Below are 136,476 nucleotides of genomic sequence, written 5' to 3'. Positions count from 1 at the left end.
CTTGCCCACCTGCCCCTCCTGGGCATCCAGGGAGGCAGGAGGAGGAGGGGCAAGGACGGGGCTCCCCCGGGCAAGCAAGACAGGGAGGAGGGCACTCTCACTACAGTATGATTAAAAAGTGTGGATTCCACGGCCTCAGAGCATCTGCATCAGGTGTAACTGGACCCAGCAGCCCAGCAGCTGTGCCCACTGACAGGCGAGGACATGGCCCACGGCACTGATCCTACACACCCCCAGGCCAATGGCCTGCCCACCCCTGCAGGGCACTGGAGAAGCAGAAGGCCAGAGAAGCCCTCATATATCCAACAAAAGCATGCCAGGACCCATTCAGGCGTCTGGGTGCAGACTCAGCACTCACAGTACCTGGAGCTTCTAACTGAGCCCCTTCCACATAACCACCTCCAGGGCCCTGTGTGCTGGCGGGTAAGGGTGAGGAAGGGGGGCAGGCAGATGCAGGGCAGGGGAGGGCAGGGCCATGCAGGCTTTGTACTGGCCATGACCCCCTCTTTGGCTGGAAGCAGATCTCACCCTAACCTCAACCCAACCCACCAGAGGACCCCGTGCCCCTGAATCCAACACAGCCCCGAGCAAGGCAATCACACGCCTGCCCTGAGATGGCTATCTGATCTGTGTGCAGCCCCGAGCAGGGTGATCACACGCCTGCCTTGACACTGGTATCCGTGTGCACACTGGGAAGGAGAGCTCCTTTTTCCCAGTAAGGTTGCTGAACAGGAGAATGTGAATCTGGGACTCTGGTAGACACTTCTCCCCCAACACAGAGACAGGCTGTCTGCCGGCGAGGTCAGAGATGAGAAATTAGGGAGATGGAAGAAGTAGAGGTCGGAGGGAGGTGGGGGAGAAGAGAAAAAAGAGGGAAGGGAAGAGAGGAAAGGTGGAGAGCGGAGCTGTGCCACATTCTCGCCCCGATGCCCTCTTCCTGCAGCTTTTCCGACACCTGGGGGCCTGTTCCAGGAGCCTCTCAGCTTTGTGCATGGGTGGTTAGTCGCTCAGTCATGTCCAACTCTCCGCGACTTTAAGGACTGTAACCCTCCAGGCTCCTCTGTCCATGAGATTCTCTGTGGAAGAGTACTGGAGTAGGTTGCCATTTCCTACTCCAGGGCCTCTTCCCGACCCAGGGATCCAACCTGGGTCTCTTGCATTACAGGTGGATACTTTACCACCTGAGCTCTTTGGTGCCATATAAAGTCCCATTTTTGTTGAGGCCAGTTTGCATTGGGTTTCTGGGTGTTATTTACATCCTCAGAATCCTGATAAACACAAAGAACTCTAGGATAGAGTTGTCCCACCCTGCCCCCAGGGCTGTTTTGCAATTCTGCAGTTAGAGGAGCAAGGGCCAGAAACTACCAGGATTGTTCCTCTTGAGACTCTGTGAGACTCTGGACAGTGGGTGATGGCATCAGGCTGGCTAAACTCTTCAAGAGTGAAACCCCAAGACGCTAGATCTACTGGCTGCTCTGGTGGCCAGGAGATGGGTGCAACTCAGGACTGGGAGAGGACCCATTTCTCTGCTCTGCCCAGGCTTCACTCTGGAAGGATCCAGAATTGATACCCTGGGCACTTCTGTGGTGGACAGTGGCCCCAGTGGGGTGCCTCTCAACAGCTTTGCCAGCAGTGCATAGTGGCGGGGGTGGGGGGGCAAGCGGGGAGGACAAAGCAGAAAGGGAGACAAGGGAGAAGAGACGGTGACTACAGTTATCACCCTTGTCTGGGAGGCAGTTACCACTCAGACCCGCAAATAACCAGCAGACAGTTTGAGGATGACCAGTTTGTAGCTGACGAGGTTCCTGCTGTAAATAGGAAATGTAGTTTATTTGTAGGTACAGGCTGGTGAAGTGAACACTCGAGTGACATAGGCATCAATACCACTGAATATTGGACGTGGGGGACTGGCCCTGCTTTCGGCGAGCTTAGATCATGGAGAATAGCATGAAGCCCAGCATCTGTACCAGTGAGAGCTTTTGGACCAGTGGTGCCAGAGGAGCAGCGGCCGCCCCAGACCCCAGCTGGGTCAGTCTCCTTGAGGGAGGAAGTAACTCCTGATCATTTCAGTGAGAGAACAGAGCAGAGCCGCAGGGTTTCATTCTCAGCTCGAATCAATCACAAAAGACAGCCACTCCAGCAAAGTAGAGACTCTGGTGGCTCCCCAGCCTGCCAAACTAAATTAGAAGCCCCCAAGGCCTGTGCAGCCTGGCTGAAGGTGAATGTTCTGGGGGGGTAAAAAAACATACACACACACCTAGCTGCTTTTTCAGACGCGTCTTCACGTAAAGGCGCTCCCAGCATCATCACTGTCTGTCACCAGCACCGTGAACAGAATATGCATTTGGGGCCTCGGCAAAGGCCCTGGGTCTTGGGGCCAGAGTGTCTTGTGACGATCCCCTCCACTTCTGAGCCTCCAGGTCCCCGGGCACCAGCTCAGAGCTGAACGACTCCCACTGTGCTGAGGCTGCAAGGGGAAGGCTGGTACGGATCAGTATTCTAGTCACTCTGGACACATCCTCAGTTTTTCTCCCAAAGGGTAGAAATGCCATTTTGCTGATTCTTAAAGACCTTCCCATCTGTCCTCTCCCCGCATACATATGACATGAAAGAGTCAGCCTGAGGTGAAACAGAAGGGACCTCTTCCAGAAAACAGAGCTGCTGGTTTAAGACAAAAGCACAGAAACCAAGGGAGCGCTCAGTCCCCACACAGCCCCGGTACGCGTCTACCCACAGGGTTCCGGCCAGACGCCTACAACTCTGAAGCGACACAAGGCATGCTAAGACCTCCACTGGTCATCCCTGGCGCCCACCACTCAGTCAGAGACATGATGAGAGGTATCTGGAGGGGAGAATGGTCTGGGCCCAAGCCCCTAGAACCCTGGCCAGAGGAGGCAGAGGCAGAGCCCCATGCATACTGCCACATGGGTCCCCTGGCGGTGGAGACCTGAGGCAACCCAAGCAGATGTGGAGAGTGACCGTGTCTGTGGCTCCATCTTCATGGCGCCTGGGAACCTGTCCCGGGCTCCCACAGGCCCCTCTGGAGGCTACACCCAGCAAGAGGCCGCGTGTGTGAAGCTGCGTACTGCAGCGGGGAAGGTTCCAAGGCACCGCTTACCTGCCAGGCCTCTGAAGCTCCTCCCTGCAGGCTGTGGTCACCCAGAGACAGAAGATACCGTTGACACAGACCACAGGAGCGGGAGTCCGTAACCTCCCCCAAGTCACACCCCAGGCCTCCAAGCCCAGCAGCACTGATGCCGGTGGCAAGAGGGCAGGTGAATCCAGGCCTGGCTGCTGCCCTGCTCCACCACGTATTGGGGTGACTTCCCAAGAAAGAGAGGTTGTGGAGAATGAGCAATCAGGGCCCCCAGGACACACACCTCTGGGGACGCCTGCCTTTGCTTACCCGCCTCCCGTGTGGATGCCAGGCTTGGTCCTGTGACTCGGGGCAGCCAGTTCCACACCAACCATGGCTCCATAAGCCCGTACTCATGGGTTTGCCCTCGCAGAGAAGCTCGGCTGCACAGCTCAGAAGCCCAGAGAACAAGAGGCCTCCGGGTCTCTCCACTGGGGTCAAGCGCCCAACTGGAGGGGAGGGGGTCAGCCCCGTGGAGCAGAACTGCCCAGCTGAAGCCTGTCAACCACAGAATCACGGGAAACAATAAAGTGTTGCTTTACAACTCTGAGTTTTGAGATGGCGTCTCACCCAAGCAACAGATAACTCAAACAGAGGCACTGCAGCCTGGACCTCACACCAGAGGAGAGGAACCGTACCCATCCATCTCAAGAGAATGACTTACTCCTGGGGCCTCAGTCAACTGCCCAAGAATGAAAGTCAGCAGGTGTTAATGAAGCCACAGCAAGGATTCCCAACTACCAGGATTAGTTTTGCCCCTCCTGGGATGAAATCCTGTTTCTATCCACCAATAGAAAACCTAGAAAACAGCCCTGGCCATCTTGTGGAAGGAGGCAGGCTTTGCTGAACAAGCTGAATGCAGCCACTCAACAAAGCCAAGCCTTCAGCTGGGAGCAGTTAAGTAGATTTGTGAGATTTTTAATAAGTGTGGTGGCCTGTGCAGAGGAAATGTCACAAGGCAGTCAGTGAATCATTGCCTAGTGGGCATAGATAACTCTGCCTTTGATTCCCAATCTTATAGCTCTCAGAGCACTTTCACATCCCCGGTCTCACTTAATTAAAACAACAATCCAGCCAGGTGGGCAGGGCAGGATTTGTTACCCTATTTGCATAGAAAGAGCTTATGTAATGCAAGGGCCCCCTTGAGTGGAAGTTTAACCGCAGGGGGCCCTGAGCCCAGTGAATGGGACTGGTACAGAGTGGGTGCCCATGAACACCGGTGAATGGGAGGGGCGCCCTTCAGCTGGACAACACGTGTAGAAGCCCTGTCCTTGGAGGCAGCCTGGGGTGGGAAGGACACACTTTGCAGGGCATTTCTCAGTGCAGTTCTAGGACCCTTGCCTCAGCATTCCCCAGGACACTCGCTGATAATGCAGATGGACAGGCAGGGAGTGGAGCCTAGGAATCTGTATTTTAAGATGCTCCTGGGTGATTCTGATGGTCGAGTGTGAAGGACACTGTCACAGAAGTCCCCTTGCCAGACAACATGGTTATCAAGTTACCTGAATGATGGGCAGTAGGAATGGGGCCAGGGACACATGATCCAGTGTTCTTGCTAGCTCTCTGGTCTGCACCGAGGAGGCGGGACTGATCCAGCTTTGGAAGATGTGTAAGATTTGGACACGTAGAGAAGACGGGGGACAAAACATTGCAGGCACTAAGAAACAGAGTAGGGATGAGGAGCTCAACACCACTCTATCTTCTGCTGCATAACCATTATTAAACAGCATTATTACAAAGTGAAAACTCAATCAAGGGACCAGAAACACTGACAAGGGATGGAGTAATAACCTTCTCCAGGGATGGCCTCGTTTGGATTTGGTCTCCAGTTTCCTGGAAGTGAGGAAATGTCATGCTTGCACAGGGCCACAGGCAGGGTCCCTTCCCCTTCTGTCCTGGGATGTCAGGGTCCACCTGGTATAAGATAGCAGAACTCTGAGCTCACAACCTGCCCCAGTGAGGACAGCAAGCTTCCTGGATGTCCTGGCATTGGACCGCCTGGGAGGGACCCGTCATCATGCCATCTCTGCCATCCCTATGTAGGCAGTTTCTGTCAACAGAGGACAGGGAGAAAGCTCCAAGCTCCCACCAGGCTGAGCAAGTCAGCTGGGGGGGTGGGCATTCCTCTTCCTACCACAACTAATGACGGGCAGGAAGGAAGAGAGGAGAAGGACACAGGGCTGAGATCCATCTTTTATTTTTATCACCCTTTCTGACTCTTCCTGATAGAATCTGAGCCACTTCCGTTGTGTATCAGGAGGCAATGTGAGGTTTAAGTGCACTCATAATTAGACCCAGGTAATTCGCTCTTTAATAATCAGCATGTTTCGCCCTCCAGCTCACTAAGCCACCCCCTCTCCTGCCTCCGTTCTATTTTCATCCACGCCCCCCTCCCAGGCGGGGATGCCTTAACCGGCCCCACTGGCTTGTCATATCTCCCTTTCTCCTGAAGTGGCCTGATGGGCCTGCGTGGGCCTTTTCTGCCTGCAGTTTCAGAGTGAGACTCAGCAAGGGCTCGGGGGGGCCTGAGGAGCAGATTCTGGGACAGAGTGCTACTTGGGAGCTTGGACAGGGCAGAGGCCCAGCCCACACTGTCTGGCTCAGCAGAGCTCAGCCTGAACCTGCCTAGGGGAGGAGAGACAGTCTCTCCGAGGCAGGAAAATGCGGAGAGCATCTATCCCCCCACATCCCTGGCCGCTATCCTCTTAAATGGCTGCAGAGAGGACGGAAAAGTGTCCTTGGTGGTGATATCATCAGTGTCATCATGACTCTAGGACTCCCGACTAGAACCACTGCCTTTCTAGACTCCAGCCCCACCTTCAGCCAGTATCTACCAGGCCCAGGCAAGGAGGGGAGGTCAGAGGGATGGAAGTAAGCATGATGGATGAGGCACTTAAGGAATGAGAACCCCAGAGAAGAGAGAGAGGGAAAAAAGCAAGTTAGTGTTTTCAAAAAAACTATTATTCTCATTTAAAAAGCAAACACGGTCACTGGAGAAATTTTCAAAGCTGCAGCACTCAAAAAGAGGAAAATGAAAATTGCCCTTAGTCCCGCCATGCAGAGATCATTATTAGGAGGTATTTACTTATGATTTTCTTTTCAGAGTGTATCATTCTTAATCCACAAACTCAAGTGGGTTAGAATGTCATGCTATTTTCACATTAGTTGATCTCTGTGAGGCTCTGTCCCCTGAAGGGACAGAAGTCTCGGTCCTGAGTCCCCACACCTACGGTCCTGGCGCTCAGTTCTGCAGCTGCAGGTGGGTGGTCCTCTGTCCACCACCACTGTTCTCTCTGCTTCTGAAAGGTCAGTCCTGCAAGTCCCTGCTACACAGACCCTCATTCCCTTCCAAAAGCCAGCCTCAGATACCTCCTGCCTTCTCGGAGCCTGGGCACGCAAGCCCTCCTTCAGTCTCCAAAGCACTGTGGAGCCGGAGGAAGCAAGCTGTGCCCCACGCTCCACCCCCGGTTCCTCCACAGGGTGCTGAGGTGAGCTTTCAGGAACCATTCTGCCGCCCCGCACCCGGTGGGGCTGGGGAGCCGTCCACATCCTGCGGCCTCTGCCTCCTCCCTAGAGCTCTACCTAAGAAAGCTATCTGGGCTCTCCCTCTGCTCCCCAAAACTGTCTGGGTTTCTGTTCTCTGTTTCAAAGCAGAGTGGCCCCGTGCACCCTCCCAGGGACCCACCAAACATCTAAGCACCTCATCTCCCCACCAGCTCTGCTCGCCTCACCTTTGACCAGACCCTGCCCCAAGATCAAGGAGATCTCTCAATTTCAGGGGTGGGGAAATCTGCCTTTGCACAGGAATACCCCATATGGCAGAGCAGTGTATGTGTGTGGCCTGCTGTGGGTGAGGGCTCTCTCAGAGGCTAAAATCTGCCCTTGCCCTGCCAAGAAGAAAGACACCTCTTTACAGTTCACCCAAAGGCACCATGCATGCTGGCCACAGCCTTCCCCTTCCTCATCGTGTCTTACTCCAAACCTAACCAGGCCTCGACTTCTGAAACCCAAAAGCCGATCATTTGACTCCTTTGTTAAATCTGTCATCCACTCCCTGAGGCAGCTCATGCTGGACAGTCTGACTGCCATCTGCCTCACAAGGATCACCAGTGTCAGGACCTGCGGGGGCGCCTTGGTCAGCACTTGAGGAATCTCTCTCTCTCTCTCACACACACACAAACACACACGTGTGTGCACCCACACACACACTCCCAGCTCCAAAGGCTAGATTCAGATCTCTGGGGTGGAGGCCAGGACCTGCATTTTTAAAGCTCCCAGGTGATTCAGAAGGGTTTGGGGAGAAGGGGTACCATGAGAAACAGAGTGGGTCTCTCGAGAACACCGCCGCACAGCTCAGCAACCCTTATGGGCGGCGCAGGACACTGCCAGTCTTGCCTGGGCGGATGAACTCGAGACCCAGCCAGGCTAGACGGGGGACTGGCGTATCTCAAGTGCCCTTAACACTCCCATGCATCTTCCTGTTTTCTCTCTTTGGTTCCAGTTGAGAAAACCCACTCAACACTGTATCTTGGAGGGTGTCATTTTCAAAGGCTTTCTCAAAGAGGGGCCAGATGATGCCCAGTCATCCAGCCCACGTCTCCCATCTCACAGAGAGCCCGCAGGCTGCCTCCTTAGGGAGTGCTGGGAGAAGCCCCTTCCCCAGCAGCTCTGGGGTATAGGGACCACACATGACTCCCCAGGAGAAACCTTCCCAGATGCAGACCCCCTAACTTCTGACCTGGGAGCCTGAGCCCCAGGGAAGGAACAGGTCAAATTTCTTGCGCCTCAGCATCAAATGGCAATGCTAATGTAGTTTCTAATTTAGGTTTTAAAATGCCACTTAAAGGACAGCGTCAGTTCTCTCACTTAAAACTTTTTTTTAAAATAATCACATTTCCTCATGAATCAGGCCATGGACATATTCATCCCTCCCTTGCCATCAAGGACATTCTCTCAGATTTCTTCCTGACCAATGTGCTGTTTCTTCAGTCAGGGGCCCTTTCTCTGGCCTGACCCCACATCCTTGGTTCCTTCTGCTCATAGTCTCTGATAAGAATCTTGGAGAAGATGACACTGCCCAGAGGTGGAAGGACAGGGGAGAAATGAAAGCCATCTCCCACATCCCCTGGATCCTGCCTGAGGGGCAGCTGTAGAACGGGAGTGACTGGCGGTAGGGAGGGACTTTTCCAAAATTAAGATAACTGGGATCCCCAGGACTTTCATGAAAGAGAAACCTAGTTGCTTTTTTTTTGTTTTGTTTTGTTTTGTTAAAACTTTGGAAGAAAAAAATGAAATCATAATTATCTTTTATGGAAATTAGGAATAATCTTTTAGAAATAATGTTCTAATTATTTCTGAAAGAGTACTCTTCAAAATTGTGTAAACCTGGATTTTCTGCCTCATTCTAGTCAGGGATGGAAAAAGTTGTCAGAGGATGTCTCTCCTTTCCCACCTCCTGTCAGCTTAGGAAATGGCTTCAGGATCTGCATCCATGAAGACAGGGTCTGTGGGAAGCCCAGACCAGCTACCAGGGTCCCGCCACCATGGAAGAGTCTCCTCTAGAAAAGAATCGGGTCTGCAGCCTGGCCCTTGAGATGGGAGGGTAGTAGGGAGGCATGCCTGTCCATGCAGAGCTGGGACTCAACCCCTGGGAGGAGAGTCATCCCCTCAGTGCCCACCTGGGACCCCAGCTCTGGAGCAGAATCTGGAGGCACAGTGAGCTGAAGCTCCCCAGCCCAGCCCAGCCTCCCTGCAGGCTGCCCAGGAGGCTTACTCTGGGGCTGCCAAGAAAAGGATATACTGATGATAGGAGTTGGAGACATGCCTCCCTGCAGGCCCCAAACCCAGAGTTTCTTGCTGACTCAGACCAAGTCTTTCTAGCTGGTGCTGCCCTTGGCCATGGGTGGGGTTACAGATCACCTGAGCCATCCCTTATACCTTCCAGGCAAAGGCTCAGCCACACCTGAACCCTAATGTTATGCCTAATGACCCTTCCCAGTTCTTCCTTGGTGTTAAATCCCCTGCCCCTACTGTTGCCCACACCCTATACCAGGTATCTGAGAAAGAGTTGGAAGCAGGACCAGCCTTCAGCTCACAGATCTGGGTCTGTGAACAAGCAGAGACCCCTTCCCACCCTCTCAAATGTGCTAGAGCCAAAATGGGCATCTAGCTCATCAAGACCCCCAGCTGTGCCACAACTTCTGGTCAGGCCCTCATCTGAGCCTTAAAGGGCTTTGGGTAGGAAAAGTAATGGAGTCTGGCAATCAAGAATGTTCTAGAGCAACCAGTCAGACTGAAAGGAGGAACTTAATGCAAGCCCATGACATGCGGATGTCTGGATGTTCCAACCTGTCGACATCAATGTCATGTCAAACCCCTGGGAGGGGCTGGGAGAAGAGTGAAATTCTAAATTGTTACTGTTTGCCAACTGGTTTTATTCCAGGATGACTTTCACTGTCTCCTTTGCCCTCGTCTGTATTTTCTCAGTAATGCCCAAATACTACTTTTACAACCAGAATAAAAATTAAGGGGAATGAGTTTTATTTCAAAAAGCTCAGTAGGAGCCACTGTACATCACTGACTCAGGCAAGATCTAAGGATAACAGGTCGCCTCTGGCAAGGGACACAATCAGGATGGCTTCAGCTGGGTTTACCATGAGGCTATGAAGCTTAAGCTTCAGCAACCCCCCAGCTCATGCTGACCTGTTGTGTGTTTATAAAGTTTGCAAAAGCAACAGCCAAGACTATTGTTTTCCCCTCCAAATTCCCCAGTTACACTTTTCCTCAGGTTGTGTGGTGCTGAAGAAACCATGGAAATTTGGGTGATCCAGCCAAGAGGAGGCTGAATTAGAAATACATTTCCTCCAAGTGTTAGTGTGTGTAACTAAGGGGTTGCCAGTTACTTTGGAAGCAAGGTACTGTCAGCCCTCTCCACTGAGGATCTCAGGAACACTCCCACCACCTCAGCTCACTGGAGTCTAGACCCAAAGGTGCAGGATCAGAGAGGGGACCCTGTATGGAGCTGTCACCCCACACCAGGTACCAAGGAATGTGAGGATGGAAGGGTATGGTCCCAGAAGCCAGTCTGGATTGTTTTCTTGTATTTTTAGTTCTTGGTCAGCTTTTTAAAATTTCTTTTGATTCAGTTTCTCATTCTAAATAAATATTTACTTTAAAATCTAATTTTGTGCTGCTTTTCTCAGAGAGGGCCCCTAAGATGTAAAAGCTGCAGGCTCCACAAAACCTGGATCTGCCCCTAAGGATGGACCACAGAGGATAGCATGGGGCAGTAGGAACTCCTGTGGAAACACCAATGACAACTAGAGAGAAAAGATCCTGCCACAATAGGCTGCCCAGGACATGTGTAAACTGATACCAAAAACCACACAAAGCACTGGCTTCAAAGGGGTCTGGCTGAGACCCTGGGCTCTGACCTTGGCCCAGACTCAGAGGGTATAACTCTCATCCTTGGAAGACTCTGAATCTGAGGCACCCATCAGAGCCATCAAAAAATAGCTGAAGGCTGCCTGGTCTCATCCACCCAGGAGAAAGCCCAGCGGGAAAGAGTTAGCTAGGGCTGGGGGTCAGGCAGGGGTTTTCCAAGGAGAGATGAGTCTGTTCTGGACTTCAACCCTGGCAGCTGCCCCCTTCCTCCAGGCCTCAGGAGCCCTGTGTTAAGGGTCACCAGCCCCAGCCCCAGCCAGATGACCCTTTTAACCATCCTCTGAGCCCAGCGCTGCACACACAGCTGCACACATCTTGCCTGACGGGGCTCTTCTGACAATGCCACCACCGCCTCACTGGCCTGGGTGAGACATTTTTAATTAGAGGTGCTTCTTACCAAGTCCTTCGTTCCCCCTCTCCTCTTAGAGGTGTCAGACCTGCACTGATACCTAAAGCTCTTCCAGCGACTCCAGCTCCCATGCCTTTTCTCCATCACAGGCATTTCTACCCGTAAATCTCTTGCACTTGCTTCTCAGAGGATCCGAACTGACCCAGGACCAAAATCAATGTTTCTTCTTGCCATCATCAGAATAATTAAAGGTGATTACAAGACAGTAATTTTTGCATCGTGTGATTCAATGCTGTTTAATACCACACCCCTGTGCTATCTAACATAATCCTGCGTCCCACTTGACGAGTGCGTCCTAAACCTTAGGACATGCAATTAAAAAGTAGCCAGTCCTTCCTGACCGAGTTTGTTTGCCCTGATCTCACCATGTCCCAGACCCTTCCATGAAGTAGTTCTCCAACATGCCACAGGTGGGGTGGGTTGGGGTGCCTATTCATTAATTGAACATATACCCACCCAGCCTTGCTGCCTGTCACAACTTCTGGGCCCCAGTGTCCCTCAAGTGTAACCTCACAGGCCAAGTACCCCATGCCATGATACTGGAACAGGGACCACGGGACCCCACCAGCCCAGGTGTCCCTGAGTCTGGTTACTGATTTCAACCAACAGTCTTGTCCCTCTCAGCATATGCTGGCTCCAACTTGGTTTCAGCCTGCTTCCCATCCTTGACCAGAGCAGTGGTCTTTCCTTAGCATGCAGTGAACCAACTGGTGACTCCACCCAACACCCGGCCAGGCCAGGCAGCAGCAGGAGTTCAGTTTCACCTTCAGGCAAAACCCCTGACCTTCCCAGAGGAGTCTAGGTGATGGGGCCCCAGGGATGGCAACATGTCCCAGTAACCTGCAAGTCTTATGTCACTGGAACCCGCTTGGCTGGAGGCTACACAGGGACCCAGAAAGGCAAGTGAGGTCACATGTCACTGAGACCAAAGAGAAGGATGTTGAGGCACCAACCAGTGCTGCTGCTGCTGCTGCTAAGTCGCTTCGTCGTGTCCGACTCTGTGCGACCCCAGAGACGGCAGCCCACCAGGATCCCCCGTCCCTGGGATTCTCCAGGCAAGAACACTGGAGTGGGCTGCCATTTCCTTCTCCAGTGCATGAAAGTGAAAAGTGAAAGTGAAGTTGCTCAGTCATGTCCAACTCCTAGCGACCGCATGGACTGCAGCCTACCAGGCTCCTCCGTCCATGGGATTTTCCAGGCAAGAGGACTGGAGTGGGGTGCCAGTGCCTTCTCCGACTAGCCAGTGAGACTGTCCAAAAAACATCCAGAGACATCCCAGCACCAGAATCAGAGACAGCACCCCCAGCCTGCACGTCAGGTCCCAGGCAGCCCAGGAATTGCTTCACTGACTCTCCATCCCACCCTCTGATCCTGAGAGACCGGCAGGCCCATGGGACCAGAGGACAGAGGTAGAGATGCCCTTTTCTGGCATCCAATCTCTTCAGTGAGCTCTCTCCTTCCAGAGTCATCTCTCCCTCATTCCCCATCCTTTCTCCAGTTTTCCTGCTCCACAAACCAGACTGCAAGCCCTCGCAAGGCCTGGCCTGACCATTCTCCAAGCCCACTGATGCCTGTTTCCTTTGGGAAAAATCACTTCATTTCAGAGCTTGGGCTTGGCCTCCTTGTTATTTAGTTCCTAAAATGGATGTTCTAAAAAGCAACCTCAGCTACCAACCACAACAGTTGCCAAAGTCATCTCAAAAACAAAACCAAAACCAAATGTTGCCGGGGTGATAGTTAGAATTAGAGGTCTGTGAGTAACAGCTTCACCAGCATTCACGGAGGATGCGGAGGCCAGTCCACAGCAGTTGAATACACGCAGCATTCACAGGGAGACACACACCGGCAGCAATGAACTCCAACTTCAGACGGCAACATTTCAGCCTTGATCTTCACCCCAGCCTCTTGGTGATGCTGAGTGCTTTAATAATAATTCCCCTAGCAAGAGGAAGAAAAAAAGACAGCTTCACCAGGCACAGAGGGCGGGAGAGGCACAGTTTATGAAATCCTGGGGCTGCAATGCTTGCAGGCTCCCCAGTTTGCATTAAACAGCTAGCAAATGGCCCCAGCGCGGCAGGAAAGGCACCATCGCCTCTTGGTCTCTTGGCAGACAGGCCAGCGGGGAGCGAGCCTGTGTCCCTCGGTGACCATGTAATGGGGAAGAGGCCCTGCCGGGGTCCCAGCCCTGTGACCTCTGCCTGTCAAAGCCTACTTCCGAGCCCCTTCATAATCTTTCCCGACTTAAATGTATGGGCACACACAAAGCTCCCTAATGGAAGGTCACTCTGTCTTGTGTAAAAAGCTGTGTAAACTTCATCTCTGCATTTACTCAGCACCAGTCTTGTTTCATTTCCTGCTGGGGAATATTCAGGGAACCTGACCGCACTCCCAGGGCTCTGAACAACTTTCCAAAAAGAAACAGTGCCCACTTTTGGACCAAAGGACCCCCCTCCCCACCCAAAAGGGCAAAAGACCTCCTCCAACTTTACCAAAAGGAAAGGCAGTTTGACCATACTCTCTTTGCTAAGTTTCTCAGTAGAAAAAGCAGCTTAAGACTGAGTGGGGAACTTCCCTGGGGACTCAGTTGTAAAGAATCTGCCTGTCAGTGCAGGAGACATGGGTTTGATTCCTGAGATGGGAAGATCCCACATGCCACAGAACAACAAAGCCCTCCACCACAACTACTACTGAGCCTGTGCTCTAGAGGCTGGGAGCAGCAACCACTGAGGCCGAGTGCCGCAACCACTGAAGCGCAGGCGACCAGAGAAGCCACAGCAGTGAGAAGCCTGTACACCACAACGAGAGGGTGGTTCCAGCTCTCTGCAACTAGAGAAAAGCCCGTGCAGCAGTGAAGACCCAGCACAGCCAAAAATAAATAAATACAATTATTAAAACAAAATGAGTACAGACTCTAAGTCCATTAAAAAAAAAAAAAAAGACTGAGTGGATGAGCTCAAGCTGCCAAGTCTGAGGCTCCTTGGCGCCCAGGCCCAGCCATGTGACCTTGGAAGGTGACACCGCTTCTCGAGGTTGCAGCCTGCTCCTTGGAGAAATGGAGGTGCTAACATGTCTGTTTCACAGGTTGCTGTTAGGAGCAAGTGCTTAGCTTGTGGAAAGAGGAGGTCTGTGAACCATGGCTGCTAGGACTGGTCTAAATCGGAGGTGGCCCACAGTCCTGGTTCAGTGTGTGGACACAGAAGCCCACTGTCCAGGTTCAAGTCCCAGCTCCTCCAATCACAGGCTGCAAGGCCTTGCGTGTGTTACTTCTGCAAAATGCAATACGATGATGAAAAGCCCCAGCTCTGGGGACAAATGAGCATTTCTAGAGATTTCTCGGCTCCTACCAGAAGCAATGGAGCTGTGGGGACTCTCCATCCACACCAAACCCTCTTGCAGACACCCCCTGCTCTGTGCTCACTTCCTGGGGGAACACAGCACTACTTCAGAGCCAGAAATCACCCACCATAAACCCTTATTTTATAGTCCAAAACCAGAGACCTGTCTCTGATTCTGCTGAGGCCCTCCCAACTAAGCCACCCAGCCTTCCCACCACTGCCTGGTGTCTTACCTGACCTTGGGGGCAGAGCAGAGAGGAAGCGGGGTCAGCAGGGCAACCATGATTCCCCAAACACATGAAGGAAATTCCAGGCCAAACCACAAATTGAGGCTACAAAGCAAAAACATTTCGATGTTTTCCCTCATTGTATATATTTCAGATGGGCACAATCTTTAATGAAAAAGAATTTATTAATATTGAACTAAAAATAATTTTGCTATACCTTAAAAAGCAAACAAAGAACCCAGGGAGTTACCGACAGCAGGGGCTTCACCTGGATAAACCCCTCTCGGTTAATCCACACGCTGACTCTCCCCATGGCTGACCGTGGCCCTGAGGAGGCTGGTCCAGGTTTCACATAAGGTCCCTAGGATCGTGCTGGCAGAATAGAATGCTGTTTCAAATAGCTCAGGCCTTCAGAGAAAGGGACTCTGCCCCTCTCCTGAGTAGCCCACATCCACGGCTGCTGCACACTCTTATGTGGAGGCTGCCCTGTGCTAACATGAATAAAGTCTTGCCCCTCTCAGAGCCAGCTTTCCCATCTGGAAAATGAGAAGTTGGGCTAAGCAGAAGCCAGGCACAGCAGCTTAAAGTCCTATGCCCTTGGAGCACTCTGGGACCCAGGACCGTAATGGGCAGATGGGGTCATGCTGAGTCCTGCCAGTTCCCACTCCTCCCCACGCCACACACAATCCCCCTCTGTGCCCAGGGAAGCACCCCACAGGCCCGTCTATGCAACTATAGGCAAACACTGAAGAGGGGCTCTGCAGCGGTCCTGCATCTCACAGAGCAAGCAGACTCTCTGTAGGGTCAGGGCTCAGGCTCACAAATTTTCATGTTAGGCAAAGAGCTTGCAGAGGTGTTTCTCCTGGGCTGAGCTGGGCTTTAAGGGAATGAGTGCTGGCCAAGGGCAGCCCTGCACACCTTACTAGTCCTTGTTAATTAAGCCTGTGGGCAGGTGTGAGGTGCAGTTGGGGAGAGGGGAATAATAAACTCATCTTCCCACCGGTTCCTGCAGCCAGCGCTCACCAAGCTCTCCCACGTCCTGTACCCCTTGATGGGGGAAGAAGGTATGGGGGAGACAGAGCTGTGCCCTTGGCTCACCCTGTGGGGGTCTCAGAGCTGGGGTTCAGGTGAGAAGTGAGGTGCCTGGGTGCGAAAGCGAAGGAAGCACCATCACCCCTGACCGGTGAGGGAGTGCCTCCTTCAGAATCTTGGGAGCAAGTGCCCCCTTCCGTTTGGCGCCAGACCACGACAGCCCAGGGCAGTCAGGGCTTCTGAAGAACCCAGGGGCCATGGTGGCTGGTACTGGTTCCCATTCTAATCTGGGAGGCTTGGAAAACTTCCAAAGGAGGTGAAGAGTGCGGACTTCTGGAAAGGGGACACCCCCTTGGTCCTGCTGACCCCTCACCTCTGTCCTGGCCAGCAAGCGTTTGCCAGGGCTGCTACAGGCAGGCGGGCCACATCTCCCTCCGGCCCGCTGTGTCCGAGCACTGCAGCTCAGGTGCGCTGAAGAGGTGAGCTCACAGGTGCCCTCCACTGCGGAGGCTCGGGTCCCCAGGAAGCAGCCTGAGCTCCTCTGGGAGCCCTCTGCCCTTGCGCTCTTGGCCCTCCCAGAACTACTCAGTCTTGGGGCTCGGAGCCAGCCGGGCTGTGCCTGGAGGGAGAATGTCCATGAGAAGGACGAGAGCAGGTGTCCACGCCTGGCTGAGCCTGGTCTCCGGATCGGTTTGCTGTCCATCTTGTCTCTGCTTTGCGTGGCTCTGTTCGTACGTAGGTCTGTAATCGGCTCTTCATCCATCTGTCTTTCCGTGACCCTGTGTTTTTCCTCCCTCCCTCCCTCCCTGTGTGTCCCTCCTTCCGTGAGTGATGTGAGGCCGGGCTGGGGGCAGGCGCAGCCCTGTCCTCTCTCGCTCTCATTGGTTCGCAGCCGCTCCCCGGGGACAGTCGCCACCAGTCCCGCCCCCCCACCGCCCGGGACCAGAGCTCGCGGGGCCGCCTCGGAGCTCAGTCTCCTTCTCTCGACTGGAGCGCAGCAGCTGGAGCCAGCGGGGACAGGCTCGCCGCACACCAGGTGTCTCTGCGGGGACTCAAGGCTGCAGAACTGCTCTGAGACTCAGCAGCGGGAGGCCGCGGGGGACTCCCGGACTGAGCCCTTGGTGCACTGGTGTCTGGAGGTGCAGAGCAGGAACCCCGCGCTGCGGCCGCACGCACCACTCACCTCGCTCCGCCGCCGCCGCAGCCCAGGGGTGTCCTGGAGCCCGGAGCTCACCGGAGCTGGGGTTTGAACTGAAAGGACGGCCGTAAACCCAGGTGACCGATTCAGGACCGTGGGTGGCGACGGTGACAGCCCTGAAAAGTCCGGGGATCGCGGGTGCCGAGCCGTCCAGCTCGGAGCGCTGGGGTCCACCACCCCGCGGAGAGGGCAGCTGAGTGGGGTGGCGAGGAAGCAGTCCAGGGCTTCGCAGTCCCGGCGGTCCCGCAGGCACCTGGCTTGCGATCGGTCGCGCGTAGAGGAGCGGGCAGGGCGCACCATGGAAGCGAAGTGAGGCAGCCGGGGGTCGGCAGCCCCGCGGGCCATGTACGGCGACGTGTTCAACACCACGGGCGGCCCCGAGGCGGCGGTAGGCGGCGCCCTGGCGCTGGCAGCCACGGTCAAGGCGGAGGGCGCTTTGCCGCTGGAGCTGGCCACCGCGCGCGGGATGCGGGACGGCGCGGCCGCCAAGCCCGACCTGCCCACCTACCTGCTGCTCTTCTTCCTGCTGCTGCTCTCCGTGGCGCTCGTCATCCTCTTCATCGGCTGCCAGCTGCGCCATTCGGCCTTCGCCGCTCTGCCCCACGACCGCTCTCTGCGGGACGCGCGCGCGCCCTGGAAGATGCGGCCGGTGTAGCTGCACCGGTCTCGGTCTCGCCACCAGCAGTAGGTATGAGCTGGGCAGGGTGCACCTGATGCCCCTGGGAACACTGCACTTTGACCCCCCCACACCCCTTCCCGCCCTCGAGCAGCGCCGCGTGCATCAAGGGAGTCCGAGGCGTTAGGAGGCTGCAGAGGGTCCCCATCCTCCCGGTCGCGGGGAACTGTTTAGCTGCCCTGGTGGAGGTTTTCTTCCGTGGTCAGCGGGACCAGCCGGGGTGCCTTCCTGAAGACAGCGCATCCGCCGGGACCAGGGAGCCTTCCTCGCCGCCAGCTGACTTCCTTACTTTGCCCGAGGGGCAGGCAAGAGGAGCGTGCAGCTAGCCGAGCGCGCAGCTAGGTTCGAGCTGCCTGTCTGGACTCCTTGGCCCTGTGGCCGTCTTCTTGCGGCTACTACCGCCTCTCCCACTCTTTGGCACTGGAGAGTCCCACGAGGATCCGAGTGTGAACTCAGCTGGACTCTGGAATGATGGCTCTCAGAGGCTTCGTCCCTGGGGTGGGAAGTGAGGGGACGCAGAGTTTAAATGGGTCCCGCCCGGGTCGAAGCTGGTCTATAGGCGGGGTCCCACCTGCAGCACTCTGTGGTCAGGGTGTCCTGGGTCAACAAGGGCCGCATTTCTACAATAAAACCTCACCGAATTAGACCCAGTACTGAGGATGCTCTGGTCATTGGTTGCGCCACTTGGGAAAGGGGCATAAAAGGGGAGCCTGAGCAGGCTGACCTAAGCACAGCCCTCCTCCCACCTCCAAGTGGCCCAGGTCAGTTTTAACGGACATTTGGTCCTCTCCAGCTTCACCTTAAGAAGGCAATGGCACCCCACTCCAGTACTCTTGCCTGGAAAATCCCATGGACGGAGGAGCCTGGTGGGCTGCAGTCCATGGGGTTGCTAAGAGTCAGACACGACTGAGTGACTTCACTTTCATTTTTCACTTTCATGTATTGGAGAAGGAAATGGCAACCCACTCCAGTGTTCTTGCCTGGAGAATCCCAGGGACGGGGGAGCCTGGTGGGCTGCCGTCTCTGGGGTCGCACAGAGTCCGACACGACTGAAGTGACTTAGCAGCAGCAGCAGCAGCATCACCTTTCCCCAGAGTCAATCAGTTGTTTTCAGAGCCGACCTCAGAGAAGAATTGCTGCCTCATCTGCTGAAAAAAAAAAAAAAAAAAAATCCCTGTAACAGGGCTCCATGGGCACCTTCCCTGTGGGGCAGTTGTTCCCACCAGGCGTCCACTCTATGGTTCTCAGAGGCTCTCTGGGCCTAAGCCCTTCCAGGAGTCATTTCTGGACCAGAACCAACTTGTGAAGTCGGGGCCTGAGGGTCAGGTGATGGGGGCAGCTGTTTAGTATCTCTTCCCAAAGTAGACAGGAGGCCAGCTCTGGAGAACACTGCAGGAAAGCAATGGATGAATAAGCCCAGCTTGGAGGAGCTGATTTCAAAGAACCTGGGAGGGAATAGAAAGAATTGTAATAACCTTGACCATTTTCAAAGTTAACCTAATTCTAGGGAGTCTCTTTGTGGCAGCTTAAAATAGTTTCAGAAGTTACCTAGCTCATTAGGGCACTAGAGCTTAGAGAACGTTTGACTAAAAGGAGATTTGGTAGATTATTTAATCAAGTAGTTCTAAGCCATGTAGGGGTCACTCAGATTTTGAGACTCTGAAGAATGCTAAGGATGCTTGTCTGGCAAATGCATACAGGCACACAATTCTACAAACTTTTTGTGAGGGTTGTTGGACACTGAAGCTTATGTAAGGATCTAAGCTGAGGCTTAGAAAAGACTTATTAGAGCTCCAGGCCTAGGCCAGAACTCCCTACCACCATTTCTCCTCCTTCATCACTCCCAAGGAAGGATCCTTGGAAGTGCCCAAGATTCTTCCTGCTCCTATCCTATGAAGCAGCAGAGATGAGTATCTGACAGTTCATCTTGGGCTTGACTTCCATATGTTAGAGAGCTAATACCAACCAAGCCCTAATGGAGCTAATTCTACAATAGCCTCATACAACAGTTTGGTTTTTGGAAATGCAGCTAAACCTTTCTAACTTAGAGTAGTGGTAACTCAGCTAATCTGTGTGACCCTTGGCTGTGGAGAAGACTAAATGGAATAAATGTTAAGGAGGGTGTGAGAGCCCTAACTGGCATAATGGAATCACACACTGCTGATATGGGGGACCCTTCAGCTTTAATCTGGGTGCCGAGGGGATAGGAGACTAACACAGAGGCAGCATAGCATATTCCTCCTCTACATCTCCCCATGGAGAGATCTCAAGGCAGTATGCAGAGTGATCAGCTCTGGGGTCTGTCTGGCCTTAAATCCCAGTTCTACTACTCACTGACTGTGTGACACTGCAAATTACTTAATCTGTATTGGTCTGTTTCCTCAACTGTGAAAAGGGATTATATCACCTAGCCCTACCGGGTTGAATGTCAAATGACATAACCAGTGTTAACATGCCAGCACTCAAGTGTTAGCTGTATTGTAAATGAGCCTAAGGCTTGAGGCAGCACTGCCTAAGGGAGAAGCTGACTCACAAAAGATGCCAGGGTTGGGGGCACTGTCAGCTGGCTTAGAGGCCACCTGAAGGTCCTGGACAAGAATCAATTGAAGCCAGAGTGATCCAGGAGGCTATTGGGATGCCTTAATAAAATACTGTCCCAAGGCATCAAGAAGTTAAAGCTGAAAAATGCTAAGATGGAGACAGTTTGGAAGCCATCTTTCTGATGTATCTACAGGGTTGAATAGATACTTCCGGAAGAAAGCCCTACATAATTGGACCTATGTAGAGCTGGAATCTAGAAATCAAGCAGGATCAGTAAGAGGAACTGGACTTGAGTTCTGCTTTTTGCCAGCTCTGGGACCCTAAATAATTTCATACCTATCTCTAGGCTAGTGTTTGCCTATTTAGGCCATAATGGGTCCTTTGTCATGGGGACCCTAACCCGAGATTCTCCCCTGGAAAGGATGTGGCTGAGTTCATGTCTTTCTTCTGCTGATATGCAAGGTAAGTGGACTATAATGTGGTAATTGAACATGTAGATGGTATCAGGAAGGCCGGTCTATATATACACATCCTCCTGCCCTTTGTTCTTCCACGAAGCCCATGATGCCTTTGACCTATCTTTGGAGAACTGGGCCTGGCAGGGTGAAAAGAGGAATGAGATTCATGACACAGGTGTTTGGGCAGCTGTGCCATAACCAGTCACTGGGAGCGGGCAAGAGGGTTGAGAACACATCTCTGATGGGGGGTAAGAGGGTGGGTAGGATGGAAATTAGGGAAAGTGGTTGCAGATGCCAGGAGCTATGGTGAAGCAGCATAAATGTAAGAATCCTGGAGCCAGGTAACCTGACCTTGATCATCCGCTCTATGCCACGATCATGCTTCTGGATTTCTGAAAACCTGCTTCCTCATCTGTAAAATGGAGATGATAATGGTACCTGGCTCGTGGGATTTTCAACATTGTGGGAGACACTGTAGGTAAGTGTTCAGCTCATGTTTAATATGTAGTAGGTGGTCTTAATGTGAGCTATTGTTATTATTAACCAGGATGCCATTTCAGAAGTGTTTGCAACAGCAAAAATAGAAACTGCTTTCCCTCATGACTAACTCTTTACCTTTCCAGATAAATTACATCTTCCTCCAGTTTTATCCATCTCAGTAAACTGCGCCATCATCTGGTTGCTTGAAGTAAAATGCACACTAAGTCATTCCTGACCCCAAACTCTTCATCTTCCCATATGCAATCCATCACCTCCTAGACACCACTCTACTCCATCTACTCCCCAGCCATCTCCACCAATATCACCTGAATACAAAGTCCAGCCTTCACTTGCCTCTCTCCAATCAATGCACATATCTGATCCCAGTATCTGCCTCCAGCCCCAGCTTCCACCCCAATAGTGTCTCCCTGTTCTCAGGATTAAAAAAAAAAAAAAAACTCTTAACGCTGGCTTCCAAGATGCAGCCTCCTCTGACCCCCATCCACCTCTCCAGCCTCAATTCTTCACACTTCTCTTGTACTCCATGCTTGAGATATAGTGGCCTTTCTATCCTTAGGGCCTCTCTGCCTAAGGTGTTTTGTCTTCCTTCCCTCGTCCAGCTAATGCCTTCCTATCCGTCAGGTCTCAATACCTCTTCCTCAGAATGGATTTGCCTGAGTTCTCAAAGGAGATCAGCCATCCGCTATATTCATTCACAGCCCCCGATCAACTCCCTTATCAGAGCTATTAAATAACTGTTTAATTCACGGCCTAAATTCTCTCCCCCTACTAACATATAAGCTGTATGTCAGGGACAATATCTGCCTGCTCATGGCTGCCTTCCCAATGCCCAGCACAGTGTTAAGCACAAAACAGACACTGAATAAGTATTTGTTGAATGGAATATAATAGAGACATAGAGCTAGACATTAAGGTAAATTTGCCTGTAGGTTCTTCATCCGGACACTTCACCTTTGATTTTCTGCCGTAAACTAAACTTGTATTAGATGAAATATTGAGTTGAACTCTCCTTATTGATCTGCTCTCCAAGTGGCCCATTTCCTGGAGGTGGTAATCCACAAAGTTGTTAGCAACTGACATGTCTTGTCTCCATCTGTGTAACACCTCAGTTATTATTGTAGCTCCTGCAGAGACTAAAGAACATGCAATTTAAAAGTTTGTACCTTTAGCTATTTCTGCTTGAATTACTCCTTCTCCTGCAGGGAGCCTGAGATCTTTACCATATCATTCATATGCTTCCTGAATTGCCTTGACTAAGAATCAACTAAATCACAACTAAGTCACTACTCCTGACTGCCTCTTCTTGGACTTTGATCACAGATTTCCTTCTTAATGAGATCTTCTCTGGTTTCTGGATCAAAACCATCAGCCACCTTCCTTCTCCCACCCCTGACATTTCTTATCTTCCTTTCCTACTTTTTCTCCTTAGAACTTACCACTATCCTATATTTATCTCATTATGTGTCTGTATCAACCACAATGAAGATGCTTGAGAGAATGTATTTTTATTTAGTTTGTCCTCAGTCTGACATCTAATAGACCCTCAAATATTAGTTGAACAAATGAACAATCTTGATACTTCTCAGGACCAGAGAAAATCCAGGTATTCAGAAAAATAAGAACAATCTAAAGTTCTTCTTGATTCTCCATTTCTGCCCCTCCTGCACCCTCTAAAGCTGATCAAATAACCCTAACTAGATTGAGACTGAAACCACTGAACTATGTTACAGTTTCGCTTTCCGTGAGAACAGGAATGACTCCTTGTGACAGCTCTGCTGCTTAGCATAAAGCCTGACTTGCAGTGAGCACAAAATAAAGATCTGGTGAGACTAAGTGAAGGAGTAAGTAAGGATTAGCCAGGTTACAGCCTGCACTGTTACAACAAAGAATACCCCCCATATCCATCCAATGGCTTTCTCACATAAACTTCCAAGAGTAGCACAGTTCTATCACCCTCACCCCTTGGCTCCCGTGTCCTTTGATATGACTCTAGTTCCTACCATCCTATCTACATTCTAGCCACAGGGAAGGGGCAAAGGGCAAGAGTGTTCCTCTGTGGGGCATTATGCCAATATGACATGTATGATTTCTGCTCATATCCTAATGGTCAGAACTTGGCTGCATGACCATCTACAGCTGAAAGGGAGAACATGGGGAACATGGTAAGCAGCTGGACAGAGGTGTTCAATGATTAAGGAGAGAGAAAATGGGTATGGTAAACTTCTAGCAGTTCATTAAACAGACAGTGAAAGGAAAGCACCTTTCTTTTCACATGAAGATCCCCTTCGCAGGCTTGCGTTTATACATAACGAGTTTGTGTTTGCATTCATTACCTTTGCCTTTACTGCCATCATTAATTTGGCCTAAACAAATTCTGTAAAATTCACAGAATGTTATGTAAAGAGAAGACAATCAAGGAACATTTACTATTAATTTTTTTTTTTTACTATTAATCTTAACTAATGTTTGCACAGTGCTTCAAACCTTCCTCTGCTTCCCCCCTACCCCCCCACCAGAATCACACATGCACTCTCCTCAGCAAAACTAATCTTTTATTCTGAAGTACAAACACAGATCACTATGTTCTGTCTCTCAAAGGCACTGCTTGGGGTGCCCCACCTGAAAGCAATTACAGGCCTGACCTTTAGGTACAACAGTTAGGGGTGGTATTATAGACCCTAAACCAGGGCACTAAAATCAAACTACAGGGTTCTTAACACTGCCACCCTATAAAATTATGAACTAAAAGGTATACTTTTCTTGTTGTTGTTTTCTCTTGTCAAATACATCAAGGAAACTGTGCCCTTTCGATTCTCGGGGAAAATATTAAATGTCAACATGTTAAAGCCCCAAGTTGACTGTTAATTTTGTAGGTTCTCTAAGCAACAATCCAGGAACCTGATAACTTTGGGGCAAAGGTCCAAAAGCTCAAAGAGAAAGAACAGATATGAGTGTTCTTAGTTGAGCTTCCCCCTTTCTTCTCCTATGAGGTGTGTAATAAAGAGATCTAATAAAGTGCTAAGCTCCAGTCCATTCAATTGTTGTCTTATTATATAATTTAAAGCTAAATTCTAGTATTAAAAAAAAAATCACATCTGGTTTCAGTACTATCATTCATTCAACAAATATTCGAGTGCTTGTGATATATCAAAAACTGTCCTAGCAGAGGGAACACATGTCTGGCTGCAGCTTACATTCCCATGAGATGACACAGTCTATAAACAGGGTAAGAAAATAAAACATGTAGGATGTTAGATGGTGATAAATGCGATGGAGAATGAAAGAAGATTTTTTTCTTTCTCCTTTTCTTACAAAGTCTTTATTTTCCTTCTTGAAAGCATTCCCAGATGAATCCCAACTGGCTTTTTCTGTCACTTCAGCAGTCTCATTAAAATATCTGGAGAGTTAAGCTTGATGTAATACGTTTTGGAAAGCTCTGCCATTCAACAAAATAAGAGATAGCTCAGAGGACAATGCTCTCTTGGGGATACAGAATTCAAGAAAAACTTCGGAGCCAAATCAGTTTCTCTGAGAACTCTTTCCAAGAAGGAGCTAGAGTGTCACCCACAATCAACTAAACTTCTGTCAAAGAAAATGAAAGGACTGATGTAGAATGACTACCTGAATAGGTTGCAAGGATACACGAATAGATGTTTAGTGGTTTACTACTGGTTTAAGATTTTTAGTTCATACTTTTCTGTACTGTTGAAATACTCAGCATTTATCTCAGATAAACGTATTATTTAAATGAAATAGCAGGTGATAGGAAAAGGGTAAGAGATTAAGAAAAAGTATAAGAAGACTTTCAAAATCCATCCCCAAATCAAAAAACTGCCTCAAGAAACACCTCTCATGGGAACTATACACACATCCATTTGGAACAATATGGATAATAATCTTAACCACCAACCTAAATCCTCTGTCCACTCCCATGCAATTTTAAGATGGAGATGGTTAAGCCAGTTGCTAAAAACTCTTTATATTTTCCCTATAGCCCCATACCCTTTAAAATACAACCACAAAAAGTGATTTAAAGAACACAATTTTTTTTAACAAGTCAGTTTAATAAAAATAGGCTTACAAATTTAACAACAAAAAACAGTAATATTTAAAACGTTAAATGGTGGAAGTTACTTTCTTAAAGCCCACTGATCACCTTATAAATACTTATAAAATATGAATTGCATCAAAACTGCTGTAATATAGAATAGCAATGGTCCTTGAGTCTAGTATCTAAAAGAAAATTGAAGTAGATGTCACAACTGATCCCTCTGTCACCTGAACTATTTTAGCTATGGCGATTTGAAAACTAATTATCTTAAATCTGAGAGATGCCAGCACCTCTCACTATTTTTTGCCAGAAATGTTTTCAAAATATGCTTCTAAAACAGCCACTGAAGTTGCTAATACCTTACTAATGCCTTACACTTAAAATTTTAAAAAAGAAATTGATTTGCAGATATGGATTCTTTTGACGAAGGCTTTTCTCTAAAGAGAATAATAAGAGCTTTTATATTTATTCCTTTGGGTTAAAACATTTAGTTTGGGCTTTTCTAGTGGGGACACGTGGATTTTCACTATCCCTTTCTAATTAGAATGAATTTATATTTCTTGTATACACAATACAGAAGGTGGTTAAAAAGTAGGCACTTGGTGGGGATGACAAAACTAATCTGTGATTCTGAATTTCTTTCCAAAGGAGAAAATTAAGGAAAAAGAAAAGGCTAATTCACAAAGTGGGAAATCAGAATGAATCTGTTAGGCTGGCCAAAACACTTCAAGTAAAAAGAAAAGACATCTTTTTCATTTTCACCAAGAACTTTATTGAACAACATATTCAGTTTTGTTCCACTATATTCTGCCATTTTTCAGGCAAGTTTGTAATCCCATCTTCCCAAAGCTTTCTATCTTTTTGAGCAAAGAACTGTTCCAGATGCCTTTTACAGTCTTCTAAGAAATGGAAATTTTTTCCATTGAGAAAGTTTTGGAAAGACTGAAATAATGGAAATCTGAAGTTTCAGTGTCTGGTGAATATGGCAGATGGGTCAGAACTTGCTGACCAAGCTGCACAGCTTTTGCCTGGTCATCCTAGAAACACGTGGTCTTGTGTTATCCTCATGAGATTATGTTTTCTTTTTACTTGATCTGGATGCTTTTCATGAGCACTGCTTTCAGTTGGTCTAACTGGGCGCATTATTTGTTGGAATGAATCATTTGGTTTTCTGGAAGAAGTTCATAGTAGAGGACTCCCTTCCAATCCTACATATACACATCACCTCTATAGATGAAGACCATACTTTGGTATAGTTGGTGGTGGTTTATTTTGCTTGCCTCATTATCTCTTCCATTTCACATTACTGTACAGTATCCACTTTTCATGGCCCATCACAAATTGTTTTAAAAATGAAACATTTTCCTTAAAGTAGAGAATTGCCATGCAGAAATAAAGTCAAGATTTTTTTTTTTCTGTTTATGTGGAACCCAAACAGCAAAGTGATTAACATAACCAAGCTGGTACAAATTATTTTCAATGCTTGACTGGGATATTTTGAGTATGTAGGCTATATCCCGGGTGATATAACACTGACTGTTCTCAACTAATGTCTCAACTTGATCTCTATCAACTCCAACTGGTCCACCCAACTATGGAGCATCATCCAGCAAGAAATCTCTAGCACGAAACTTCACAAACCACTTTGAGAAGTGCAATCAGTCACAGTACCTTCTCCATACACTGCACAAATTATTATTATTTTTTTTGCATTTCAGTTGTATTTTCAAGTTACCTTTCTTGAAATAATAAAGCATAATACACCAAAAACATTGCTTTTCCCCATCCATTTTCAATATTAAAATAGCTACACAAAAACTTCAGCATCCCTGGTAGCTCAGTTGGTAAAGAATCCGCCTGCAATGTGGGAGACCTGGGTTTGATCCCTGGGTTGGGAAGATCACTTGGAGAAGGGAAAGGCTACCCACTCCAGTATTCTGGCCTGAGGAATTCCATGGACTGTGTATAGTCAGACACGACTAAGTGACCTTCACTTCACACAAAATCTTACCAATTTTGGTAAATTTTTAAAAATGCATGCTGATATGACAGTTTTCACAATACAATCTAACAAAATTGTTTTGAATGATGTTAAAGAGAGGCACTACTAGAGCCATCTTACAGAATAAAACCAAATGAATTTTTTGGCCAGTCCAAAGGTCAAGTAGCATCAGAAACAATTCCTCTGATTCAAAGAAGTAGCAGAAATTTAAGAGATGATGATGATGATGATAAAACTGTACTTATGTGGCAGGCACTGTTTTAAAAACTTTATTTGTATTATTTTACTTAATCTTCCTCCAAATCCTACAAGTAGACGTTTACTTTACAGATCAGGAAACTGAGGCACAGCGTGTTTAAGCAACTTGCCTAAGCGCACAGAGTTAAAAAAGCTCTGAGGCTCAGGGCTCAAATGCAGGCAGGCAGACTCCAAAGCTAAGAGCTATTCTCTCTCTCAATCATCTGGTCAAGACCTTTAATTTTAGATAGGGCTAGAGAAGGGAAATTAGTGGTTAAACTAAAAAATCCCAGACTCTAGATTCAAATTCCTTTTCAAAACAAGACAAAACTAAACTAACAAAGAAAAACACATCAACTCTCTTATAAACAGAATAAAACATACTGATTACTCTGAGCAAACCTCAAGCTGGCTGGAAAGGTTTGTATATTCATTTTTTATCACTAGTGCACAAACACAGATGGCACAGCTGGTCACAGAAACTGATAATCTCATTGTTTCTAAGACTCCACTCAACAAAACAATGTCAAATCAAAAGAGAAGTGCCCCCCCAAACAAACAAAAACACACACTAAGCAGATTTTGAGATTTATTAAAATAAAGTATTAGCAAACAATATGCAAAAACAAAGTTCTTAAAAGAGTTATGGCTTTGAAAAGCGCAATATAGTAAAACCTAATACATATTTATAAGTATCAAAATGATAACAGAATTGAAGCATGTTGCTATAATTTCATTTTCTACAACATAAACAGGAGGAGAACAAGTACAAGTAAGAAGCAGACCTATAGTGCAGCCACTGGTTTGGTCTTTATTATCCTCATATGAAGTATCTTTTTAAGAGAACACTGGCAGGATTACATATATATATACCCACTTTTCATGATTACAATCCTACTCAATTTTAATATAAGCGATTTTCAAAATGCAACTTTAACCAACCATGTTGAAAAGAAAAGCACTTGCCCAACTATTATCTTCAAGAGTCCCTACAGTTAAAATACTTTATGAATAAATCAAAGCAACATCATCTTCAATGGTATTAGACTATTATAAAAGATTTCTGACTCTAATAAAAGATTTCTTCTTTATTTGGGATTGTTTGGCCTCACTGGAGTTTTGTTATAGCTAACACCAGCTAATATTAAGAAGGCACTATCTATTGATGGGGTAAAAACAAACCAAAAAAAACTACCTCTACACAAAAATTCAAACTTTTAAAAAACAGTATCCTCAAATAAATCCTTAAAGGACCATGGTTTACAACAATTTAAAATTTTAAGAATTTTAAGAACTGAATTATTTGGATGAGAACCAAACAAACCTTTTTCACTCTGTCATAAATAACAGAAAAATCCTGCTCTGAGACTGGATCTTTTCAATAAAACAACTCGTCACTTGTTTTGCAGCAATTACTACCAGCAAATATTACAGCACAAGCTCTTCTTAAAAAACAAAAAATTGATACGTAAAATCCTTCTCATTGGTTTCTGTAAATCATCCAATTTTAAAGTAACACTTCAATTATAATAATTCATTTTAAAAGAGAAGTTTCTATTATGAAAAATCAAATATAACAAAGGCTTGACAAATACTCTTACCTCTTGTAATTAGGACATGCTAAACTATAATCCAGTGAACTGCAAAGAACTGTCCACCTTTCCGTTTAGCAGGTAGAACTGTTTACGCAGAAGAAATTCCTCAGATTCTCTCTCCACACATGCATCTTCTATGAGAAGAAAACCTCCTCAGGGTCCCACCTGTGTTAGTGAGGAAAATGCTACTCTCTGAGGGAGACAGGCATCAAACCCGAGATTATCACCCAAGAAATGCTGTGCTAGTATCTGAAGAGATGTCCACAAACCAATACTTAGGAAAACTCCCGCCAATAAAAATCACCAAAAACTTCTAAAACCACCAGGCTATCTACTATCTTAAAAGATTCTTGCTTATTTGATGGGTATAATGAGGACACATTCATAATTCCTACCAGAGAGATTTAAGTAAGAATCTATTATAAGAAGATAAGGAAAAGCTCTGAGTCTCTTCAAAGTTAGTAGGTCCAAAATTTTAATTATCACTAGAAGTTAAATTTAACAATTATAAAAAGATGTTTCGTTCTTCAGAAAATATAAAAGATATTAATATATTTTAAGTGGGAGAGTTATAATGACCTAAAGTAACATTAAGCAAGCAACCAGAAAAAGTATCAAGAAACGGATCTAAACCGGAATATTAGATGCTCTCTGCAACACAAGTACAACACTCGAACAGGTACTATCAAACTTGAATTAAGAGGGTCTCTGTTACTGGCATGATTTCACTTTGGCATAAGCTTTCTCCTTTAAAAGAACACTATGACAGGGGAACTGTTTCTTCCAGGTACTCTAAGATGATACTGAAGGTTATATAACGTGAGCCCCAGTCCTTATCTTGACAATAGACTTCAGATCTAAATACTTACTGATCATTTTCCATCCTAAAAGAATGTCTTATGTTATGAATGTTATGAAAAGTATAAAATAGCTATACTCTCTTTTCATACTGTTAGGTATAACTTACTGAACTATCTAGTAATCTTACTGTGGATTTCACCTCAGAAACCCAGCCAATTCTAATATCATAGTTTACTTACATAACAAGAGAATGGAAAAAATGATTTATACTCTGTTGTATATATTTGACATTTAGATCGATGTTTTCTTTAACTTTTCTCTAAAGAAAAAAAGTTCACTTCAGTAGATCAATAACATGCCTACTAGTTTATATTCCATAACTTAAGCCAGGTAATTATGTAGAGATATAGTAGTCAAATGCACCTCTTAATTCTGTCGTTGTTTTTTTCCCAGTCAGTATATTTTTGTTGCTTTAATACATTACTGAGATTAATTTTGATTCTATTCCTCTTTTTTGCATTTACCAACCTGGTTGTAGTTTTATTATTCCCAGACTCTGTCTTTTCAGTTGGCATATATTTATATGCTGTAATGCTATAAAATAAGATTATTCTGGGTGTGATGATGCTTTCATAAATTTGACTATAAACCATTCTGGAGATTAAATAAAAACTTAAAATTGTAATTTTATGAAATGGTTTCTTTCAGAGGTACTTTTCTCATTGGTAAAATTTTAGTTTTTTTAATCTCACTGGCTAATTTTTATTTTCCATCCATTCCTGTACTGAGCATCCTCAAGAATTACAGGATCAGCTGGACTGAATGAAGTTTTCATGTAAAACCCAGGGGTGTGGAGTTAACAGCTTTTAGGAAATACAACAGGCTGATACTTTTCCATGAAACTCTTATCAGTTAATAGCTTCAGTACTGTCATCCATGAGACACAACCCTTAGAGAAAACACAGAAAAAGCCAATCACATAAAATCTTGCTAACTCTAAAGGTTGCTACATGAATAAAAACAATTTTTAATTAACTCAGTTGAAAGCATCAATAAAAACAACAGTTTCCATCAGTTCAGGCCCACTGATGCTAATTACATGCATATGCCAGTCACCCTAGGTGGTTTTTCTACAAATGTGTTTCAAAGATTGTGCCATGAACCTGGCTAAGTTTACAATGATGTAAATAGCTAAGTTCTATCACTAAGCAAATAATCCTCTTTTGTGTGGCTGACACAGTTCTGGAAGACTGAGAATGCGCGTTGTATAAAACTGATGTTTAAGGCTCAGGTTACTGTCAAGAGATTTTCACTTAGCAAAGGACTGAGAGCTGAAACATGAATGGCACTGCATCTGAGAAAACTAAAACCATCCATTGGCTGCACTTTATAAAAGCAGTAAATAATGTTATGGAAAACAAAAAACTGCATCCTCCTTTCCTCAAAAAATGCATTTTTTTCCTCATAAAAGCAGAAAGGGCAAAGAATAAAGTCTAATGAAACTAACATTTTAAAAAGAAGATGGACATGGCTCCATGTATTTTTAAAAGACACTGGAAAATAAACTTCTTCTAGTAAGTAAACTAGGTGATTTCCCCCCCAAAGTAACATCTTTGTTCTTCATGCCATAACTAAGTGTCCACTGTACTGTTTCTTAGGAAAAGAGGTTACGAGTCCTTCACTCAAAGCCCTTATGTATGGCTGATTAAAAGAATATTTTAGAGTTTTTGTGTCTTTCCTCCCTAAGGATTGTTGAGACTAGCATCCACATAGGTTCTTAAAAAAATGGAAAAGCATGCATGGTAACTGAGAGAACAGTCTGTATTCTTTGATATGTGAATGTTTTCAAACCAGCTAGCTCAATAACCACTGCTGACTGATTCATACATCAGATAGGTGGCCTCATTGTTGGGGCCAGACTGAAGAGGCTCCTATGGTTATAAGACACAGGTTCCTGCATGGGAGATTGACAGCAATGCGATTAAGTAGATTTTCCAATATTAATATCATCCATAAAACTGCAGGGAATTAAAAAGAAACCTTAAATTGGAGCTACAGGATAACAGTCTAATAATCTAGGTTGAAAATACAACAAAAGCTAGAAAAAGAATAACTTTCTTTAACTGTAATCTATAAATTGCAGTGTTTAATACAAAAGGGGTACCAAGGAAGCAAGGATGAGCACTTAAGTCCAAGTCACTAGAGTGTGTTTCACAAAGGTTACACTAAAAACTGTCACCCATCAAAGTGCAAATTAAAAGATTAATGCATGTCAAAATTAGAGTTCTTGCAATGTTGGCCAAAAGCAGCAAACACAGCTGAACAAGGCCATGCGCGCACTGTCACCAGCTATGAAGTAGAACTCACGACCGATGTGAGTAAATGGCATATAATGGAGATCTGCTGTTCGCAGTAACTTTTTTTAAAAAAGGAAAAGTTTTACAAAAGATATACTGAGTGGAGTCACAACACACTGACAACATTTAGCTGTATTAAATGTAAATTTTATGATGTCATTTAGAAAATTATCACTCGGCTTTTATTGAACACTACTTGTTAGAGCAGTGCATAGTGTTCCTTCAAATAAAAGACTTTTTATAGTTTCTTTTAAGTCCCTACCATATGCTTTTATAAAACAATGATATATACTTTTTTAAAGTTGGTGGGACTAAGAAACTGGTAAAAGCACAGTTCTGCAGAATCAAGGCTAAAACGGAAGACTTTCATTGAACACCCTCTTATACTATTAAAATTCTTTATCATGTGATGTATTACTTTTCCAAAAAAAATTTCACAAATAAAAAAACTGTTGGGACTATAAGGCAAAAGTATGTTCCAGTTTAAGATCAATGCCAAACTTTTGAACCGGGGCACAATACTTACTCTGCACCTTTCACAACACTTTTGAAAGTTAATCACATGAACATGAATACAAACAAATGTTGATTCATCATAAAAACAAATGTATTGGTCACAATTATGTAGAAAAAGAATAAGCTGTAAAATCTGTTTTCCATGTAAGCTCACAGTATCTGTACTGGAAGTTTCCCTAAAATTAAAACAAGTCCACTAATAATATAACTGAGAAAGAATAGTACTGCACTATGAAACAGAAGAAATGGGGTTTAGCGGGGAGCCCATCTGAGTGAGGACTTTATCTAGCCACTGAAGAGGCCCATGAAGATGAATCTCAATCCAACAAGGGGTGCTGGTAACATCTTGCCGGTGATACTCTGCTCCCCAGCCCTATGAAAATGAACAGATAAAACAACAAGCCATTTTTTAAATGATTAACCACTCTAAACCAATTTCCACATGCTAACAAAAAATAAACTTTAACATTAGAGATATACAGAATGTAACCTGAAAGAAAAACTCTCAAAACCAATCTTAGTATTCACCATGGAATTAGAAGCAAAACAACAGCTGCATCATCATAATAACATATAATCCCTTAACAGAAATCCTGGAGGCAAGATACGTTCCAGAATTCTTTTTTGTTTTTAATTTTTAGAAAGTTAGTAATGGTGCAATATCTCATAATTAAAGCATAACAATTCTGCAATGAGCTATAGTCTCTCTTTGATGGATAAATAAAACCCATATGTAGCCTCATGTAAGTTCACATCAGATTTTGTTAACAAAAAATTTTAATTTTTAGGTTTTTTTTTTTTTAACATCAGATAAGGCACTGTAAAACTGATCAATGAATGCACATGTAGTTAAAGTGGCAGTGATATATCATCATCCTTTAACATGGGACACTACTGGGATGAACTGAGCTGCACCACTATAGCCTAAAACTCCAAAGAATAAAACAGAATTTTTCACTTTTATTTGCTGGATGTATTAAGTTCTCTGCTTTACTGCTTACAGTAGTCCTTGCCTAGGAAAATTAAGTGGGGTGTGATGAGGATGGAGTGGGGAACTAGATTAAACATGCAAAGCCATGTTTCTGTAATAGGGAAGGGAAATGCCTTCAGGGCTACTGATAAACTGCTGCAACAAAAAGGCCTATAACAAGCAGCAAGGAACACTGGGCTGTGGGACTGTGGGCCAGAAAGAAAAAAACCCTACCCAGAGCATTGGACAATTACTCTTCTTTGGCTAAATCCTTAAGGAACAAGTGGGTACATTACAGGTTGCTAAGAGAGATCACCAAAATTCTTTCTAAATTTTGCTCATGAATGATCATTGGCAGTGCCAATAAAATCAGGCCAAGAGCGAATGATAAATTCAAAAAGTTCCTTCAATTTTGCAAATCCTTAATAACAGAGCTTAAAACAAGGAAACCTAAGGGATCTAGTAATAATTGAAATTGCTAAAAGTAAAGGAACTTAAAAAGCAGTTTTAATATTAAATGCTTCTTAGCAATCTAGCTAAAATTTAACTGAAATTCTTTATAAACTCAGCCCCTATTCAATACCAATATCAAGCATTTTATTATAATGTCTGAATTATAAAATAAAATCACAGACCAATCATGTGGTTTAAGTTATAAAGTTAAGAATTTTCTTTAGAAACCAGTTGAATCAGGTCAGAAGTACTATCTTTCATTTAACACAGACTTTTAAAAATTATAACCTACAGACATATAATACATATGTTACATGTTACAGTGACTCAAATTGAGCTCAACCCACTCACCTTGACAAAACTCATTCGAATGGTACACATTTTGGTGAGCTCATATACTGCCTCAAATCCATGGTTGACAGACTGAGCCAGAAGCTGAGCAAACTCTTGATTGTTAAAAATTTTGAGGCTGCAGCTGCTGGGAATCTTACAGACAGTGGTAGGATGAAAGCCATGATGAAAGTTGCAGTTCCTACTCTGAACAAATATGCTGCTGTCACTGAGGCACTCTGCATATACCTCTCCACCAACATAGTAGAGATGAACACCTTAAAAATACAGGAATTCCAAGAGTCAACTTAACAAAGCAGTAAAATAAACCTGAAGAGGGTGCACGAGGTACAGACAAATAGCTACTATAGAGCAAGTCTTCAAACATAACTACCACTAGATGGCCTGATGTTGCTGAAGATAGTCGAGGCTAATGTCTGCCTGAATGTTCATGTGAAGGACTAATGCTGAAGCTGAAATTCCAATACTTTGGCCACCCGATGTGAAGATCTGACTCACTGAAAAAGAGCCTGACGCTGGGAAAGACTGAAGGCAGGAGGAGAAGGAGATGACAGGGCATGAGATGGTTGGATGGCATCACCAACTCGATGGACATGAGTCTGAGCAGGCTCTAGGAGTTGGTGATAGACAGGGAAGCCTGTCGCAAACAATCCGACATGACTGAGCGACTGAACTGAACTGAGTGGCTGCTTAAATCTAAAATGATTAAGCCTCAAGTTGGCAGCATATTAGGTTATCAGTTCTCAGAGTTACTTTTTTTCCCTCTTTTCCAACAATCTTTCATTATCTCTATGAGAGAAACAATGACCAAAAAAAATCCCCCAAGAAGGCACCTTATGATGAGTCCTTTCAAAGAAATGTTCAGTGCTATCAACTACCATGAATAGTTGGTTGGCAAAAGAGTTTTGTACTCTTTTTGCTAATAGAAGGGTTTGCACCATTGACAAAAAAAAGAAAGCAAGCTAAGTCATATAATTTCAGGTTATAGGAAGAGTCTTTAAATGGCAGATTTACTTTACTTTCCTTTAAAAAATGTTTTTGATATTTTAAAAAATATATAAATATATGAATGTTCACTATTTAAAAGTTCAAACTATATAGCTAAAGCTTAAGTTGTTCCCAACTTTTCACTACTGCATGTAGTAAAAAGACCACTTAAGTACATATGTGTGATTCACAGACTGGTATCAGGCTACGACATTAAAAAGTATGTTCTGTTTCTGAGCAAATAGAAATGACCCCTGGAAGAAAGGCTCCTAGAACTATATACTGGGGAAAAAAAGGATAAAATGAGTCTAGTATTTAAGATTTCACCAAGCTTTCTCTTAAATTATCCTACTGTAGAATGAAAAATCAATGCATAGAAGTGGGGCATTTTTACCTAAAAAATCATAGCAAGTTAATAGTTCAGTCAGAAAAGAATGGAAACTTTCTTCCCAATTTATTTTTGGACACAGTATTTTTCTGAGTCTCTTCTGTAAGAAATCACGTTACAATTAAAGTTATTTACCTTTTGTTCCTAAGACCTTCTCAGGTCAAAGAAGCAAAAAGTGGAAAGTAGTAAAAACAAAACTTCAAAGATAGGCAAACAGCCCTTCCTGGGACAGGTTTCCTCTCTGACCACTTAAGGCATGAGACAATTTCACTGCAATGTGAAAAGTTCCTTGTTTGTTGTGGCAACTGTCTTGGAGGATGAATTATAAATAAAACCCTGTTACCTGAATTTAAAAGGTGGACAGAGTGGTAGGAAGCCACTGAAGACTTACGTCATTCAAACTGGATTTCCTACTAGTAACTCTGTTTCTCCATCATAATGGAAATTCTTACAAGTCATCTCAACCCAAAATATTCCACAAAGATCATAATTCAAAAATTTTAATCCTTCACTAGCATTCATATATTTTACAAATATTTCTTGTGTATATACTATGAGCCAGGCATTATTCTAATCACTAAAGATACCGTTATAAACAATGCAAATTTCTGTATAGCTTGTATTTCAGTTAAGACTGAAAATGAAAAAACACAGAATAGTATGATTTCAGATCCTAAGTACTATGAAGAAAAATAGGCAGGATAAAGAAAAGAAGTCTGAGTACATCTCTACTTAATACATTCTTCTGTATCTGCAACCTGGGGCAAGACCATGCCTTAAGCTTCTTTGTATGCCCTTACATAATGCAGGGTACATAGCAAGCACAACAAACAACTGAATTCAACTGAATGTAGGAAAATGACAAAATTACCTTTTCCGATATGTCGCCTAGTGTTTTCAATTGTTGAATTACGATTAACATTTGACAACAATCCCAAGCAGAATCTACTTTTGTTATTTGAAGGATCTGTGAATCCATCTACTAACACACTAGTAGAAGATGCATGAAAAGCTTCCCCAACACGATTGTTTAATTCATAATAGACAATTGAACACCAATGTTTGGGCTCTTCATAGGCGACAGGCTGAACATCTGTGAACAAACCAGACACAAAAACAATGTTTAATGATTATCAGAAACTCAAAACTATTAACTATTCCTTTAACCCAACTCAAACACTATATTTAAAAGAAAATTTTCAGATATTTCACTGACGTCTCATTGCCTTTCTGGCTTTTGGTATCAAAAAAACAAACAGACGTGCTTTTTTTTTTTAAAGATTTTTTTGATATGGACCATTTTAAAAGTCTTTATTGCATTTGTTACAATGAAATTTTTATTGAATTTGTTTCTTCTGTTGCTTTTATGTTTTGATTTTTGGCCAGGGGGTATATGGGGTCTTAGCTCCCTGACCAGGGATCGAACCCACACTCTTTGCATCAGAAAGTGAAATCTTAACCACTGGACTGCCAGGAAATTCCCCAGAATTGCATTGACCATAAAAATATACAAGGATGGGCAACATCGCATTTTAAGTTGTTTTTCTAGCAGAATCGAATCCAGGTTTAAATTTGAGATGATAAAAGCTCTGTTTCAACAAACTGAAAGACAACTATACCAGCATTTGTAAAATTATTTTAAACAAAAATTTGGACTAAAAAATTAAGGCTATTAGCAAACTAAGAATAGAGGGTAATTTCTTCAACTTGATATAAAGAACATTTACAAAATACTTCCAGCTAATGTCATACTTAAGGGTGAAAAACTAGAAGTTTTTCTGCTAAGATCAGTAACAAGGCAAGGATGTGCTCACCACTCCCTTTCAACAGCATATTGGAAATCCCAGCTAATGCAGTAAGAGAAAAGAAAATAAAAGTTATATGGATTGAGAAGGAAGACATAAAACTGTCTTTGTTCACAAATGACAAGATTATCTATGCAAAAAATCTGAAATGATTGGCAGAAAACCTCCTAGAACTGATTAGCAATTATAGGAAAGTTGTAGGATATAAGGTTAATATACAAAAGTTAATCACTTTTCTATACCAGCAACAAGCAAGTAGAATTTGAAATAAAATTCATTATCATTCATAGCAGCACTCAAACAATGAAATATTTAGGTAAAAAGCAAAACAGGTAAGATATATATATATTGAAAATATGAAATTCTAAATAAAGAATTCAAAGAAGGAACTGAATAAGTAGAGAGACAGTCTATGATCATGTGCAGGAAGCCTCAGTTCTCCCCACCATGACTTAAGAGTGAATGAAATCCCAATAAAAACTTCAGTAAATCATCTTGTAAACTGATCCTGAAGTTTACATGGAAAGGCAAAAGACCCAGAAAAGCCAACACAATACTGAAAACCAAACCAAGAAGACTAACACCATCCAACTTAAAAACTGGCTATAAAACTATAGTAGACACACTATTAAAATCATCTCAAAAATAGATCACAGAGATAGGATACAAAACTATAAAACTCAAGAAAACAGAGGAGAAAATATAGATGACCTTGAATATGGTAATGACTTTTTAGATACAATACCAAGGCACGATCATTGAAGAAATAATTGATAAGCTAGATTTCATTAAAAATTAAAAACTTCTACTCCTCAAGACACTGTCAACAGAATGAGAAGACAAGCCACAGAAAAGGAGAATATATTTGCAAAAGACACGTCCTAGTAAAGGAATGTTGCACAAATACAAAGAACTCTTAAAACTCAATAAGAAAATGAATAAGTCAATGAGAAAAACTGGTCAAAGATATGAATAGACACCTCACTGAAGAAGATATACATAAAAGCAAATAAGCATATAAAAAGATGCTCCACATTGTATGTCACCAGGGAAATGCAAATCAAAATAGCAAGGAGATACTACCGCATTAGAATTACCAAAACCATTAGAACTGCCAAATCCAAAACACTGACAATCCCAAATACTAGTGAAGATGGGGAGCAATAGAAACTCTCATTCACTGCTGGTGAGAATGTAAAATGATACAGCCACTTTGGAAGACAATTTGTTGACTTCTTACAAAGCAACAAACTCTTAATCCAGCAAATGTGTTCCACACTATTTGCCTGAAGGAGTCAAAAACTTAGGTCCACACAAAAACTTCAGAGAGATGTTTACAGAAGCTATTTATAATGGCCGCAACTTGAAAGCAACCAAGATATCCTTCAATATGTGAATGGATAAATAAACTGTAGTACACCAGACAACCAAATATTATTCAGCACGAAAAAGAAATGCACTATCAAGCCATGAAAAGACATGGAGGGGAGGGACTTAGGTGCATATGACTAAGTGAAGAAAAGGCTACATACTATAAGATTCCAATTATAAGACAGTCTGGAAAAGGCAAAACTATAGAGACAATAAAAAGATCAGTGGTTGCCAGGGGTTAGGAAAGAGGGAGAATGAACAGGCAGAGCACAGAGGATTTTTAAAGCAGTGAAATTATCCTATATGAGACTATAAAGGATGGCTACATGTCATTATTTATTTGTTACAACTCAAGGAATGTATAATACCAGGAATGAATCCTAATGTAAATTATACATTTGGGGTGGTAGTGAGGTATCAATGTAGGTTCATAGATTGTAATAAATGTATCACTCTGGTGCAGGTAGTGGGGGAAGCTGTACATGTGTAGGGGGAAAGGGTATGTGGGAACTCTGTACTTTTCACTCAAATTTGCTGTGAATCTAAAAAATAGTTTTAAAAAAAAAGGAAGGAAGGAAAAAACACGACCAAAGGAGTGTCCTTTGGGTAAAAGGTGGTACACATTTGAAGCTTTAAGTGCCAGAACAGTGTACAGAAAAAGCTTTGTATAAAATATAAAACACTGGCCAAATTCTTATCAGTATTAAAAGTCAGTAATTCCTAATGGACACAATGGATGGAAGAGACACATGGAAGCTCTGCATCCAGCACTAGTAGAGTGTCTGTCTTGGAGCTGATATCAGAAAGAGAAGTTATGAATTGTCAGTTTTCTTTCAAGAAAGGCAGAAATTTTTTAAAACGTCCAAGAAAAACGTTAAGAGTAAGTCACACGGACTATGTAGACACCACAAAAGAATTGGTTGACTTTTAAAACTCAGTTTTAATTATTCAACTGCAAAGAATTCAGATGAGGCGGTACAGAGAAAAAAAAATGAGGACCTATAGAGCAAAGTTCTAAGAGCTCAGATTTTAAAGAAATTTATATGAAAGGTGGAACAAAGAGGGACTCATAATCAAACACATATATAGATGAGTAGCAGGAAGTTATAACAGTGTCATGAAAGACTAGAGCCAAGATAAGCAAAACAAAAAAGACAATTTTGGTTAGAATGAGAAGAAGAAAATCAAAAGCTCTGCGACTCTGCTCAAGGCAAAGGACATCTTGTTAACTGGTGATTCATGGCACTGCAATTTAATTTCCCAAGTGAGAAGAAACGCTGGTGAAAAAAGACATCGAGGAGGGTGGGAAGACTTGAGTGCCAGGTTCTTCTAAAGGGACTCAGTTGTTTGGCTAAGAAACTAGAATCCAAGAAATATTTAACATACATCACTACTAATCTGCACTCTCTGATCTCTGGAGAATCAAAAGAAAGAAGGAAAATGATAGATGGGGTAAACGTACTCCAAATTTTTAGAAAGAAGATGATAATACCATTTTGGGGGAATTACCTGATGCTGTATACTAAGATCATTATAAATACAGTCAAATTCAATCAACATACTAATAACTCCTACGTATTTATTATCTCTTAATTTTACAAATGGAGAGATTTAGGCTTAGATATATTTTAAAAGCCACTCTAAGCTGCAAAGCAAATAAGTAGAGATGCAGGAATTCAAATCCAGAAATTCATGTGTTGAGACAGTTTGCTCTAAATGAAGGTAGATACTATGAATATTAAGCAAATTAATATGACAAAATTCCTAGATAAATTCTAATCCTGAAAAAGCCAAGGTATTATTTAAACATTAACAAGATTATTATTAGGGGGCCTGAAATTTATTCTTAGGAATGCAGGGCTTATGGGACATACAGTCATCCCATATCATCACAAACACTATACAATACACACAAGGACACCATTCTTTCAAGAAACTAAAGTGGCAGTACCTTACTTCATGTAAACTTGTGACAAATTAAGAAGTTTAAGGTCTCAAAACAAAATGACTTTAAAAACCATAATTGAGATACCACTTCATACCCATTAGGATGCTATTATCAAAAGAAAAAACAAAATAACAAATGTTGGCAAAAATATGGAGAAACTGGAAATCCACTGCATTGCTGGTGAAAATGTAATGATGTAGCCACTGTGGAAAACAGTTTGGCAGTTCCTCAAAAAAGCTAAACAGAATTACCATAAAATCTAGCAATTCTACTCCCAGGTATATAATACCAAATGAATTAAAAAACAGAGACTCAAACAGAAACCTGTATACCAATGTTTTTAGCAGTATTGTTCAGAATAGCCAAAAGGTGTAAACAAACCAAATGTTCATGAACTGATAAATGGATGAACAAAACATGGTATATGCTTACAACAGAATACTTCTCAGCCTTAAAAAGCAATGAAATTCTAATACATGCTACAACCTGGATAAACCTTAAAAACATTATGCTAAGTGAAATAAGCTAGACTCAAAGGGACAAACATTATATGATTCCACTTAGATGCAGTTGCTAGAATAAGCAAATTCAGAAGACAGGTGGCTCAGGGAATCTGAGCTGTCAATGCAGGCAACTGTAGTTTTAAATTTTAAAAAAAAATTAAGTCTTTTTCATCAGTTTTATTGAGCTACAAATGACATCAACACTGTATAAGTTTAAGATACACAACATAATGATTTGCTGTATATACATCCTGAAATGATTATCACAATAAGTTTAATGAATATCCATCAAATCATGCATGTGTGCTCAGTCGTGTCTGACTCTCTGCGACCGCATAGACCGTAGCCCACCAGGCTCCTCTGTCCATGGGATTTCCCAGGCAAAAATACTGGAGTGGGTTTGCCATTTCCTTTTCCAGGGAGTCTTCTGGACCCAGGGATCAAACCTGTGGTCTCCTGCGTCTCCTGCACTGGCAGGCAGGTTCTTTACCATTGAGCCACCTGGGAAGTCCTCCATCAACTCATACAGACACAAAATTAAAGAAGCAGGAAAAAAAGCATTTTCCTTGTGATGAGACCTCTTAGGATTTACTCTTTACAACTTCATATGTAACACACAGAAGTGTTAATTACATTTATCATGTTGTACATTATGTCACTTGTACTTATTTATCTTATAGCTGGAAGTTTGTGCCTTTTGACAGCCTTCATCCAGTCAATTTTATTTCTATCAATGAAGAACCCAAACACAAAATTTAAAAAAATTCCACTCACTGAGGAATAAATTTAAAAAGAAAATAAGTAAAAGACTTATACTGAAGTTGAAGGCCTAAACAAATGGAGAGTACAGAGTACAATCTATGTCCGTATACTAGAAGATGATGGCATATCTCCCCAAATTTATTTAAAGATTCAAAGTGACCTCTATCAAAATCCAAGGAGGAATTTTTTTGAGGGGGACAGAAATTGAAAAACTGATACTAAAATGATATGGAAACAGGCAAAGAATGTAGAATTGCTAAACAATTTTCAAAAAGAACAAAATTGGAGGACTAACACTTCCTATTTTCAAAACTTACTGTAAAATTTTAGTAATCAAGACTGTAAGGGAAAGATATACAGATCAATAACAAAATTTAGCATCCTGAAATAAATCCTTACATTTATAGTCAACTGATTCCTAAAAGAGAAGCCAACATGATATTCTTATCAACAAACAGTGCTAGAATCAACTCGGTATCTACTTGAACAAAGATGACTTTAGACCATTACCATACAAAAGGCTTAACTCAAAATGAATCACAGACCTAAATATAAGAGCTAAAGAACTACTAGGAGAAAACACAGAAGAGTAATTTTTATGACCCTGGGACAAAGGTTTTTTAGATGTAACACCAAAAGCATAATCCAGGGGGAAAAAAAACCTGATAATTTCATCAAAATGAAAAACTTTTGTGCTTCAGAGGACACCATTAATAAGATGAAAAGACAATCCACAGAGTGAGAGAAAATATTTGCAAATCATATGTCTGATAAAGGACTTCTGTCCAAAATATATACAGAACTCTTACAACTCAATAATAAGACAAACAACTCAATTTTTAAAAAAAGGCAAAAGATTTAAATAAACCAAAGCAGATATATGAATGGCTAGGTACATTAAAAATGTTCAAAATCATTCCTCAGTAGGGAAATGCAAATTAAAACAAAGGAGACACCACTTTATACCCAAGAGAATAACTACAGTCAAAAAGATAAACAGTAGCAAGTGTCAGAAGGGTAGGAGAAACTAACACACTCATATGGCACTGGTAAAAACAGTGCTACCAGTTACAGTTGTTTGGCAGTTTCTCCTAAATACTTAAATTTACCATACGACTCAGAAAAATAAAAACAAAGACTTAGTATTTGCAAACATTCATAACAGCATCGTTCATGCTAGCAAAAAACTACAAACAATTCAAATGTTTATCAGCTGATAAATGGGTAAACCAAATGTGGTGTATCCATACAATGAAATACTATTCAGCAGTGAAAAAGTATAAAGTATTGATACATGGTACAAAATTGATGAATCTTGAAGACTACACATTCTGTGATTCTATTTATATGAAATGAGAGAAGGCAAATCTACAGGTACAAAAAACAGATTAGAAGGTTTCTGGAGCTGGGGGTATGACAGGATAGATTGCAAACAGGCATATGGGATATTTTTAAAGCATTGTAAAACTGTTCTAAAACTAGATCATGGTAACGGTGTAAAATTCTATACATTTTTTAAAAACCATTGAATCATATACTTAAAATGGATACATTAATGGTATATAAACTATAACTCAATAAAGCTGGCTTCTAAAAGTGGATGAGAAGTTTTTTTTTTAAAGAAAGCAAAAACAACAAAATAAGCATTGTACTTCTTACCTCTGCTGGATATACTGGGCATAATCTGAGGAATCATATTATTGCTTGTATCCATGGGCTGGGAATTATCTTGACCCATCTGATCATCTGGTGGCATATAGGCAGGAGGAGGAGTATCAGCTAACAGGAAGAAAATAAGACAAGTTAGAGTCCCAAAAGAACAGTTAAAATCTTCACCTTGCTCAAAATTAAATCTAAATGCACCAGAAAATTCTTAAAAGATTGCCAGTAGTATTCATTACTGAAAATCACAGACACACAAATATGCAGGATGCTACCTTAGGGCAAGGCAAAAGGAGAAAAAACAGCATAGCCCTTAGCCACCAGAAACCCACTACAAGTCCACATGAATTTGGTCCAATCCAGCATAGTAACATCACTGCTAAAATTCACTACAATAGAATTTAAGGTCATGAATTTTGCCTTTATTTGCTTAGAATCATATGCTCAGAGAAACTGCAACTACTGCAAGTCAATCTGAAGGCCGCAGATTATCCTCGTTCGGATATCTACAGAGACATTCTTAAATTATCAAGATCATCACACACTGTATTGTTATTTAAAACTGGAAAATAAAACCATGCTCTTTCAAAATTTGCCAACAACACTAACAGCAGCTATCTAATTCTTTTGTGATGTCTTACAATGGCATTATGTCCTATTAAAGGGCTCTAAGGAAACAAAGTGAACTACAAAATCTTTTGAGTTAAAACATTTCTGGCTGCAAACCTTTACAAAAGCTATAGCTATACTTCTTTGTCTCAGTAACAATAAATACTGAACATATATCTGAATATATAACTTGTCTTTTACCTCAAGGTTTGTACAAGATGTATTTTGAGACAGAGCTACCAATCAGCACTGACTGTAGTACAAATGATGAAAATCAGTTTTTGAAAAGACACCTAACAGCAAATTAAACAGTTGGAACTTAAATTCTTTTCAAAAAACAAAACTTTGTCAATTGGTACTTCACTGCAATAGAGAAACCACTAAGTATACATTTACATATGACTGCCTGCAACAGTAGGCATTCCAGTATTTCTAATTATTTAACCATTCAAGACATGCATGCCATTAATAAAATTTAGCCACTTTAAAAATCTGCTTATGATCCTTCTCCAGGCAAATCAGTGCATCAGTTATCTAATTAAAGATAACTGGAGTTCATTTTAACCTACCAAAGTATAAAATGATTTGACAAGCAATGTAGCAAAGTTAAAAGAGCACAGACTTTAGAGTCAGAGAAACCTGGGCCTGAACCCCCACTTATTAGCTATGTGACCTTAAGTAAGGTACTTAAACTCTTGGGGTTAATACCAGTTTCATTTTCCATCTGTAAAATAACAATAATATCTATCTCATATGGGTATTCTGAAGATTAAGTTTAATGTGATATCTTTCATCACAGTATTAGTTATATAAAAGGCACTTGATAAATGGTATTTGGTAGTAAAAACTTTATGAAAATATTTAACTTAAGTCAAATATAGCTACTTCCTTTGTTGCTTTGATAGAACTTAATTGTAATGCCTAGTGGCATACACAGATTTAGTCATTTGGTCCAATACACGGCCAACTGATATCTAACAACACTTTGTTTCCAGATTATCTACTTTCCTTCACATTCATCTGACAGAGTCATTTTCTGTCTCTCTGTATTTGATAAGTTTTTACTACATTCTGCCTTTACTGTATATAGGACTCCTCTCTATGAAATCATTCAAGTTAACACCATTGGGCTTCAAACTCTCCATCTGCACTGGTATGGCACTCCATACCTACACTTAACATATAGGTATATCTACATAGTTAGCAGTAAATGTATTTATATGTTGCTGTAATTTCATCTATTTATTTAACAAATATTTACTGGAGGATCTACTGCATATTAGACTCTGACATAGGTACTGGAGATGTAGCAATAAACAAAAGATGCTATGAAATCCCTTTTTTTCATGGAATTTACAGACAAGATGGGAGGGGGAAGAGGCAGATTATAAGTAAAGACAAAATATACTACACTGGATTGTAATACATGCCATAGAGAAAAATCAAGCAATCAGATAGGGAAGGTGGGCTGGAGGAGTGGGTGCAACTTTTAAATTTTATCTACCTTATTGTCACTGTTCTTAAAGGGTAATCACCAATCTCCCCCAAATTGTGTTTGCTTTTTTAAAAACTTCCATTTATGTAAACTGAAAAAATAAAAACAGTTCACCCACTTTCCTCAACTGGTTTTTCACCACCTCTGGCAAACACCAGAGGTGGCTATCCTCTGTATCTATGAGCCTAGCTGTTTTTTTTAAGTCCACATGTAACAGAGATCATAACGTATTTGTCTTTCTCAGTCTTATTTCACTTAGCATAAAGCTGTCAAGATTCATCCATGTTGTCACAGATGGCAAGATCTCATTCTTTTTTGTGGCTGGATAATATTTGTGTGTGTGTGTGTGTGTGTTTATCATATCTTCTTTATCCATAAACAAACACTTAGGCTGCTTCCAAATCATGACAACTATAAATAAAGTCACAATAAACATGAGAGGGGTGATATATTCCTGAGTTAGTTTTCTTTGGATAAGTATCTAAAAGTAGAATTGCAGAAGCATATGGCAGTTCTATTTTTTATATTTTGAGGAAATTCTATACTGTTTTCAAAACTGGCCACACTAATTTTCATTCTAACAGTGCATAAGAATTCCCTTTCCTCCAAATCCTCACCAACACTTGTTATTTCCACCATTCTGATAAACAGTCACTGTAATAAAGTATTAGTCTTAGGCGCTCAGTCGTGTCCGACTCTTTCCGACCTCTTGGACTTGTAGCCCACCAGGCTCCTCTGTCCATGGGATTCTCTAGGCAAAAATACTGGAGTGGGTTGCCATTTCCTCCTCCAGGGGACCTTCCCAACTGTACATAAAAGAGACTTCAATAATGTGCATTACAGGATACCCCAGGTTAACCTGTTACAGGAAACTGCCTCTTGAGTCTGAATTCTATAATGATTCTACACCTCTGGTGGCTGATTGCTTGTTTGTTTATTTAGGTTTTAAGGTGAATGACCTGGGGATATTTGTTTCCATCAGTCCGACTGCGAATCTAAAGGCACCGTTGAAATGTCTATTCTTCTTGCTTTCCTCAGAAGAGACTGCTGAGACTGCACGTCTCCTCTATGATTCTCATTCTCTTCAGCTTACAATACAAATAAGGGCAAGGTAATATCTCACTGTGGTTTTAACCTGCATTTCCCTGACAATTAATGATGTAGAGCATCTTTTCATGTATCTATTGGCCAACAGTATGTCTTCTTTGGATAATTATCTATTCAGCTCTTCCACCCATTTTTTAACAGATTTTTTTTCCCCACTGTGTCATATGAGTTCTTCCTATAAATTCTGGATATTAGCCCCTTATCAGATACATCATTTGCAATAATTTTCTTTCATTCAGTAGGCTGCCCTTTTATTTTATTAATGGTTTCCCTTGCTGTGCAGAAACGCTTTAGTCTGATGTAGTTTCACTTCTTTATTTTTGCTTTTGTTGCTTTTGCTTTTAGTGTCAGATTTTTAAAAAATCATCAGCAAGACCTAGGTTAAGGAGCTTACTACATATATTTTCTTCCAGGAGTTTTATGATTTGAGGTCTTACATTAAGCTCTATATATTTTGAGTTAATTTTTGTGTGTGGTGTAAGACAATGGTCCAATTTCATCCTTTTGCATGTGGCTGTCCAGTTTTACCAACATATTTATGGAAGAGACTGTCCTTCCCCCTTGTACATTCATGGCTCCTCTGTTGTAAATTAATTGACAATTTCTGCATGAGTTTACTTCTCGACGCTCTACTCTGTTCCATGATCTATGTGTTTGTTTGTATGCCAATATTATATTACTTTTATTATTACAGCTTTGTAAGGCAGTTTGAAAACAGGGAGTATGATGCCCTCAGCTTTGTCCTTTCTGAAAACTGCTTTGGCTATTCTGGGTCGTTTGTGGTTCCATACACATTTTAGGACTATTATATTTTGTGAAAAATATACCTACTTGCATTTTTAAACATATGGCGCTTGGCAAAATAAAATTCAAAACTCTTCTGGAAATCAAACAATTACCAAAGGATAGTCTAAAATAGTTAGTTCTTGACATATTAACAGCTGACCCAGAAGATCAGCAGTATTAGAACAAATGCTAATTCTTAGGAGTTATTTTTTGTATCAATAAAATAAATTCTTACCTGGGAGCTGAAATGGACTTCCTGGTCCAGAACTTGCTGGGGAGTTGGGATATGTGCTGCTAGCAGGGGAAGGAGGGTAGGGACTATTTGGAGATAAGGGAAAAGGAGTGTTGTTGGGCTGATGGAAAGAATCAGGAAACGTTGCATTTTGTGGCATGTGCGGTTCATTGTGGCTTAAGTTTCTAAACTGAACCAGAAGGCTGTGTTGTGGATTGAATTCATTATGACGAGGCACTAATACTGGAGGTAAGACTGAAAGACAAAAATCAAAAGTTTTCTGTCAGCAATGACTAAAACAACTCATATACATGAAGGGACAGATAAGAAAGGATTAAGGGGAGATTGTAAACCTATTAAAACAATTTACTTTTAGGAAGGGCTGCTTTGTAGAACCCTGAATCTGTATTTACATAATAATTAAACCAAACATTCTCTAAGCATTCAGCCTCAGCCTATATAAAATACTCTAGAAGACAGAATACCCAAGCAGAGAAGATATCACTCTTATTCTCTAAGACACTAAGCATATTTAAGAGCAACCATAATTACAACAAAGGGAATAAAGCCAATGTTTTATAAAAACTATAATTGGTATATAACCCTAACCCTTTAAAAACTATGAATCACCATATTGTACACCTGAAACTTAATATAATATTATATGTCAATGATACAAAAAAAAAAAAAAAGGCAAATATGTCATCATCTCCTTAGATGTTACTGCTGTTGGTCTCACTTTATCTATATGAAATAGGGAACACATCCTAAACCACGTGGGCCAAAGTATCATCCCTTAGTGTGCAGTCCAGTTAGCTGTTTCTACTTCTCTGCATGTTTTGCTCTTTACCGTCCAAGACTGTAATTTTCATAAGGTGCTCATATGAATCTGAAATAAAATAGTGGGCTAATATAACTTTAAAATTTTTAATTAAAAAATAGATGAAAACAGCCATAATACAGAGAATTTAATGCACTGAGAGTTCAACAGAGGTAAGTATTCCCAGCTAGCAAGGAGTCAAACAAAATACTGTGCAAAAGACAACATCTGATTGGACCTTAAAGAACAGGAAGCATTTCACATGGAAGTGCTAGGCGTGGAGAGTATCAAGGGTGTAGAGGAGGAGCTGGAAAGATACAAGAAAGGACAGTCAGAGGGCTAAGCACTAAACTGGGAGATAAGACTAGAGAATAAAGTTGAAATCAGCTACGTATAGGTCCTGAAAGCCTCCATGTTTCCAATTTTGAACATTTCTTCTTTCTTTATTTGAGAGATCTTGTATTTTATGTTCTTCAGTAAAGTTTCCCCAATTGAAAACAGTAACAATTCCGAGATAGAAGTCTTCCATTCAAAATGATTTTTTCTAAACACAACCGTAACAAAAATATACACAAGTATAAACAGTTTTAAACTGGGCTTCCCTTGTGGCTCAGCTGGTAAAGAATCCACCTGCAATGCAGGAGACCTGGGTTCAATCCCTGGGCTGGGAAGATTCCCCTGGAGAAGGGAAAGGCTACCCACTCTAGTATTCTGGCCTGGAGAGTTCCATGGACTGTATAGTCCATGGGTCGCAAAGAGTCGGACACAACTGAGCAACTTTCACTTAACAGTTTTAAAGACACATTTTTTTAAACAGATCCACTTTATTCTATTTCTCTAAGACCTCAGGTGATCAATAACATCTGATCACCTTTCCCAAGAGGAAATTGTAAAATCTGATTTCTCTAAACTCTTAAGGTACTAACTCATCTCTTTCATAATTTTTTTATATTTATCAGTGTAATTTCACTTTCAAAAATTTCCCTTTGACTCTAACATCTAGTCAGAGTGAAAGAGTGAAACATCTAGTGAAATGTTTAGTGAAACATTTAGTTTCACTAAAACTGTTTAGTGAAAGTTGCTCAGTCATGTCCAACTCTTTGAGATTCCATGGACTATACAGTCCATGGAATTCTCCAAGCCAGAATACTGGAGTGGGTAGCCTTTCCCTTCTCCAGGGGATCTTCCCAAGTCAGCAGTGACAAAAGACAAAATTAAACTGTTTTAAAATTAACTAGGCTGTATCTCTCTTCCCTGAAGTAGGGATGAAGCTAAGGAATCAGAAGCTCTGTAATTTGTATTGTTTTTTATCTCTTTTCATTTTACTGAATTAGTATTGTGACTATGCAGTTAATATCTGAATATGACTGCTTTTTTTCTATGTATTACTAACTACTGTTTCCCTTACAAAATGATGGGCAGCTGCCACTGGACAGTAAGACATGAGACACTGAGAACGTCTATGTTTAGCTCTCTAACAACCTGAAAGACTTAGTGAAATAACTATTGAGGAATTCACTCCAGTAAGGATTTTTTTGGGACAGAACTAAAATCACTAATTTCTCTTTAACTTGTATCTTATCTATACACATACTTTTTTAAAGAAATTACTTTCACTCAAAATTAATAATAATATACTGATAGTTTAAAAAGATAGATGCTACAGGAGATTATAAACAAAAAGAGCAATTTCTAAGCCTCCTACCAAACTGCTTCCAGAAACAACAAATTTAAACTCTCATCCATTTTCTCTAACATTCACTTTGTGCCCTACTAAATAATAATGCTTACACTGCTGTTACTGTTTTGTCAAGACATTATCTGTAGACTTACTTTTATGGCAAATGAAGTAGATTTCTTATTCTATTCCCCATTCTCTTCCTAATAAAGTCACATAAAAATTTGGTTAACTCAATATCCTGTGTTTATGATAGTTTATATATTATATAAACTACATAAATACAATTCATTGCTGAGCCAAATTTGTATTATATTTTCTCTTGAACAATGATTTTTATTAATTATTGCCTTGGTCCTTCATCTGCTTAATCTTAAGTTTGTACCACTAATTTCCCAAAGTCCAACAGGTCTAATAAATTCCTACCAATACTATTTTTCAGGTGCCACAAATAAACAATCTATTGGTTCAACTTTCTCCCCTGGATCCTCCATCATTTGCTATTTAAGTCCCCTACAAATTCAAGGTCTTTAGACTTCCTCTTCTTTTCTCTCCAGTTGGATCCCATTTCCTGGACCTCTTTCTCTATTAGTTTACTAAAGAAGGATGTAAGGAAGATAAATTTTGAGTCCTTGCCTATATGAAAGTAACCTGTCTTATGTTTATCTACAGACAAATTCCAGAATAACCTTTTTCTCTCTGAATGTATGGGGCACCACTTTATTTTTTTCTAGAATCCAAAACTGCATTGAAAAATCCAGTATTCTCATTTCCAGTCTTTTCTATGTGCCCTATCTTTTTCACTCTGGGAGCTCTCAAAATCTTTTTATCCATGATATGCTAAAATTTCACATATGGGTCTTTTTTCTGTCTCTTTTTCTGGTTACTCAATCATTGGGCCTATTCAATTTTCAGTTCTGAGAACTGTTCTAATAGTATTTCTTTCATAATTTTCTCTTTCCTATTATCTCCAATGCTTCAAGAATGTATTATTTTATAGAAATATTTAATTTGAAACTTATTCTGAGCCAGTTAATGTTTTATCTAAGCACTTTTCAAACATTAACTCATCTAATTCTCATAACTCGCCTGAGGTAAGTATTATTATTCCCATTTTACAGATGAGGAAACAAAGTCACAGACAGGTTGATTAATTTGCCTATGGTCATTTTGATAGTACTGGTGAAGTCAGTATCCAAATCCAGAGAATTTGGTTCAAGAAAGTTATCTTAACCACTGGATAACACTTATTAAGTGTTGAATCACTTAGGCTGGCTCTCTATTTTTCTTTTAACACTTTTCAACTATTTTCTACTCTTTTTTTCCAATTTTGCAATATTTTCTGGCTCCACTACATATTAACTATGTGATCTTTTATAAGTTGTTTTTTAGTTACCACATTGTGTCTGACTCTTTCTGCAACCCCATGGACTATATAGCCTGTCAGGCTCCTCTGTTCATAGAATTTCCTAGGCAAAAATACTGAAGTGGGTTGCCATTTCCCTCTCCAGGGGATCTTCCCAACCCAGGGATTGAACCTATGTTTCCTGAATCGGCAGGCAGATTCTTTACCACCGAGCCATCAGGGAAGCCCCTTTCATAAGTTTTCTATTAATTTTTGGTTTTCTCATCTGTAACTTACGGGTAAACTTAAGAGTATCATAAAATGTTCATACCATTTTCAAACCCCATGAAGGAATAACCTCATAGGATTAGGAAAGTGTCTAGTCTTTGTCATTGTTCAGTCACTAAGTCATCTCTGAAGTTTTGCGACACTATGGACCTCAGTACATCAGGCTCCTCTGCCCTCCACTATATCTCCCAGAGTTTGCTCAAATTCAAGTCCATTGAGCTGGTGATGCTATCTAACCATCTCATCTTCTGCTACCCTCTTCTCCTTTTGCCTTCAATTTTTCCCAGCATCAGGGTCTTTTCAAATGAGTCAGCTCTTTGCAGCAAGGGGCCGAAGTATTGGAGCTTCAGCTTCAGTCCTTTCAATGAATGTTCAGGGTTGATTTCCTTTAGAATTGACTGCTTTGATCTCCTTGCAGTCCAAAGGACTCTCAAAAGTCTTCTCCAGCACCACAGTTTCAAAATATCAATCCTTTGGCACTCAGCCTTCTTTATGGTCCAACTCTCACATCCATACACGACTACTGGAAAAACCATAGTTTTGACTATACAGACCTTTGTAGGCAAAGTGATGTCTCTGCTTTTTAATATGCTGTCTAGTTTGGTCATAGCTTTCCTCCCAAGGAGCAAGCATCTTTTAATTTCATGGCTGCAGTCACCATTTGTGGTGATCATGGAACCCAAGAAAATAAAATTTGTCAGTGTTTCCATTTTTTCCCCTTCTACTGGCCATGAAGTGATAGGACCAGATGCCATGATCTTATATATATATATATATATATATATATATATATTTTTTTTTTTTAATGTTGAGTTTTAAGCCAGCTTTTTACTCTCCTCTTTCACTCTCATCAACAGGCTCATTAGTTCCTCCTTGCTTTCTGCCACTAGAATGATATTATCCACATATCTGAAGTGTTGATATTTCTCCCAGCAATCTTGATTCTAGCTTGTGATTCATCCAGCCGGCATTTTACATGATGTACTCTGCAGAGAAGTTAAATAAGCAGGGTGATAATATACAGCCTTGTCATACTCCTTTCCAAATTTGGAACCAGTTCATTGTTGCATGTCTGGTTCTAACTGTTCTTGACCTGAATATAGGTTTTTAAGGAGATAGGTAAGGTGGTCTGGTACTCCCATCTCTTTAAAATTTTCCAGTTTGTTGTGATTCACAGAGTCAAAGGCTTTAGCATAATCAATAAAGCCGAAGTAGATGTTTTTCTGGAATTCCCTTGCTTTCTCCATGATTCAACGAATGTTGGCAATTTGATCTCTGGTTCCTCTGCCTCTTTGAAACCCAGCTTGTACATTTGGTAGTTCTCCTTTCACATACTACTGAAGCATAACTTGATGGATTTTGAGCAAAACCTTACTAGCATGTGAAATGAGCAAAACAGTCTAGTAGCTGGAACATTCTTTGGCATTGTCTTTGGGACTGGAATGAAAACTGACCTTTTCCAGTCCTGTCCCACTGCTGAGTTTTTCAAATGTGTTGACACACTGGGTGCAGCACTTCACAGCATCATCTTTCAAGATTTTAAACAGCTCAGCTGGAACTCCATCACCTCCAATAGTTCTGTTCATAGTCCATGGTTCTTAATGCCCACTCGGCTTCACACTCCAGGATGTCTGGCTCTAGGTGAGTGACCTCACCATTGTGGTTATCCAGGTCATTAAGACCTTTTTTGTATAGTTCTTCGTGTATTTTTACCACCTCTTCTTAATCTCCTCTAATTGTTAGGTCCTTACCGTTTCTGTTCTTTATCATGCACATCCTTGCACAAGATCTTTCCTTGATAGCTCCAATTTTCCTGAAGAGATCTCTAGTCTTTCCCATTCTACTGTCTTCCTCTATTCCTTGGCATTGTTCATTTAAGAAGGCCTTCTATCTCTCTTTGCTATTCTCTGGAACTCTGCATTCAGCTGGGTACATCTTTCCCTTTCTCCCTTGCCTTTCGCTTTTCTTCTTTACTCAGTTATTTGTAAAGCCTCCTCAGAAAACCACTTTGCCTTTTGCAGTTTTTCTTTGGAATGGTTTTGGTCACTGCCTCCTGTACAATGTTACAAACTTCCATCTATAGTTCTGCAGGCACTCTATCAGATCTAATCCCTTACATCTATTCATCACTTTCACTGAATAATTATGAAGGGTCTGATCTAGGTCATACCTGAATAGCCTAGTGGTTTATTTTCTTCAATTTAAGCCTAAATTTTTCAATAAGAAGTTCATGATCTGAGCCACAATCAGTTCCAGGCCTTATTTTAGCTAACTGTATAGGGTTTCTTCATCTTCAACTGCAAAGAATATAATCAATCTGATTTCAGTATTGACCATCTGGTGATGTCCATGTGTAGAGTCGTATCTTGGGTTGCTGGAAAAGGGCATTCGCTATGACCAGCATGTTTTCTTGAAAAAACTACTAGCCTTTGCCCTGCTTCATTTTGTACTCCAAGGCCAAACTTGCCTTTACTTCAGGTGTCTCTTGACTTCCTACTTTTGCATTCCAATCCCCTGTGATAAAAAGGACATCTTTTTTGGTTAGTTCTAGAAAGTGCTGTAGGTCTTCATAGCACCATTCAACTTCAGCTTCTTCAGCATCAGTGGTTAGGGCACAGACTTGGATTACTGTGATGCTGAACGGTTTGCCTTGGAAACGAATCAAGGTCATGCTATCATTTTTGAGGTTGCACCCAAATACTGCATATCAGACTCTTTTGAGAACTGGGAGGGCTACTCCATTTCTTCTAAGGGATTCTTGCCCACAGTAGTAGATATATGGTCATCTGAATTAAATTTTCCCATTCCCGTCCATTTTAGTTCACTGATTCCTAAGATGTCAATGTTCACTCTTGCCATCTCCTGCTTGACCACGTCCAATTTACGTTGATTTATGGACCTAACATTCCAGGTTCCTATGGAATACTGTTCTTTGCAGCATCAGACTTTACTTTCACCACCAGATACATCCACAACTGAGCACTGTTTCCACTTTGGCCCAGCTGCTTCCTTCTTCCTGGAGCTACTAGTAATTGCTCTCTGCGACTCTGGTGGCTCAGTGGTAAAGAATCCGCCTGCCATGCAGGAGACATGGGTTTGACCCCTGGGTCAGGAAGATCCCCTGGAGAAGGAAATGACAACCTATTCCAGTATTCTTGCCTGGGAAATCCCATGGACAGAGGAGCTTGACAGGCTAAAGTCCAAGGGATTGCAAGAGTTGGACACAATTTAGTGACTAAATCACTGCCACTACTTTCCCAGCAGCATTTTTGCTTCCCTGGTGGCTTAGATGGTAAAGAATCTGCGTGCAATGCAGGAGACCAGGGTTTGATCCTTGGGTTGGGAAGATCCCCTGGAGAAGGGAATGGCTACCCACTCCAGTACTCTTGCCTGGAGAATTCCAAGGACGGAGGAGCCTGATGGGCTACAATCCATGGGGTCGCAAGGAGTTGGACACAACTGAGCAACTAACACTTTCCGAGTAGCATACTGGACACCTTCTGACGAAAGGGGCTCATCTTTCTGTGTCATATCTTTTTGCATTTTCATATCGCTCATGGAGTTCTCACAGCAAGAACACTGGAGTGGGCTGCCCTTCCTCCTCCAGTGGACCACGTTTTGCTAGAACTCGTCATGTTCTGGGTGGCCCTGCACAGCATGCTTCACAGCTTCACTGGTTATGCAAGCCCCTCAGCCCTGACAAAGCAGGGATTCATGAAGGGTATCTAGTCCTTATGTGCTCAATGATGTTCATTACTATGACTTTATTAATACTGGTACTAAAAGTAATCCATCCCATGTCACAGCTATTTAACTTGCTTAAGCATACCAGGCCTAAGCCCCAATCTTTTCTACAGAATGAATCACAGCTGAGGAAAACAGATAACAAAAGACATTTCTATTGACTATCAGACACACCCTGGTTATGAGGGAATATACTAAATTCCCTTTCTTGCCAACAACTTCTAGCAAATATCAAGCCTGGGATTTTCAGACTATACTTCTCTTTTAAATCCTCATATTTTCCTTTCTTCATCAATTCCTCTGGCTATAGCTCTCCTGGGATTCAATAAGAAATTAAAAATCACCTCAAATACTAACTGACAGCTCTAAAGCCCTTAAAATAAACTTTCCCTGACAGCACCATTACTCCTATTTTTTTTTTCTTTTTTGCTAGTTTCCACATCTAATGTTATTGCTACAGTTTTTTTGTTTGTTTGTTTTTAACCATATCGGCATTTACTATCTGCAGGTGAAATCTAGTGTGGCCAGCAGACTAAGGTGGCTATCATGATTCCTGCCTCTGGGTGTTTACCCTGTGTAATCCCGTCCATCTGAGTATATTATCTGTGACTTGCTCTTAAGCAACAGAATATGGCAAAAGGAACAGAATGTATATACTAACATTCCACCAGAACACAATGCCTCTTCTAGCAAGAAAACCCTTTCTTCCTGGGTTTGAAGAAATAAGCAGCCATGAATGTGAGCTACCTACAGAGGTGGTCACATGGTAAGCCAATGAAGGAGTCAACAACCAGCCAGAACCCCAACAGCCTGAAAGGAACTGAATCCTGATAATAATCACATGAGCTGGGAAGCAGAACCTTTCTCAGTTGAGCCTCCAATGTAGACCCAAGCCTGATCAATACCTAGTTTACAGCCTTGCAAAGGATCCAAGTAAAGCCATACCTGGACTCCTGACTGACAGAAACTGGGAGATAATTAATGTGTGTTAGGCCCTTAGCTTGTGATACTTTGTTATGTAGCAATAGGTAAGTAATGTACCCAACTAGTATCTCAGCTTATATAATTCATTCAATACAAAAAAAAAATATTTACTGAGCACTCACTCCTAAGTTCCAGGTAATAAAACTATTCTAGGCACTGGGAATGCAGTACAGAACGAGACAGAGGAAGGTCCTTCTCACATCAGTCAATAAACAAAATGAATACCTAACAATCAAGTAGTGACAAGGCATTTAAGCAAGGACAGAATGAAATGAGAAAATGTGACACGAAAAGATGCTGGGAAGAGAGTACTCTAAGTAGAGGAAAGAGCATGAGAAAAAAGCCTGGATGCAGGAGTATGGCAAGTCCAGGGAACAGAGGAAGCTTGAGGATGGGTCATGTAGACCCCCGTAGAAATCTGTTCTAAGTGTGGCAGAAAGCCTTTAAGTGTTCTGGGCAGGGACTGACATGATTTGATATATATACTTCATAACACTCACTCTGGCTGCTGTAACAGAAAACAAAATGGACTGGGGGAAAGAGAAGAGGCAGAGAGACCAATCAGGAGACTACTTAAGGTAAAAGATGATGATGGTCTGTACTAGAGTAGTGGTGTTAGAGATGGTGAGAGATGATATGATCAAAGTATATTCTGAAGGTATAGTAAACAGCATTTCCTCATAGCTTAAGCACAGAACTTCAGAGAGAAATAAAAGATGACTTCCAGGGAGCAGTTATGTGAATGCTACTGCCATTGATTACAACAGGGAAAACTGCAGGAAGAAATGACTTGGTGGGAAAAAACAAATTCACAGTCCTATCCTGACATTAAACCTTGTATGTTTATTAGACATTCAGGTGGAGATGTTATGTAGGCAACTGGATAGAGTCAGGAGACGCTGACTCTGGAGTTCAAAATGTGAGCATGAATTTAGAGATGGTTTTAAGACATGTGATAACATAAGAGTACCTACAGGAAAAGTATAGATGGAGAAAAAGTCAAGGGACTGAGTCCTGTGAAAACAGGAAAATAGCCAACAAAGAGACTAAACAAAAACAGGCAGTGAGGTAGGAGAATTATAAGAGTGCTGTACTTCCGAAGCCAATATGATAAAGTTTGAGTGGGAGGAAAGGAGAGCAACTGTATCAAATAATGCTGACAGTGCAAATAAGATGAGGACTAAGAATGATTGATCCCTCTATCTGTAAGAAGGCAGTCATTAGTGAATTTGACAAGTCAAAAGGTAGGAAAGAAAGACTAACAAGAGTGGGTGTCAACAAAGAACAGGAAGAACAGTAATATAGAGATAATACAGATGGAGACTCCTATACAAAGTAGGTTGGAGGTGGGGTCACATGGCTGAGGTCAGGACAGAAATTCTTTCTTAACTTTCATTTGAGGTTGGGCAGTGTAACAGCATGCTTGATGGTTTCAGAAAAAGTCTAGCAGAGAAGGAAAATAAAATGCTGGGAAGCGGGTAATAATTGTGGAAGCAAAGTTCTTGAATAAACAAAAAGGGGTGGGATGCAGTACACATATGGAACTTAGACTTTAAATAAAATAGAGGAATGGCAGAGTACATATGACTGGCTGCTTACAGAGGACAGTGAATTAGAATAAGCCACTTGGGAGCTATATCACCTGTATATTAAGCTAAATACAAGGTCCAGTATTACTTCCAAGATTAAAATCTTTAAGAAGGAAGCATAAAGCTAAAATAACCTATTAATTACTAAATTCAGTCAAATGCAAATCAGGAAGGCAGACGTTTTTATAATTCTTCCCAGGGGAATTAAAACCTACCTGGACTCTCCACTCTCTTATAGTGGTATGGGTTGATACAAACTTCTTTTTGCTTAGATCCAAAAGGAAATTCACAAATATCCAATGGCTTTAGCTCATGATGACTCTGCAGATCAGGCCAGCGCCAAACACGACAGTATATAACGTGGGGTAAGCCTTTTCTGTGAGAAACCTGCAGGCGTCCATCTAAAGATCTGGGGATAGTGACACATTTGCTTGGTTGTCCTGGACTGCTCAAGGCTTTCTCCAGTTCCTCCATGGCACCTTTTTTCTTTTTTAGTTTTTTCACCAAAGCATCGACTGCCTTTTCTGCCCATTTCTCCTCTTCATCACCTTGCTTCCAGCCCAACAATCGTTTTACTGCTGGACTAGTAAAAGAAAACAAGCTGGCCATTGACGTCATTTGATTTAAATCTTCAGAAACCTTTCTGCAACTCAAAGTCAGTGTCTACTGAACACACAGATCACAGGTGGAAAGTCATATACAGGCCCTAAGCAAAAGCTGCAATTTAAAAGGAAGGAGTGACATTTATCTTCATAAGTGCCATAAGCTTCTTTCATTGGTTCAAGCCCTGAAAGAGAAAAGGTGAAAAGGATAAGATCCCTAGTTTAAATAAATACAATTTACATACATTTAAATCAATATAATTTGAAAAGTATATTACTTTCAAATAAGAGCAGAAAAGCCTTACCAAGTAAAACAAAAAACCTAAGTCGATAGAAAAATTTTCTCTTAAGCCCTGTGACCACTCACTTCCTTCTTCACAATACGAATCTCATTGGCAATATCAAATGATAGCCAAAAGCAAAGGAAGGTGCTCTACTTTCCACACGTTCAGTTCAGTCGCTCAGTCGTGTCCGACTCTGCGACCCCATGAACTGCAGCACGCCAGGCCTCCCTGTCCATCACCAACTCCTGGAGTTTACTCAAACTCATGTCCATCGAGTCGGTGATGCCATCCAGCCATCTCATCCTCTGTGGTCCCCTTCTCCTCCTGCCCCCAATCCCTCCCAGCATCAGGGTCTTTTCCAATTAGTCAACTCACATTATCACCCCACAAAAAACAGCCCTAGACCTTTATTTCCTTCCGTCAGCAGCCCCCAAGGTTCTAAAGTAGTTTTTTTCACTGAAATCCATGTTATATGCTGTGTCAGTTTTGAACATAATAGTATCCTGATTTGAACAAAGGTCTTAAGAGAAACCTAGCACTTCCCTAGGATCATTACTTTCTTTAAAATGTTTCACAGACTTGTAAGGTTTGCACAAAAGTCACAGTACTACTCAAGTCACATTATTAGATGCAAATTTTATTAGAAGTTGTCATAAGACATACCAAGCCCTCAAATAAATCATAACACACTCAACTGGCAGAAAAATGGGAAGTATCTACTTTTAAAATGAAGAAAGTTAGATTTAAAAAGAATAAACCCAAAGTTTAATCCCCCTAAAATAGTTTATCATTTCATAATTCCTATTGCCTTCTCTGATATTTTATGTATGTTAAGTTACTAAACCTGCTCCAGGCAGAACACCATTGTATACCCTGAAGCAGTGATATGTAGTGGCACTCTACTGATAAGAGTGGGTACAGTCTCCTGTGGTTACTACAGTCAACCACACACACAACTAGCTACTAGTGAAATAGCAGGAGTAATGCTTGGAAAAAGGATGTCAGTAACAAAAGATGCTTGCTTTCTTATACCTAAAATTGATGAATAATGCTGCAACTCTGTCTTGGACAAATAACAGAATATTCTAGCATCAAGCTTATTCTGGATTGGGGTGATCTTCCCAGAAAAGAATATACGTGCTCAGTTAAAACTCCAGTAGGGCTTCCCTGGTGGCTAACGGGTAAAGAATCTGCCTGCCAATGCAGGAGACACAGGTTTGTTCCCTGATTTGGGAAGATCCCACATGCCACAGAGCAGCTAAGCTTGTGCGACGCAACTACTGAACCTGTGCTCCAGAGCCCGGGAGTTCCTGCTACTGAGCCTGCGTGCCCTAGAGCCTGTGCTCCTCAACGAGAGAAGCCACCGCGGTGAGAGGCCCACGCACCACAACTAGAGAAGAGCCCACGCAGCACAGCCAAAAAATACAGTCAGTCAGTCCAGTAAAGTCAGAGTGTTAGTTGCTCAGTCATGTCCAACTCTTCGAACCCCATGAACTATAGCCCACCAGGCTCCTCTGTCCATGGGATTTCCCAGGCAAGAATACTGGAGTGGGTGGCCATTTCCTTCTCCAGGGGATCTTCCCAAGCTGGGGATCAAACCCGGGTCTCCCACATTGCAGGCAGATACTTACAGTCTGAGTAAACAAAATAAAACAGTTAAATTCAACAAATAAAAACTGATTGCTTGTTATGTGCCATGTACTATGAATAGTTATAATGGTACTTTAAAAAAAATAGTATCAAATAGTTTCATCTTAAGAACCAACTGATTTATTTTTTCAACATGTGCCTACTAAGAGCCTATTAAGTGCCAGGCACTGTTCTAGGTGCTGATCCAGAAAAAGAAAAAAAGAGGAGCACTGAATCCTCTTTAGAAGAAAAGGGTTGTAGAGCTATAGAAAACTACAGTTCTTCCTCTAGAAATAAAAATATTAATTAAAAAGTGCTTCAGTGATCAAAAAAGGGCCAAGAGCTACAAGCATTTATTCACTGTACACCACACCCAAGAAACGTGTATCATAACCTCTTGGCACCTGTCACTAGGAACTGCACGATCTTCAATTAGGTTGACTCCTGCCTACTTGCAAGGCCAGACCACACAGAGTGCAGAGGAAAACTTATACCTCATTTCACTAAATTCAAATCCCACCAAGTAATTTGGTGTCACTGGGAAGTGACAGACATGCTCAGCAGTGGCTATAAAGACCGCTATAAAGAACCATATGAGGAAGGGTGCCCCAAGGAAGTGAAGGTATACTCCTTATGCATGAATGGATATGCCCAAGCCTAGGCAGTCTGTCTTTCCCCACCCTTCACAGGATAATTTTCATCAGGAAAACAAAACTGCCTACATTGAACCAGGGAAATAGAACAAGAAAACAAAGCAGGTTTCAGGAACAGGTCACAGAGTGTAAAGTGTTACGAGTTAAACAAACTGTATAAAAAGGCTTACTTCAGTTGTAGCAGCATTAAGGATACAGGATAAAAGCCATCTGGGTCAGAAAGTAAAGGCATGATTTGGTTGTCTGAGATGAGAAGGGAAATTTCAAAGGAAAGGGGGACATAAAAAAATACATGGGCAGATATGAATAGGGCATTTTCCAGGATAAAGAGTAGACAGACCTGGCTGGTTAAGATCTTAATTCCTTAATACTAGAATATAACAGAAGCTAGACAGAGTGTTGTTGTTCAGTCAGTCACATCCCACTCTTTGTGATCTCATGGATTGCAGCCGCAAGGCTTCCCTGTCCTTCACCATCTCCTGGAGTTTACTCAAACCCATGTCCATGGAGTCAGTGATACCATCCAACCATCTCATCCTCTGCCACCCACTTCTCATCCTGCCTTCCATCTTTCCCAACATCAGGGTCTTTTCAAGTGAGTCGGCTCTTTGCATCAGGTGGCCAAAGTACTGGTGCTCCAGCTTCAGCATCAGTCCTTCCAATGAATACTCAGGACTGATTTCCTTTGGATTGACTGGTTTGATCTGCCTTGCAGTCCAAGGGACTCTCAAGAGTCTTCTCCAATACCAAGCATCAATTCTTTGGGGCTCGGCTTTCTTTATGATCCAAGTCTCACATCCATATATGACTACTGGAAAAACCATAGCTTTGACTATACAGACCTTTGTAGGCCAAGTAATGTCTCTGTTTTTTAATATGCTGTCTAGGTTTGTCATTGCTTTTCTTCCAAGGAGCAAGCATCTTTTAATTTCATGGCTGCAGTCACCATCCACAGTGATTTGGGAGCCCAGGAAAATAACGTCTGTCACTGTTCCCATTGTTTCCCCATCTATTTGTCACGACGTGATGGGATCAGAAAGGGATGACAGAAGGGGATGGCAGAGGACAAGATGGTTGGATGGCATCACCAACTCAACAGATATAAGTTTGAGCAAGCTCTGGGAGTTGGTGATGAACAGGGAAGCCTGGCATGCTGCAGTCCATGGGGTTGCAAAGAGTCGGACAAAACTGAGTGACTGAATTGAACTGAACTGATGGGACCAGATACCATGTTCTTAGTTTTTTGAATATTGAGTTTTAAGCCAGCTTTTTCACTCTCCTCTTTCACCTTCATCAAGAGGCTCTTTAGTCCCTCTTCACTTTGTGCCATAAGGATGGTGTCATCTGCATATGTGAAGTTACTGACATTTCTCCTGGCAATCTAGAGTAGTGCATGTATATGAGAGACAGCATGTACGAAGCAATGCTACACTGAAAAAGAGGGAGACAAAACAGAGGAGCTTGAAGACCACTAGAACATGCTTAACAAATGCTAACTACTAATCTAGCATCTCTATTACTATTAAATACTAACCATATTATTTACTAACAAGAAAAAAAGGGGAGAAAGTTGTTTGTGTATATAAACCCAGAACAAGGACTAAAAGGCTACACACTAAATTACTGACTGCAGTTACCTCTAGGGAGAGGCATGAAACGGGAGACAAGCAATAGAGAGGGGGTCCTGCGTGATTTATTCTATATGCTTCTGTATTGTTTTAACCTTTTAACAACTTATAGGCCAGGGACGTATTAATACTTCCTTTGCTACCCGAACATTATTGACCAGAGTGTTTCAATATTCACTTACATAACAAATTGCTGGCTACAGGTATTAGTTTCTACAAAAACCCCAATGCTAAAATACAAATAGTTGATAATCTATTATCTACTATAGAACAGAATGGAGTTAAGAGTGCCAGTACAAAACAAAAAAAACAAACAGGTGAAACTAATGCATACTATGAGAACTCAGGATGGTGGTTACCCTTTAAAAGGAAGGCTGCGGGCACTGACTAGAAGGAAACTTGAGGGTTTCTGCCATCCTGGCAAAGGTCTTCATTTCCCTCTGAGTGATTTTATGCGAGAGTCACTGTGAAAATTTGGCTGACTGAATACTGAAGATGTGTACAATTTCTGTTACAATTTTAAGTATTTTCCTGTCATGTTAAGTATAGAGTGATCAGCTTCCTTCCTATTTTTCTCCCATCTTCCGTTCCCCTTCTCACAGGGAATCCCTCTTTTATGTCTTTCCAGAGAAATTCTACACAAATACAGATATATAAATAATCACAACCTTTTTTACATAAACAGTGGTATACTGAAAAAAGGCACAGAAAAATGTATAGACAATGTTATCCTCAAGATCTTTCCATATCTCTACAGAGCTTTCAATATTATTTTCTAATATACAGAATTCCAGTATAACAGTAATCTTAAAAGTGTATCAAACTGTACTTCCCTGGCAATCTAGTGGTTAAGACTCCGGGCTTCCAATGTAGTGGGTATGAATTCGATCCCTGGTCAAGGAACTAAGCTCCCACATGCTGCAAAGGCACAGCCAAAAGAAAAAAAAAAGCTAAAAGCAGTATATCAAACCATGTCATCTTTTGGCTCAAAAATCATCCAGCTGTTTCCCATTACACTCAATATCCAGATTCTTTAAAGTTGCTTTATAGGACCTGCAAGATTGAGCCTTTGGCTTCTCCTCCAATCTCATTTCTTAGCATTCTCTTAGCTAACTTTGTACTTAACCACACCTGAAGGGTGTTCATTTCTCAAATGCTCCGAAGTCATTTTTACCTCAAGGCCTTTGCACTTGATGTTCCCTCCTATGGAATTCTCCTCTCTCGGATTTTTAACATGGCTTTCTCTCTCAATTAATTTAGCTGCTCAGTTGTCACCTCCTGAAAAGGAGGTCCCTGACTATTTTATCGAAAATAGCATACATCTGACTCCCACATCATTCTCTATCCCTTGATCCAGCTCACTTTTCTCTCATGGCATTCATAATGATGATATTGATTTTACTTATTAACTACATGTCTTCCTCACAAAAATGTTAGTAGGCAGATAGCCTTGTCTTTCTTATCCATCTTATAACCCTGAACCTAAGGTCAGTGCTTGTTTATTAAATGAATGAGTAAATAGTTTTAAAAAAGCAATTCATAAAAACATAAAATACCTTTATAAGAGCAACAACATAAAATTTAAAACAAAAAAAAATAGTTCTTTACAGACATGCACAGATGAGAATAAAAGTATGCATGAAAATGACATATAGCAATCTCAGGATACTGAATATAGATTATTTTCAGGGAAAGAAGGCCGAAGAAAGAATGGAAAAGCTTTAGCTGTGTTTCTTTTAAAACTACATTAGAAGAAAATCTGACAAATCATCAGTATATTATTTTCTCTATTTTTCTATGTGTATAAATACTTTATAACTCAAAAATGCACTATTTTAATTTTTTAAGTATCATAATGAAAATAGAAGAGACTCAGATTCTATCCTTTACTAGGTATATGACCATGATGAGGTATCACTCTAACTCCACTAATTTTTCTATAAAATAGGGATGATGGTTCCTAAGTCACTGAAATGTTGAAGTGATAAAATAATGTGTGCCTAAAGTACTAAAAACACACTTAAACATACATGTAATAGATATTTTATAAACTGAAATCTGCTATTCACACATGAATTTCTACCACCGGGAAAGGGGAAGGGACAAACTTTGCACTCACCTCTTTAAATTTGGAATGATTAAAACTTTAAACGTTTAACAGAATTCTTTTTAAAAATGTTTTATAACTTTCCAAACTGTATAGCTGGTGTGTGCCGCAAGTAATCCAAGTACTTGTTTTGTAAATTTCAACTTACAAAGTTAAAAAAGGAGCAAAATTGATCATAAAAATCCACTAGTGAATAAGTAAAAGGCCTCATCAGGAACTTTCACAAAAGGTATCAAAACTTCCATTAGATGATAAAATGGGTTCAACAGCATTAGTCAGCAAAGAAATTTTTTAAAAATTAAAAAAAAAAACAGTGACGTATCACTCTACATTCACCAGAATGGCTAAAATTTAAAAAAAAAAGAAAGAAAGCAGATGTTCATGATAATCAAAACAACTCTCACATATTCTGTTAGCCCAACAGAAACATAAATTAAATTAGCCCAACCACTTTGGGAGACTGTTTGACAATATCTACTAACGCTAAACATGGATCCCTATGACCCAGCAATTCCATTCCTAGGTATGTATCCAACTGAAACAAGTGCTATGTCAACCAAAAGGCAAGTACATGTCCATAACAACTTTATTAGTACTCCAGTGGTTTGCACTGGTGATGAACAGTGAGCCTGGGAAGTACACCACTTTTATAGTGATCAGTAAGCAAGTCTATTCTCTGTACGGAAACAATAACTTCACTATAAACAAATTAACAGAAGTCCCTGGGGAAACCGATACATATTTTTACGAGTATTTTCACAACAATAAAAATGCTCTTAATATTAGCATCACAAATGTCAAGCATGAAGGATGTCATATTATGTGATTAAATTATTTTATGAGAAAAATTAGGCCTACATTCAATTCACTCTTTATTATAAGATTTAATGCATGTTTACAATTATAACCTAATGATTTCCCAAATTTTTAGTTTTTTTAAAATAAAGTCCCAATAAGGCCTTTTATTCACAATCCACTATGAAATACTGGTCTGCATTTAAAGTGGTTTCATTTTGAATGAGTGCATTCCTGAACCAAATATCATTGGCTCATGAAGACCTAAATATAGCATAAGCTTTTCTTAATGGCTTAGTTATTATTATGAACCTCTGTTACTATGTCATGCTAAAAACCCTTAAAGGAAGTGTAGACTGTGGGCTGCCCTGCTACTGATGAAAAGACAAAAGTGCATGAGTGATCTTAAAACGTTACCCACAGAGGCAGACTTTTAGACATTTAACTTTCTTGAAAGAATACAGCTATTTTAAGAATGTGAATAGTTTCCTTTCTACAAAAGCAATTGCTAAAGCAGATAATAATATTCCTCTGATAAGAAGAATAATACCACTAACATTTATTGAAACTTCACTATGCCAAGCACTATGGAGCATCTATAAACTGAAAATCATTCAAATCTCAAAACAGTCATATAAGGTAAATTCCATAATTCTCATTTAACAGATAAGAGAATAGATGAAAGGAAACTAGATGTAACTTACATAAATTAGACGTTTATTTACAAAGATAGGAAGAAACAAAGTCAGGAACTGAACCCCAGCAGCCCAGCTCCAAAACCTATGTTCCTAAAGACTGCACACACTGCCCACTAAGCCTCCTGCAAAGAAATGCTCTCCCCTTCAAGATCTACTATTAATACCTTCCACATCTCCTAGACTTCTCCAAAACATTCAAACCATTACATGTTATCAAAAAACAAGACCACACAGTTTCAGAAACCAAGGATAATCCAATGTGTTCATTTTCAAACCGACTTTTTTATACCACTTAACAGCTCATCAACTTTTTTTTTTTTTTGCATTCATGTAACTGTGCATTTTAATACACACGTGCAAATAAGGCCTGGTGATTTTCTTTCAATTTTTCTTTTTTGCCACATTATTTATTTTTTAATTGAAGGATAATTGCTTTACAGAATTTTGCAGTTTTCTGTCAAACATCAACAAGAATCAGCCATAGGTACACCCATGTCCCCTCTCTCTGGAATCTCCCTTCCATCTCCCTCCCCATCCCACCCTTCGAGATTGTCACAGAGCATCTGTTCGAGTTCCCTGAGTCACACAGCAAATTCCCATGCTTCTTAAGCTTCTTAATCTACTTTAACTCACTCTTCTTTCTGTTGAACTCAGTCACTCTTGAGGCATGAAAGGACTATCTAAGTTACTATTTGTTACTATTATATAAAATTTACATTTATTATAGCAGACTTAATCCAAAGCCTTTTAAATTATCATTAGGAAAAAACAAACAAACAAAAAATTATCATTAGGACATTTCTGCCACATCTATCACAAGAACATAATTATCTTAGAAATGACGGAATAATGTACTACATTTAAAACATTTTTTTCTAAATACAAATGTTCTAATTATAAAATATACTTACCCCCCACATCACTACATTAACATTTGGTATACTTACTTCCTTAATTTTTTTTTCTCTGCATATATATAGTCTCCCCAACTTCTGGCCGTGACTGAGGTTTAACACAGCACTGCTTGGTATTCCGCACTCTCCATTTAACACTCTAAGAATATGCCCAACTGTATTTCACATATTCACTTTCTTAATACTTAGCATTTGTATTTCTAAGTGAAAATTGTTATATTGTGGGTGAAACTGTTTACGATATCCATATAACAGAGCAATTTTCTCTTGTCATCTTTTCTGTAAAATATGTATTTAAAAGTAACATATTGGCTCATAAACTGAAATAAAAGTATCAGAGTGCTTGTGATACAGCAATAGATTTATTCTCTATCCTCACAAAAATCCTCCATTATGAAATAATTTTTTCATTATGTATATAAAAATAAACTAAAATAACAATTTTTGATTTGCATATGCTAGCATATGCAATATGAACCCCAAGTGAACTTGCAATACCTTTGAAAATTAGAGTATGATTAGGTTTTTTAGTACCCAAAAGGTTTAATTTTAAATCTCTCATTGAAAAGTTAGTTCATGAATATGTATGGCAAAAACCACTACAATACTGTAAAGTAATTAGCCTTCAACTAATAAAATAAATGGAAAAAAAAATTACATAAGACAAAAAAAAGAAAAGTTAGTTCAATTTTCCACACTCCGTTCACCTTTCACTAAATAAAATGAATTTAGAAACACTGAGAACACCCATCCTCAATTCAATCAGCTGATTGTATTCACAGTCATCCACAATACTCTTTAATACTATTGCTAAACTTATCAAAGTAATAGAGAAAAATTCAAAAAGGCTACATTCAGTAACTTAAGTCTTTAGAGGTTACAGATTGTGGGGTAGTTAAATCTGGTCTTCTGTGCTCCCTTTCTACAATAAGACACAAATAACGTGCTACACTTAACCTCAGATTTATACTCTTACTTATCCAATACATGTTTACTGCTGCTGCTGCTATTTACTAAAGCATACCTAAAAAGGGCAAGCCACTAAACTAGATGCTAAAAGATAAATCAGGCCCAGAACTTAACTGTAAAGAATTACAAGTTAATAATCAACTAAAAGTGCCCATCCCTCGCTGTACTACACCATGGAGAAGGGCAGATATCCTTAGGGTGAACAGTATGTTAAAGAAATTCAGGGGATGGCCTTTGGGGGAAGGGAATGGAGGAAGACAAAAGGCATGAAGTAGCTGTATCTTAGACATAAATGCTATTCCCATAAAGACATAAAATCAGACTTTATCTACCAGGACGGGAAAATATTACAGCTCAGTTTGCTGGAACATAGGTGGCAGAACAAGACAACTGGCTAGAAATACACAATAAGGCTAACCAACACAGGAATATTCATATTAATATATGTATTTTAACACACGAAAACACTAGATCTGAGGTCTAATGAACTAGGGTTCAAATTCTGGATCTAACACACCTAAACCTCCATTTATTTCTATTTTGTATAATGAACATCAGTCCTGAGAATTAAATGAGATAAACACTTAACTCAGTGCCTGGCATAGTACATATTCAGCAAAGGGAAACTGTAGTCATTACTGTTCTAATAATCATGAAATTTTTTCTACATCAGGATCAGGATTTTTAAATACACAGTTGGGCTACTTAATTTCATCAAACATACGAAGTCAGTCTACCATTATTTTATAAACCCTGAAGGAAAGGAAAGCTGTAAATTAAACTGTCACACCATGTTTTCTCATCACTTAGTTTTTTCTTCATAATATCATCCTTCTGCCATCAATACTGCAGGTTTGAAGAATGTTCCAATATTACTCCTGGATTATAGTTCAAACCACTGACACCCACCCTGCAAGTTTTGATACTGGTCCTTGCTTGATCTTCCCAGAGGGTGTAAATAAGAGAAATGACAGCAATAAAACAGCAAAGGCAGATTTCGTGCACGTGCAATGACAACAACATCAAAACTGCCACCTAGTGAAAAGCAATATTCCAATGTCAACGGTATTAGACAGATCCCAATTTCAGAGATGTTATTGAGGTGAAAATAATGCACATCTTAGAAGAAATAAGGCAGCCTTTTCTTTCCCCCTTTCCCAAAGCACTTTGGGATGTTCCCCCATCACTTCCTACCAGTATCTACTACTCTTTTTCTCTCTTGTGCTCATTCTCCTTTCCTGCCTCCCCTTTCGCCAATCCTCAAAGCTTCTCTCACATTCCTCATCCAGTTGATTCTGGAGAAGCGTGGCTACTGCCTAATGATGCATAAACTATCTAAGGAGAATACATGTTTCTTCTAACTCCCAAAGGACCTACTCAGCAGAGAGTCTGTATGTTGTATCTTTGGTATATTCATGTGCACCAGGGCTTGCTCACCTCCAAGTTTTCTTCTAAGGAGAAAAGAAGATGTATTTGATAACCCAGATACATAAGACAAAGACTCACATGAAAACTGGCTTCTGAGCAAATCCTGTGTGCCTCTGTCATGCTGGGCCACCTAACACATTAAAGCTACCCTAAGGTACACCCTTGGGAATAACATATCTATTGAGTGAGTGAGTGAATGGGTGAAGTCACTCAGTCGTGTCGGACTCTTTGCGACGCCATGGACGACAGCCTACCAAGCTTCTCCGTCCATGGGATTTTCCAGGCAAGAATACTGGAGTGGGCTGCCATTTCCTTCTCCAGGGGATCTTCCCAACCCAGGGATCGAACCCGGGTCTCCTGCATTGCAGACAGATGCTTTACCATCTGAGACACTAGGGAAGCCCCCAACATATCTATTACTACTCCTTAAATGTGATTTAATTCGTTCCTGTGAAAGCCAAAATCACGGAACTTAAATCATGGAATTATTTTCTTTTGCCAAAAAAAAAAAAAAGGAGAAGCTCTTTCAAAAACAGTTATTATTAATAAATGTTAAAGTGACATTTCAATAGCATAAGCAGGGATAGAAGACAAACTCTGTTTTCTCTTTTATGCCCTTCTGAAGTCACACTAACCCAGCCTTTTTGAATGTTATATATCAAACTGAGCCTTCTCCTGAAAAGCCAAGTCTTCTTACAATAATAGATGGTAGACTAACAAAGAAGTTAATAAAACAAATAAACTGCCCCAACAAAAAATTGAATAATGCCTAAGATATCTTTCAGGGAACTTCGAGTTCTACCTTAAAACCCACAGAATCCCCCCAAATCTAACATTCCATTAGGAAATACATAGGATAATCTGAGTAAGGTAAATCTTGCATGTGTGCTAAGTCACTTCAGTCATGTCCAGCTCTTTGCAACCTTATGGACCATAGCCTGTCAGGCTCCTCTGTCCGTGGGATTCTCCAGGCATAAATACTGGAGTGGGTTGCCATGCCCTCCTCCAGGGGATCTTCTCAATCCAGGGATCAAATCTCATCAATATTGCAGTTTGAATATAATGAAATCTAGTGATCAAACACTTTTAAACTTCTATTTAGGGGAACCTTAAAATGAACAGAAAGGAAGCGGAATTACGCCAAATAAGTGGAAATTGGGGAGGAAAAGGTGGAAAGATTACACAGTTATAAATAAGACTGCTTAAGAAGGAGTTAGTGAAGTGAAAGTCGCTCAGTTGTGTCTGACTCTTTGTGACCCCATGGACTATCCAGTCCATGAAATTCTCCAGGCTAGAATACTGCAGTGGGTAGCCTTTCCCTTCTCCAGGGGATCTTCCCAACCCAGAGATTGAACCCAGGTCTCCTGCATTGCAGGCGGATTCTTTACCAGCTGAGCCAAAAGGGAAGCCCAAAAATACTGGAATGGGTAGCCTATCCCTTCTCCAGCGGATCTTCCCAACCCAGGAATCCAATCCAGGAATCAACCAGGGTCTCCTGCACTGCAAGCGGATTCTTTTATCAACTGAGCTATGAGAGTAACCTATCTCTGACAGGCTCCATGTTTCCCCCACCTAAACACACACACACAAACACACACAAACAGCACCTAAGTGAAAAAAGAAAGTTTTAAAGATGAGGTGTGGATAACAGTTCATGATATCAGCATAAATTTTAGTAATGTCTATCACAAGATCCAAAAAGGAATATGACAATCTATAACTCATGGCCCAGTTGGTAATAAAGGACAGGAATAAGGAAAACCCATGTATCATTAAACCAAATGAGGCAGAAGAGACTGGGAGGAAACAATCAGCTAGACTGTGAAGCTAAAGGGAAAGACACCACCACAGAATGAAAGCCAAACAAGGAAAGACTGAACACAAAAGCAAAGGGGTCAGGCTGCTAGAAGTAATCCTGTGTGCAGGGTACAGTTCTATCTAAGCAGAAAGATACGTTCAAAGAGGCATTTCAGGAAGACAAAAACAGCAAGAGCACACAGACAAGTAAAGGCTTAACCAGGAGGGGCAGAGAGCGTAAACTGAAAACGTGCTAGTAACCCGACACTGAGAGGAAGGCCCTCCAGGAAGGTGGCACGCAGACCAGGGAGTAGCTGCAGAAGAGACGTGAGGGACACTACAGACAACCCACCCACGGGACACGCTGACCACCGAAAAGAGAAACAGGGCGATCTAAGGAAGGTACAGTTTTAAAAGCTGAAAGAATTAGACACCACTCACCCCAAAAGGGGATTCTAGTTACAGCCAAGACAAGGTAAAAAGGTGATGGGGAGGGGGAGGGGCATAAGAAAGCAAGTACTGGTCCAAGCAGATGTGTAATTAGAGCTCAAGAGAGAAGGAATAAATATACAAATTTGGAGGATGATACAAAGAGGAGTCAGATTTGAATTTGATTAAGACAAATATATCAGGTACCTAATAAGCCAGGAATACTCTGTACTAGGAACTAAGTCTTAAAAGACACTATCTGTAATCTCGAAGAGCATAAAGAGTAAACAGAAAACAGAAAAGATTCTATGAAGAGCTTCATGTGCTGTTTAGAACATCACTTAGTGGTGTTTTTTTTAAATGTATTTATTTGGTTTTGGCTATGTTGGGTCTCTTGTTACTGCGCAAGGTTTCTCTAGTTGCAGTGAACGCGGACTGCTCTCTATTTGCAGCGTGCAGGCTCCTCAGTGCAAAGGCTCCTCCTGTTGTGGAGCACAGGCTCTCGGACACGCAGGCTTCAGCACTTGTGGTGCATGGGCTCAGTAGTTGTGGCTCGCAGGCTCCAGAGCCTGGGCTCAATAGCCATGGCACACAGGCTCAGCTGCCTCCTGGACAAGGGATCAAATCTGTCCCTTGCATTGCAAGGCAGACTCGACCACTGGACCATAAAGGAAGCCCCATATCACTTAGCTTCACCCTGGATTTTCATATGATAAGTCAACAGATATTGAAACAGAATTAAAGCCGTATTAAAACAGAATAAAGAATATATACAGCAGGCACAGAAGGCCAGTAACTGAGTAGATAGGAATGTGCACTACTTCTTACAACCTGGAGGGACTTAATAACTGTGAACACATTATCTGCTATTACCTTGGCTTTTTTATACTTTACCTCTGGTTTAGTATAAACCAGACTATCAAGGTATAAACCTGACTATTAAGTTGGTGCAAAAGTAATCGCGGTTTTGCACTGTTGAACTTTGCCATTTGATACTGGAATACATCTTAAATAAATGTGGTTATGTTATACATAATTTTAATGGTTTTCTGCTAATGACTTATTACTGTCTTGTATCTTATATTTGTTTTAGACTAGGAGTATGTCAAGGCTGTATATTGTCACCCTGCTTATTTAACTTATATGCAGAGTACATCATGTGAAATGCTGGGCTGGATGAGGCACAAGTTGGAATCAAGATTGCCGGGAGAAATATCAATAACCTCAGATATGCAGATGACACCACCCTTATGGCAGAAAGTGAAGAAGAACTAAAGAGCCTCTTGATGAAAGTGAAAGAGGAGTGAAAAAGATGGCTTAAAACTCAACATTCAAAAATCTGACTGTGGCATCTGGTCCTATCACTTCATGGCAAATAGATGGGGAAACCATGGAAACAATAAGAGACTTTATTTTCTTGGGCTCCAAAATCACTGCAGATGGTGACTGCAGCCACGAAATTAAGACACTTGCTCCTTAGAAGAAAAGCTATGACCAACCTAGACAGCATATTAAAAAGCAGAGGCATTACTTTGCCAACAGAGGTCCATCTAGTCAAAGCTATGGTTTTTCCAGTGGTCACGTATGGATGTGAGAGTTGGATGATAAAAAAAGCTGAACACCAAAGAATTGATGCTTTTGAACTGTGGTGTTGGAGAAGACTCTTGAAAGTCCACTGGACTGCAAGGAGATCCAACCAGTCAATCCTAAAGGAAATCAGTCCTGAGTATTCATTGGAAGGGCTGATGCTAAAGCTGAAACTCCAATATTTTCACCACCTGATGCAAAGAACTGACTTATTGGAAAAGACCCTGATGCTGGAAAAGATTGAAGGTGGGAGGAGAAGGGGACGACCAAAGATGAGATGGCTGGATGGCATCACTGACTGGATGGACATGAATTTGAGTAGGCTCCGGGAGTTGGACAGGGAAGCCTGGCTTGCTGCAGTCCATGGGGTCGCAAAGAGTCGGACACAACTGAGTTACTGAACTGAACTGATGGAAACGATGGTAGACAAAAAACAAATTTGAGTGATCTTATTTGAGTTCAAAATGAGTCATGAAGCAGTGGTGACAACTCGCAACATCAACATTGAATTTGGCCCAGGAACTGCTAACGAGCATACAGTGCAGTGGTGACTGAAGAAGTTTTGTAAAGGAGACAATGAGGAGCACAGTGGCCAGTCACTGGAAGTTGATAATGACCAGCTGAGAGCACCACGGAAGCTGCCATGTGCGTTCTCAGTCTCTTCCATCATGTCTGACTCTTCACAACCCTATGGACTCGAGTCTGCCAGGCTCCTCTGTCCTTGGGACTCTCCAGGCAAGAACACTAAAGTGGGTTGCCATGCCCACCTCCAGGGGATCTTCCCAACCCAGGGACTGAACCCACATCTCTTTTGTCTCTTGCACTGGCAGGCAGGTTCTTTACCACTAGTGCCACCTGAAAAGCCTGATCCTCTTACAGCTACACAAGAAGTTGCCCAAGGACTCAAAGTCAATCATTCTATGGTAGTTCAGCATTTGAAGTAAACTGGAACGGTGAAAAGGTTTGATAAGTAGGTGCCTCTTGAACTGAATGAAAATTTTAAAACTCACTGCTTTGACGTGTCATCTCTTATTTTATACAACAACAATGAACTATTTCTCAATTGGATTGTCACACGAGATGAAAAGTGGATTTTATACAACCGGCGATAGCCGGCTCAGTGGCTGGACTGAGAAGGAGCTCCAAAGCACTTCCCAAAGCCAAACTTGCTTTCTGAATCTCAGTGAAACCATTACACCTGAGAAGTCAATCAGTGAGATGCACCAAAAACTGCAACACCTGCAGCCAGCACTGGTCAACAGAAAGGGCCCAATTTGTCTCCACACCACCAGCCAACTGTATGTCGCACAACCATTGCTTCGGAAGTTGAAAGAAATGGGCAACGAAATTTTGCCTCATCTGCCATATTCACTTGACCTCTTGCCAACCAACTGTCACTTCTTCAAGCATCTCAACAACTTTCTGCAGGGAAAAAGTTTCCACAACCAGCAGGACACAGAAAATGCTTTCCAAGAGTTCGTCGAATCTTGAGGCATGAATTTTTATGCTACAGGAATAAACTTATTTCTCACTGGCAAAAATGCATCGATTATAATGGTTCCTATTTTGACAAATAAAGATGTGTTTGAGCCTAGTTACAATGATTTAAAATTCACGGTCTGAATTTAAAATTGCGGTCTGAAACCGCAATTACGTTTGCACCAACCCAATAGCTGATTCTTTCATTGATGGGTATTGTCATTTCAGACAGCTAGAAAGAAAACTGGTATTTGCTTATGAGCTTTAGAAATCATTGTGTATGTCAGGTTCCCTGAAATTCTTCTGAAAAACTGCAACTATCAACCACACAAAAACAATACAGAGCAGTAACTTGTAAATCCACAGAATACAGTAGCACCTCAGCAATAAAATTAAGAGATATCATGCATTACAAAAGAATCTATCACATTACAAAACACACACACACACACACACACACACACACACACACACATCATACTTCTATTTTAGTTCAAGCATCCCTTCTTCATGGAAGCCTTCCCAGACTGCCTTGCCTACGTGAAACACCCCTATTATACACACTTATTCTGTCACGTATCTCTATTTTGCAGCACTTAACATATCTATGTTTTTATATTTACCAGTCCAACTTGGCAAGAATGTAAATGAGAGGAGCCGTATCTGTTTTTGCTCATCACTGTAAGCTGAATGATACATGTGCTCAATAAGTATTTGTCTAATGAATGAAAGAGAATGTGAATACAAAGCTTTTGAAAGGAATTAGCCATGAGGTGGAGAGGGATTCAGGGTACTTTTTACTTTCTGCTTCATGCAATTCTGCACATCTTAAAATAAACATGAATTTCCTGTATAGTTACCAGGGAAAACCAACTTTAAAATGGAAATGCAGATGTATCTCAATCATATTAAAATTCTTACTAAAGAGGATTTATAAGAATAATTTTTACTTCAAAAGAATTCTCTCCAGTAATTTTAGAGTTATACAAATTTGGAGGCTGAAATTTAAGAAAAATCAATCAAAGATAGGGCCAAATACTTTTGGCTTCCAACAAATAAGAGTAAGAATTCATTTTTCAAAAGCATTTATCTTCCTGTACTAGAATATTTTCTGTACCTCACAGATTTTACAAATGCTATTCTTTGTCTGGACCACTTTCTTCAAGCCCCAACTACTAATGTCTAGCTCTCCAAGGTTTCAGCTTTAGCTATCATTCCCGACACCTTCCCTGATCAACCCATTATCTCTATATAAAGTAGGTTTTCCCCAATCTCTAATCTAAAACTATGTTAATTTCCTTCACTGTACTACCAATTTGCAAGTATGTGTTGGTTTTCTTGATTTTCGACTCTCCCACTAGAATGTAATCTTTAAAAAACAGTACTAAGCATATTCAGAGAACTTGTTAAATTCATTCAAGTTATTCATCCAAAACTATTGAAGTGCATTACAGGAACAGTTCATGCAAAGATGGGCACAATAAAGGATAGAAATGGTATAGACCTAACAGAAGCAAAGATATTAAGAGGTGGCAAGAATATACAGAAGAACTATACAAAAAAGATCTTCATGACCCAGATAACCACGATGGTATAATCACTCACCTAGAGTCAGACATTCTCAAGTGTGAAGTCAAGTGGGCCTTAGGAAGCATCACTACAGCGGAGGTGATGGAATTTCAGTTGAGCTGTTTCAAATCCTAAAAGATGATGCTGTGAGAGTACTGCACTCAATATGCCAGCAAATTTGGAAAACTCAGCAGTGGCCACAGAACGGGAAAAGGTCGGTTTTCATTCCAATCCCAAAGAAAGGCCATGCCAAAGAATGGCCATGCCAAAGAATGTTCAAACTACCGCGTGTTGCACTCATCTCCACGCTAGCAAAGTAATGCTCAAAATTCACCAAGCCAGGCTTCAACAGTACATGAACTGTGAACTTCCAGATGTTCAAGCTGGATTTAAAAAAGGCAGAGGAACCAGAGATCAAATTGCCAACATCTGCTGGATCATCGAAAAAGCAAGAGAGTTCCAGAAAAACATCTACTTCTGCTTTATTGACTACACCAAAGCCTTTTACTGTGTGGATCACAACAAATTGTGGAAAATTCTGAAAGAGATGGGAATACCAGACCACCTGACCTGCCTCCTGAGAAATCCGTAGGCAGGTCAAGAAGCAACATTTAGAACTGGACATGGAACAACAGACTGGTTCCAAATCGGGAAAGGAGTATGTCAAGGCTGTATATTGTCACCCTGCTTATTTAACTTACATGCAGAGTACATCATGTGAAATGCCGGGCTGGATGAAGTACAAGCTGAAATCAAGATTGCTGGGAGAAATATCAATAACCTCAGATTTGCAGATGACACCACCCTTATGACAGAAAGTGAAGAACTAAAGATCCTTTTGATGAAAGTGAAAGAGGAGAGTGAAAAAGTTGGCTTAAAACCCAACATTCAGAAAACTAAGATCATGGCATCCAGTCCCATCACTTCATGCAAATAGATGGGGAAACCATGGAAACAGTGACTTTATTTTCTTGGGCTCCAAAATCACTGCAGATGGTGACTGCAGCCATGAAATTAGAAGACACTTACTCACTGGAAGAAAAGCTATGACCAACCTAGACAGCATATTAAAAAGCAGAGGCATTACTTTGCCAAGAAAGGTCCGTCTAGTCAAAGCTATGGTTTTTCCAGTAGTCATGTATGGATGTGAGAGTTGAATGATAAAGAATGCTGAGCACCAAAGAATTGATGCTTTTGAACTGTGGTGTTGGAAAAGACTCTTGAGAGTCCGTTGGACTGCAAGAAAATCCAACCAACCGGTCAATCCTAAAGGAAATCAGTCCTGAATATTCACTGGAAGGACTGATGCTGAAGCTCCATACTTTGGCCATCTGATGAGAAGAACTGACTCACTGGAAAAGACCCTGATGTTGGGAAAGACTGATGGCGGAAGGAGAAGGGGATGACAGAGGATGAAATGATTGGATGGCATCACTGACTCAATGGGCATGAGTTTCAGTAAGCTCTGGGAGTTGGTAATGGACAGGGAAGCCTGGCATGCTGTGGTTCATGGGGTCACAAAGAGTCGGACATGACTGAGTGACTGAACTGAGCAGTATAGGCGCTGAGAATATAGACGTGAATAAAAGGGGACCAAAATCCTTGTCCTCATAAAGCTTGCATTCCAGTGGAGGAAGACAGACAAAGTACAATAAATGAGTGATACAGGATAGCTGTTAGGTGAAAAATGCTATGGAGAAAAATAAAACAGAGGAAGGTGGATCAGGAGTGCTCTGAAAGAAGTGTAATATTAAACACGGTGGCTGGGCTGAGTCTCACTGAGAAGGCACCAAAGAGTGAGCCAGGCAGGGAAAACTAGTACAAGCAAAAGGAAACGGGCAATGTGAAAATTCCAAAGTGGGAGCATGTCTGGCACATTCAAGTAACCACAAGCCCATGAAGACTAATAAGTGAACAAGAAGGGGAAAAACAAAGAATGGAGTCAAACAGGTAAGAGCCATGCAGTAATATAAGGGCTTTTGGCCTTTACTATAAGTGACATGTAGACCCACTTGAGAGCTCTGAGTGAAGATATGACATTTTCAGACTTATATTATTAAAAAAATCACTCTACCCCACATGTTCAGAATGGGGAAGGGGTGGGGATGGACGTAGAAAGCAGGGAGACCAAGATCAGTTCAGTGTTGCAGCAATTTAAGTAAGAGATGATGGTGGCTCAGACCAGGATGACAGCAGCACAGTGGTGAGAAATAGACAATTTCACATGTTTTGGGAGACAAAAGGTTTCCTGATGGAAGAGATAAGGGGAATGTGAGAATGGAGGAGTCAAAAACTCCAAGGACTCCAAGGTGTCAACCTGGGCTACCAGAATGGGATTGATTTAGTGGAGGCTGATAGGGAAGCTAAAGGATGATTTTACATAAAATGAATGTATGAAGAAAATGTTGTTACACTTAGCCAGATTTCCATTCAAATGAACTGTTACTAATGTCAAGAAACCAAGTCTTGTTCTGACTTCAGGTTACCTGAGTAGAACCTCCTGACCTGCCATAAACACATACACACAAACCTGCCCCAGACAGACAGACATACAGACACATACTGCTCAGGCCCAGAGTCAAAGGAAACGTCAAAAAAAACAGCGCCTTCACCTTCTGCTCTAACGTCTCTCTAACTGCTTCAATCCAAAATAAAAGGCAAGCAAACCAACCCAAAAATTTCACCCAACACCGTTAGCCAAAAGGAAATCTCCTGATCACATCAACCCTCGCAAATAAATGTGCATATGTGTCAAAGCCACCATCACCTCAACCAAACCTATACAGAAGAATTACAGATGGGGTTTTAAAGAAACAAATCCTTCATAACCATTCCACAAAAATTCAGATTCATTGACAGCAGGGCCCTACCTCCCAGGTTCTGCAGTAGATTTGAGAACCAAGGCCCTTAGGACCATCCACAATGGGAGAAAGTCACTTGCCTATACACATTCAGAGGTAACTTTTTCATGGTTGGTGGGGGTATAGCTTTAAAAATGACTTACCCCTGCAGTTCTAACATCTTTAGTCACCATGTATTAGCAAAAGTAGACACCTGTCATCACTATCAAACCAATCCTAGACCTAGGTATATAATCACTATAAAATGCGTAAGCCACATCCATGACTGCAAGCAGATAAGAGAAAGAAACCAAGAGCAAGCTGACCCCACAGCTCTCCTAGATTCAGAAAACCTACTCCTTACTAGATCATCTAGAAAGAAGAGGAAATACATGGGCATCAAAATCACTTTCCTAGAGAAACTAGGAAATCATCACTTTTCTCAATTATGCTTCCCAAATTTCCAAAGACATCCAAAGTTCTCATAGTGATTTCAAAGCCGTTCAGGAGCTGAGCACATGACAGCTGGCACTTCTCACAGCTAACACTCTCACCTGGGCTCTCTTTGTGCCCATACCAGTCTTTATCTCCCGCACCCAGACTTTTGTTTCCCAGTTTTTAATCACTCTTTAAACCTCACCTGCTTCTCTAAGTCCTCTAATTAAGCAGGGCCTGATCTAGATGTATCACTCACCCCCACAGAGCCTGCAAGATTTCTGACATTGCTACCAGATGTGTCTGAGAATACCTGCATAGGCTTGCAGGCACACGAACAGACACAGAGCTGGTCAATCTTTATAGCGCTTTCCTTTAAATAATAAAATCACCAAGAGCAGATACCAAATCAGTATGTTACAAAATGTCTCTCTGGAGTACAAAGTGCTAACTTGTGTACACCACATATATTTCAAATCTTTATGAAGACATTTTCCAGATAAGCTCATCTACTCACTTGAGTGGGCAGAAAGATGTGAAGAAGGCAAAGAAAATGAAAGACTAGCTTTGAAAAAGTTCTGCAGTGCCCCTCTTTTCCTAGAAACACACAAACCAGGATAACTAGATCTCAAGTTATAGTCTACCAGATAGGATGCTAGGCAGATCCTAACACATCATGAAAACAGAAGTGATCAAAACAAAGCTTGCCTTGAAAAAGTACCAGCCATATTCTGAGATCATAGTTAAATTTAAAAAGTGTAAGACTGTTTACAGGACTCCAAGCTGCTATGTTCAAAGAAAGGTAGGAAGGTGACACCAGTCTTTTTCTTACTATTAATATTATTTTCAATAATAACAAAACAACATATATGGACATTAAAAAGGAAAAATCCAGTTAAATCTCACTAGGCCATTTTCAAATTTCCAGAGTATACCATTCTGTAATTTATATATATACACATTATAAGCAGAGACTGGTGTACCAAAGAATTCAAAAGCAAATCCTATTTACAAAAGGCACTTTAACAACTCACTTCCAAAAATGAATTACAATTACAGTATCGCACACATGGAACCATCTAATAAAGAATACTTTCTTCTAAAATACTGTCACAACCAAGTTAGGAATCACTGATTCCTAAGAATCAGTGAAAAAAAAAAAGTCACTGATACCACTTCTCTAATAGAAAGAGGCCAAAAATCTCCCCACCTAGGGCCCAGGGCAAAAAAGTATAAAACTGCAGAGTGAAGAACTAGCTGACTATTTATGAAAAAATAGTAACGGTGCAATTACCCCATCTTTTCAAAGTTGTGAAACACTGAAAGATGTCAGAATATAAGACTGAAAAACTAGTTGGTCCTAACAACAATCTAGCTTTTAATAATTTTTCAAAAAGAATTTTATATCTTAACCTTCCAAGTAGTACATGTACCTCTCAAATTTAGAGTTCTAGGTAATGGCAATGAATTGGATAAGCCAGCACTGAGAGTTTCAACTACTATTGTTCCATTAACTTTGGAAGCAGAAAATCAAAGTGTAAAAAGACATGGACAGGCTTTGTGAGGACATTTATCATCATCTTTGGTGGGAAAAACATTCTACCTCTGTGCAGTCTTCTTGGGTCTTACCCCCAAATAATCTTTTCTCCAAAATATCCAGACTGGTAGAAATAAGAATCATCCTTCAGGCTTTTATAAGACTGTCCCTTATAAAAGGAAATCTTCTCCACTGTTTTTGACCTTATTAGTATACCGGCAAACCCATAGGATCTAAAGGAGCTGTAACATTTGAAGAAATAAACTATTTCAGTTTCTTCTTTGTGCTAGTATGAAACACACAGACTAGGAATACGGTCACTCTAGAAATAAAAAGAACAGGGAAAACCGATAATGAAGGGAATAAAGGCAGCTATATCCTAAAGAGTTCTCAAGTCAGCTAAGTCAACATATACATCTGGTAATAATAAACACTGATAAGTCATAAACAAAAAGGGCTTTCTTATTCAGACTATACATACTACTGGTAACATTAAAATTTACATAAAAAGACTCAAACAATATGTATTAAATAGATTTTTAAGAATAGTATTTCAAGTTACCAAGAAATTTTTAGAAGTTTCCTATTTTACTGCCTAGTCTTCAAAAGACAAGAAGCTAGTACCTTTGATTTGACCAAGTTACAACTCTCTTTTTCAGAAGTAAGAGAAAACATACTGCCTCGCTTAACACAAGGCACAAAAAAGATCATCACTGCAAATCATAATGTTTGGGTTCATGATGAAAACAGGAAACAGACAGGCTACCCAGGTATAATTATGGTTATAGTCTAATGTGCTTCAGGTTCAGCCAAGAATTAAAACCCAGTGAAGAGGGTAAGCAGAATTTACTTGCCTCTACCTTGATACAGAAGGCAACTTTTAATAATACTCCCAGCAACATGTTACATAACCAGTAAACAATCTGATTTAAACCTCATTAGTAACAACATTCTGCCACTGTTTCCCACTGAAATTAAAACTGACTTTGCCAGAGGGGAAAGAAATGTAGCACATACCAATCTACCCATTTTTGTGGCGCCTAACCCTGTGAACCAGACAAGTAGATAATTCCACCAAATCTGCACAGAACCTACAAAAATATTTTATTCTTTTCTTTTCCAGTTCACTGTTCTCTTAACTAAACTATATCATTGGATAAATTTAAAATCTAAGAAGAAAAAAGAAAAAAGAAGGAAGAAAGTCAGTTGGGAAGGTTCATCTAACTTTTATAGTCTATTTCAACTGTGATCTGAAAAAATGGAGGCATAAATGACAGATTTTATTAACAAAAATAAAAAGGTACTGTTTATATAATAAAAGCAGCTATGTGAAAGGAAAGGCACACTGAGGGAGCAGCAAGGTAGAGAGGGAAGAAAGGAGGATACTACGGAGACAATCATGCAGAAGTTAAATTTAAAAAATCTAAACATAATAAACACAACTCTCATGAAAGTTACACTTTTTAAACTTGTTTCTTAACTGTTTTGTATTTCTGCAATCTTGGATTCATCTTAGAGGGGGGTAAAAGTTACCAAAGTACCAATAAGAGGCAAAATACAAAATTTGTTTAGAGCTATATACGTATGTGTGTTAGTCACACATACAGTCATGTCCAACTCTTTGCAAATTCATGGACTGTAGCCCACCAGGCTCCTCTGTCCATGGAATTCTCCAGGCAAGAATACTGGAGTGCGTAGCAATTCCCTTCTCCAGGAGATCTTCCTGACCCAGGAATCAAACCTGTGTCTCCCACATTGCAGGCAGATTCTTTACCATCTGAGCCACCAGGAAAGCCCTTAGAAGAACTATTAAAAAAAAAAAAATTCCTTATTTGGAACACACTCAAAAATATTCAGATCAGTAATGTTCACATTGTGTCTAGGTTTTGTCTTCCACACCACTGGCACCTAGGAACAATTTTAAACTGCTTGGAACGTTACTACATTATTGGGACTAAGGTTTCCAACCATTTAGCTTTCAAATGAAAGTTTAAAAACTAATTCACTGCGGGCAGCTTAGGTACTCTAATTTAAGGAAATTTAACTACTCAAGTTTAGCAACAGAATTTTCGAAAGAATTTGAAAACAGCAACTTCAGTATCCCTTCCTCTCAACTTCTGTGAGGCCAAGCCACAACCTCCCACCTATTCAGCCTTTTTGCTAAATAAGAACACTTTGGGGGGTACTAGGCAACGGGCATGATGTGACATACCCGACCAAACTTCAAAACTTTTTCCACCGAAAGATAAGGTAAACAAGATACACTTCGTACCACACCCATGTAAACGCACAGGCAGGCAGGAATGCTTTTCCCCCTGTCTCTCTCTAGACCTCCAGCTGGTCAGGAAACAATGTCTCTACAATCAAGATAGAGATCTGGCCCAGGGTGTTCAGGCATTCCTCACCTCTGGGTTGGCCTACAGCTCCAGTCTCCAATGCCATCCAAACCAGAATTGGAACATTTTGTTAGGAAGTGGGCGAACGTCCAAATACCCGACTATCCTCGCCCCAGTTCTTTTTTGCAACCAAAATCTGTTTTGGCTACTGAGCATGCTCCGACTTAAGACAGGCGCCACATGGGAGTTTTCAAAGCTTAGGCTCCAAACTCCACGTAATAACAGCAGCTGAAAGGGGAAGAGAGGAAAGAGGGAGGGCGTGGGGAGGGGGCAGACCGAATATGAATCTGAGCCCTGACACTAGAGTGAAAGACCCCAGCAGGGGTTGAATATGATGAAGGCAAACAGATACTGCTTGTCGTTTTCCTTGCAGCAAAAGTTTACACAAAGTAGAAGAAATCTTTGCAATGGTGGAAACTGGCATGGCAAGTGGCAGAAACCGGGTCTAACTACCAGCTGAGTGCAGGAGCAGGTCACAACTGCCCGGGGTGTAATTCCCACCGATAAGAGTGGATCCTTATCTTTGAAACACAAAGCGACGGCGGCGGCACGGATTCATCAAGCCACTGGACGGTTTTGCAATGTAGCCGACCAAGCTACTCTGCCGAGCTGGGCAGTCCCACCAGGGGTGTGTGTTGAGGGTGGCACTCGCATAAGGGAGGGCAAACCGCTCCCCCAGACAGAAGTGGGGCCGGGGATCCCCACGAGGGCGTCCTGAACGCCTCCCGCCACAGTCTGGGTGGTAACGGCTGAGCCCGGACAAGGGCCAGCCTTGGCCCCGCCTCGGGACGCCCCCGGGGCAGGCAAGGCCTCCAGCCGGACTGGCCGCACCATCGCCGCCCGCCCGGACCCTGGCAGGCCGGGTCTCGGCCTACCTCCCGCCCCGCAGGCCCGGGTGATTTCCGCTCCGCCCGCCCCCGCCTCGGCCCGAGTCCGGCCGCTAGGGCAGAACCGCGTCCAGGCAAAGCCTGCAGCCCACGGTCCCACTCGCTGGCCCGCCCGTCCCGGGGCCCCACATTCACTCACGGGCCGGCGGCGCGCGCTCTCCCGGCGCCGTCGCGGCGCTTCTCCTCAGCGCAACTTTATTAGCAGCTCGGCATCGGGACACGCGCACGGCGCCCGCTCGCCCAGGACCCGGATGAAGGAGGGAAGGAGCCGGGGAGGACGCCGCGGGGTCGGCGCATGCGCGCAAGCGGCCGAGTGACCGCTGCGGGACAGACCGAGGGAAGGGCCGCCTGGCTCCCGCGGTTGGAGGAAGCCTCCGCGCTTGGCTCGGCGCCCGCAAACTCCAGCTTCCGATCTGCCAGAGGCATCTCGCGTCCATGGCCGGGCCCAGGACTGGCAGTCGGCTAGTTCCCACCACCACGATAGCCACTGGTAGTCTCCACTAACCTTATCAACCCACATTATAATAAAATAAAATAATTGTTTTCGACATGGACAGTTGGCGATTTTCCCAGTCCTGTATAAAGTGTAAATAAAAACATCGTCGGATATAACTTTGCTACTCTTAATGATTTGTAATAGAAATCTGAGAAAAGAGAGTCCTCTTTCTGTGAAAAAGTAGCCTCAAAGCAAGCTTCCGAGTATCTTCTTACTGGATGCAGCCCTAAAACCCTTCCCGTGTGGAACTCCTGGAGACTAATATGTCTGGCAGTGACAGACCTTGTAGCTCCTGAAGTAATGCTGCACATGTTCTGACACCCCTGTAGTTTAAGATACACCATCCTGCACATGGGGACACAGAGGTGCACAGAGGCAATCCATAGACTGAGGTCCCTATGCTCCATGTCGTGGCAGGAGCCGAAATCTCTTTTGTTACTGGGGCTCGTCTCAATGTTCTCCCCCTTCCCAATTCCCCAGAGTGTCGGCATTTCCCAGAAAATGATAGTAGTACCATCTAGGGCATGCAATTTGGAGAGTACTAGTGAAGAAAAACTTTTAAGTAATTTTGTTTTTATTTTAAAAGTTCAATACTGACTTTCCAATATTCCGCTATAGGTTTACTTTTAAAAATAAATGAAAATCAAAATTGGAGTCATTTTCAAATTCTCTCTCTCATTCTCTAAACCAAACCATCACGAAATCTTCCCTTCAAAATACATCCCAAATCTGACCACTGCTCACTGCCTCTATGGCCAGCAGTGGTCCCCTGAGGCAGGGTCATCTCACCTGCATCAAGTGAGAAGCAGCTGTTTTGCTCCAGGCTTCAGTCATCTTTTCCACAGGGAAGAGGCATGGTGAATGTTATCCAAGTCTCTGCATTAAGAATAGTCATCTCAAATGTGGACAGAGGCCTGATGAGGGAATGTAGTGGGCCTGGGTGCAGAATCAGAGAGAGAGCCTCCTCTGTTCAAAGGGGGCAGCTGCTATTTCATTCACTCTAGCCAACTGTCACCATGGGGAAACGTGGAAATAAGGACCCAGTTTTGGTAGATCTTCTAATTTTTCAAAAACAGCTGGAAATCTGGACTTTAATACAAAATCTCAGTTTTATGTATGTAGCAACTTTTTTTCCATTCTTTCCTTTTTTTCTTTCTTAGACATTCAGGAGGCCAACCCTGTACAAGCCAAGTAAAACAAATCCATGGTCCTGATTTAGCCTGCTGGCCATCAGTTTGCAATCTCAGGTCTATGTCTTAAAACTCTTTACTACATCATAAAGTTTGTGAAAGTAAAGTCTGTGTACTTTAACTCTTTGTCACACTCACTGATTATTTGCTGTTAATTCAGAAGTTTCCAGCCCTTGGAAGGCACATATTTGTGGAGCCTGCATGGCTTTACAACTCCCAAAAGTGCCCATAACCCTGCGTTGGAGGATCCTTTTTTTTTCCCCCAGAACTGATGTTTGCAGAGAGGTTTGTTGAACATTATAAGACATAAAAACGTGGTTTAAATATTTTGTACCCTTCAGCCACTCCTGCCCTCAAACAGGCACTAAAATCCTTCCCAAAACAAACTATTTGCTGTCTCGTAGTCACTGCACATATGTAAAGAACAATTTGTGATTACAGGATTCCTTTCACAATCTCAGGTTAATCTCAAAGCCAACAGTTTTGCTTCCTGATCTGTGTGTCCAAATAATGATCAAATCAACCAGAGACTCAAACTTCTCCAAACTGTTGTGTAGGCTCAGCTTAGATCTTAAATTGAAAGAGATGATAACATAGAATACAGGAAGAGAAACTCCTCACAAAGAACAAGACAGTACCCAGCATTCAAAGGGTATAAAAAAAAATCAGATCATTAAAGATCTATATAGTCAAAATGACTATCAGATGGCAAATGAACAGGGCTGTCAGAGCCATAGGAAAGGAATAAGGAAGTCCCTGTTTTGGGGACAGGGACTAAAAGCAAATGTAGAACAGGATGATCTGAACAGATAGAATAGTTGATGGGGCATCAAAAGAGACAAACTGCCTTTTCAGTTTAGCGTTCACCTGACCAGAAAGGTCAAACTGAAGCAGCTTCAATATTCAATTTTGTATTACTTATAGAGAAGCTTAATACTGGAAAACACACAAGTGCTTCTCAAGCAGGGGTTGCCGAAGGCCCCAAGGGAACATTTGACAATATTTGAAAATAATCTTGGTTGTCACATCTAGGAAGGTGGTGCTGGTGACATCTACTCTGTAGCGGCCAGGGATCTAAACATTCTATGATACACAGGACAGTTTTCTTCTGCCAAGACTTATCCAGCCCAGGACTTCCCTGATGGTCCAGTGGTTAAAATCCACCTGCCAATGCAGGGGACACGGGTTCAATCCCTGGTCCAAAAACTAAGATCCCACATGCCACAGAACAACCAAGCCCATGGGACACAACTACAGAGCCAGCGCGCTGGAGCCCACGGGCCCCAACTGCTGACCCACGTACCACGACTCCTGAAGCTTGTGCTCCACAATGATAGAAGCCACTGCAGTGAGAAGCCCAAGCACTGCTGCAAGGAGCAGCCTCAGCCCAGCACAATTAGAGGAAAAAACGCGCATAGCAGCGAGGACTCAGAGCAGCCAGAAGGAAAGACACAAAGAAAGAAAGAATTACCTAGCGCAAAATATCAATCAGCTGAAATTCACAACCCTGATTTAAGTCCCAAACAGTTTCCTTCTAGCTCTGTTGATGCTTGGGGAGAAAATGAGCCCTTTCTTTGAACTTTTCCAATAACTGTGTTAATTATTCATTTGATGTAAAGAACCAGCTTAAATATTTGGTCAGTGACATACTCACATCCTGAATTTTATAAGGAGGTAATTTTTAGGAAATGTGAGAGCATATATGGAACAAGAAGAACTGGAATACTTAACTCAGTCTTTCCATATTTTTAAACTTTTATTTTTAAATATATGGTAATTGAGGCAAATTGGGTTTGGTTTCATTTATTTAATATATATCTCAATTTGACCCTTTGCTATAGCTCAGAAGATTCTCCCTAAATGACCAGTGGACCTCCAGTAGAATTGGAAAAATGTGGTGATGTTCCAAGGAGTTGCCCAGTGTAGAGGGATCAATGAATGACATCACAGAAATCCATAAAGAGATCTGGTAGCCACCTCAGAGACATCTCACTTTGTCACACAGCCATGGCAAGTGGACATCAAAGGAAGAAATGTCTAAGTTTGTGTGACCACTCTGGACAGTGTCTGGGAGACAATAAAGCTGTCTTTCCAAGTTCTGAAAATTGTATGCTCTTCAATGGACAAATTAGCCCTACCCTCCATCTTTAATATTGGAAATAATGCAGCAGGCAGAGCTAACCTGGGAAAAGTGCTGAGAACAGTGAAGTTCTAAAGAAATGTTGTGCAGAGACATACCCCAAGATCCCACAGAGAAAACACCATCATGTTACAATTTTCAAAAGAAACTTCACATTAGTGTTTAACAGAGCAAGCCAAGGTTCTGTGCCAACCAGAGAATACACTAAAGTGACTTTACCCAATGTTTGAAAGGATTTTTTTTCCAGTAAAATTTGAGTGTTCTTGTGTGAAATGAGCCCTTAATATTCCACAGACCCTTTATTATCACAATACAAAATTGAGAATCAATACAAAATGTATTGAAAAAAAGGAAAAGGAAAGTAAAAGATAATAGCTGCCTCTGCTGGAAGCAAAGGAATCTTGCTGCCAGAGACTTTTAAGCTTCAGGAATGGTTATCAGAGACTCCATGAGCCCCGTGGAATGATTATGCACGTTTCTGTGTGGATAACTATATACAAATCTTCTGCAGCAAAGGTCTGTAGCTTTCATCAGATTCTCAAAAGGTTTCCTGATCTCCGAATGTTTGCAGATGCCTAAAGCAGTGGTTATTTTATGTGTAGTGTAAATTTAATGTGTCCATTTTAAGTTATCTTTTCTTCTTCTCTTTTTTCAGAGCAACATAATTGGGAGATTCCTCTCTAGGGAAGGCTGCTTCATGCAGAGAGTAGAAACCAGGCTTGCCTGTCTCCAGCCATCTGCTACATTAAAGAAGGCCTCCTATGGCTGGAATCCAAAACACAAAATTAAAAGGGTTGCCTGCACCCAGAGTCATAAAACAAAGAGGCTTTCTAAAGTGAGGCTTGGAGTGAACGCTCTTTTCTTCCTGACTTAAACAGCATCTGTTCCTCTTGACGGCAAACGCCCTCTGAGTTAACTCAACTGACCTCCCCAGTTCTACAGTCTCAGTTTTCATCCTCAGACACATAGTCTCAGATGAGCCAAACCACATGTGCACTCGGCCACAAATCCAGAGCAGCAGGTGAAAATCTGGAAGTGTTATGGAACTGGGAAAAGGGGAAGGAGACAGAAACTTCTCCTCCTAAATGCTCTTTAACTGGACAAAATCATAGTGGTGACAACTCTGAAGCTAACCCTATGTTTCTGGTTTGAACATAGACTGTCTTGCTTACTATGAGTGGAACTTGCACAAGTTTCTTAGCCAGTCTGTACCTCAGTCTCAGCATCTGTAAAATGCAGATAACAGTAATATCAACTTATAGAGTTATTATTACTTGGATTAAATGAATAGATAGTTGTTGGGCTCTTAGGACAGTGCCTGGCACATGTTGCTGTTATTGTTTAGTCAGTGAGTCTTGTCTGGCTCTTTTGCAACCTCATGGACTGCAGCCCACCAGGTCCCTCTGTCGATGGGATTTCCCTGGCAAGAATACTGGAGTGGGTTGCCATTTCCCTCTCCAGGGGATCTTCCGACCTGGGGATAAAACTCGTGTCTTCCTGAATTGGCAGGTGGATTCTTTAGTACTGAGATACCAAGGAAGCCTTCTGTTTGGATGGAGTAGTTGGGGTTAAATCAAGTCATCCTTCCACAATCTAGCATCAAGACTCATCAGTTCTACCTTCAAACCATACTTTAAATCTATCCACTTCTCTCCACATCTTCCAGCCACTGATAGTCAGGTTTAATCCCAGTCCAGGTCACTATCATTTCTCACCTGGACTATTGGCTGCTTCTACACAGCCTTGCTCCAATCCCTTGATCACCTAACAGATATTACATGCTGAAAATGTAAATGTTGAGGTTATTAACTCTCAAAGTAAAGTTCTTCAAAGCCATCCCATTGCTTTTAGGATAAACTCCAGACCCTCTGCCGTGGCCCCACCCCAAGTGATAAGGTCCCTGCCATCACCAACACTCTCACATGAACCTTGCCCACACAGAATCTTCTTTCTGTTCTTCACATGCCACAAGCTACTCTCCAACTTAGAGCTTTATTGCTGTGCTGTCTTCTACTTGTGCTCACCTTCCACCTTGGTAACTTCTGAAGTGCCCTGCCCACCACTCCTCACCTGTCTCACTCCTTCTCACCAACCTGAGTCTCAGCTTAAAGGTCCCTTCCTTACAAAAACTTTCTCTGCCACTCCGCTCTACCTGCCCCTCCATCCCAGTGTACATACACTTCCAGAGCATCCAACTCTTTCCCTCATGGGACTCTCTTCTCACATGTCATGACTTGATCAAAGTTTATGTTCTCCACTGGAATTAAGCTCCTCTTCACAACTGAATTCTCAACACTTATATTAGGGCCTGGAGTGCCCTAAACCCTCAATAAACAGTCACTGGATTTTCTGCTTCAAGTTCAGCTTTATGTTTGATCCTAGTAAAATCACTTTGTTTGCAGTTAATTTTTTAAAATTTCCTAATCAAATTTTAATATGTAACAGGTGTCACTCCCCTACTTCCCAAGCAAAAACTCAGCCCTTAGATTTAGGATTCATTCATTCACTTATTCATTCAGCTTAAATATTGCTCTAGTACCTACTGTGCCTCCAGCACTGGGCCAAGAACTCAGAATATAAAGGTGAAGTGGTATTTTCTCTGTCCTGGTGAAGTTCAGTCTCCAGGGGGAATGTTTGTTGGTCTTCTGTCTTCAATTTCCATGAACATTTGATGGAAAATCAGAAACCAGAAAATAAAATCTGTCATTTCAAAGCTATAAGCCCAAGCATTTACAATGGAGGAGATTTTTCATATCTTTGAGGAGCTCTTGCTTCATTAAAAAAATAAAGCCCCGCATATTATAGACTATTCATGTGTGAAAATGAAAAAACAAAGACCCTTTTCTGAAATGGAGTTTTTCATGCTAAGGGTTAAACTATGCAGTTTGATTCCTTGAAAAGTTGTTACAGGCAGAGCTGCATCCCTCTAGACTACATCTCCTGAAATATTTCATATGGATTTTTTTGAAAAAGAGCTTTATATTTTTTAAAAAATATTGCATGTTCACTAGAAAATTTCAAATTATAGAGAAAAGGAATAAAAGAGTAGAAGTTACTTGAAATCATGTAGAAATAACCATGGTTAATAAGTTGATAGAACATCTTTCCAGACATCACTTCATGCAATAATAATAATAACAGTGTTGCTGTTTAGTCACTAAGTCCTATCTGACTCTTTTGCAACCCCATGGACTATAGCCCGCCAGGCTCCTCTGTCCGTAGGATTCTCCAGGCAAGAATACTGGAGTAGGTTGCCATTTCCTTCTCCAGGGGATCTTCTGACCCAGGGATCAAACCTGGGTCTCCTGCATTGGCAGGCTAATGCTTTACCACCAAGCCACCAGGGAAGCCCAATAAGAATAGCTAATATTGATCAAACACAGACTGTATACTAAGTACGGGGCAATGTGCTTTCTATATTTTACTAAATGTCATAGAAAACTGACAATGCAATTCCTATTACTAATATCATCAAATTCCTTTTTCTAAATGAAGAAATTAAGGCACAAGCCATTAAGGAATTAGTCATTGTGAATACATATTTCTACAGCCCGCTTGGAGTTGCAACTTCCAGATATGTTTCTGACTCCACCTTGGCGGGTGTGTTTTAAGCACTGATGTTTGCAAAATGCTTTGTGGATCACTGAAAAGCATAACAGAATTTGGTTGAAATATTTTGTACCCAGGCCCCATTTCTCACTCCTCGACTTTCGTAATCGCTTGAATATTCTTGCATCCTCTGCTTCCCACAACCCTGGCCCTTCTAACTCCTCCCTCCATGCCCGTGTACCACCACCTTTCCCATCACTAAGCTGGTGTCAGCTGACCCACACTACTCCCAACCCACCATAACATTCCCATCAACTTAACTCTGCTTTCACGGTAACCTATGTAGGGAATGGTCCTTCCCACAGCCTGTCCTGTCTTTCCTCCCCAGGCCAAATTAAATGCCTCCTTCAGGAGGTCTGCTTGGCCCTCATGAATCTTTATGTGATTCTTGGCCCAGTGAGAGTTGCATAGGAAGGAAGAGATAGGCAATGTAGAGAAGGTGGGAGGTGAGGGATTTCATAGCCACTTTACAATAAAGAAATGGAGTCTCAGAGAAGTGAAGTCAATGTCTGAGTTCATACAGATTGTTCATAATAAAACTGAAATTCAAATCCAGGTGTGTCCAACACCCCAACTTCTGCTCTAACCCTTATGCACACTGCCTGCTCTCCTGACTCACCCCGACAAAATGGTTTTTGTGAATCTTATGATAATAGTCAAGGAATCACAATACTTTCTGAACTGAGCTGGAAAACAATCTCAGTGACTAAATAAAAGAATGAATGAATGGTGAATGAATTAACAGACACATAAATGAATAAATAAATGTGTGGACAGACACAGTTGTAATTTCTAAACTGGATGTGTGTCACTTGGTGATGGTGAAGTCACACAGAGCAAGTAGGCCATAAAACTCTGTGTTTATTCTAACAGTCAGGTAAGGGCCCTGAACAAGCTCAAAAGGTCCAAAGTGAATGGAGTTACTGTTCCAACATGTTTATCTTGAAGTGTAGTGAAACCTATTAATTCTATTTGTATAGTGACTAATGCCTCTGTGGATGTATCATTTACAATATGGTGGCATTACTAATGTGCCACATTAAAGGTGATTTGAACTGATGAATCAAATCAGTTAAGCTCTTCTAAGTCAACTCTGGCCACTCGAATCATGGCATGTAATGTTTCCATTGCAGAGAGGAGCTGTACTAAGCAGTCCAAGGAGGTTGATCTCATCTGTGTTGCTTCCACAAACCTGTTTTGGTAAGAATGCTATTGCACTATGTGCTAAAAATCAGAGTTCACAACGATTTAAAAACTGAGGTAAGAAGTCAACCAATTTGCCTGCATTGAACGTATCATGGATGAGGTAGTGGGAGCCCCCTGCCAGGTCATTCTGCCAAAAATGAGATGTCTGAGCTCCCGTGTGGTCCTGGCTCTGTTGTCTCTGGGGTCAGAGCAAAAGCCATCTGGGAATGCTTCTGGTTTCCAGGACCACGGGAAAGAAGTCTATCATGTGGGTTAAAATATTTATCTTATTTTCTTGTGATTACTGGATGAGTTTCTATTAATATTATATGCCAGGCACTATAATGGTAAGGGAATGGTCCCAAATGTTCCTCTATTTTTTTTCATGAAAAATAAGGATATTCGGAGATAAAGATATCAGTGGAAAAGAACATTCGCCTCTCTCCTTGACCTTCCCTCCGTATTTCTTCCTTCAGTCAGTTGTCTATTTTGATCTCTGACTTCATGACTGAAACCTCCTTTCTCATTCATTTATTCACTCAACAAACATTTGTGAAGGGCGTGTTACATACCAGGCTTGGGCCAGACGTTGGGAATGACTTACAGTGTATAACCAGGCAGAGCCCCTTCCACATGGACTTCAGTCAAGCCGGGTTGACAGCCTTGCATGGCTTCCTCTCCAATCCACCTACGTAAGGTCGACCCAAAACACCCTTTAATTCTGATCGGCATTGCCTGAACTAAACTTTTAAACTGCAGTTTTATTTTTTTTTTCTCTTTCTCTCCCTGTACATATCACATCATCACACCGCTGGAATTCATTTTTGAGGACTATGAGTAATCTCATGGACATGGATACACTCTCACTTTGCTTGCTTTTTTTGTTTTTGTGACACTGACATAACCACAAACAAACTGTAGTAACAAGAGGCACCCAGACCCCCAGGCACCCGTATCTGCACTGACTCCTGAGAGGTTCAGCACCTGGGTGTGGGTGATCACCACTGACTCACAAACAGGCCATGTCTTCACTGACCTACGCTCTGTCACCTTATGGACCCCAGCAGTTCTGGAGCTACTAGGATGCCATGAACAATTCGAGCAGCAGGCTAATGTGCCACAGCTTTCTGAGCATATCATGAGAAAAAGACATGAGACACAGGTTTTTATGCTGAGTGGTTCCTAGCTTCTGCCTCTAGAGACTCCTAACAAGCTTAACAAGGAACCAGAAATTTTTTTTTTCTCTAACTCACCGCACTATGAGGATGAACGCATACAGAGAAAACTATTCCTCATCCTCATGGTCACTAGATCTGTTCCTACTCCTTAAAACTGAAAGGAAGAGATGGACATGAGTCACCAGTGATAAAAAGAGGCATACTACAAGGCTATGTGGCATGTGGTGTGGCACGGATGTGGTTTCCTCAGCTATAAAGTCACTGTGGTCTCCAAGCTACCGAGGCTGGGTTGTCCAGCAGTCTCCTAGAACAATAGCTCAGGGCGTGCCTGCAGACTGAGCCAGCCCTAGAGTGACCGACCCTCCTTGTCTTTTCTCCCTTTTCCAGAATTTCTGGAAGTTAGACTTCTCAAGAGAAACTGCTGCATCTGCCATCACCCATGAATTCTCCTGGGTAGGATTTCACGCCAGTCCTCCTCAGAAAAGTATTGGCTTCTCTGCATCCAGCTCATTTGCAGTTTGGCAGAGGCGTCAGACCTCATCTGGGCAGCCACAGCCAGAGCTATAAGGTTGCTTTCATTCAAACCACAGGGCACAAGTCACAGTGACCTCTCTAGAAATGGATTAGCTAGGGCCACTTTCCTGACCATTTGCTGTGGGCCTGGCAGACACCCTGGGCTCTCTACGCTCCACCGCTGCCAGCCCGGCACACAAAGTGAATACCAGGGGATCTGCTTGGTATGGACAGCTTCCTCCATACAAGGCAGTCATTGATCCATTTATCCCTCCATGTATTCCTCAGGCTTTTACTGATTGCCTACAGAAGGCAATCACAGGCTTTGTGACAGATGTCAGACGCAGTGAGCAAAAACAGGCCAGTCCCTGCCCACACAGATTGTATGACCTAGTAGGGAAGATAGGTACTGATCAAATAACCACACTGTATAAAAAGGAACAAGGACCAATGAGCAGACAGAACCAGCGGGCAGGGAAGGCTGCTCTGACAAAGAGATGCTTGAGCCGAGATCTGAAGGATGAACAAGAGGCAGTTTACTGAGAGTGAAGGCCAGTGAGGAGAGGGAGTCAGGGGAAAACCCTCAGGCAGAGGAGGGAACAGTGTGTGAGGACCCCAGGGACGGAGGTAACAATGAGAAACTGAGGGAAGACTAATGGTGGACAGAAAACCAGTGGGGCTGCGCCTGGCGAGATGGGCACGACAACCCCGGGCTTCGTAGGCCGTGGCTGGCGTTTGGTGTTATCCTCACAGGCACCACTCATCAGAACTGGGCCCCAGGAGGTTGCCTTCCCAGGGAAGCGGAAGGCTGGGGGCCTCAGAGGAGAGACAGGGCTACTGAGGGGAAGGGGGAAGATGGGGCTACTCAAAGGACAAGCTCTCCACCAGTGTTCCAGGACTGTGGCTTCTCTGCAGGGCCAGCCCAGGCCCACCCCGGCTGGCACTCCTGGGGCATTGTACCACTTTCCTGTGGTGGGCCTCTAACTGTACGGACCGTGTCTCACCCACCTGCGGATGGGAAAGGCGGGAATGAGATGGGACACTGAAGAGCTGGGAAAGTATGTCTGGGGCAAACAGGCCCCATGGAAGACCCCACCCCACGGGCTGCTCTCACCCTTCTAGGAGGTGTTTAATGTCACGTCCTCTTGAAGTCTGGGGACTCCTGCACGACTGCTAGACGACAGGACATCCAGGGGAGACTGTGGGAAGACTTACCACACCCGGCCTTATTTCTGTGGAGTAGGGAAGAGGTGGGGGGGGGGGCACCTGTGCAATTCTTTGTTGTGGTGTTTTATGTATAGTAGTGCATTGAAGACCCGTAGTAAATGTTTGCTGATTGAATCCTAATGCAAAATAAACAAAAGGCAATTTTTCTCTTATTACCTTGAGGGAAAATCTAGGAGGAACACCCCAAAGTGACAGGGAAAACAATTTCATTTCTTGTCCTCTGGATTGGGGCAAGGTGAGTTCATTACAAATTTAAATGGGTATGCAACAACGTGGATCGACCTAAGAGATTATCATAGCAAGAGAAGTAAATCAGAAAGAGAAAGACAAATACCATATGATATCAGTTATATATGGAATTGAAAATACAACACAAATCAACATATCTATGAAACAGAAGCAGAATCACAGGTATAAAGAACAGAGTCATGTTGCCAAGGGGGAAAGGGGTGAGGGAGTGAAGAACTGGGAGCTTGGGATTAGCAGATGCAAACAATTATATATAGAATGTATAAACTGCACAACACAGGGAACTATATTCAATATCCTTTGATAAACCATAATGGAAAAGAATATGAAAAATTATATATATATATATAAGTGAGTCACTTTGTTGAACAGAAGTTAACACAACATTGTAAATCAATTCATTTTAAAAAATTTTTTAAGGGATAGAGAAGTCTTAGACCAAGCAGCGTTCCTGCAGACTTTGCTCTCATTCCTGCATGAGATATTGATTTTTGTTTGTTTGTTTGTTTGCTCATTTATTTGAAATGCAGAAACCTCATTTATTTTGTCCTGGTCAACATTCCAGCAAAGTTTGGAGCCCAGATAAATTTCTATCATAGAGACTGGTCTCTTGACCCTTGTGTGTATGTGTGCATGCCTGCGTGTGTGCATGCATGTGTGTGTGTTTAGGAGGGTCTCTCCTCTCTAGAGACCTAGGAAGGCCCTAGGTTCAGCTGGCTGGTCAGGATTCAACAGATTGATTCAAGGCTGTAGGGCAAATTCTGTAGACTTTTCCCTAATGAAAGCATTGGAAATAGCACTTTGCTCACCTCTGGACCTGGAGGACAATTTGTGCTGCAGCTGAAATGATGGGAGAGAGAAAGGGCCTCTGTGTGATGGTGCTATCCCTAAAGAGAAAAGAAAGGTACTTGTTCATTTATTCTCTCTCTGCAGCCAAGACCTGGGGACTGGACCCAGAAGCTCGCTTGCCCTCGCCCTCTCTGGCCTGGGGGCAGGGACTCAGGTGGCCAGCCTCACTCTCCCTGGCCCTCTGCAGGATGGAGCCCATGCTGTGTGCAGAGTTTGGGGCACTGTTGCGCATGGACATCTTTCTGGGCCTTTTATCCCCATTCTAAGTGTTTGTGATCACCAAGAGGCTAAGAACCTCTTATCTTTAAAAACGAGATTCTTTGTATTTTAGTTCATTTTCCAGAAACCCACCTGACCTCATTCCAGTCTGACAGTCTCAAACCATCTCTCCATAGGGATAACAGGCCCATAGTGGCCCACCGAATCTGTGAATGACGTCCTGTAGGACCAGAAGGTGTTCTCTCTGGGGGATACCTGCTCCTGTGAGGCAGAACTCACAGAGAGGTGCTCTCCACCCACTGGCCAGACCTCCCACCTATGCCACTCCTCAGACCAGACAGCTCCAAGGTTCCGGTTCTAAGAAGGGGTCTTCAGATATCCCCAGCACCCTTGCGTGCCAAGGTGGCACTCTGAATCTTAATGGGAGGCTGGCTATTGAGGAAGAGGTGGAGAGAAACAGGACAGGGCGTGGGTGACTGTGGAGGTCCAGGAGTGAGAGAGAGTCCTTCCTATTCCCCTCTCATTCCTCTTGTTCCCCTTCCGTTACTGGTAGCCTGGAGGGATCTGGTCAGAGGGGCCTGTGAGTTCGGCCTGGGACAAATGAAATAAACTGGTAGGTAAAGTGTAGGCCAGGAAGGAGCAGCATGTGAGGGGAGGGGAGGTTTGGGGCTCAGGAGGTGCGTGTGAGGACTCTGTGTGGCTCGGAGGTGGCTGGAGGTCGGGTGCCGTGGTATCAGGAAGGGGCTGTGCAGAGTCACCTAGAGAAAGGAGCCTGGGTCTGCGAGGGTGACAGGAAGGTTAGCAGAGTGAAATTCCCAAGGTTTGCAGTGGGGAGCTCTTTGGGTTTAAGAGGGAAAGGTTCTGGGCGTCTGAGTCCACGGGCAATGGCCTGCGTTTCCTGAGGAAGGAAGAAGGCCCAGGAGTCCGGACAAGGAGTGCATGGCCTTGAACCAGACCGTCTGGCATTTCAGATTCCTGTCCAGTACAAAGGACAAAGATGAAACCTAGACTGTCAAGTGTGTATTTTTACCATACTCAGTTCAGATCCTCTTAATTTCTCGTTTCTTAATAGCAGGCACCCAAGTCAATGCAACTCTTAGTTTCTCTCTCAGTAAAGGATTAAATAATTAGTAAAAAGAGGGCTTCAACCCTGTGAGAAATCCTTTGGGGTTGACCAGTTTGCCCTCCATGTGTTTCCAAACAAGATGTTCACAGGCTGTGCATATGTGGAGAGGCTAGTTACGCTGGTAGCCATGTGTATCTCCATACAAATCACTTCTTTTCTCTCTCACTGCCCCCCTTCTCCTCTTGGTTCACCTCTCTCCACCTTCCCTGTCGTCCCCCTAGCTCACACCACCATCTGCTCTGCCTGGAGTTTCTACCACAGTGTTCCCTCCCAAGCCTCCCACCCTTGTCCATTCCTACTCACCTCTGAGAGCTCAGCTCCACTTCCTTAAGAGAGCCGTTCTCTTGAGGGATTCCTTCATTCTAAGTTCTCACAGAGCCAGTTTCATCTTTCAGAGCGTTATATACACAGGATGGTGATTACTGTACACTCAGGATGCTGACTGAAGGTCATTTCCCAGAACTGATGCTCCCCAGTGTACCGTCAGAGTTTTCCAGTCCAGCTCACCCGGAACCACATTTTTAAGAGTTAGAGAGTCATAAAGGGGATCAAAAAAGTTTTTCTGGGGCCTCTGGGAGGAAAGGAAGAGGGAAAGAGGGGACGTGCTGAGTCCCCAGCCTGTGAGATGGGTTGGTCCGAAGGAAACCCTTCCTTCCCAGCTGGCTCAGACCCAGAACTGCTCCTGAGGGGGAGCCGGCTCTGACATAGCCTCCTTGCATGCCAGTTCCGTGGGAGGAGAAAGCTAAGGGCTGTCCCTGCATCCTCGCTGGGCCAACTGCCCCTCTGCTCTGGGGCAGATGGGTGTTTGGTGCCCTCAATGGGAAGGGGCTTCCCTGGTGTCTCAGAGAGTAAAGAATCTTCCTGCAATGTGGGAGACTCAGATTCAATCCCTGGGTTGGGAAGATCCCCTGGAGAAGGCAATGGCAACACTCTCCTTGAGATGCCTGTGCTCCATCCAAGTCCAGCAAAACATGATCACTTCCTACCAAAGAGCCCACAAAAGTGCCTGAATCGAACCACCTCTCTGAATCCTTGACACTGCAACTCCAACCTTTCTGAATACCCCAAGGGTGGACAGGCAGCCTCAGCCCCTTAGATTTATTTACCCTCAGGTTTGTTGATGTGCATTTTCTTAATCATACTGACTGGGTTTTTTAACATTCAAAATTAATATTTCTTCATCTTGAAGCAGTCAAGCACTATAGAAATAAATAAGAAGGTGTAGATCGCCTGTATTCTCCACCCTCTTCTCCCATCAAGGTAAGAGTCATTAATGGTTCCACATCTATTCATCAGGACCTTGTCTCCATGCATATGCTAATGAAAGGGACTTCACTACATTTAATATTTTGCAGTCTACCTTTTCTACTCAATATATAATTGGAAGCTTTCTGTGCCACTCTGGTCTGTATACTAAATCACCTCAATATCTTAAACAGCTTCTATAAATGGATTTTGCATGATCTCCCTTTTCTGCAATTCCAAACATACCATAGTGAGCGCGCCCCCCATCTTTGTGCATTGGGATGGGCACCTGAGCTGTTTCTGATTCCTTACTTTTACTAATCTGCAGCAGTCAACAGGTTTATGCCTCTTCCTCTATGCATGTATGTACTTGTTTCTCAAGAAGACAGATTTCTCAAAGTAAAAGCTGGGTTAAATGGTAGGTGCATCTTCAGTTTTGAAAGACTGCCAAATTGTGTTCTCAGAAGGCTGTGCCAGTTTTCACTCCTACTGGCAGTGTGTGTATTACTCAGTTATGCTTTACTGAGGGATGTGCTCAGACGCAGCCACATGGACCCTGTTCCTGGACTTACCATGGGATTTATGCTCAGCACAGTGTGGGAGACATTACTCAGCCCCTGCCAGAAATTCCCACTAGAGACTGCACATGAGTAATGAGAAGGTCCAAGGAAACTCTGAGAGAGACACAGGCAGGATGGAGGTGGACAGAGAGACAGCTGGGGAGACCCCTGTATCCTCTCTTTTATCCAAGGAGCCTACCATTTTTTCTTGTTGGATGTTCTGCATTCCCTGTGCAGGAAACACGTACACGCACACTTCCCAATTTCCTGTGTCTTGGACTTTATCAGTTTTCTAGATAAACAGTCCAAGGCTCACTGAAGATGCTGTTACATCCCTGCTTGGTCCTGCAGGTGGACAAGTGTGTACTGAGTCTGCAGTGCAGTGTGATTGCCAGGTTCTGGAAAGAAATGGCACCTTGACTGGTTAGATCTCTCATGCATTGTGAACTACTGTGTCTTTAGAATCCTCCACTGCTTTGTCTACTCAGCATATCACCCCTCTTTGTTTGATGCAGGACTCCTGTGGGAAGAATGGGCATTTGAGCCACATGACCAGAAATGATTAGAAAAAGAAGCAAAGTATAAGCCCAAAGTGGATCTCTGGCCATGAGCTCAGATCAGTCACTATAAGACAAAGTATCCCTGAAAACAATAACCCATCATATACAATAGCTATTTAATTCAGTACCATTCCAAATACATTTAATATGTTTTATATTGTATTTATGTTGTATATATATACACCCACCTCAGTCCTAGGTGTTATGAATTTAGTTTTTGAGCCTAACCTGAGTAAAATAGGCAGTCTGATACTTCAGCTCACCCTACCAAACTCTTCTGTTTGCACATCACATCTATCACTTTATAGAGTGTTCCAAGTTCCAAATATATCATCTCATTCATGTCCAAACAAAGCAGTGCTGGGAGTCTGGGAGGAGAGGTATTAATGTGCTTATTTAATAGCTGGAAGGCTGAAGGCTGAAGATGCACCCAAAGAAATCCATGAAGCAAGTCCCTTGACTTTGGGGCTTCTCATATGACACTCCAGTTGACTGTCTTTAGGTCTCACATATTTCCTCAACGTACAGGGTATTCTCAGAACTTGAGTCCCTGGGCACTCAGCCATCACAGGTGGCTCCCAGCCAAGTGACAGGATCTATAGATAAGCCTTGTCCCTGCTGGCAGTCTGGTATTCCTCGGGCAATCATTTTCAGAAGCCATTGACATCTTGGTTGGCTAGAAAGGCTGGCTGCCACCCTCTGCCCAGGAACTGAACTGCCCATTGCTGCATGGGTTTATGAGTGTCAGCTGCTTTTTCTCATTACCACTTCCAATTAGCTCATTGTTCTAGGCCCAAAGCTAACAGGCACCCCTTGGGATTCAGTTACGCTAATGTTGGGGCCCTGGTTTCTTTTTTTAGAAGAAAATTTCAGGTTTTATGAAGTGAACAATTAGAAACATCAGGATAGAGTCCCTGGTTATGGGCCCAAGAGAGAAGGGATGCAGGTTTGTCACAGTGAAGCTGCCAGGACGAGGAGCCGTAGTCACCTAGACAAGGTAAACACATCCTTCAGGGCCCAGATCAGTCTGTTGAAGGCAGCCGGGGCTGCAGGACAAAGATGCAGGTGAGTGAGGAGACAGAATGCCATGGTGCTTGCTGAAGAAGCATCTGGCCGTCCTGGGGGGCCCACAGCCTCAGGGCCGTGTTTACAGTCCTCCCTTATGGAAGGAAGAGGCTTGGAAGAGAACTAAAGTGTATTAAATATCTACTGCATGCTAAGTATGATCACCCTCATTTCACATAATCTCCGTGCAACCATATCGAATAAGAACTATCATTCTGATGTGATGGACCTGGAGACTGTTGTACAGAGTGAAATAAGTCAGAAATAGAAAAACAAATATTGAATATTAACACATATATGTGGAATCTAGAAAACTGATGTAGATGATCTTGTTGGCAAAGCAGAAGTAGAGACACAGACATAGAGAACAAACGTATGGATACCAAGGGGGAGGTGAGATGAATTGGGAGATTGGGATTGACATATATTCACCACCGTGTATAAAATAGAAAATTAATGAGAACCTGTTGTATAGCACAGGGAACTCTACTCAATGCTTTGTGGTGACCTAAACGGGAAGAAAATCCAAACAAGTGGGGATATATGTGTATGTTGAGCTGATTCACTTTGCTGAACAGCAGAAACTAACACAATGTTTTAAAGCAACTATATTCCAATAAAATTTTTTTTAATTGTTATCATTCCATTTTTCTAGGAGAGGAAACTAAGGCACACAGAGACCAGACCTGACCAGAGTCCCACACTTGGGGCTGGAGGAATGAGGATGTACACCAGGAAACATAGATGTCCATGGGAAAGAAGTCAGGGCACAGCACTGCACACCACTGAGTGAAATTCCTCAAAATCCCGTTTGAAAGGCTTCCTGTGATAACCCACTTGCTTTCCATTGGTGTCTTTGGGAAACACTTCATCCTCGTGGCCTGTAGATAGTCCAAGCGTGCTGACTTGAAGACCAGAGTATTTTCTGGGTGTACTTTCTCTTATGTTTAAAGAAGCTTGTGCTTCTCCTCCCCCTTTAGGTGTTTATTGGGTGACGGTGGCCCCCTCACAAGTGTTGCTGCTATGTGGCAGAGGTCGTAGCTCAGGGTGACCCCTGAGAAAAAGACCCCAGGGCAGGAGGACAGGAGGCAGCAGGCAACAGGCAGGCAAAGCACAGTCCTGTGACTGCCACTCTGCTTTACCAGAAACATCTCATTCCTCACCCAAGGATCAAACCCGGGTCTCCTGCATTGCAGGCAGATTCTTTGCCATCTGAGCCACCAGGGAAACCCAGAAACAGCTCAAGGGAAGGTATAAGTAGAGCCTAGAGCTGCCATCAAGCCAGGCACCGGGGGCAAGTCCTTTCTAACCAGGCAGATTCTCCACTTGCAAATGGAAGGAACGGGCTGGGATGCTCCCTAAGGTCTTTCCTAGTTCCAAACTCCTCTGTGTGTGTGTTAGTTGCTTAGTCGTGTCTGACTCTTTGCAACCCCCTCTTTACAGTCCCCCTGGTGGACTGTAGCCCACCAGGCCCCTCTGTCCATGGGATTCTCCAGGCAAGAACACTGGAGTGGGTTGCAATTTCCTTCTCCAAAAGTAACTATAGAAAGAAAGTGAAGTCACTCAGTCGTGTCCAACTCTTTGCGACCCCATGGACTGTAGCCTATCAGGCTCCTCCATCCATGGAATTTTCCAGGTGGGAGCACCGGAGTGGGTTGCCATTTCCTTCTCCACCAAAGTCCTCTGGTTTGTGTCAAAAAAGTTCTGGGGCTCTCATTATTCTGGAAGCTGAGAAAGCTGCCTTACCTATTATTTTTTCACACCCAAACACTTTGATGGTAATAGAATTTGCATTGATCTTCACTTGAGTGTTATTTTAAGTCGCAAATTCACTTAATTACCTCCATCTTTGATCAAGTCCACCTATTCCTCATTGGATCTGAATTTAATGATGGACCAAATGAATCCAAGAACTGACCGGTTACCCTTCCTACCCCCACCTCCTCTGATATCCAGCAAGACTCATTTCCTGAATTGGGTATATAAATACTCAGCACATTTGCACGATTTTGCAGGCTACCTTTTGTTTCTCCTCTGGAGGGTGTTCATGTGTATCAGCCAAAGGAGATGGGGCATGAAGAAGCTGAAAGATCTAACAGGGAGGGGGGGAATGGCCGGAAGTTTACAGGGAAGATGGCCAATTCTTGCCAAGGGGTGAAAAAGTCAGACATCTGGTTGCTAGTTGTGTTTCCTGCTGAAATTCAGGGCAAAAGGTCCCCTACAAGCTTGAGTCTGGGAGAGAGGAGAAGAAAGAGAGTAGGAGGGGAGATGTAAGACAGAAATCCTACAGCCAGGGGAGTGGAAAGGGTGGACAAAAACAACTGTTCCTGTATTCTTTGAGCTCAAATCTTCCAAGAATGGGATAGAGACTTGGCAAAACATTCAAAGGACTCTGGCTTTCAGGGAGTGAGCGGTATCTAAGAGGCCCTCACAGGTCTACCCTTGGCTCAATTTCATGTTTGCAGGAGGAGCCATACAGCTTCAATCCAAAGTCCTGCCCGATAACAGATGCTGGGAGTCAACCCGGAATTCCTCATTAACAGTGCAAATTAGCAAGAAGGAAAATAAACAGATATCCGGATGCTTTATGTATACCCCCAACTATAATAATCCCTTAATCACAACAGCACTTTGCTTACAAAGGGCAATGTCCTACATCTAATTCCCATCATCCTATCTTGGTGAGGGAAGATGAAGGGGTCAGGCCTGGGATATGAATCCCCAGTTCACAGAAGAAGAAACAGACTCAGAAAAGTAATTCAGCCTTAATTAGGCTTCCAGGCCCAGACTTGTCCTTGTTCCCCCAATGCCTGACCTTGTAAGACATCAGGTGAGTAAAGGAATGGTAAAGAGGCCTGAGCCACATGTGTGGGCACATGGAGCTTTCTGTCCAAGGTGCTGTTTCTGGGCCACAAGATGTAGAACCAATTCTTAGAAAATGAAAACCCCCAAAGCATTTGCTAGTGATGTTGGTCTGGTGCCTGTTTGTGTCACAACCAATTCACCCAACTTGAAATTCCATTTTCCCTGAAAGAACTGCAGTTGATAGCTGTTCATTTATGTTAACAATGGATGAATCACTGCTACACAATTTTTTCAACTTTCTATGCATTTGAATATTTTCATAATGTGATATCAAGGGAAATCTCATTTTTATTTTATGTTTGAATTTTCAAATAAAAGTGATGAGTTGGCCTGACTTTCTTCCCTTCTTCCACTGATCATTCAACATATATTTATTGAGCAATGTACCCAGTGCTGGAAATACAGTAGTGAACCCAACGGGCATGAACTCTGACATCATGATGAAGACTGAAAGTGCACAAATTAACACATTTGAAAATGTAATGATATCTCTTCATAAGTGCCTAGAAGAAAAGTGCTATGGTAGAGAAAAATTAATAGGAGGACCTGTATTCAAGATGGGGAAGAGGGCCAGGAAGAGAAGGTATGAGGAGCAAAGATCTGGAGACAGGCAATACTGTTGGGAGCCTAGGACCTAGAGACAACCGGAGAGGCCTGAGCTCCTGGAAGACTCCTAAGGAGGCTGCAAAACCAGGAAGCATACTCAGCAAACAGTCTGGAGGAGCCTTCCATTGTGAACCTCAGCTTTGTCATCTGTGAAGCTGGAGAGTGAGACCAACATCACTCGGCTTCCGTGGTGGCTTTGTGGTGAAGAATCCACCTGCAAGTGCAGGAGACCTGGGTTCAATCCCTTGATCAGGAAAATCCCCTGGAGAAGGAAATGGCAACCCACTCCAGTACTCTTGCCTGGGACATCCCATGAACAGAGGAGCCTAACGGGCTACAGTCCACAGGGTCGCGAAGGAGTAGGATAGGACTTAGAAAATAAACAATAACAAACCAACATCACTGGATGTTTGAGAGAATGATCCAGTTCCAGTCCAATGAATGGAAATCCTAACCCAAGGTGTGCAAATCTGCCTCTATCATGTTACCAGATGTGTTCCAATGTAATGTCTTGCTGGTCTTCATCAGTGGTGGCTAGAGCCATTTGCTTTGGGTTCCTCCTGTCACTGACGTATTAAGCCATCTGTAAACAAACACTTGAGAGGTGGGACTGCTAAAGGACACTGCAAAGCTTCAGTCTAGGTTCGCTTTCCAATTTGTTGTTGAGCATCCTGGTGTTAATGGCAGGGGTCCAGCTCACATAATAAACAAGGTTGACTTTTGTGTGTAGGGAAAAATTCTTCCTTTTCTTGCATCACTCCCTGCCACCATATTTGGGAGACATTTTGAAAATGTAAGGGATAGAATAAGCAGGAACAGAGACCATTTTATCAACTGTAAAGCAGTGTGTGCCTTCTGGATACCCCTCCCCTCTCTCACACTTTATAGAATCACAGAATCTTGGGTGGTTGGTATTACAAATATATGAGTACTTTCTTGTTTTCTGAGTTAAATTATATTTTATGTCATGTGTTATAGTCTGTTAAAAAAATCCTTGATGAAACTTATTAGAAGGCCTAATAACCCTGTTTTTTTCGCTGCTGCATGTACACCTTGAAATGTGCCTAAGCACATAGAAAGCAATAATTAACTACAGGTTTGATGAATTAATTAATGAATCCCATTTTATAGATGGGGCAACAGAGGCTTGGTAAGGTTCAGTGACTTTTCCAAGCTCATACAAGTGTTAAATAGCAGGGTCAGAACCAGAAATCAGACCTTCAGAAGTCTCATTTAGGATTTTTCCTGGGATGCTACCTTTATTTTTATGGTATAATCACAAACTCAGAAATAATATGAAACATATTATATATCTGAAATAGCTGAAATGACTATCCTAATTGCCTACTCTTATAATGTATTTGACTTTTTGTTTTCTAAACAAATGGGATTAGAAAGTATACCTAGTGTGGAAAGGAGCAGGAGGCCACAGGCTCACAGGAGAACCAGAAAGATGGAGAATCAGTCTGGAGCTTAGAGAGCTTGGCAGGCTGGCACCATGTAAGGGCACGCTGTGCCACACACTGTCACAGCTATAGATGAGAACAGCTCTGCATCATGGCATTTGATGGAACTTTCAAGAAAGTTCGAAATCAGAAAAGACATGCCACAAACTCTAGAGAACAGGAGCAGACCCAGCAGACATCCAGTTTTGACTTATAGACTCCTGTATTGCTGACGTTTGTACAATGAAGTATATTATGCCCAACAAAAGCCCAACAGAATAAAAAAAAAAAAACCTTCTCTATATTTCATACATTCTAGTGAAAAGGCCTGGAAAATAATGCACTTTGGTTTAGCATGTTTCCATAAAATACAATTAAGGTATAAAAAAATAATGAATGTCAAAAGGAATGGATTATTTTCACTAGCAGATCAAGTTGTCATTATGAAATAATGATTAACATGTACGGAAAGCCTGTGACACACCAGGTTCAGTGCTAAGCATTTTGCTTATTTATCTCATGTACCGCTCATGACAACATTATGAAACAGTCCCTTTTATGATGACAAATGTATGGGACAGTTGGGCCCCATAGGTTAAGAAACTGGCACACAGGCAAGCCATAGAATCCAGATTCAAACCCAGGTCTGCCTAACATCAAAGCTCAGGTTCTCAGTGCTCTGAGCTGCATTGGTTTTTCTGGTATGTGAATCCTGTATTAAGGGGGTTGTGACAGATTAGAAGTTCGTACGGGTTGTACAAAACAGCACACCTTCAACAATTCTTTCCCTGCACTCTGCTGATTACAGAGGCTAATTTGAAAACCCTCTCTCTCTCTACCAGTTGCCTCCTCCCCTCCCTCTCCTAAACTGGAAGTCTCTTGTTCCAGCTCACCCCTCCTGGAAACTCTTGGCCATTGCTGATGAACAAGAGGCGATAACCTAACTTCACTCAACTAAACTTTCAATAATTCCATTGTGTCCTGTATCCTCAAAACATGTTGCTTATCTCACCATGTGAGAGCTGCAAGATATTTTCCTACAGATCCAAGAAAAGATTTCGACATTTAAGTTGTGAATTCTTCCTTGGCCCCAGCTTTACTTTCTATCTTTATGGTGGAATGTGGTATCTTGAAATATGGAGGTGGTTGTTACGAGGAAAAGGTTTGCTCACTAAAATGAGAAAACGAGGGCAAATTTTGAGTCTTGTCTAATTAAGCTAACTTGTTTATATCTTTGAGATGCAACTTTGATCGACAGGTGGAGCCTCCAGAAAGTGTTTTAGTGTTGCCTGATGTTCAGAGGATGAAGGATCCAGTCACTTCCTGGAGGGAGGGAGCTTTGCTTCAGTTCAATCTGTCTGGATGGAAAAAGGTTTAGAAAAGATGCCTGCAGTTCTCACACTAGGAGCCATGGATTGTAGCCTGTAGAGGCAGGCACCAAGCCCATCACCCAGGACCTGATAATGAACCTTTCTAAGTTTAATCAGTTTCATCCTCTATAAAACAAGCACAATTAAAACCTCTGGATCATAAGGTTCAGTTCACTTCAGTCCCTCACACATGTCTGACTCTTGGTGACCCCATGAACTGCAGCATGCCAGGCTTCCCTGTCTATTACTAACTCCCATAGCTTGCTCAAACTCATGTCCATCAAGTTGGTGATGCCATCTCATCCTCTGTCATCCCCTTCTCCTGTCTTCAATCTTTCCCAGCATCAGGGTCTTTCCCAATGAGTCAGTTCTTTGTATCAGGTGGCCAAAGTATTGTAGTTTCAGCTCTAGCATCTGTCCTTCTGATGAATATTCAGGACTGATTTCCTTTACAACTGACTGGTTTGACCTCCTTACAGTTCAAGGGACTCTCAGGAGTCTTCTCCAACACCACAATTCAAAAGCATCAATTCTTCAGCGCTCAGTTTTCCTTATGGTCCAACTCTCATATCCATACATAACTACTGGAAAAACCATAGCTTTGACTAGATGGACCTTTTTGGTAAAGTAATGTCTCTGCTTTTTAATATACTGTCTAGGTTGGTCATAGCTTTTCTTCCAAGGAGCAAGCATCTTTTAATTTCATGGCTTCAGTCACCATCTGCAGTGATTTTGGAACTCAAGAAAATAAAGTCTGTCACTGTTTCCATTGTTTCCCCATCTATTTGCCATGAAGTGATGGGACCAGATGCCATGATCTTCGTTTTTTGTATGTTGAGTCTTAAGCCAGGTTTTTGACTTTCCTCTTTCACTTTCATTAAGAGGCTCTTTAATTCCTCTTTGCTTTCTGCCTTAAGGGTGATGTCATCTGTGTAGCTGAGGTTATTGATATTTCCCCCCCCAATCTTGATTCCAGCTTGTACTTCATCCAGTCTGGCATTTTGCATGATGTATTTTGCTTATAAATTAAATAAATAAGGTGACTATATAATATATATATATAGTTATTGGGATGATTAAATGAGATAAAACACATAAAAACACTTAAATATTGCCTAGCACAAAACAAATTCTCAATATAGACTTTACTATCTCTGTGAGGTGCCAGATGTTGAATAAATAAATCACATAAATAGTCACACTATGGTTGAGATAAATGCCACAAAGTGTAAAGCGCAATGAAAAATTATAAAAGGATAACATAACCAGGCCTGGGTGGTCAGACAAAATTTGGAGGAAGTGAATATAAAACTGAAACCTAAAGGATAAGAATTCTTCAAATGAGGGTTGGTACTAATCCGATTGTACTCTTCAAAAACCAGCTATACTAGAATTGCCTTGAGCACTTAAGTATTGCAGCTTTAAATAAAAACTACAAGCATCAAAAGCAAACATCTATATGTTTTTATTTAAAGACATTTATATTTAATGACAGCATTATTTTGTATTTGAATATGTTCAATAAATAAGTTAAATATGTCATCAAATATTTATCAGGTATTTGTCTTTATTTTATTTATGATCTTTACCCAAGATCTTCAGGGTAGGTATCTGTATTTTTATTTATTTTTAAAAGTTCTTTATATATTAAATATATTAATCCTCTATCATAGTTATCAGAGACATTTTTTCAAACTTCATAATTCACCTAAATTTTGTGATGCTATTTAAACTTAAAAAATTATATATCTATATCAATTGATCTTGATAAATATATTTGCTATTATTAATGCTATTTGTCCATTTAGAGAGTTCTTAACCCTCCTAGCTTCAGATGGACATTCACCTACATTTTCTTCTTTTATGGTTTTGTTTTTGATTCACATCCTTACAGTTTAAAAAATCTCTGTAATGTTTCAGTTATGTTTTATTGGTTCTACACCCACTTATTTTGATTCTTATTTAGGATAGCCTACAGTTCTTGGAATTAGTCTCTATTATTTATTTCCAAGTAGATTGTTTCCTTTCTCATAATCTTTATTGCCTTTCCCCACTTCCTCTGCATTTTGTAGACTGATAGAATTCATGTCATGTCCTTCATGTCAATGATTTAATTTTCTGGGCATTTAGTTTATTGCCTCCAATTCAGATGATTTCAATCTTACCACTAATGCCACAGTTTCCTTGCCCTCCTTCTATCCCTTTCATAGTTTTCTTCTTATGGTTTTCTATTTCTATGTCATAAAAGCTTTGCTTGTGGAAGGTGCCAAACAGATTTTTCTTCTGGGTTTTTCTGTATGCCACTTTTATTGTTACATTCTTCCTCTGAATTTTTAAGATGTTATTTCTGCTCCTGTGATTCTTTATGAGGGTTTTAGATGTCCCTTGTCAAGCTCCCCCTTCCCTACTTGGCTTTTGACCGAGAACCAACTATAGGGGCAGATAAGTGGGTGATTGCCCAGCTCCTCTTCTCATCAATTCAGCAGAAGAGTAGGTGGCTGCAGTAGCTCATGACCCAATTTTCAGTGTCCAGGAGGAATATCTGTCATGATTTTCAGCAGATTTTTTTTTTCCAGAAAAGGTCTTACTTGGAACTCTGACATAAAAATCTATAATATCATAAAAGCTTCGCTTAAGTGAAGGACAAGGACTCTCAATATCATATGCTTCTTGTCCTAAGGCAGATTTTCTTCTTACTTCTCAGTCCCTTGCTCTCTGATGGGTTAAACTGATAGAATGAATGAGAATCACACACCCTCATCAGGTGATGCTGTGAAGATTTCTTCGCTCTTTTCTGCTGTCACATTATTGACCTTGGGCCTTAACCCTTTAAAATTCCCCATACCACCCCCTCCTCTCTCTCTCTCTCTCTCCCACCCCCAAACTCTCTGCTCTCCTTTCTGTGATGTGCGGTCTTTGGATGGATGTAGAACCTATTGTGTTGTGGGGAGTGGTCCTCAGAGCTCTGCAGAAGACAGATTCCCGGTGTTCTGAAATGCCTATCTGATAACATGGCTGTTACAGAACTCCTAAAGTGTAGAAAACGAAGGTTGCTGAAGATTCTTCCTGCCTTCTTTCTTGGGAAATGGGATATTCTATTTAATGGATGAGGCAAGAATTGTCACCAGTTTTTCCCCTCTGTCCTACTCTATATTTGGTGAAAATTCTTAACAAATTCAGTTGAAGTCTATCCTTTGAGCAGTGTCAGCCCTGAGACTTCTGTACCTTCACAAACATTTTGGTGGGATATTGGGGTTAGGGGTTGGTAGGAGGCCGTTTGCTTTTATTTAAAGCAGCAAGCTCCAAGGATCATTTTGTGATTCATTTGGGGGCCACAGGGCTGTGCTCCTGGCCTATCTCTAGAGTAGTCTTATATTTACACTTCAATTTCTCTTTATTTGAACATTTCATCCAATAAAACGTTGACTTCTTTTCATTTGTAAGATACTCAATAGTGTATCATTATAATTTATATTGACAGAATATGCTCAGACATTTTTACCAAGAGAGGTAGCTGTGATCAAAAACACTATGGAGGGGAAAAAAAAAACCAGGAGACCACTGGGAAAGAGGCCTCCTGGGCAGCAACCCAGATTCCCAGTCCTACTCCTTCCCCACCCAGGACTCAGACACAGGCGTGAGGGTCTCCTTCCTTTCCAGTTTGCTACATCCATGACCTTGCTTTAGGATATTTTGTTCTGTTCCAGAGTGCAACAAAGTCAGCATTTAGCTAATGAGCACCATATTATTGAGAATGTAAAAGACCCCATTGTTTCTCCCACTTTATGGAGGAACGTGGCTTCCTGAGGCAAATTAATTTGCGGAAGGAGTCATAATAACCGATTGCTTTACAATGAGCAACGCTTTATGCCAGTCATGCACAGGGTGGGGCGCAGGGAAAATGTGACACAGAATATACTTAAGTATATTCAACTTAAGTCTTTTATGGAAAAAAATAGTCTTAAAGCTTTAAGGTATTCAAGTTGTGAGCTCTGAAGGTTTCTAAAACGCTCTCCCCTGCATTCTTCCCTGTCTTCTTTGAATATCTTTGGAAGAGATGCAAGTGTTAGGGCACTAGAACAAAGAACACGGCCCCATCGGGATGGTTAGCGGTGGCTCTTTGCCACAGGGAGCGCTGCTCAATGTTACGCAGCAGCCTGGAGGGGAGTGGAGTTTGGGGGAGAACAGATACATGTATATGTGTGGCTGAGTCCCTTTGCTCTCCACCTGAAACTATCACAATATTTGTTAATCGGCTACATTCCAATATAAAATAAAAAGAATAAAAAAAAGATGGCTCTTTGCCCTCATTGGTTAGATAGTTCAGAGGAGATGAAGAGGTGTCTGGTAGTGAAAAAGGGGCAAGGATTCCAAAGAGTAGGGAGACACTAACCAGGAAGGGAGACTTAGAGAGAAAACCCTGTGTGTGTGTGTGTGTGTGTGTGTGTGTGTGTGTGTGTTCAGTTCAGGCGCTCAGTCGTGTCTGACTCTTTGCAACCCCAAGAATCGCAGCACGCCAGGCCTCCCTGTCCATCACCAACTCCCAGAGCTTGCTCAAACTCATGTCCATTGAGTCGGTGATGCCATCCAACCATCTCATCCTCTGTTGTCCCCTTCTCCTCCTGCCTTCAATCTTTCCCAGCATCAGGGTCTTTTCCAATGAGTCAGTTCTTCGCATCAGGTGGCCAAAGTACTGGAGTTTGTGTGTGTAGGGGCAAAAATTTAAAATAGCCCAGAGGGATACATGTATATGTATATAATTCTAGGTTTCACAATTGTCTGAAACTCAGATATATGTACAAATATTCATACATAATGTTTATCTTCAAATCAGGTCTTTCATTAAATAAATGGCAGAAAAATGCTCTATTATATAGGTGTTCAAGCTATTAACTCTAAACAGCTTCCAAAAGGTACCCTAAATCCCCCTTTTCTTATCTTCTTTAAACACATTTGGAAGAGAAGCCATTTTTAAAAGTCAAAACACAATTGAGTAAGAGAACAGTTGAAATTTTAAAATAACAGGACAATGAAAGCCTGACACATAGACACTTCATAAATATTTATTGAGATATCTCTTTGCAAAATAAAACTATAGTGCTGTTTTGCAATTCGATTTTTTTGTCCCCACGGTGTATTTTGGGCCTCCTTCCATATTGGTTCCTGGAAACTGGTAGCATTATTGTTTGTTGCTGCATTGTGTTACATTGCAGGGAGGCAATGTAATTTGTTTGACCCAATTGATAGAAAACAAAATGGAAACATGAAAAGGATGCCACAGTCAAAGCTACAATCATTTTATGTTGTCTTTGCACACAAGTAGGAGTCCTTCTATAAGATAAAGTGCTAGGAGATAAATCTTTGGGTCAAATGGCATATAGAGGGTAGGATTTCAGGATAAAGCCTTAAATCTTCCTCAGCAGCTCTAAGTGAGAAGTGGGAAAGAGATCAGGACTCCTCAGTCCTGTCCCTTCGTTCCATTTACTCTTGACCCCATTCCAAACAGGGCTTCACCAGCTGTCTGGGTTTGAGTAATCCTGAGAATAGACCCTAAGATAAGTGTTCAAGTGCAAGCAGTTTATTTGGGAGGGAGTATCAGGAAATACAAGTAGGGGAATGGGTAAATGAGACATGAAATAAAGGGTATGTCATCAAACCATGTCCCACTGTGGGCAACTGGTGTTGAATCCTGCTGGGAAACATGAAGAAAGAGTATAGAACACACCCCAGAGATACCCCAACCATGGAACTGGAAACTGGTGTACTTATCCATTTCATCCATGACCTGTTGTTGGTTGAGAAGTGAGTCAAGGGGCTTTAAGTATGTGACTCTTCCAACCTGCCCTGGGTAGAGGTCAAATGCATTCCTGTAGCTGGCCCAGAGTTTCAGATGTTCGGAGTAATCAGGAGCTGGGGATAGATGAGTGCCAAGAGGGTACAGGCAAGGCAAAGACAGCATCTACATTATCATTTTGGAGAAAGTGTTATAATTCCCAAACAGAACTAAAGACTCCTACTTAATGGAAGAAATAAGAAACCTACTGATGATGCTCGCTAAGTTGGACACGTGACACCTGTTTGGTGGGCAACATCTAAAACCCCTTCCTTTTGGGAGAGATTCCTTTATTCTACAGTTCCTGGAGGGAGGCTGAACCCCCTTTCCACCATGAAAGCCCAAATGGGAAATGTTTATACCCTGCCTGCTGTGTTTGAAATGCATGAGTGGTGCGAAGATTCAAGGGGCAGTCAGGAATGATTCACAGTGGCAGTAGTGAGGTTAAGAATCTAGCAGCAGGATGGGAGAGAAGAAATGACAAAGTGTAGTAGCCAGACTATTCCCAGTCTCCTTCCCAATCACCCTACATCCTTTGGTTTCTACCCATTTTCTAAACCTGCTTCTCTAATGCATCCTTCAATTCTTGGAGCTCGCCAATAATTTTCAAATAATACAACTGAGAGAGAGTTTAGTTTAACTGCTATCTGGAATCATTTCTCCCCCCCTCCCCACCATCTTCTCAGAGAACTAACCATGTGAACAAATAATTATCTTGAATATTAGACACCAGACTACTGGGCAATGGTTCTAGACATCAGGAGGACTCTCCATCAGTTAAAGCCTGGCTCAAGCCCTACAGTTGACTGATGGAATCATGGGTAGGAAAGAAAAAGATACTGAGGGATTTCTAACTGCTCTTAGTGTGGTCCACGGCTTGTTAGATGTCACCTTCCCAAACTAAAGATGGGAGCCACCCCATCACCAGCCTCAGCATAGACGCAGCTTTCTAGGCCTCAAGTGAAAGAAAATTGGTGTCTTACAAAGTAATGCAAATCAGGCTTGTATCAGAATATTCCTCAACAATACAATATGGCAGCAGACAGTAAAATGAAATTGTCCATGTTTCAAGGAAAGAAAGCTCACAGCCATTTAAAGGAGAGAAGTCAAGTCCCCAGTAGATACTGATGCACATATGGGAGCAGTTATAATAGAAGAATGACAAGAAATCTCTAACGCTGAAAACTTTCAAGACAATATAACCTGAAAATTGCAAAAAAATAAAAAAACCCACCCCAAAAAACCATTTTTTTAATTAATGAAAGAACAGGAAAAGGACACCAGTTACTGTTCAGAATGGAATTTGTGTTCTGGAAAACCAAATGAGGGAAGCAGCACACGCACCCAGAGACCAAAACAGAACAAAAATCCCCCACATACATGCAAATCACAGGTACAAGATAAAGTTCAGAAAGGGTAGCTCTGGGAGATCTGGCATGAAAACACCAGGAGATCCTTAAGGCGAAGGGTATAGATGCGAAAAATAATAATTAAATAAATAATGAAACAAAGCTCTCAGATATAGAAAAACTTGGAGTTTCAGGACTAAAGGATTTATCAACTTTCAGGTTGCACAAAAAAAACTCCATACTAATCATGTCCTGGTGAAGTTTCCCAGGTTTGAGGTTAGAGAGAAAACTCAACATGTTTCCAGGCAGAGAGAAAGATTATTTGCAAAGGAAAATGAATCAGACTGGTATTAAATGTCTCAGCTCATCTACAACACTGGGAACTAAAAGACAGTGGAAAAGTGATCCTTTTGGAAGTGAAGGTCTACATTCCAAGGATCCTACAACTTATCATTCATGTGTGAAGACATTTTTTTTCAGACACACAGGGACTCAGAAAGTGCACTAGTGTTTTCTAGGAGAAAGGACTAAGGAAAGTATTCTAATAGGTCAAATTTGAATCAGAAAATAGAGCAAGCAAGCTATGGTGAGACAAAAAGTACAAAAATATTTGGGAACAAGATGATTGTATCCCTTATGGTTAAATCTAAAATCAAATGATGAGAATGTGACTGGAGCTTTTGATACTAGTGTTACATGTTAGGAAGGATGGAAAGGAGTAAACTTTTTGATTGAAGTTTATGTCAACAAGAGTTTCATTTGGGATGTCACTGATGAGAGGAATAGAGGCTTAAATTTCTTTGGAAAAAAATTAAAAATTAATACCATTGGACTTAAATTCTCCAACCAAGTGACTACCAAAAAAAAAAAAAAAAAAGGAAAATCAAGCCAATGCAATGTGTATATGTCTATGTGCATGAATGATTGATAAGATATATAGCAAAATATCAACAATCAATGGTAGGCTTATGTGTAATATTTATTTTTTTTTAATTTCTAAAAATAATGGAACAATTAAATTTTATCTGTGGAGGCAGGACAAGTTTTATACCCTGTTAATTACTAGGGATATGTTTTGGTTTGCCAGGGCCCATTTGGGGACTAACTCTTCCAGTTCTATATACCTGCTACCTGAGCCATGTGTTAGACACAACTGATCCTGGACGATTGGACAGCTCTGTCCTCCTGGCAGCTGGTTCAGGGATGGATATACAATCTAAGAGTATATGGCTTTATAACTCCAGATTGTACATAACAATCTAGCCTTTTTATCTGAAGTATATAGCATGACATCATCATTGCTTGTTTGTTTGTTTGAAGAGTTTTTCATGTGGACCATTTAAAAAGTTTTTATTGAATTTGTTACAATATAGCTTCTGCTTTGTGCTTTGTTTGGTTTTTTTTTTTTTTTTTGGGCCGTGAGGCATGTAGGAATCTTAGTTCCCCAACCAGGGATCCAACCTGCACCCCCTGCATTGGAAGACTAAGCCTTAACCACTGGACCTCCAGGGAAGTCCCCATTGCTTGTTTTAGAATGAAATCACTTCAGAGCAGGCAGAAAGGAAGAGAGAGAGAACAGGGGAGCAAAGACCAAAAGGAACAGAAGTGACCAGTTTGAATCTCTCAACCCTGCCAGTTTACTACTTAAACTTCCCAGTGGTTTGAATCCATGCATTTCTTTTTATGAATTTGTTTTTTGGCTATGCTTAGGTCTTCAATGCTGCACACGGGCTTTCTCTGTTGCAGCGAGCAGGGGACACTCTTCATTGAAGTCTGCGGGCTTCTCGTTGCAGTGCCTTCTCTTGTTGTGGAGCTTGAGTTCTAAAGAACAGGCTCAGTGGTTGTGAAGCATGACTTAGTTGCTCCGCAGCATGTGGTATCTTCCAGGACCACCTGTGTCCTCTGCACAAGCAGGTGGATTCTCAACCACTGGACCACCAGGGAAGCCCCATTTCTCTTCTTAACTTCATCAAATTAAAGTTGATTTCTGTCACTGTTAACTAAAAGAATCCTGACTAAGGCAATGTCCTAGCCCCTAAAACTTCAGGATGCTTTTACTAACAAGAGCTGTCTGGGTTTGTTTTAATCAGGAATGCTTTCCCTTCTCAATATGATATGATTTTAGCCCAAGATCATTTTTTTTTATGGAAGTAACTGCCATCCTCATTCTCCTTATGAATAAAACCCCTAGTGTTCCAGTGGTTAAGATTCCATGCTTCCACTTGTAGTATGCACGGGTTCAATCCCTGGTCAGGGAACTGAGATCTTGCATGCCACATGGAGCAGCAGAAGAAAATCTGAAGGTAGTCCTCCTTTTACCGTTATCTTTGTTCTGCCAAAGTGTGTTGTTTTGAGATGGTTCCACTGCCCTCCTTAGGCCGTTAAGTCCTCATCTGCATTTTCTAAATAAAGACACTTGTTCATAAAAAATCTGTCCCCACGACCACTGTGCAGCCTCATCCCCTCTCACTTTAGCCCCTGCTCACTAACTCACTTTTCTCCCTGCTCATTAAACTCTAAATACGGTGTTTTTGTTCTCTTTCCTATCATAATGTCAAAAGTGCCAGGCTTTTACCCAGCCCCAGGGCCTTCATCTGTGCTGTTCACTGTGCCTGGAAATTACTTTCTTCAGAGGTCCTCACCTTCATTCACTTGGTTGACTCTTCTTGCGTCAACTTGAATATTACTCATAATATTCCTTCTTCCTACTTCCAAGACAACCTATCCTAAGATCTGACATCAACTTTTTTTATACTCTTAACTTTTCTTTCATAGCATTTATCACAGAGCATAAATATACAATTAGTTGTATTTCTGTCATCTGTGTCCAATACCTCTACATTTCCTTAGATGACAAGTCCCATGAGGGCAGTGGCAGGGTCTATTTCATTCAAGATTCTATTCCCCGAATTTAGAACAATGCCTGACCCATGATTGGCCCTCCCTAGATGGTTGGTGAATGGATGATTGCAGCCTAATACCAGCCATCAAAACACTGGACAGTTCCAAGAACAGTCAGAAGAAGGCCTATTTTCAGGAACAGGGCATCTCTTATAAGGCTTGCCAATGAGACACTGCATAGATTAATGGCCTTTGTACCGACTTCAGCCCAACAATAAAAAAGGAATCAGGAAGGAGGGTTTCCAGGAACAGCCTGGAGTCTGGACAGCAAATGGATGGCACAGACCTGGGGAAGGCTCTGTGTTCCCATTTGTCTCCTGTAGACATTGGCCAGGACTCGCTCACATCCTCTGTACAGAGTATTTCAGAGCTACTCTTCAGCCAAATTAAGTAGGAAATTCCTGGCACAAACTTGTTTTCACAACAGAAGACACCCGTCAAATTTCGAGGACATATTAGAAACATTTAAGCAGCAAAGTTGTAGGAAATGCCTAATGAAGGCATTAGACTCTCAGATCAGAAAGGAAGGAATATTTTTAATATTAGAACAAAGGTTTTCCATATTATGAGAATTTTTATAAATTATTTCTCAAATATGGAACAATGCCAGAGCAAGGACTTTAGAGTCAGTAAGACCTAGATTTGAATCAGGCCCTGCCACTATAGCTATCCCCAAAGCAAGTTCTTTAAACTCTCTGGGTGGGCCTTGGTTTTGTTTTTTCCTTCCAAAATGGAGGAAGGAATATCAAGAATAGCATCAGAACCTGCCACACAGGGTTACAGGACACGAGTGGGCATTAAAACTTCATGATCAAAGCAAAGCACCTAGCATAACCCTGGCACCTAAGGAGCATCCAATAGTAGTTAGCTCTTGTTATCCCATTGTTATTGCTATTCTTGTTAAAGCAGGTAAAGCCTCGAGAAGGGGGTGTCTGGGACATAGCAAATAGCAATTGACTACTGTTATTCTCTGGGGTCCAGCAAAGATGATATTCAGCAGCCAAACAGAGGGAGGCTAAGCATTTACCTTTTGGTGGTTGGATTAGTGGGAGACGAGAAGTAGGCTAACATGAGTCAAGGGGGGACAGGGACCGTTGTGATGCTGGGGGTGGGGGTCATTTTAGGGATCTGGTTAGTTACCAAACAGTACAGAAGTATTTCTATGTTTAGCCCCTAGAGTGGCAAATCAGCTCGCTGTCAGCCCTGGAGCCGGTACTGAGTCAGATCTTGCAGAAGATCTTAACCCAAGGGCACTGCTGATTCTCAGCCCATTAGAAAATCCCCTCTGAATACTCAGTAGCACTGCTAGGGTTCATCAGCCAGCCTCTGGCTCCTCTGGACCCTCTTTGATCACTACCTGCAAACAAAACGTCATCTCCCTCCATGCCCAGGGAACTGTAGCCTCAGCAACACCTCCACCATCACATTTTGGCAGGGACTGGCCTCTCCTTGGAAACCAAGTGGCTCTCTCTCCCCAGCCCCCATACCAGGCCCAGGTGGAGCCAGTCTACACCCCCACCTCCACCCCGCACTGCCCACCTGCAACGCAGCGGCCTCCTCACTGCCCTTGTCTGCCATCCCCTAAGCCTGCCAATGCAGGAGACTTAAGATACGTGGGTTCTGTCACTGAGTCGAGAAGATTCCCTGGAGAAGGGCATGGCAACCCAGTCCAGTATTCTTGCTTGGAGAATCCCAAGGACAGAAGAGCCTGGTAGGCTACAGTCCATGGGGTTGTACAGAGTCAGACACCAGTGAAGCACAGCGAAACAAACCCAGCCCAAGGCCCTCAAGAGCCCTGAATGTTCACCCCACTTCTTACTCTCCAGCAGGGCTGCGAACCCCTCCAGTGGTCAGAGGCCTTAGGGCTGGGCCTGCCTTCCCACCCCCAGCTAGCTCTCATTCAGGAAATGGCTGGTCTCTATTTTGAGCAGAGAGACATGTCACACCTCCCTGGGCCAGGACATCTCCTCCTTTGCCAAAAAACCGCAATCCAAGTGTGCTTAGCCAACGACCTTTCAGCCCCGCTCTGCAAAGGCTGTCAGGACCTCTCAAACTGTCTAACTCCTCTCAGCCTCCAAAAAGTAAATCTTATTTTCTCTTTCTTCCCCACAGTTGGCTATATATAGTTCCACGTACAATAGCTAACCTTGGAAGAGGGCTGAACACTTGGACAGGCTTGGTCTATTGTCTTAACACCCGCCCAAGTGCAGTCAGAAGCCACAGCCGCCCAACTGGGAACTGGGAAGGGTCCCCAAAGACAGCGAGGGAGCCAGTCCAGCCATGTGGCGCCCCATGGGTCCTGGCCCTGCTGCTTCTTTGCTGTGCAATTTTGGAGAGCTGACTTGAGGTATCTGAACCTCAGTTTTCTAAACCATCAAAGCAAGTGCTTGGAGGGTCAAAAGGATTACTATATATATTTGTCAAGAACAGCTCAAGGCTGGCATTATGGTGGTTGCTAAATAAATACTTGCTGTCAGATTGGTAGTTGCCGAAGGGGACAGGAAAGATGGAATGGAAGTTCGGGATGAGCAGATGCAAGCTATTATAGAGAGAATGGATAAGCAATAAGGTCCCACTGTATAGCACAGGGAAGTATCATCAATATCCTGTGATAAACCATAATGGAAAAGAATATGAAAAAATACATGTGTGTGTGTCTGTCACTGAGTCACTTTGCTATACAGCAGAAATTAATACAACACTGTAACTCAGCTGTACTTCAATAAGAAAAAAATCAAACTGGCTGTAAGTTATATTTGGTGACTTTTTGAAACCTCTGGCTATTTGGGGATTTGAGAAAAATGTCTTTTTGCTTTCTCTCACTCACAAATGCGGCACACTCACACATATACACCTAGAAAAGTCTATGTGCTTCTCATCTTTCTAAATGTTTCACTCTAACTTATTGATGGCCATCATTAACCTCGTTCCTAACATTCATGGGCCAAAATGCAGAGTATTAAGGGAGGTCTGTATACCATGGACCTATATAGTAAACAGATTTACTGAAGTATAATGGGCACAACAAACTCCACAGGACAGGTTCTGACATATGCATACACCATGAAACCATAATTGTATCGTAAAAACATCTAATACTCCCCCGAAGACCTCCCCCTTTATAGTTCCAGCCTCCTATAACTCCCACTCTGCTTCCACCACCTTCAGGCTACTATGGTTCTGCTTTCTATTGAAAGAGATCAATTTGCTTCTTTTTTTTTTTTTAGAGTTTTATATAAACGGAACCATACAGTATGTATCTCTTTTGTTTGGCTTACTGAGCTAAGCATAATTATTTTTGAGATTCATCCATGTTGATGCAGGTACCAACATTCTATTTCCTTTTATTGCTGAGCAGTGTTCTACTGTATGGATATGACAGACTGCTCATTAACCTATTTGTGAATATTTGAGTTGTTTCCTATTTGGGACTATTTCAAATGAAAGTTTCAGGAATATTCATGTACAAGATTTTGCTTCTGTACATGCGTTCTTTTCACTTGAATAAATACCTAGTAATGGAATGCCTGGATCATATGATATGTATATGTTTCTCTTTTTTAAGAAACTGTCTAACTCTTTTCCCGCCAGAGTAGTTGCACCTTTCCACATCCCTACCAGCAGTACACGAGTGTGTCAGTTCCTTCCTCCTTGCCAGCACTTGGAATGGTCAGTCTTTTTCATTCTAGCCATTCTAACAAACGTGTAGCGATACCCTGTTGTTCAGTTGCTCAGTCATGTCTGACTCTTCGTGACCCCATGGACTGCAGCACACCAGACTTCCCTGTCCTTCGCCATCTCCCAGTGCTTGCTCAAACTCATGTCCATTGAATCGGTGATGCCATCCAACTACTTCATCCACTGTCGCCCTCTTCTCCTTCTGCCTTCAATCTTTCCCAGCATCAGGGCTTTTTCCAATGAGTCGGCTCTTCGCATCAAGTGGCCAAAGTATTGGAGCTTTATCTTCAGCATCAGTCCTTCCATTGAGTATTCAGGGCTGATTTCCTTTGAGATTGACTGGCTTGCTCTCCTTGGTGTCCAAGGGACTCTATCATAGTTTTAATTTGCATTTTCCCAAAGATTAATCTTGTGAAGAATATTTTACCATATGTTTGGGCTTCCCTAGTGGCTCAGTGGTGAAGAATCTACCTGCCAATACAATAGACAATGGTTTGACCCCTGGTTTGGGAAGATCACACATGCCACAGAGCAACCAAGATCATGCACCACATTATTGAACCTGTGCTCTAGAGTCCAGGACCTGCAATGACTGAGCCCATATGCTACAACTGCTGAAGCCCATGTGCCATAGAGCCTCTGTTCTGTAATTAGAGAAGCCACTGCAATGAGAAGCCTGCACACCGCAGCTAGAGAGTAGGCCCTGCCAGCTGCAACTAGAAAAAACCCAAGCAGCAACAAAGATGCAGTATACCCAAAAATAAGTAAATTTAAAAAATATATATATATGTATATATAAAGAATATTTTACCATATGCTTATTTTCCATCCACATATCTTCTTTGGTGAACTGTCCAAATCTTTGGCTTATTTAAAATAAAATGAGCTGCTTATTTTCTTACCATCTAGTTTTAAGTGTTCTTTTATATTCTGTATACAATTTGTATACCCTTTATCAGGTATGTGATTTACAAAGATTTTTCTTTTAGTCCATGGCTTGTTTTCTTAATCTCTTAACAGCATCTTTCAAAGAGCAGAGCTTTAAATCTTGATGAAATTCAATTGATCAGTTTTTTCTTTTATGAATTATGCTTTTTGATCTCACATTTAAGGAACCTTTGCCTAACTCAAAGTCAAAAATATTTTCTCCTAAAAGTTTTATGGTTTTCAGATTTTACATGTAGATCTATGCTTCATCATCAGTTAATTTAAAAAAAAAGTAATTCAATTTTATATGTGGTGGGGAAGAGTGGCTCAAACTTTTTTGTATATGAATAACCAATTATTTCAGCCTCATCCTATGGAAAGACTTCTTCACTGAATTGCATTTGCAACTTCATCAAGAATCAGTTGTCTCTATATGCACGGGTTTATTTTTGAAGTCTCTATTTTGTCTCCTTGGCCTATTTGTCCATCTTCACACCAATATCATGCTGTTTTGACAATTGAATTCTTAAAATCAGGTAGTGTTAGTGCTCGGGTTTTCTTCTTCATCAAGTTGTTGTGGCTAATCTAGTCCTTTCATTTTTATATGAATTTTAAAATCAGATTATCAATTTTTAACCTAAAAAGCTAGCTAGGATTTTGACTGGGGGAGTACTGGATCTATAGAAAAGTTTGGAGAGGAATGACAACAACAGTGGATCTTCTGACCCATAGACAAGGTAGGTTTTCCCATTTACTTAGGTTTTCTTTTATTTGTCTCAGCATTGTTTTATAGTTTTAAGTCTATGGATCTTGCACATACTTTATTATATTAATCCTGAAGTATTTCATAAATTTTGTTGCCATTGTAAATAGTATTTTTGAAAATGTCAGCTGTTTATTGCTATAAATGAAAATACAATTGCTTTTTGTATGCTGATCTTATATCCTGTAATCTTGTCAAAATCACTTATTAAGTCTAGTAGATTTTGTAGATTCCATTAAATTTTCTGCATAGACAATTGTATCATCAGTCAATGAGAAGAAGTTCATTTCTTTCTGAATTAGATAACTTATTTTTCTTGACTTATTACATTGACTATAACCTTCAGTATAATATTCAATAAAAGTGATAAGAGTGGACATCCCTAACTTGGTTCTTCATCTTAGAGGGGGAAAACCATTCAGTCTTTGACATTTGGATTTGATACTGGATGTAGGCCTTTTATAGATGCCCACTAACAGGTTGAAGAAGTTTCCTGCTCTTCCTAGGTTGCTGTGTATTTTTTTAAAAAGCAGGAATGGACATCAGATTTTTAAATGCCTTTTCTGTATCATCTGCTATGATTTCACATGTATGTGTATGTGTCTATGTATGTGGGGTGTGTGTGTGTGCGTATTAGTTTGTTAATATAGTGCACTGTGTTAGTTAACCAACTATAGGAAGACTAAACAAAACTTTCATTTCTAGGATAAACCCTATTTAGTCATGATATATTACTCCTTTTATAGATTGTTAGATTCAATTTGCTAAGATTTTGTTTAAAATTTTTACATATATGTTCATTTTACATCTATGTCAGTCTGTTGCTTTCTTATAATGAGTTTTTCTGGTGTGGTATTAGAGGGATGCTAGCAACATAAAAATAAATCGGCTTCCCCTTAGGTGTGGTCTGTTCTTGAGAGGATATCCTGAGAAAAAAGCTCCGAAAGACCCTGGAAGATTATCAGGGCCCTTTTGGCAGGTGATTTGGATACTTGGGTTACCTTAGAGTATGATCTACAATAGTCTTGGCTATGCATTTTCCTTTGGTTCTTCGACAATTCTTTCTTGTGCTGTGGAGAGCATTGTAGGCAGGGCTCTTTAAAGCAGTAAGCTTTGGGCAGAGGTCCCTTTTGCTCAAGGCTAGCTTCCCTGGGGGCTCAGACAGTAACGAATCTGCCTGCAATGCTGAAGACCTGGAGACCTAGATCAGGAAGATCGTCTAAAGAAGGGAATGCCAGTATTCTTACCTGGAGAATTCCGTGGACAGAGGAGCCTGGCCGGCTACAGTCCATGGGGGGTCACAAAGAATCAGACACAACTGAGCAACTAACACACACAGGGCCCCCCACCCCCATGAAGCCTTCTGGAATCCTGCCTAGCCGTCATCTGGAAGCTTTACCCACTTTGAATCTAACTCCCCTCGAGAGAAGCACCAGGCTCTCATCTCAAAGACTAACCATAAAACAAAGCTCTCCTTCGATCCCAAAGACCCTCGCCACCCTTGCTCCCTCTCTCCTTTCACAGCCCAACTTCCAGAAAGAGCTGAACACTCCCACTCTGTCCCCATCTCCCATTCACCTCTCAACAGACGTGCCTCTCATCGCCAGCACTCCTGTCAAGGTCACCAAGTCCAGCTGCCAGTCACTGGGGAGCCCTTCTCTGTTTGACTATTCAGAGCCTTCAGTGCTCTTGGCTGCCTCTCCATCTCGATTCCTCTTCTGCTGATTTGTCTCACAGCCTGCTCTTCCTACTGCTTCTCTGGCTTTTGCTTCTTCCGCAGACTCCTACATACGGGTGCTCCTCTGAGATCGACTCTCTCTTCTGAGACCAATCATCTCATTCCGGATGACTTATCTCATCCCCTTGAGGAGCTACTACAATTGCTCAACTCCGGGAGCATCATTCACATGGTGGTCGTTGTGAAGGGCAATGCCTGCATCTGAGGTATGCACATACGGCCATATGGCTGCCCTGCTCCAAACACACCACTTGATATCCTACAGAACAAAGGTCTATTTTATCTCTTGACTGTGAAGCTTTGGAAAGCTGAATTAACCTCTTAATCATGGTTGAGCTGCCTGGCACACAGTTGATGATTTTAAGGGTGTGTTGAATGGACGAGTCCACCACCTAATCCTGGAATAGATCTCTCCACTGAGGAGGGCCTCCATGCCATAAGTGTAGGCTACACTTCCTGTAGACCATGTGTCCTTCTGGATTAGAGGAAACGATGGCTTACTAGCCCTTCTCTTAGCGGACACTGTCATTCTTTGAACTGACGCCAGCTGTACACCCTACTCTCCTCGCTGAGTCTCAGTTTGCTCATCCAGAAAATATGGCCTTCCTCGCAGTCTAAGGCGAGGTTAGCGAGGAAGAGGTGTCGAAACCACCCCGCCTTCTGTCACCTTCACTCTACCCCATTATACTCAAGATGATACCTTTGGCTAAAGCTTACCCCAGGGAAATTGTTTCTTACTGATCATAGGAGGGCATCTAGCAGAGAAAGAGAGCCAAAACCTTGGGAAATGTGTTCTGCCTTGGCCCCTGTGAGCTCTCAATCTCCTTTCTGTTCCTGCCTGTTAGTATCATTCAGTTACTCATTTCATCCATTCATTCAATGAATGTTGAGTGCTTGCACTGCCAGGCGCTACCGGCAGGCACTGGGAGACGGGGATCGCATGTAAGACAGAAATGGTCCCTGTTCCCATGACACTATGCTCTGCCACACTTGGAAATGTCTGGGTTTATTTCATCAGGAACTTGCTAATGGAGGAAAAACACAGGCTGATTCGACAAAGAGTAAAGGGTGAGAGGAGGTATGTAGAGAGGAGAGAGGTGGCCCTTGAGACAGAATGTATTCGATAGGGCCCTCTGAAGAGGCAGCGAATGAGTTGAGTATTAAAGACAAGCTTGTAGGGTGGGAAGATCGCTGAGAAAGAATGAAGGAGCTAGAAAGGATGTGCTGGAGAAAGCCAGAGAAAGAAATGTGATCGCAACAAAACAAGGGGAGAGGGGAGGGGCACGAGATACTATAAGAAAGGCAGGTACCGGAACATCCAGCAGATGAAGTCTGGGTCAGAGTCTAAGGAGAGGAGGGCAGGAAGGATTGCGATCTGCTTTAGGGTTTACAAAGATGGGGGATGGCTTACTGTCCGGGGACATTTGCCCACCAGGGGGAGCACCTGGGACACAGCCGCTGAGTCCTCCCCTGTCTGCTGGCCGGTTCTCATTCCTCAACCTGGCTCCAAGCGCCAAAGCCAGGGCGTTCTCGGATCAGGGGCTGGGAATGCCGAATTGAGAAGTAATCCACTGGCAGCTGCTTTGGTAGGTGCTTACTGAGCCTACTATGTGCCTAGCCTGAGTGAAGCGCATCTTTACAGCGGAACTTCCCAGGCCTCCATCAGGTACATACTATTAAGAGGCCCATTTTTGGATGGCAATTACAATTTAAAATTGTGTGTTACTCAGCCCAGCAATTCCACTTCTGGGAATTTATCCTCAAGAAGTCTTTGTCCGTGAAGAGGCTTGTGCAAAGATGTTCACTGGAACACTATCTATAAACTAGTGAAGAAAACAGAAACAACTTCAATGTCCAGTCCTATGGGGAGAATGGCAAAATAAATCATGGTTCATGTCTTCTTGGGGAGCTATTATAAATAATGAGACATCTCCAGATGCTGTTGTGGGAACATGTCTCAGACATACAGTGGAGTTTCCCACAAAGCTGGTGCAATACAGTCCTATCATATCAAGCAAAACAGAGCCATAACCCAAACAAAGCTATGTGTTTGTGTTTAGTACTATACGTCAATTTAGAGAAAGAGAACTAGAAAGAGGCACAGGCAACTGTTCAAAAATAGCTATTACCTCTGGGGAGGGGTTTGGATTGGAAGCTGGGATTACGTCAACTACGGCTTTCATTGACTGCAATGGTTTTAATTTTCATGTGGTTTTTGTTTCGTGTACGTGTGCTCAGTCATGTCTGATTCTTTGCGACCCCATAGCCTGTAACCCACGTCTCCTCTGTCTGTGGAATTTTCCAGGCCAGAATGCTGGAGGAAGTTGCCCTTTCCTACTCCAGGGGATCTTCCTGACCCAGGGATCAAACCTGAGTCTCTGTGTCTCCTGTATTGCAGGCAGATTCTTTACCACTCCACCACCTGGGAAGCCCTTTTGTATCATACAACGTGAAACTAAAAAAAAACAGTGCAAAATGTGAGCTTGAAGTCTCATAGCTAGAAAGTAGGGGGAGCCGGGGTTCAACCCAGGTTGGTAGTACCAGAGTTTACATTGGGTTGACCGAAAAGTTTGTTCGGGTTTTTCTGTAACATCTTACTGAAAACCCAAACTTTTTGGCCAACCCAACATAATGGGGTTCTGTTCTGCTCATTCACTCACCACATGTTTCCTGAGTTTCCACTGTGGATTAGGCCCTGTGCTAGGTATATGGAAACAGTAAGGAGCACAACAGAAGATCTCTGTCTAGTGGACCTTACTAATTATTTGAAATATTTTAAAAGACAGATTCTACAGATAAAATTTCCCCTTTCCTGACAGTTCAAATATTGGTTCTGTCTCTGAATAATTTTGTCAGGTTTTTAGATTTTCTAACATGTCAGAGTTTTAACTCTGAGTCTCAGTTTATTCATGTGCAAAATGGGTCAACATTAAGGACCTCACAGAGTTGTTCTGGCCATTAAATGAGGAAGATGCTTAAGCCAGAGCTTGGTGCCTGCTGTGTGTTCAATAAACAGTAGGATCCTTGGGGTCTCAGTTTCTGTGTTAGCAATTTATGTGTAAGGTCTCCGTCTAGCTTCTGAATTCTCCGAAAGGAAAGAACGGTAGACAAAGGGGTGGGGTAGGGGAAAGCAGGAACTATTCATGCTACTTTATCCTAGGCAGGGATTTTCTCCTGAGCTGTGGGGTTTTAAACATTTGGGCCTGTGGGCTCCATCTCAGCCTTCTCCTGGACTTGAAAACCCTAATTAATTCATTCAACTTGACATGCAAATAACATTTGCTGACCACTAATTCTGTGTTCCCAGGACTGGAAATGGCAACCCACTCCAGTATTCTTGCCTGAAAACTCCCATGGACAGAGGAGCCTGTCAGGCCTTAGTCCTTGGCGTCCCAGAGTTGGACAACTGAGCGACTAAGCACAGGACCCAGCTCAAGGCCTGACACAGAGATAAATGATGGCCTCAGCCCTTGGCAGGCGTCGCAACTGCTCATGGGCTTTTACGGAGGGCCTTCAGCTCCCCCTATCTGCTCAGGGACATCATGAGGGTTTTCTAGAACGGAAGGACTTCTCAGCTGCCTGCTCTGATTCAGGCCCACAGTCTGCTCATCCACACCCTCTGTCCAGTCATGAATTCCCATGCCTTTCAGTGGTCCTGCCAGCAGGGCACACATCGGGCTGAGAGGCCTTCTGACAACTTGGATAAACTCTGGGGCACAGAGCTGGGAGCAGGGAAGGACAAGGTGGTGCAGACAGCTTGGGGGCGTGGAGCCGATGTAGCCCCGCCCCTGCATGTCACTCCATAATCCTTTAGAAGTCAGGATCACTACCAGCTACCCTGGTCAGATTTAGCACAAGTGGTTACTCTGACCCATCGGACTTCAGATACCTATATTGAGATTTGAGATCTGTGGGTGCTTTCTGACCCTTTCGTCTACTGAATTAAAACAGAATTCCATCTCTTCAAAAATTAAATATGTCCTCGATCACCACTCGTTTTGCCCAATAATTTAATTCATCATAACTTAATTTTGGTAACATAAGTTGGGTTAGATTTGATGGCTGGATGGAATGTATGGAATAGCTCACTGCTGGGTTTCGAGTCAGCCTGGTCCTAGATGACTGGCTGACCAACATCTTTTGCAAGGTCGGATGGTGCCAGCAAAAAAAGAAATATATATATATATATATATAGTGCCTGACTAGAGATTCACAGTCAAGGTCAGAGCCACAGGACCTTCAGGTCGTGGTGTGGATTATGATATCATACTTATCCAAGTACAACGAGAATGCCTCTGCAACTTTAATACAATCACTGCCACTTATTTTATCCTTACCGCCTTTTTTATGCGTGTGCACTTTGGTCTGTGGACTACAGAGCAAGGCCTTGAGACCTCCAGTTCTTTACGCCTCAGCCACGCTCCCTTGCAGCAACCGTGGTGGTATTCCTGTAGAGGTAGCCTGCCTCCCAATCCAAAGATCTCTACTCTTAGCTTCTCTCCACCTGATTTCTGTCTAGCACTTCTAGGGTCTCCAGACATTTTATGCAACTTGGTTTAATGTGGGGATAAGCCCACGTTGGTAGGAACTTCCACCCTACTAGTGGATAGCACTAGTGTATCTACCACTTTGTAGGCCAGAGTGAGCACACACACACACACACATCACACACATGTAGATTTCATATTAAATGCTTCGGCATGGAGTTGCTATCTTCAGGGCTTAAATAAGTGCTACTGACATTCCTTCCAGAAAGGCTGGATTGGTTTGGGGAGGGGTTTTAGTTCTCAGGGGAGGAAATCCCAGTGGGCCCCAGGGAGGAGGAGACAGCACGCTGGGGGAAGGGATTCAGGGCCACAGAGAGGGTCCCCTGGAGGCACTCTCAGGCTACGTTTCTGACTCTCCTCTCAACTCTGAGTGGTGGGGACCAACGACCAGCTGACCTTGCCTTCCACCCGCCTTGGATCTGAAAAGCCACACACACCTTTGATCACACCATGTTGTATCCTGCTTTCAAGTCTTTGCAGGGACCTTGCCTCCCCCTCCTCACTGCACACAGCTCAGCCTGAGCCCCGGATCAGGCCTGGAGTTCGGAGCACCTCCTTTTAGCCCTTGACTCAGGAGGAGGGAGCTGCTGGGGCTGTGCACGGTGGGTGACAAAGCATTGTGTGGTCTCCTGATGTGCCTCAAGCTGGCCCATGGAAAAACTCTTCTTTGGAGAGTCGCACACACCTTCTGCTCCCTACCCAATAGGCAGCAGGATCCTGAAAGGGGACTGGAAGCAGCAGACAGCCTGAAGGCAAACATCCTTATTAGGGAAACTAATAATCCAGAAAGATCCCAGAAAGAGGATCTCCCTCCCCAAACCAACCAGAGGACTTTGAACCCTGCAAGGGAGAGAAATTGAATGAGAAAGAAACTGTCGCACTAAGTCCAGCTTGGAAGCTGATCTATCAACAGTGATGAGGGTAAGTGAAGTTGGGGGGACAGGAGTGTTAAACTGGATGTTGTTCAGTCCTTATTGTCTGATTTTACATAAAGAACAGAAATTACTTAAAGCAAAACACATGACAAACCCTTACGGCTCTGTTTCAGAGGACTTCCCACCAAGAGTCATCAGAAGAGTATCTGGTTAAAGCTTCAGGTTCCTGGACTGTGCTTCAGACAGCTGAGTCTGGATCATTTGGGTGTTGCCCTGGAATTTGCATTTTTTAAAGAATTCTAGGAGAATAATCCTATAGAAAGGAATGGAACCTACTCCAGTATTCTTGCCTGGAGAATCCCCATGGGCAGAGGAGCCTGGCGGGCTATAGTCCATGGTGTCGCAGAGTCAGACACAACTGAGCAACTAAGTAGAGTAGAACTATTCCCTATCTCCTTCCCAACTGATGGGAAGTTCATGTACATCCATCCAGGAGAATTTCCTCACCTTCCTACCAGAGCTATCTCTCTCAGTTTCCTAGCATAGTGCTTGGCATACAACAGGCATCCAGTATGTATTTACTGAAAGAATAAACGTTCAGAAGGATAATCCCACCCCCTCCTCTCAGGGAGGGGCTAACTTCCCCTGTGTCCTCAGGCAAGGGAGATCCCACTGCTTTCCAGAAGGGGATGCTTAGGTTCCAGAAACTGATGCAGTAAATTGAGAAAACAAACAAATTCTGTATTGCATCTCCCTGGCAGCTGTTGGTGAGTCAATAAATAGACATCTTGAAAACAGGCTGAGCCAGATCTCATTAAAATCATAAAGTCAATGGCTTCCCTTTAAGAATGTTGCTTTTTGCATAATGATAACCAACAGGGCTGGAAACTGGGGATTCACGTTGGGTTCCAGATGTGGCTGGCAGAATCTTAGTCTGCTTCTTGCTCATCCTAACCTGACCCCCTGGGGAAACAAAGTTTTGCCTTTGGAGCCCAAAGCAGAGACTGAGAGAACCAGACATCACTTCTCTGCCAGTCTTGAGCTGCTGCCCCAGCAAATGTGGCTATTTCTGTAAACAGTGGTTCTCAAACTCTCCCATGCATCAGAATCATCTGATCAAATTGCTGGCTCTATCCCTCAAGTTCATGGCATCACTTCGGGGCAAATAGATGGGGAAATAATGGAAACAGTGACAGGCTTTATTTTCTTGGGCTCCAAAATCACCATAGACAGTGACTGCAGCCTCAAAATTAAAAGATTCTCGCTCCTTGGAAGAAAAGCTATGACAAATCTAGACAGTGCACTAAAAAGCAGAGACATCACTTTGCCAACAAAGGTCTGGATAGTCAAAGCTATGGTTTTTCCAGCAGTTGTGTGCAGATGTGAGAGTGGACCATAAAAATTGCTGAGTGCCAAAGAATTGATGCTTTCAAATTGTGGTACTGGAGAAGACTCTTGAGAGTCCTTTGGGCTGCAAGAAGATCAAACCAGCCAATCCTAAAGGCAATCAACCCTGAATATTCATTGGAAGGACTGATGCTGAAGCGCCAATACTTTGGCCACCTGATGCGAAGAGCATTATTAGAAAAGACCCTGATGCTGGGAAAGAGTGAGAGCAGGAGGAGAAGAGGATGACAGAGGATGAGATGGTTGGATTGCATCACCGACTCAATGGACAAGAATTTGAACAAACTCCAGGAGACAGTGAAGGACAGGGAAACCTGGCATGCTGTGGTCCATGGGGTCGCAAAAAGTCAGACACGACCGAGTGACTGCACAACAACAACATGAAGGGACTTTCCTGGTGGCCCAGTGGCTAGTATTCCAAGCTCCCATCGCAGGGACTTGGGTTCGGTCCCTGGTCAGGGAACTAGATCCCATATGCTGCAACTAAAAGATCCGTATTATGCAACAAAGATCCCAAATGCCACAACTAAGACCGGGTGCAACCTAACTAAATCAATATTCAAAAACATAAAAGTCCCTCAGGATTCCAACAGGCAGCAGGATTGAGAACCCACTGCTCCTGGGTCTCTGTTGGATGTATGGGTTCCCCTAAGCTACCCAAAGTAGTGGTTAGAAGACCCAAGAGTTGGAGTTGGGTCAGAATTCTGACAACCATTAATGGTGCCTCCTTGAGTAAATTACATAACCTCTCTAAGCCTGTTTCTCATTTTGTAAACTAAAGCAAAGATAAGATGATAAAAGAGAAAGTGTCCTAGCATTCAGATTATTGTGGTTGGCACCAGAGGATGGTATTGGAGGAGCTCCAGGGCCCTTTGTGATCCAATTTTCCTTTTACCAGCCTGCTTTGCAGCTCCCCTGGGCTGCTATAGGGTAGAAACTTGCAGGCTGTTAGGGGTGTTAAAATGCAAAGTTGGGTACTTCCCGGTGGTTCAGTGATTAAGAATCTGCCTACCAATGCAGGAGACAAGGGTTCAGTCCCTGGTCAGGGAAGATTCCACATGCTCCAGGGCACTAAGCCCATGAACCACAACTACCAAACTCATGCCCTAGGGTCCGAGAGCCACAACTACTGAAGCCCAAATGCCTAGAGCCTGTGCTCTGAAACAAGAGAAGCCACTGAAATGAGAAGCCTGCACACCACAACTAGAGAATAGCCCCTTCTTGCCACAACTAGAGAAAGCTTGTGTGCGAAACAAAGACTCAGCACAGCCAAAAATAAATAAATAATTTAAAAGTCAGCCTTTTAATTCTAAGCACTGGAAACTCATTTTTTTTTTTTTTTTATGAAAAAGTGGACACTTATTCCCAGAAGCCTCTGCGAACACCCAGTGATGGGCCTCATCATTTCATTGTCAAGTGTAGTTCCACTGTCTGTCTGGGTGCCCTTGGGATGCCAGCTAGCCCTCCAGGAGGCATGCCCAAGCACGTGTGAGGAGGGGATGTGGCCAAGGCAGTTCTGAACCCCCAGCTCTCAGCAGGTCTCGTGTGGCTCTGGGACAGTTTTAGAGGCAGAGGATCACCCCCTTCAGAGGAAGGGCCTTGACCTGCCCAGTGGGGTCTCACAGAGCCTGGTCTTGAAGCTCAGCCCCAGGAATCCCATCTGGACCCAGGAAGCAGGCTTTTCATGAAGTGAGGGCAATTCAGAGGCCCCCATAGACAGTGAGTAAAGAAAATGAAACTAACCTCACAGGCTTATCCCCAAACATGATTTTTCTAATATTGAAAATACAGTTAGAAAGTTGATCAAAGGGTTTTTCTTTTCAATGGTTCAATGGTTTAAATGCCTATGTTAATTTCTATTGCCATCTAAGAAGTCATTGCAAACTTAGCAGCTTAAAACAGCACCAACTATTGATATTTCACAGTTCTATGAGAATTCAGGGTGGACTTGCCTGGGTTCTCTGCTCAGTGCTGAAATGACGGCGTTGGCAGGCTCTTACCTGGAGGCTCTAGAGAAGAACTGGTTGTCCTGCCCATTTAGGTGGGGGCTGTTGAATGTCTGAGGGCCCCGTTTCCCTGTTGGCTGGCAGCGGGGCTCTTCCCTGCTCCCAGGAGCCATCTGTATGACTTCTCACTAGGCCCCCTCCATCCTCAAATCGGCTCCTCTGCACAGAGTGCTCCTCACACGGCTAATCTCCGGCTGCCTCTTCTGCCACCAGCTGGAGAAACTCTGCTTTTCAATGAAAGGCTTGTGATGACATTGGGCCCACCTGGGTCCAGCCTCCTTTTCAACATGGAGGCGGTAATGAGGTCACAAAGGCTGTCTTACAATTTGGCCTCAGATGTTTTATTTCAAAACTTATTTCAGTAATGTATTTGGGCACAATAAAGGAAGATTACAGTGTGTGACATATGCTTGCATTTTTCTCAAAAATAAAATCTGGAAGAATCTGTTCTAATAATGTGACAGAGACTGTTACTAGTTGTTAGCATTACAAGTCATCTCTACTTTTCCATTCTGCTTCTCTAAATTTTCTAAACCTTTTGGCAAAGAGAGAGTGTTAATTTTACAAAAGGGAAAAGTTAATTTCAAGAGCCAGGAAACCTGACTCTATTAGATGTTAAAAGATACTAAATTAACACCAATTTAAGTGGTGAGATCCAGGTTCAAACACAGATATGTGGATCAAAGACCAGAAAATGTGGTTGAGACACAAGCTGATATGAATAATCAAATGTGTCTCTAAGAAGGCAAAACAAAATAATAGGGAAGGAAGGAACTGTTGACTTCCTGGGGATGAGATAAAAATTTGGAGGTGAAATTCCCATCTTAGAGAAAATCAAATTCAAATTGGATTGAAAAGTTAGCAAGACAATGATAGACACATTAGAAAACAAAACTAAATGTAAAATATGATCTAAAGCTAAACATGGTTAGGAAGATGACAAAGGGCTTTTGTTTTTAATCATCCACTGATATGATTTCCATAATCTCCTAAAAAGGGTGATATATACCTTCACAGATCTATTTCTTATAATGGGTATTTCCCCTGGTTCAATGTCTCAAGTATGTAGACTATAAAGGTGTTTCTGGGCTTCCCTGGTGGCTCAGATGGTAAAGAATCTGCCTGCAATGCAGGAGACGTGGGTTCGATCCCCTGAAGAAGGAAATGGATACACTCCAGTATTCTCGCCTGGAGAATCCCACGGACAGAGGATCCTGACAGGCTACAGTCCATGGGGTCACGAAGTCAGACACAACTTTCACTTTTTCAAAGGTGTTTCCACATTACTTGGGTACCCAGGGGTTCCCACCGCTGTGAATTCTCCCATGTTGAAAGCTGTGGGGGTTTTGAGTCAAGGTCTTCCCACACTCCTGGCACTCGCAGGGTGTCTCTCCAGGGCACGTGTGTGCATTTGCACTTTTGCCGAGGTGGGCTGCACGGTGAGATCTGAAGGGCTTTCCACCTCACACCAGTTACGGTTATGAGTTCTCTCTCCTGTCCTGCTGTCAGGCTGCCCTTGCTCCACGGAGGGACAGAACGGGGCCATGTCTCAGCCTCAGAAACTGGGTGTGCTTTGATGGCCTACTCTGTATTTATTGAGGGCCTACTGTGTATCTTAGGGCCTTCCCTTCTGGCTCAGCTGGTAAAGAATCTGCCTGTAATGCGGGAGACCTGGGTTCGATCCCTGTGTTATGAAGGTC

At 42.3% G+C, this 136,476-nt stretch overlaps 2 protein-coding genes across 2 annotated transcripts; one reads left to right on the top strand and one right to left on the bottom strand.

The window, feature by feature from the left end:
• The first annotated feature begins 16,403 nt into the window (after nt 1–16,403).
• SMIM32 (small integral membrane protein 32) lies at nt 16,404–18,107 on the top strand. The gene has a single exon (XM_070459292.1). It carries the CDS (start codon nt 17,124–17,126, stop codon nt 17,433–17,435), a length of 312 nt encoding a protein of 103 aa, XP_070315393.1. The 5' UTR covers nt 16,404–17,123; the 3' UTR covers nt 17,436–18,107.
• Nucleotides 18,108–27,822: 9,715 nt separating this feature from the next.
• On the bottom strand, nt 27,823–85,308 carry SMAD5 (SMAD family member 5). Its single transcript, XM_020875525.2, has 7 exons — nt 85,195–85,308; nt 58,608–59,179; nt 47,948–48,199; nt 43,713–43,832; nt 36,536–36,757; nt 34,290–34,546; nt 27,823–32,888 (listed from the first exon to the last, which is right to left on the bottom strand). The coding sequence occupies exons 2-7, from the start codon at nt 59,008–59,010 to the stop codon at nt 32,745–32,747; spliced, it is 1,398 nt and encodes a 465-aa protein (XP_020731184.1). The 5' UTR covers nt 59,011–59,179; nt 85,195–85,308; the 3' UTR covers nt 27,823–32,744.
• Nucleotides 85,309–136,476: the final 51,168 nt, after the last annotated feature.

The sequence above is a fragment of the Odocoileus virginianus genome, chromosome 3 (genome assembly GCF_023699985.2).
Source record: "Odocoileus virginianus isolate 20LAN1187 ecotype Illinois chromosome 3, Ovbor_1.2, whole genome shotgun sequence".
In the NCBI taxonomy this organism is placed as follows: Eukaryota; Metazoa; Chordata; class Mammalia; order Artiodactyla; family Cervidae; genus Odocoileus; species Odocoileus virginianus.
The sequence above is the reverse complement of the archived record's forward strand: the minus strand, read 5'-3'. Positions and strand labels throughout refer to the sequence as shown.

Bases quoted from the DNA above. Each gene is read 5' to 3' on its own strand.
- SMAD5 (XM_020875525.2), bottom strand. From the start codon at position 59,010: ATGACGTCAATGGCCAGCTTGTTTTCTTTTACTAGTCCAGCAGTAAAA. The intron at 43,833-47,947 runs GTAAGAATTTAT...TCTTCCTGTTAG, and splicing joins AAGTCCATTTCAGCTCCCAG to CTGATACTCCTCCTCCTGCC. The intron at 36,758-43,712 runs GTAAGAAGTACA...GTTTGTTCACAG, and splicing joins GCCCAGTATATCCAGCAGAG to ATGTTCAGCCTGTCGCCTAT.
- SMIM32 (XM_070459292.1), top strand. From the start codon at position 17,124: ATGTACGGCGACGTGTTCAACACCACGGGCGGCCCCGAGGCGGCGGTA.